The following is a 130,310-nucleotide window of genomic DNA, read 5'->3' on the forward strand; positions in this document are numbered from 1 at the left end:
CGTTTACTGCCTGAAATCTTCGCCTCATTCGCTCTAAGAGCTGAGATTAATGCTCGTTAGACAATGTTAACAGCGTTTTAACACTTTTGTACTAAAAGTCAGTGAAAATAAAGGTTGTATATTCTTTCGTTGCGTAATATTACCATTAAAGGCTTTTTATTTCAATTTCAATTCCCGTAGTCGCAACGTCTGACCGACACACAAGGTTTCAATCACATCCAGCCGCACTGTTTCAATCTGCTAGGGCGCACTGTGTGTTGAAACGAAGTAATCCTTTGAGGACATGACAAATGAGACGCCTGTGTGCTACTCCCAACGCAATATTCCATCACCTCTGCAGCCGCTGCTTTTTCACGTAGCAGGGCACAGCGCAGAAGGATACCACGTTTGGATGATGGATTGCGTTTCCAAAGATTCAAAAGACTAGCGTACACAGAGGCAAAAAAAAATTAAATGGTGAAACAGTGAATTTTTTTTTTACCGGAGTATTCTTAAGCCACGAAACGGGTACGTGCAGCAGTGATCAATTATTCAAACGAACAAATGGAATTTTTGAGTTACCGAATTATTTGTAAAAAATGAGGTCCCATGGGTATGACGTTCTTCTGTTCGTTCCTTTTGTCCTCTAGAATTTATATCACTTCTTCTTAACAATTCACCATCCACATTCGTTGAATTACGTCGACTGCCCCACGGATCTCTCTCCTATTGCTCGACAATTTCCCTTTTCTTTTATTAGTCTCTCATACCTCATTATACAGCACACCCTATTCTCCTCTCTTCACCTGACCTTCGAGCTTACCAAAATATTAATATTTCACACCTGAAAACAATGTGAGCAACGGTCTGCCGAAGAACAGCGCCCGTAATGGAGAGCACAAGTACAAGTCAGTACACCAATTTTAAAAATAAAAACAACAAAATAATTCCTATATACTTTTCTTATATGTCAGCACGCCTCTCCTGTTCGCTCAACAAAACCAAAACTTTTCCAAACATACAACGTCAAGGCCACCATTGGAACGGTATAAATCTCTCAAACACCCGCTTACAAAACAGCCATATTGCAGTAAGAACAAGACGATGAAATTGCGCTTCGAAACTTTATTAAATGTTCTACCGCACAAGGACACTTCCGATAACTTTTCTATAAAACCAGGAGTATAATATAGATGAATTGCAAGGCCGCTATCCTTAAAGTGCTTTAGAAGTCCTTCATTGTCTGAACAAGTTGCGATAATTCTTCACATCTCACACATCGAGCAATTCATTAGCCTTTCTCAGTCCTCCTTCCAGACTAATTGGCTGTTAATTGGCTAATTCACTTTTGCTTCCCACATTAATCATAGTTCTTTCACGTCGAAACTCATACTTCGCAAGACTAATACATTACTCTAAAGAATTACGTCCAGAAAAAATAAATCATGCGCAGTGAAAAGCATCGACAAAGATTACTCAAGTGCAAATTGCCGTCGGAAGTAGACGAAGTGGATTATTCGTTTTTGGTATTTTACGTTCTGTCATTCTGCACTGCACTTACTTCGGCCCCGTCTAATGGATAATCCGGGGCGAACAAGAGTTCTCCCTCCGAGACCTGCGCAACAGTACAGAGACCAGCGTTGCTTTGAGGGCAGCGCGGCGGAACAGCATTTCTTGTGCCGAAATCATTAATCTGCTGATGTTGTTTTAGAACGATGACCCCTGAGCTTTTAAAGTTCGTTACCACGCTCTAACGAACAAAGCTCTTTGGTGTAACCTTGTTACGAAGGCGTCATTTTCTTTGTGCTGAGCGAAAGAATTTTGTTTAGCTATCTCCCCTCGGCTCTCGATCACTGCTAGTTTCATTACCGCTCAGGGATTTGCTATCTCTCGTTGAGGGTCGTTAGGAATGGCTTTCGATTTGCTGCTAACGATGGCCGAACGCTATCCATACGCCCATTAAAAGGTCATACTGATCGTGGCCAAAAAGAGCGGCTTGTCATGAGTGTGACGCAAGCAGTCCCTTGGTCCTGCTGTATTAGTACTTTCATTTTTCAAAAGAAAAGTTTTTTTTTTACAGAACAAAAGTCTTAAATTATAGTAGGACTAGTCACAAAGGAAAAAAAAAAATAAAAGTGTTAGAGCTGGAGCTAAGATACAGTGATTAGCGTAAGTTTGAATATTCCGAATTGAATGAAATCATGGTTGGAAAGAGGAAGGTGCGACAGATTCAGGTGAACATATGAGGCGGAAAACTGCTAAATGGTTGAATTTCATGCTAACTAAGTGGATTAAATTGAGGAAGCAACACGCCGCAAGGTGCATAAATTTAGGTGGCGAGATGAACTGAAAATTTCCTCCTACAGCTAGGCTACGGCGACCATGGCTGGCACAAGGCAGAAATACTTGGAAATCAATTGCGCAGATGCCCTTATCCTACTGAGCACGTTGACCAGTTGTAGACAGTGTTGCGGATGAACCCCGTAAGGCGGGATATGCATCTGTTGTTAGCGCTAATTATATCACAATGTTGAAACATTTTTGCAGGCTAGTTGGTATATGTTCAGCTGTTAATGTTAAAAAAAAACGAGCTGCATACAGGGTGGGTCCACTCCACTTAGATCGTTTCGTCTGCGTCCACTTGCGTCTACCACTGGGTAAGCAGCAAGTACTTTTTCGCAACACTACTTCGTTGGCGATTAATAGTAAAAAGAAATAACAATACAAAAGACACTTGTTTTTACTTCTCTGAGCAAACCGCCTAACTACCAGTTAAGAAGGTAAGAGTTTTCTTCAGATCGAATAAATGTTCTGTGTCGCAACGCTAACATTACGAAGTTTTAATGTATGAAACATGATTCTTCTGATCCCGCACGGCCACACTTGCAAGTACAATGTGCGAAAAAGAGAAATTGTCCGTGCTCTCTAAATAGAAGAATAGATGAATTCGTGGAGACATTTTTAGATATCTTCGCAAGTAGCTCTGCAAGGTTAGCCTTTCTTTACCTTGCGGCCATGCAGCAGAAGGCACCAAATGAGGATAAGTCGACAATAATTGATCACCCGTTCCAAGCCTTTCTTATCTGAACTTAACAGGCTCGCTGTCACAGCTTAGCTCGGTCCGTGACCCATTCTCACGGCAGCAGCATTTCGCAAGGTCGCTTTCAGCCAGAGCAGTCTAACACGATCTGCCCTCCACGGCTGTCCGAGCGAGCTTTCTTTCGCCATTCGTTTCAATAACGCAGAAAACATGGATGAGCAAGATAAAGAAAGGGGAATCAACTCACCTGGGAAACATTTTTGCAAACGTGGCCCAAGACTCGGCCCATCGACCTTCGGTCCTACAAATGAAGCAATATGGCGCAATCAAGTCAACGTATCGACATGTGGCTGATCTTTTCTCGGTTAGAGGTCGTCGAACTTCTCCGCTCCATAAGTCATTTCTAGAATCACGACTGCTTCGCTGCTTCTGTTGAGGCCTGCAAAAAGTGGAGAGGAATAAGTAAGCAAAAATATACCTTACGAAAGTTCGCGGAGACCGCTCACGCCGCAATGCTGGTGCTTTTTTTTATTTCTGCATAAAGGAAGGGGTACAGAATTTATTCAGTACACCTTCTTCATTGACTTCAGACTCATCCCGAATATTGTCCTTGTATTTTTCCAAAGGTGTAATGAACCATTAGCAGTGCGCTTCATCTTTTAGCGCCCAAGGTTAATTTAACCTTTCTATTCTCGACCAACTTTGAGACCTCCTTCGCTAAGTACAATGACTTGTTGGTTAATTATTGCTGCTTTAACAAAATGTGAAGGCTTTAAATATTTCGTAAGTAGCATATTTTGTGGGTTTTTCTATTTTTGATTACTTTGCTGTCGACTTTCCACTTACAAAAGGACATTCGTCCTCTTTAGGTCTGCGATCGTAAAAGTCAACCAAAATGCCGCTCCTTAAGAACAAAGAGAAAAAACAACTGTCACTAAAGAAAGTCGCAGCCGAGTGCTGAAATTCGCCTCCCAACGAACAGAATTTCCACACCACATCTGCAACTTTTTTTACAATGACCTGGTCAAAGCGACCGTTTAATAACATGTAGAGAACGGCAGGAGTGTGGGGGAAAAAACTGCATATCAGTTACCTTCTTTGTAAAAACTTATGAACGTGAAGGTAACTTTCAAAGTTTAATGCTAGCCTGCAATGCTGCTATATATAAAACATTTCTGTCTTTTTGTATTACCGACGCGATGTCTTTTCTTATTTCTCGTGCACATCTTGATTCATCTTTTTAAAACCTCCCTTTCTTATTGAACAAGATATTTTTAAGTATTTCTTTTTAATTTTAATGCCTGATTTCCCGGGTCAAGTGTCTATATTTTATTTCTTAAGTTTGGTTTCATTATATCAATTTACTATTATTCCTTCGCTTTAACCTTGCTTACGTGTTGCAAATACGCTATTTTTTCAGCTTACTTGGCCTTGATAAAACATGGAATTCACTAAAACAAACCTTTAATCTTGAATCTATTAGACCGCGTTTGCCGATATTCAATACCACCGCAATTTTTCTTTCCGACGCAGTTTGACGGCGCCTACGCGGCTTCTTTAAAACCAAGCAGTGACACAGCTGAATGATCAAGCCCACATTTCTTTCCATTCTTTGCCAATCCTCGTTATTGCAGACCATTTAGTCATGGCCTTAATATGTCGTGTTTTAAAGTAAGTTTACAGGGAACAGAGTGCCATACCATCGTAATATTTATGCCCTACAATTTTCTAAAGGCACCCAAAATGAAAATAATGCATTACAACCATAACGAAAAAAATGCTGCAAGGTTATCCTTTGTCCGTTGTATCCTTGTCACGTTGTAGTGACGGCAGTCCAGCGGTCAGGAAGACACCAGAAATACTTGCAAACGAAGCTCTTTATTTGGGCTGACTTGCGCCCTCAAAAGAACTGAATCACTCGGCGGCGGCGTAAGCAACAGGTGTGCTCGGCGGTCGTCGAACTACGAATGTCCGCCGCTCGCGGCATCGCTCAACTTAAAGGCGGCAAGGAAACTTCCAGATAACAGGACAAGATCATCTACAGTAATCTAGAAAAACCTAGATGCAGCCCTTCATGGCTGCGATCAATCGAGATTAGTCTGGTCGCTTCTCGCGCCACGAACAAAAGTGATAACAACCCTTTCCTGCAGCCTTGAGCGTGAACGAACAAACACTCCAATGATACGTGGCATTACCCCCCTTCCAAAGAAGCATCGTCTCGATGCTTTAAAATGAAAATAAACACGGAGAATGAAACTTCGAGTCCTTCAGCGTTCATAATATGGCTTCAGGCGTACGACATGTACGACTTCCGGGCGTGGGCGGCGTCGCTGAGATGCTGTCGTGCCGTCGGGGATGACTTCATAGTCGAGGTCACCGATGCGACGGAGAACCCTGTACGGGCCAAAGTAGCGTCGCAGCAACTTTTCGCTCAATCCGCGGCGGCGAACTGGCGTCCATATCCAAACCCGATCACCTGGCTTGTAATGCGTGTCTCGTCGGCGCAGATTGTAGCGTCGGGCGTCGGTGTGCTGCTGGCCTTGAATGCGAAGCCGTGCAAGTCTTCGGGCTTCCTCGGCGCGATGAAGGTAGGCGGCGACGTCGAGGTTGTCTTCGTCGGAAACGTGCGGGAGCATTGCGTCGAGTGTTGTTGTGGGCTTCCTGCCGTATACCAGCTGGAATGGAGTAAACCTGGTTGTCTCCTGGGTGGCAGTATTATAGGCGAAGATCACGTAGGGCAGAATAGAGTCCCACGTCTTGTGTTCGGCGTCGATGAACATAGAGAGCATGTCTGCGATGGTCTTGTTCAGACGCTCTGTGAGTCCGTTGGTTTGCGGATGATAGGAAGTTGTCCTCCGATGACTTGTCTGGCTGTACTTTAAAATGGCTTGCGTCAGTTCCGCTGTAAATGCTGTTCCTCTGTCTGTGATGAGTACTTCGGGTGCGCCGTGTCGGAGGAGAATTTGTTCGACAAAAAATTTTGCAACTTCTGTTGCGGTACCACTAGGCAACGCTTTTGCTTCGGCGTAGCGGGTCATGTAGTCGGTGGCCACGATGATCCACTTGTTACCTGATGATGAAGTAGGAAAGGGGCCGAGTAGGTCCATCCCGATTTGCTGAAAGGGCTTAGTTGGCGGTGGTATGGGGTTCAGGAGTCCGGCTGGTCTAGTCGGAGGCGTTTTGCGTCGTTGACACTCACGGCACGTTTTCACGTAATGCGAAACGTCGGTAGCTAGCCGCGGCCAATAGTACTTCTCCTGGATGCGGTGCAACGTGCGAGCAATCCCGAGATGCCCTGCAGTCGGCTCATCATGACATGCCTGCATAATTTCTTGCCTGAGATTTTTGGGCACGACAAGAAGATGCACTGTCCTGTTGGGCGCGAAGTTCTTCTTCAGAAGGAAATTATTGTGAAGGACGAAGGACGACAGTTGGCGCTTGAACCCTCGGGGAGGCGATGCGGTCTTGCCTTGCAGATAATCAACCAGGCTTTGCAACTCAGGACCCGAGCGCTGCTGCTGCGCGAAACTGCTCGCGCTTACCGGTCCTAAGAAAGCGTCGTCGTCTTCCTCTTCCGGTGCTGCGTCGACGGGGGCTCGCGACAAGCAGTCTGCGTCGGAATGCTTGCGGCCAGATTTGTAGACTACAGTTATGTCGAATTCTTGAAGGCGCAGGCTCCAACGAGCAAGGCGGCCGGAGGGATCTTTCAAATTGGCTAGCCAGCACAGAGCATGGTGATCGCTCACAACCTTGAATGGTCGTCCGTACAGGTAGGGGCGAAATTTCGACGTGGCCCAAATAATGGCGAGACATTCTTTCTCGGTGGTCGAGTAGTTGGCCTCGGCTTTCGACAGTGAACGGCTAGCGTACGCGATAACCTTCTCCTGTCTGGCATTTTTCTGAACGAGGACCGCTCCTAAGCCCACACTGCTTGCATCGGTATGAACTTCGGTTTCGGCGTTTTCATCAAAGTGCCCGAGCACAGGAGGGGACTGTAAGCGCCGCTTCAGTTCGTTGAAAGCTTCCTCTTGCGGCCTTTCCCATTTAAAAGGCACGTCAGCCTTGGTAAGTTGAGTCAAAGGTTCAGCGATGCGCGAAAAGTTCTTGACGAATCGCCGGTAGTAAGCGCATAATCCAAGGAATCTGCGTATAGCCTTCTTGTCATTAGGCTGTGGAAACTCTGCGATCGCAGCCGTCTTCTTGGGGTCTGGGCGAACTCCATCCTTGCTTACGACGTGACCAAGGAACAGCAGCTCCTCGTAAGCGAAGTGGCACTTCTCTCGTTTCAGTGTCAGGCCTGAAGACTTGATCGTTTCCAGCACTATCCGAAGCCTTCTGAGGTGGTCTTCAAAGCTTGAGGAGAAGACAACAACGTCATCTAAGTAGACTAGGCAAATCTGCCATTTCAAGCCTGCGAGCACCGTATCCATTACTCGCTGGAACGTCGCTGGGGCAGAGCAGAGGCCGAATGGCATCACCTTGAACTCGAAGAGTCCGTCTGGCGTGATGAACGCAGTCTTCTCGCGATCTCTTTCGTCGACTTCAATTTGCCAGTAGCCGCTCTTCAGGTCCATCGATGAGAAGTACTTAGCGTTGCACAGCCGGTCCAGTGTATCGTCGATGCGGGGGAGGGGGTAGACATCCTTCTTCGTAATGTTGTTTAGGCGGCGGTAATCGACGCAAAAGCGAAGGGTGCCGTCTTTCTTTTTCACTAGGACGACCGGTGCTGCCCAGGGGCTCCTCGATGGCTGGATGACGTCGTCACGAAGCATTTCCTCAACTTGCTTGCGGATAGCTTGGCGTTCTAACGGCGATACGCGGTAGGGGCTCTGTCGCAGTGGTCGTGCGTGTTCGTCTGTGACAATGCGGTGCTTGGCAAGCCGGGTTCGTCGCACATTCGATGCTGATGAGAAGCAATCGGTGTACCTTTGAAGAAGACTGCGTATTTGGTCTTGTCTGCTCCGGGGTAATGCTGGGTTGATGTCGAACGTGGGTTGATGGCCTTGTTCAGATAGTTCTGCAGGTTGATCGGGTAGGGCAAATACGTCTCTGATGTCTGCCAGCTCGTCGAGGAAAGTGATCGTCGTACCTTTGTTTAGATGCCGGTATTCTTCGGTGAAGTTGGTTAGCAACACCTGGGCTCGGCCATTTCGGATTTCGGCGACTCCCCTCGCGACGCCCAATCCTCGATCCAGGAGTAACTGGGTGTTCCCCTCGATAACACCTTCGGCATTTTCGATGTCTCCAGTACCTATGCCGACGAGAACACTTGATCGGGGCGGCACGCTCAATGCTTCATCGAGGACGTTTAAGGCAACGTGATGAGTCGCGCTCGTCGCAACAGGTATGGCTTTTTCCGTGGAAAGCTTGATCGACTTAGATCGAAGGTCGATGATCGCCCGATGTTCGTTCAGGAAGTCCATTCCCAAAATCACGTCTCTCGAGCATTGCTGTAGGATCAGGAAGGTTGTCGCATAGGTTCTCCCATTTACAGTAACTCTCGCGGTGCAGCGTCCTGACGGCGTAATCAGGTTGCCACCTGCGGTGCGGATCAGCGGGCCATCCCAGGTTGTTGTCACCTTCCTGAGTTGGACAGCGAGTGGGCCACTCATGACAGAGTAGTCAGCTCCCGTGTCCACCAAGGCAGTAACCGCGTGACCGTCGACCGTAACTTCAAGGTCACTTGTTCGCGTTCTGGTATTGTACGTTGTCTTCGGTGTCCGATCTCGGCTTCGTCGAGTAGTGAGGCTGCGGTGGGCGTACTGCGACGTTACTTCACTGGGCAGCGGTAAAAGCTTCAAGTCTGGCCGCGTCGTCGTCGGTGTCGTCGTCGTCGGTGTCGTCGTCGTCGGTGTCGTCGTCGTCGGCGTTGTCGTCGTAGGTGTTGTCGTCGTCGGTGTTGTCGTCGTCGGTGTTGTCGTCGTCGGTGTTGTCGTCGTCGGTGTTGTCGTCGTAGTTGAGGCATGGTCTCGAGTACTCGTCGATGGAGGATCTTTGTCATTGCGCTTAGAAGCAACCTCACCTCCAGAGGCTGCTTTATTTAGTTTAACCTTCGTGGGCTGGGGGAGCGTCCACGCACGGCGTAACCTCGGCTAGGAGAAACAAAGCGCGGGGACGATGGCGACGGGGAACGTGATAGGCGGCTCGGCGATGAGTATTCTTCCCGACGTAAAAACTCCTCGATTTCGGCTGGTCGCTGGCCGGGTCGGGGTCGTGGAGCGTCGTAAGAGAACCCTCGGATACCCAGTCTTCTGTATGGGCAGTGCCGGAGGACGTGACCGGCTTCGCCACATTGGAAGCATAGTGGGCGGCGCTGGTCGGGAGTTCTCCACTCGTCGCATTTCCTCGGCTGCGCGCGTCGCTCGTAGGACGGGCGGGTTGGGGCGAGTGGGCGGCGGTCCAACGCAGCTGGCTGAGGGCGATAGGGGCTTGGGTCCCGTCGTCGAGGTGCAGGACGGCGCACAGCTGCGGCGTAAGTCATGGCTGGGGGCTGCAGAGGCTGCGTGGGTGTCGGCGTCACACCCAAGGCCTGTTGAACCTCGTCCCGGATGACGTCAGTGAGCGATGAAAGTTGCGGCTGCGTTCCCGTTGGCAGCAACCGTCGGAGCTCCTCTCGCACAACTTCACGTATAACCTCCCGCAGGTTATCATTGTTAGCGGTGTCCATGCAGCTTGCTGACAAAAAGCGCTGCTGGCGGTCATACTGGCGGGCTCGGGCGTCGAGAGTTTTCTCCATTGTGGATGCCTCTTCTACGAATTCAGCGACGGTTTTCGGTGGGTTGCGAACGAGGCCGGCAAATAGTTGCTCTAACTCCTCGCATAAGCAACTTCACCTTCTCTTCTTCCTTCATGTTCATGTCGGCACGCCGGAAGAGACGCTTCATCTCCTCAGTATACACTGCAACGGTCTCGTTTGGGTGTTGTATGCGAGACTGTAGCAGCTGCTGGGCTCTCTCCTTTCGCACGACGTTTGTGAAGGTCTTCAGAAGCTGTTCCTTGAAGGTTTCCCAGTTGGCAAGGCTGGCTTCCTCATTCTCGAACCAGACTCTTGCTGGTCCCTCCAGGGCGAAGAAGACGTACCTAAATTTCATGGCGTCGTCCCAGTTGTTGAAGACAGCCACACGGTCGAACTGCTCCAGCCATTCCTCGGGGTCGGCGCCAGGCGAAGCGTCGAAGGTTGGTGGCACCCGGGGCTGCTGCAGAATGATTGGAGTGGTCGTCTGGGGCAAGGTCATGATGGACGTTGGTACTTGCTTTCGCTTCCGAGTAGGGTCCGGCAGGGTCCCGAACTCAGGTGCGTCCCCTTGCAGGCGTCGGCTTGCGCGGTGGACTGGACTCAGGTCCTGCGGTAGATGACTCAAAGGGCTGGCGTCTCGACTTGTAGGGGGTGTCCGGAACATGAGAGGCTACCCCGCACCTCCACCAGATGTCACGTTGTAGTGACGGCAGTCCAGCGGTCAGGAAGACACCAGAAATACTTGCAAACGAAGCTCTTTATTTGGGCTGACTTGCGCCCTCAAAAGAACTGAATCACTCGGCGGCGGCGTAAGCAACAGGCGTGCTCGGCGGTCGTCGAACTACGAATGTCCGCCGCTCGCGGCATCGCTCAACTTAAAGGCGGCAAGGAAACTTCCAGATAACAGGACAAGATCATCTATAGTAATCTAGAAAAACCTAGATGCAGCCCTTCATGGCTGCGATCAATCGAGATTAGTCTGGTCGCTTCTCGCGCCACGAACAAAAGTGATAACAACCCTTTCCTGCAGCCTTGAGCGTGAACGAACAAACACTACAATGATATGTGGCAATATGTCGTGTTTTAAAGTAAGTTTACAGGGAACAGAGTGCCATACCATCGTAATATTTATGCCCTACAATTTTCTAAAGGCACCCAAAATGAAAATAATGCATTACAACCATAACGAAAAAAATGCTGCAAGGTTATCCTTTGTCCGTCACCGGATCTACAAGATGGCCATCTTTCATCATCTTAATGGTCACCATTAGCCTGTGTGCGCACACTGCGTGGTTAAGGCCTCTACCATATCTTTTCATTTAACCTTATCCTGTGCATTTGCGGATATCTATTCTCAAACACTTATTGCTCTTTATTCTTCAGTATATTTAGGCATCTCCTGCTCTCATCACACATGTGGTAAAAGCCGTTTTAGCTCGCAAACTGTAACTGAGATTTCATGAAGTTACACTTCGCGCTTGTTTCTAAAAATTGTTTAGGAGTGGTGTGTGAGAGAAAAATAGCCATGCAAGCGGTACACGATTATATGAGAGCCTCAGACACAAAGTGCACCATCTGAAATCGGAAAAAGTCAACCTTCTATTCAGTTGAATTGATTTCTCTTTCATTTATTTCTTTTTCATTTCTCATGTGATGGCCATGAGCTTGGTTTGGGTTCTAGTGCCTCAAGTTTTCGGTTTCCAGAAATTTCAGGTTTGAGAAATATTCAGTTCTTGTCAGAAAGGAATCCACAGACAAATTCGGAGGAATGAGCTAGTAAGTCAAGTGCGGACTTTACTTTCCGGCTTTCGATGGAGCCTGCGTATACTAATAATAATCGAATTCAACTTTTCAGAAAGCTTCTTTGAGCGCTCGAAAACCTCAGCACGAGCAAAAATAAATGACAAAAAATGTGTGCCTCTCTTCGGGATATCACGCTGCTCCCAATATCGTGTCCTTATGCTCTATTGTGTGATGCACACTATTTAAATATATTAGCCTACACCTACCTATGCTATTCATTAATATCAGTGATGATATGGCTTGCTGTAGCAGCGAGGATTGAAATATTGTGCGAATGGCACACCTACATTCAGACAAAACGCATGTCTTCCACTTTATTTCTTCGAATGCTGATGCATTGCACAACTCGCAGAATGTTACCGAGCGACATCCAAAGTTTGCACTGACATGGGGTCTCATGTTAGTAAATACATGACATAGTTTAGTGGGTTATAACATCCCAAAGCGACTCAGGCTATTAGAGACGCCGTAGTGAAGGGCTCCGGACATCTCGACCACTTGGGGTTCTTTAACGTGCACTGACATCGCACAGTGCATGGGCCTCTAGAATTTCTCCTCCATCAAAATTCGAACGCCACGGTCCTGATTTAATCCGCGTCTTTCCGGTCAGCAGCCGAGCGCCATAAACTCTGAGCCACCTCGGCAACCAAAATGCATGACAGAACAGGTAAATATTTGCCTGCTGACATAATGACTAAAGCCTTGCAGTTACAGAGGCCGCCAAGAAGGCATTTTGTTTATTATTCCCACAAGCACGGGTAAAACGGTAAAAGTCGGCACCGAATTTTACTTTTTCCAAAGGGAATGATTTGTTTTGTGGTTTGGTTTATGAGGTTTTAACATCCCAAAGCGACTAAGGCTATGAGAGACGCCGTAGTGAAGGGCTCCGGAAATTTCGACCACCCGAGGTTCTTTAACGTGCACTGACATCGCACAGTACACTGATCTTTAGAATTTCGCCTCCAAAAAAATTCAACATGTGCGGAGAAATATTGAGCATAATTTTAGCGTACAGTTAAAGCAGTTGACATCGGAAACGGTGTTTTGGCTCCAGTACTGAGTGGCTCCAGACCGGCCTCAAATTAGTTTACTTGTTTTTCTGGTTACAACGAAGGTCGACATTATGAAGCGGTTTGGCGAGAATTTTTTCTTGCACAATCTGCTTCCTGATAAGAATTCAGGTTAATGTTAAATTTCAGAAAAGACCATGCATGCAGTCAGAAATGGCTTACGGCACAATGTTCTCAACAAACTGAGAGTTATTTACTCACATTTTGAGGCTTCCTGTCCGCGCCTACTTTTACTTGGGACACAGCGCTCCCATAATGCTGCGCAAACACTTCGCCTGCCAAACCCAGACGTGGCTGGAAACAGCAGGATCCGGGCGAATGAGAACTAAGCTAACAAATGGGCCGCTGTATGGCGTTAGCGAAGTCGTCGAAAGCTTTCTGTGTAGAAATCTTCGTGTGTACCTTGTTTTCCTCTCCTGTTCCAGCTCGTCCCCTCTCCTTCCGAGCACTCAGCGAAGAAGCTTGGACAGGAGATTAGCGGAGGGGCAAACATGGTCCCTGCGTACTATCAAAACCTAGCGACTCAGAGAAGAAAAACCTATAAGAGCTGCTTGGCAAGCAGAATCGCTGAGAACAGTGGTAGCAACAGCCCGGCAGCCCTTTGTTTTCACTTCCAAGGCTGCCTAGCCTCTAATGGGATAGGGGCTTAGGTATCATGTCCCAATAAGAGCTCTTTTTTTTTCATGCTTGTTAGATTCTTATTGCCGATATGTTGCTTGTAAAGTAACCTCTGAACTCCTTGAGAACCCGGCACTTGCGTGTTTTTTCGCAGCTTTCCTATATTCGATAAATCTACTAAGTGCTGAAATACTTCTAAATCTCTCACCTAGATGAAAAAAGTTTGGATGAGATTAAATAATTGATGACTCTGTGCAGTGTAATGAAAACTGTGCATTTTTTCAGCAGTGTGTTATGAGCTTGTTGTGTCTGCGCGTATTTGTGAATAGAAGCAAGGAACGCCTTTAGATGTAGTGAGATCAAACTAAGGTGCTGGCAAAAATGAGGGAGAAGACGGTAAGCTACGGACACCGATTTGTGAGCAAATGATGTGCAAGATTTGGAATGAATGAGCTCTTTTTTGCAGTCCTTCAGCATCTCAGACTTCCACATAGTTGTACATTTAACTCCAGACGAATAATACCTGAGTGAACAGCAGGTAATCAGCGCAATAAAAATTAGGCTTTGACACTTCCTCTATGCTTGGGCAAAATGTGGTGGTAAATAAGTAACGGTTGCATTCAATCTTCTAACTGACTAAACAAATTTATGAACTTTTCAGTTACTGAAGATGGCATGAATATTCATACTGAAAACTACGAGGTAGGTGTATCTCTGCATTATTCCATCTGGGGAATTCATAAAACATGAAATATTTCCGGAATGTCCGCATGCATGCTTAGATCACAGTCTACATAACCACGCATTTCAAGATGCGCATATAAGACAAAACCTGTAACTCTTCGCGTTTCTCTCTTCGCTATCTACACGGCATAAATTTCCTATCCAAGAGCTGTGTCACATAAGGCAGGAGTCATGCACCGCTCACCACTGTGTTACATGCGAAATCTGAAGGCCGATAGTGTACAAGATGGTGGTGCTAATGGCATTCAGCAAAAGGAGCATAGCATGGTAAAGTGGTAAATTGGTTTTGTAGGAAAGGAAATGGTGCAGTATCTGTCTCAAATATCACGGCCGCCGCGGTGGCTCAGTGGTTATGGTGTTCGGCTGCTGACTCGAAAGACGCGGGTTCGATCCCGGCCGCGGCGGTTGAATTTCGTTGGAGGAGAAATTCTAGAAGCCCGTGTACTGTGCGATGTCAGTGCACGCTAAGTAACCCCAGATGGTCGAAATTTCCGGAGCCCTCTCATAGCCCTCCACTACGGCGTCTCTCATAGCCTTAGTTGCTTTGGGACGTTAAACCCTATAAAACCAAACCAAACCAAATATCTCGGCGGACACTCGAACCGCGCCGTAAGGGAAGGGAGGAAGGTGGTAGTGGAAAAAGAGAGAGAGAGAGAGGTGCCGTAGTGGAGGGATCCGGAATAATTTGACCGCCTGGGGGATCTTTAACGTGCGCTGACATCTCACAGCGCACGGGCGCCTCGCGTTTCACCTCCATCGAAACGCGGCCGCCGCGGTCGGGTTCGAACCCGGGAACTCCGGCTCCGTAGACGGTCGCCTTAGCCACTGAGCCACCGCAACAGGTCATAGGATAGTCTCTAATCTTCTATTATCATCTCCAGTGTAAAGTGTGTTTATAATTGTTTTATTTAAAAATTGCTTTTTGCGGAAAAAACATTTCGGAGTAATTGTCTCGCATCTCCGTGTATGCCCGAACCGCGCTGTGAGCGAACGGAGGAATGTAGGAGTGAAATAATAAAGAGAGAAAGGGGTGCCATAGAGGAGGACTCCGGAATAATTAATTCATTTTCTATTTTTTGGCGACCACTGATGCCTTTTTCTCAACTTTGCGGCATTACTTACGTAAAATTAAGTTCTCATGTGCGACTCACTCTTAGATTTTATTGTTGTACAAGGGGAACATAATATTTCATGTCACACATGAATAAGTGGAGCATCAAAAATGTGCATGCTCTGCTCAAGTTTCCCAAACCATCGAAACGGAGAAAAAATGCGAGACAGTTCGTACCTGTAGAAAGTGGGGAAAGTACAAGATCCCAACCTTTAGATATGATCGTTTCAATAATAGCACACCGGATTTTATGTTTGTACATGAGAGCAAAATGAAGCAAATAATAATAAACAGCTGACTTCTTACTGCACGAAACTGTGGCTTAGTCGTCTCAGCTTCCTCCTTGTACGCCGTAGGTGGGGGGTTCGATACCCAGTGCCAGCAGTTAACCCCCCCCCCCCCCCCCCCCCCCCCGTTGATACAATACAATGGGTGCAAGTTTCCACTGGCCTTGTGCTCGGCTTCTCTGGGGTGATATGTTTGGAAACTTGGTCTTGAACCACTTACTGCAGAAAAATATACCTTGTGCCTTGGCACTATTAAGTCTATTTTGCCCTTGTGTCTGTAAAGATAAGACCACCAACATCATTTTTGTTAAACTTACCTTTTGTTTTAGGTCGCCTATGGGTAACTTCCTGATGCTCCTACATCAGTGCACTTTACTGTAGTGTAACTTTATTGCAGTTGCCCAGAATTACCGCTAAGTTAAATGTGGAATTTTACAATGTTTGTCAGGAAGCTACCCTCTTTTAGCTCCGTGAAGCGGTACAATCACCAACCACCATATTAAGCGAAATACCCTTCTATCAGTCGTCCCCATCTGCGCAATACCAGACAAGCAACAAATTCGCGTTATTGCATTTTGGCTTACTTCTTGGTTTCGTGCAGAAATAAAGGTCGTTTTTATATTTTTTTTTCAATACAACTTTTCTAGTTTGTTTGGCTGCTCTCCTGACCTCTCTTCTCTTTGATGTACCGTTGCGCTGCGCTCACACAAATACAATCTAGGTGAGGATGTGGAAAAGCCTTTGTCCTCCGGCACCACTAAACAAAGTTCATTACCGTGTCGAATAGGCGGACCATTTCTTTTCACTAATTGGATTCCCTCAACATTGAATTACGGGTAACAAGAAATGGATTACGTGATCCCCACCGCCAGCGAGTTTGGTCTGGCGCGCAGTAATGGTGTGCACTCAACTAAAAGAGGAAAAAAAATGAAATAGCATCACATAGACGAGAAGACAAAACAAAAAACATAGAATGTAATGTTTCCTCGCGATCCTGCCCAGCCAACCGAAAGAGACGCATGCCCGAGCACGTCAGCTAAGCGATACTCGACCAATGGAGCGAAACTACAGGTCTAGAAGGCCAAGAGCCGACCAATACGAGATTGGCTGAACGAAGCAGGAGACCGTTCCTGCCGTTCCAGATACCCTTGTATTGTACCGCGCCCGTGAGAAGCGGCTCGTACAAGCACCGCAACATCAAGGTCACGTAGAACGGATGAGAAAGCCATTTTCACGCCCCATTAACATTTTCAATTCAAGCGGATGAGAGCGCAATCAACAGGGGTGTTTTTTTTTTCACTCTCTTCGCTTGCGCTTTATTGTCAGTCGCTTTTGTCGCCAGTGCAGCTTGAAATATCAGCAGTAGATCGTGTGAGAGATTCGATATCCAAGGAACAAGGTTTGCGAGGCATGCATAATTCTAATATAGGTGCTTACGCGGATGATGGTAGAAAGTTCTGAAGACATAAAACTACGCAGGAGACAGGACACAGAAAAGATGCAGATAGGACGAGCGTAGTCCTGTCTGCATCTTTTCTGCAGGAAGGAATAAAGTTACTGAGAATAACACTTTGGTTCATGCTGGAAGTTGGACTGTTCCAGGGATTCTCACAACGCCCAAAGGTCGAAGTCATTGTTTCCCCGGTCTGTTAATCCTCCCCTTTTGGGTAGAATTCTGTATTCTTGATGCTGATCGACAATTGACCTGTTTTTAAATTGGTTGTAAAATAAGATATATTTTCAAATTGTAGATTTTCATACATTTGAAACTAAAGTCAAACAGGTTGACCCCTAAATAGACGCCACGAAAAATTTTAAATAATATCACGGCAGTGCAGTATCCTTGTGTCACGGTTCATGTATCTAGTCATTAGTATTTGTTTTCTTTGAAAATTAGTTTTCTATTTGTGTATATATGCTATATAGCTGCATGTGGCGTATAGTAACAAGAAACGACGGTTAATCTAAAGCGAGTGGATTTTTCTTCTTTTACGAAAGGATAAACATTTTTTTTTTTGGCAGACAAATTTCTCAAAACAAAAATGAATACCTGCTGAACGTACCTTTCAAACTTTCGCACTGCTTCCATATGAATATTTATGCATATACGTGTGAAATTTTTTTAGAATGATTTTTGTTAGAAATGCATCACTTTTCTTCACTGCTCTGGTAATAGTGACTGAAAAAAGTTGGTATTTCGAATATATTCAGGAATTCAGAGCGAGCTTTCAAAACAGGCTGTAGCCCATCTTGGCTGTATTTCTTGGGCATTCTATTCTTCTTGGCTGTCGCAAGCCACCGCGGTGGCTCAGTGGCTATGCCCAAGAGAGGAATAAGCCGGGCGGTTTTTATGCAAAGATCAGTGGTTACGGCGCTCGGCTGCTGACCCGAAAGACGCGGGTTCGATTCCAGCCGTGGCGGTCGAATTTCGGCGGAGGCGATATTCTAGAGGCCTCTGTATTGTGCGTTGCCCGCGCATGTTAAAGAACCCCAGGTGGTCGGAATTTCCGGAGCCCTTCACTACGGCGTCCCTCATAGCCTGAGTCGCTTTGGAACGTTACCCCCCCCCCCCCCCAAAAAAAAAAAAAGAAAAAGAAAAAAAAACTTTCCTTGCAGTCTTGATCATGCTTATCATTAATTAGAAATGCAGCAAAAAAGAGCGGTACATGAATTTACGCATGCAGGTAAAGTACTTGCAAGTTTAGATGCGAGCTAAAAAGCCTGGTGACCAATCTTCTGAACTAGCAATAAATACTGTTTCCATATCGTGTACATCGGTAGATATCTTCTGCGCATATAAAGGTTCAATATAGTTGTTTGAGTTTTATTTGTCCTCTACAGTGCTGTCTGGTATCCACCTAGAAAGTTTCTTTGCGATACATCGTCCTTCTGTGAACACTGCTGGCTGCTGCTTATCTAAAGACTATCGCTGCTGTCGACCATAGCCTCTGGGAACAGTACGCGGTTCGTCGAGAATATGCAGGCAGCCCAACCGCACGGATAAAACGGAAGTTACCTTTTTTACCATACTGAACCTGTAATATGAGTGACAAAACGACGAAGCTCGAAAGTTTTCTCTAACATTGGTTCGTTCTTGCCTCTGCTCCCTGCCCTTCGCTGTTTTCCTTCAAAATTGTATCGCAGATTTATCTACTTGATTTCATCTTTCTTTTTCGGCAGTGGTGATGCAAACGAATAATGTCGGCCGTTATTCTGAGAGTTGTAGCTTCTTTTTATTTCCCAGCATGACCCACAGGGTGCTCACTGTCTTAAGGCACTCAAGAAGAGACTTCTGCTCCGGAAGACAGCGAAAAACCATGCCTTTCGAAGCGGGTTGGGAATGATAAAATAGTTGGCACAGCTCTTAATCGCTTTATGGAGAGTCAGAAAATAACTACTGGTGTGTTCTGTACAGAAAATGTAAAGCGGTAGACAAAATTTCTGAATACATATTTGGGGTCACTCTTCTCGCTGTGTACCAGCGCATATGTGCACTCTTAAAAAAAGCCAATTTCAAGATACAATAGCCCCTTCTTTTAAAACGTTGCAGGCACTTCCAAACGTATACCAAGCACTTCAGTGCTAAGCCTCAAAATCTCAGACTCCTCTCCAAAGCAAACAACTCAGTCCAACGCCTGTCAAATTGTCAAATCGAGTGAGTCGTCTATGGCATGCAAATACAGTAATGAAGTAGATAAAACACGACAACCTCCCAGGGGAAAGCTGCATAAGGTCTGGGACGCTTTCCGGTTCTTTGAATGCGCATTTTAAACAAGTCGCGGCACGAGGTCCAAAAACAAGACATAATCTTAGCAAGAACAGAAAAGGCAAGCCAGGAGAAGCCAGTTGGAGAAAGTAAAGAAAAACAGAGAAATATAAATACCTAACTAAAGGAACCGAAGAAAAATTTAGCAATGTGCAGTGCTCGAAGCAAGAAAGGTCCACACAGACTTCGTCCTTTCACATACACAATATGCATAACGTATGTATTATCCATCAACCTTTCAGAGACTGAAGTAATATAGTAAGACACCACGCGCATGACCGTCTCATGCGAGCATCCGACAAAACCGAACGTCTGAACTGAAGGCTTGTTATTCTTCTCTTTTTCCTTGTAAGTAGCTGCAGGGCGTCATATTGTGGAGGTTGAAAAAATATGCGCATATGGATTCAGTGCCGTCTTGTCAAAACGCACGTCGCTGCTTTGACAGCGAGCACCGGCATATATAGTGTTCACTTCCTTCTTCTTACGCCGCTTTGCTCACCTGTGCAGAGGGTGCTTTCCCTGGCAGTCTTCATACCGCAGGTATTTTTGCGATGCGAGTTCTTCCCATACCGTGGTTTCCTACGTACTACTGTGCACGCAAATTTCCCTCAAAATAAATTCTCTGGACCAAAAACCATAGAGGGAATTTACTGCAGCTCCACCCGAAGCTTACACCTGCACTAGAATTTTACTGCGAAATCATTGGTACTGTACCCCCCTCCCCCGGAACCAACTGCCACCTCCCCACCACCTAGCCATGGGCCGCCCACTCACCAAGTTCCTCCCTCGGCCAACTTCCTCTAACCTTCACCTTCCAAAAAAGTGCTCCCACGTCACTGGTTATTCATTCAGGGGAATAACTTTGAAGACTGCCCAGCAGATCTGGTAGCGGCACAAAGCTTAATGCTGCCTTTTCTATGTGGACTCCAAAAATGAAAGCGGCTTGAAGACGGGCAAAAAGACAGGGTCAAGAATAGAGGGATGAGCTAATTCACTGGCGTTCAAACAGTTAATTGTTAACAGTAACCTACACAGAAGAAGTGAGAATGAAAGAGCACGTACTATTCAAAAGTGATGTGCTCACAACTGTGATTGTAATATGAAAAGGAACGGAATAAATAAACCTGTTCGCGAATGTCAGAACTAAACAAAAAAGAGGTATAATAAACCAGGGTGTAGAAGAAAAAATGAGCGAAGCTATCCTGAAGAGCGTGCTTCATCATGTGCTATCGTAAAACTTCCTTACGTGCTCATTTTGAAATTTCTCGCCCTGACTTGTTGAAACAAATTCAATTATCTACTGATACCGATGCCTGTACAGGACAGCAGTGTTATTGCAATTGATCAAACAGATCACACAATACAATGTTTTCCCTCCTAGCCGCGCCGACTGTATATAATGAAATGATTTACAGTAAACAGTATATACAGTCATGTACAGTCATGCACCTATTGCCTTCAGCCCGTTCAGAATACCAGATATGAAAAACCAGTTTTTTGAACTTTCAGTCTAACTGGAGAGCTCGAGACAACCAGCACCATTTTTTTTATTGATTCTACTATGAATAATGTCGCACATTTGGCCTTCTGGCAAAACCACAACTGGCAAAACTTCGCATTTGTTATATTTTGTAAAGCTCATAAAAATAGCAGTACATACCAAGGCAGGTTTCGCAAGTCCTCCGAATATGGTGAAAACTGCCCAAAAAGTATATACAGAAAGGTACCTGATATATGTCTCCAGCGGTGACCTACAGAAGGAGCAGTGAAGCGAAGAAGATGAAAGCTGTCTACTTTGTATGCCAGTATAAAAAAGGAGTACTGTTCCTTTATTACACGCGTGAGTGCTCACGCCTTAACAGCCGCTCATCTGTAAAATCATGTCTGTTATTCTTTTAGAGGGTTACAGCCTTTTCTTATATTTCTTCTTTCCTTATATTTTCTTATAAAGGGACAATTCGTACGTTCCAAGATTTGTACTTTTACTTTCGTTGCGTAAGCGTTCTGTTTTAGTAAGTCAAGTATCCATTATCAAAAAATAATGATGCGCAACTAGAAGTGGTGCAGTTAAGCTGGCTTTGATGAAAGATTGTTAAACTGCGCCACGGAGACAAGAAAAATGGCGGTCATATAATGGCTGCTTCTTCGCTGGAATCCTAGGCTCACTGGTGGAGACCGAAACAATAGGAATTGCAGCTAGGAGTTTCATCTCTGAGCAGAACAAATGCAAGATTTGTATCGTGAACAAGAACATAAGAAAACCTTTATAGCGGACAGGAAAAAAGAAACACTAGAAGGCATGGCAAGCGAAATACAGGGGGAAGTAGAGAAGAAGTAAAGAAAAGGTTCCCAAATATGCAACAATCAAGAAAAAGGAAAGAATACGGAGAAAATAGGGCGCCTACGGCCGGCGTCGCATAATGGTTTTATGCACTCTGACAAACACTGCTGCCCAGTGCGACATTCATTACGAAAGGAAGTTACTGTTTGGACCGAAAATCATACTGTCTTTTCTTTTGCCACTCCAGTGTGCATTCTGCAATGTGTTTTATTGTTCCCTCTTCCTCTATTCCGCATAATTTTGTTTTGTCTGTCTCTCCCTCTCTCTTCTCCGCTTCGGGAACTATACATGGTACTACGAACTTCTCCTCACCTACAGCAGCTGGTATTCGTTCGATATATTTTTTTTTCCTCGGAAGACGACTTCGCACGCACTTCGATTCTTGGAAATGTCAGAGCTTTCTTGCGTTTAACATATATTTGCAATTGGGATCTCTGTTGACGCCAATCTCGTCAATTATCGTTTCAGTTTTGCCCAAAATGCCCTGAATATCTTATGACCAAGTTTGTCACAAAGCCTCAACTCTTTACATTTTTTTTTTTACCGCGAAGGTTCCTGGCCCGGTATTAGACAGATATGTAGTAGAACTGCACGGCAAGAATGGCCGACAGGCGGCAGGATTTTATTGATAGGCTCAAATATGGCAGTACCATGGCTGCTTCATTTACATGATCCTGCAGACGAAATTTTCTGATCAGTAGACACTTTGCGCATTTACTAGTATATACTCGCTTTTATTATAACATTAGCGTATCCTTGAATTGTGAAATAAGATTCAAACTCGATTAAACAAGATCTCTCACTCACGGCCACAAAGCTGTTCGGGGTATTTTGATCGCTTCGCAAGCCAGTTATTGTCTCCCGTACGCTCAAGAGAACAAGTCATTCTTCTGACTAAAGGCCTCAAATTCATGATCAATTCTAAACCACATCACTTCCAATCTAGAACATCAGCTATCTTTCAGAAACAGCTGATGATGGGTGTCTTCCAAGGTGATCTGAAACAGATTGGCGTACTTTATTGGCCACTTCGGAGCTATTCTCTGCTTGATAAAATATGTTTTCATCTTCCGAGTATAGTCTAATTTTACTGAATTCGAAGTGTGCGGTGCTGTCACATCTTAAATGAACAAGGCAAGCGTGATTGCTTTGAGAATATTTTTTATCACGGGATGGCTCGTGAGCAAGCGTTTACATAGCTACACTTAATGCCTCTGGCAAAATAGGCATTGTCGCCTTGACCTCTCGTGATGAAAGCTGGAGTTCAGAAACCCATCTTAGCGAGACTGTAATGTTAAGACTAACGTGCTCACGAAGCTTTCTTTGCAAAACAAACTAGTGTTTAAAGCACCTTGCAAAAAGCCGGGAATAATCGCTTTCATCAATGCTGTATGCACATGTGTTTGGAACAAGAGCGTTTTTATGAGGGCCCATTCTCAGAGTTGTGCCTTAGTTGTGTTTGACTGTAAGATCCAGAAAAATTCGGCACGCCGTAGGCGTGTAGCCATCTTCGGTATAAAAAGCAAGCCACGCAGCAAAAAGCAAAAATATATCCGGATTATACATAGCGGAAGCTATCGAACCTTTTACATATAGCAGATGCCCTTGGACTCCCCGTAATTACTTCTTTTATTCGCCACATTCAGATTAGATGCGTCTAACTGTGATTCTTTTAGTGGCATGTCATTACAAATAGTGAATTGTGAATTGTCACTGCTTTAGCAATTGAAAAGCGCCCTCCAACCTTTCGAATTCGGAGTGGTGTGTTTTCAACCGACTGTTCGAAAACTGGTACTGGGAAATAAAAACCCAAAGCTACTTTTCACTAAGATGGATGCCGTACTGAAGGTCTCCACATTTAAGCCACCATGCGTTCCTTGGCTTCCACAGGCAGTGAAAAGTACGAGCATGTTTTTAGGAGAAAAGCTATTAGTGACTGAACTTTCGAGATGATTGTCTCGATGTTACCGAAGCCTTGAGTCTGTACTCCCCGACATGAAAGAATGCCGACTCTCCTCCCCCCCCCCCCCTCCCCCCTCAAATCAATAAAAAAGACGCCCTGTTTCCCAGCTGCGAAGGAATACAGTCACAGGAGGCGGCCATTCGGAGTCTGCCTGTAATGGCGGGGCAGGTACAGCCAGTTAATACCATATTCTGAAAAGCCGACTTGCCAGCTGTGTAGTGTTCTTTATCTTATATATATGAAAACGTTCGGCGATAACAGACTATTTTTACAGACATGGGTTACGAAATGCTCGAGACCAAAAAACGCCGGGCCTATTGAGGTCCCACACTTTGTGCAAACACACAGATTCGCTGCTATTGCCGCAGCCGATCACGTCTCGTGATAAAGTGCAACGCACTTTTGCACTGTACATTGCCCGTCGCCGTCTTCATCAACTAATACAACTATCGAACTAATATCGTCGCCAGATGTAGGGATGACCCAGAAATGCAAAATCGTGAGCCAAACACGTGCTTTCGCGCGTCTACTCGGTTAAACTGTTTTATAGAACATCGCTGTTGCTGTTGCACTTGATGTGCAAAAATTAGAAAAGCACTTGCTGTTTTGTGGCTTAGAGAAGCTCTGTACTGACTACCCCCTGCTCTAAGCGGAGTATCTATGAATTATTATTGGCGCAATGAAGGCGAGGAGAGAGTGGATATCAAACAAAAATGAGATGGTTCAAATGCGAGGTCACATAATTTGTTATTTTTTCTTCTCTAATAGCCCTGCGCTTCGGCCGCATTTTATCGATGAGGAGTAAGATAGTCGCACCTAAGAGTCCCTAACATTCTGTCAGCAAAACAAAACACCCTCTATTCTCTTTTGTCGCATATTGTGTGGATAACGCCTAGCCTTACAATGTAAATTCGCGTCTTACATGTTGAATACTCAGGATTCGTTCTAAGGTTACAGCCTGTATATGTTCCCTCAGCATACTAATCTTTGGTACTGAATCCAAGTTAATGCATATTCCATCGAACCCAGTTCCCATGGAGGGTATTGGAAGAGGCTTGAAGATATCTCTATATTTGTTACGGGAGCCCTGCCGAACATGGTGCCTACGAGAAGAAAATCAGACCAGCGACTACGCGATGCAACCGAAAAAGAAACTTCAAAGCTGCCAGCTCATGCATGCCTTCGGTGTGTGTACCCTCTTGCTTCTATTCGCTGTCTTTTGCGAATGCGAGCAGCACCCTCAATGGCCCTTCGTTAACATGGCACTGTGTTTGTATAGCTTGTCGTCCGATCGATACATCTCGCTCCGGAACGCGCATTTACGCGAATGCCCATGCAGCATAGAGCTGCATGAAAGAAACGTGAGAGAAATGGCACCAAAAGGCCTTTGTGTTGCGGCACCCCACGCAGCATCACGTCTTTCTCGGTGTGTCATACACTCTCCCTGGGGAACTATAAGCGTCGCTCCTAATGCGGGTCGCGACAGAAGAGAAAGGGGGCAATGGACAGGCAGAGAAAAATGGCATTGCCCGGTCCTTGCCCTTATTCCCCATAGCTCTTTCGGCGTCTTTGCGCTGCAAGGGAGCAGCCAATGCGTGCGCAAATAGATTATGTAAGAGAATGTAGCCAGGCGGAAATCAATGCGCACACCGCCACAGGGAAAGGCCGGAAGTGATGGTCGGCTTTGTTCCGTTCTTTGTTGCCACGCTGCTGGTGGCAGCTCTCCCTTTGCTGACCAGACAGTGATCTCACAAAATGGGGTTCCCTCTTCCGCGTTTCGTGCTCAATGTACGATGATTTCCTTGTGTCAAGGAAGAAATGAAATCAATATCCTCCCTCATAATAGAGTGACCGGTGACAAGCGTTGCGCAAGTAGCCTGGAATGTGTACATATTGGTCCGATGTATAGCGGAATTCTCCAAGGTTGATAGGATTAGCAATAAGGAAATAATTACTCATTACCATCCACCCAAGCGTAGCCACAAAGAAAAGCTCTAGAGCTTTGTCGAAAACTTTGCTGTTGAAGAGAAATACATCCTGTTCCGGGGTACCCTAAACTGACGAAGAGGTGAGAAGTAGGCGTAATGCGGTCTACGCCTACACTACCGTGCCGTAGGAATGCGTGCCTGCTGTTCAATCCTTTGATGTCATTTATACACAAAGAACAACACAGAGAAGACTGTCATTAAAGAAACCGTAATTCCCTCTTTTCATTACGTCACTTCTCGACCCGCACGTCGCAGCAGCGATAAATTAGCATGCACATGTCTGCTTACAATCCTGTCCTCCTCTCGGCATCTCGGCGCAAGCATTTCTCTCACAGCGAAAGCTGTTATCCTGCGTTTTACTGGAGCAATCGGACGGATCATCCGGGAAAAAGCTTCGCCTAGCCCGTGCAGCACTGTGCCACAGTGGCAGATAGGCGATGATGCGCCGCGCATGCGCACACACACATGAGGGGCTGTGGCCAGCGTGGAGCGGCTCGCCGCGCTGCTGGCGTCAACTCGTAGCGCTGTGCGCCCGCTGTACATGGTCGATAGTAGCGCCGCATGCACCCTGCCCGGTCGCGAGTCCATTGGAGCATCTCACAGGCACATTTGAGCGTTTCACAGGCCACTACCGATCTGGCCACTTCACAGGCACGTTTTGGCGTCGCACAGGCGACTGTCAATTCGAACGTCTGCCCGGTATGGCGCTTCAAAGGCCCGTTCCGCCGTCTTACAGGCGACCTCTTTTTTAGCTACCTGTGGTCGGAGCCCCAATGGTGAAGTGCGTGTCGCCACATTCTCTAAACACTAAGCTGTGCTTAGCCGGTCTTTTAGTTTTTATTTATTTTCGAATTGGGTCACGAGTTCCAGGTGAGGTCGATGAGGCTAATGCAGGCAACAAGGGCGCTTATGTTGGCGCAAGCATTTTATAGATATTTTATCATCCAACGAGCCAGTCAGACGGGACTAATGCTATCGCACTTGAAGCGGGAGTTTTCAGCCGCGCTGTTATTATTCTTGTCGAACCAGTTAAGGTAAAAAACGTATATTACACCAGTATCAGAGTACGTCACCAACGTGTGGAACCCTTTTACAGAAACAAACATAGCAAAACTAGAGAACATGCAGCGCGAATCCGTGAACTTCATTTCAAAACTGCAATAGCCGGTGTACGTCCCCCGCCTCCCTTTTTAATTCTACTAGCTTCGAAAAATTTAAAACACATCGATAAGGTTAGGGAATGAAATTTCAGTTCGCTGTAGAATGATAATACAAGGATAGACAGAAACCTGTATATTCAATCCATATATGCGCGAAAGTCCTCATCACTAAAGAAAAAAAATGGTTAGAGGAGTCACTTGCAAAACCGATGTGTTCATATATTTCTTTCACAAGCCTCCACTATGGCTGAGTAGCTGTGGTGCTCTGCTGCTGACCCGAAAAAAGTTGGTTCGATCACGGCCGCGGCGGTCGCATTTCGATGAAGGCGAAATGCTTCAGACCCGTTTACTGTGGGATCTCAGTGGACGATATAGAATGTCAGGTGGTCTAAATTATCTGGAGCCCATTACTACGACCCCCCTCATAGCCTGAGCCGCTTTCACCACCATCATCATCATCATCAGCCTGACTGTGTTCACTGCGGAGCAAAGGCCTCGCCCATGTCTCTTCAATCAACCCTACCCTTAGCCAGCTGAGCCCAAACAAAGTTACGTTAGAAGAGTTTGCGGGAAGCCGCTTTGTGAAACATAAAAAAGAAACTATCTTTGTTCCCCCGGACGATTCATAACTGGAATGCATTTGATGCCTTAACTGTGAAATGCTCGAATCTCGATGCAGTGAAGCATGCACTTTTTAACTAACTTTAAATTCCTTTGTAATTTGCTCTATGCTTGATTTCGTGCTTTATAAACGCCTTTTCTGCACGTTTTAAAGTCATATACCCACTTTTTCTCCTGAGTTTGGGTAAGCTTGCATGTTTTCTATACATATTGCTTTGGAATATACTTCGATTTGAGGTGTTGGTATGTATAACCAAAGCTGTTCGCAGCTTTTCAATGCACTCTTCGCTGCCTTTTCAGGCGCTCATCAAAGATCTAGGCGAAGAAAACGAGGTCTTCTAAGTGTACGACACAAGTCTACCAGTACTCTATCCAATGTTAATAAGTCGTTGGCGCGGAACAGTGTCCAAATGGCAACACCCTGAACTCGAAGAGGCCAACCGGTGCAATCAATGTGGTTTTCTGTAAGAGTCTCTCATCGGCTTCGATTTACCAGTAGCCGCTCGTGGTGGTGGTGGTGGCGTGACACTTTTATTAACAGCCTCTATGTTAGGCGTTCAATAGCTCCTGGGTCATGGCGACGAGGGCGCGCTGCAGTTTCAGATCCAGGGAGGCAAGACAGATGGGCCATGGTTGGGGTGGAGGGAAAGGATAGGCGAGGGACTGGAAGGCTACGGGGCACTGTGTAAGGCAGTGGTCTATGTCTGCATATGTGTGTGGACAGTTTAGGCACTGAGGTGTGGAATTGTACTGTTACAGATAAAGTTTGCCTGGTGTACATAGGAGATTAAACTTTATTCGGCGAAGAATGCGAGCTTCACGGATCGATAAGGCTGGGTGTGGTGGTGGTAAATCCGCTAAGTGCAATTTTTGCTGCGTGTAGTATTCGTCGACAGTGTGTCTGTAAGCCCTGACCGCCTGCTTCGTCGGTGGGCTCGTCCATGGGATCCCCGGCGCCCGGTGTATAGTTTCGCAGGCAAGCTGGTGAGCCAGCTCATTGCCGGAGATGCCCATGTGACCAGGGATCCACCGCATGGTCAGCGGACGTGGACTTAGTGTTATGAGGGCGGTAGGGTGGCTAAGTGTGTGGTGGCATCGGCGATCCCGTGTATTTCTAGGGCGAGCGTTGAGGGTGGGGAGGTCTATGGGCCGGTTGTGTGAGCTCTGGTTGTAGAGAGGCAAGGAAACGCTCGGGACCTTGGCCTCGGCCGGACGATGCCTTCACTGATCTGCCGCCATATCTTCTCCGGTAGCCCTCTAATAAACGTGACCGCGGTCGCTTTCCTAGGCGACGTCAACATCGACCTCTACAACGTGGTGACCCGGCGAACCCCTCCTTCGTCACCAGCGGCGTTCCAGGAAGGAGTACTGGCAGGACCCAGGCTCCGACCCAACACTTCCAGCGTTTCGGTCGCAGGCTGTTGGTGGGCGGTTCGCTCAGTTCGAGCCTGCGCTGTACTTGAACGGCGTCACTATCCAGTTTAACAGTACCTTTTGCTGGGGCTAGTTGGTGTGACATTGTGTTCAGGAAAGTAAAAACAGCGCTAAATTCTACACAAAACACACAGAAAGAGGGACAGGACGGGCGCTGACGCCGAATATATCCAAAGAATTTTTTGTGGAAAAAGGGTCAGAAACTTACAAATCTCTCAGGTTCTTAAGCAAAAAGCGGCTGATGTGTTGCTGCCAAGTACTTCTCTTACTAACTATGGCCCTAAACGGTGCATCTGGTTTACTGGTCTTAACAGCAAAGAAGATTCACAAATTATTCACAGAAGAGTTCACAACACCTCTTGCCAGGCTCTGCAGCCCAATGGATTTGCACAGGTCAACAGCCTTGCCTTTGATCCTGGTAGCGGACGGCTTGATTTCCACAAAGTTCTTCGAAATTACTTGAGAGGCTGTCTCGTTGTAAAGGCCTGAAGGCATGAGAACAAAGTTCCACTCTTTGTCCGCCTGCAGCAGGGACAGACCGTTCTCCTTGCAATATGCGGTCACCTTGTCAGTCAAGGCTTTCCCTCTCGGAGCGGGTTTCTTCAGAAGTGTGGTCCATGCCAAACTGTCAGCACCGTCGAGAACGCACCTTTCTTCATTTCCTTTTTCTGCTTTCCTTGCGATGCGGCGATTAAAATCCAACAGCTCGTGTGCCGGTACGGAAGGTTCAAAGCTGTATTTTGGTCCTTTTGCCAAGATGTCCGCGATGTCTTTTGCACATTCACGTTGCCTAGAACCACAGCGCCGCTGGAAGTGCACACTTCTGTGGTTGTCGATGCCGTGAGTGACAATTTCGACCAGCGTAGCATGCGGCAGGGAGCAGTAGAGATCCTTGACGTCAATGGAAAAGAGGTTCATGCAAGCGGTACACTCTTCCTGAAGAAATTGGGACACAGCCATGGAATTCCTAATGAGATAGCGATCTTCAATCATGATTCTGCATAGAGAATCATTGAAGTAAACGCCGAGCGGTTTTTTTTTTCAGGTGCTGCGCTCACTCTTCTCAGATCCTGTCGCTCCTGTCAATACTTTCGCTGCGCTCACTCCCGACTGAGTTGCACATAATCGCCGGGTAGTACTCGCCTAGGATGTTAAAGGGCATTTTACAATGTAACACACGAGATCATATTCACTAACCTAAGACCGACCGACCGTGGCATCAACACAATCCGATACATAAGCCGATTTTCAATGGATCGTCAATCCTACATCTGAATCTACCATAGAGAGCACGGTCCTTACCTACTCGGCACGCGGGGAGTCCCCCGGGCCGCGAACTTTCCTCGCTGCTCTTCAATGTGGCTATGATGCACCTGCCGGCCAATCTGGGTGGTGTCGCTGGCGTGCAGCACGCCCTGTACGCCGATGACATCACCCTATGGGCCACGCAGGGCAGCAGAGGGGACACTGAAACCAGCCTGCAAACAGCGGTGACGATAGTAGATCGCTACGCCTGCCGCTGCGGTCTTCAATGTTCCCCTCAAAAATCGGAATTTGTGCACGTCCGCCCCTCACAAAAGTGCACAACTACAATCACTCTTTCACTTGAGAATGGTTCCATACGCGAAACTGACGGGATACAGGTATCAGGACTCCACATCCACAAACACAGACGGCCAGACACTACATTGGCCAAACTCCGTAAGGGGGGAACAAGGTGGGCCGCATGGTCCGCCGGGTTTCCAACAAACACGGAGGGTTACGAAGTAAGGATGCCTTGCGGCTGGCAAACGCCTTTGTAACCAGTCGAATTCTCTATCCGACTTCTTATCTCCACCTACGGAAACAAGAGGCGGATGCGCTTGAGGTCATCCTTAGCAAAATTATTAAGCGTGCCCTTGAGCTCCCTGTCACTACTTCAAACAGCCGGCTTATGGCCCTTGGAGTGGTGAATACTTTCCAGGAGCTCCGCGAGGCGCACTTTACAAACCAGTACACGCGCTTGTCGCTAACGAAGTCGGGTCGCCGCCTTCTTGATCGACTCCATATCCAACACTCCACTCCCATGGAAAACAGCTTTCACATCCCAGAACTGTGGAGACGTGCCCTCCATGTGCGACCTCTGCCAGCCATGTCACACGAATACCATAATGGTCGACACCTGGCAAGAGCAGAAGCCGTAGCCCGATATTGTGGCAACAAAACTGGCGTATATATATACTACGTGGACGCCTCCGCTCCTCACCACGGGGGATGGTAAACGGTCGCGGTAGTTCACAACAGCAACACAGTTAACAGCCTCACCTTCAGAGCCCGCAGTGCAACACAAGCAGAAGAGGTCGCGATTGCTCTCGCGGCCTCACATGCCGATTTAAAATACATAATCACCGTCTCGCGAGGGGCCTGTCGGAACGTCGAACAAGGCTGCACTCCCTTCCTAGCCTATTGAATCTACCAAAATTGCATACGGGATACGGACCTCGCACACCGTTATCTGATATGGTCCCCTGCTCATCAGTGGTAGGCAGGAAACGAGGCAGCAGACGCAGCCGCCCGCGCGCTCTCTCACCGGGCTATTTTCTTCTCCCCACCCGATCAGGAACCCGATCCTAATCTAATCTATACCTTCAAAGATGTTACAACTAACTATCAAGACAGTCATCGCCCTTACCCTCGCCCATGTAAAGGCCTGAAGAAGGCGGATGAGCGGCTCCTTCTCCGCCTTTTCACCAATACATTGCTGTGCCCGGCAGCACTAAAACATTTTCACCCCTCCTTTAACGGAAGCTGCCCGCACTGTAGTGCGGTGTCTTCTGACACCTATCACATGGTGTGGGCCTGCCCCTCGAACCCGGCTATTCCCCCATCCCCAACCCAACCCGGGAGAACTGGGAGGTGACCCTGCTCGGCTTCCACGACTTCCCGGCCCAACAAGCCTTAGTCGGGCGCGCCGTCCCCTAGGTTTCATACTAGAGACCTCCACCTAGTGCTTGTAAGGATCGGCCCCTTACGGGCTGATCCAAACATACTTCCTGTCCCTTCTTAATCAATGTTTTCACCACCACCACCGTTCACTCCCACTCTACTCAGATCCTGTCGAATGCTCTAGTTATAATTCTTTATAGCTTCTTTCTATCTGCCTGCACGTGAAAGAAGGTTCCCAGGCAAGCATCAAGTTACAGATTGAAATTTATTCGTTCACATCATTCGAATCAAACGTCCGGCCCCTTACCCTTACATACGATGTGGTCAAATACTCCTTACACACAGTGCCCGCCAATAGGGTCCCTGGTTCAGCCCCGGAGTTGCGAAGCCCGCCTTCCGGTAATGTTCCTTATTTCTAACGGAGATGGTCTCAAATCAACATCGTATACACATCCTCGCCACCTAGGTGACACCATCGCACAGCTGGTCCTCATCTGCGCTTTCTGGAATTCTGGGAAAAGGTTCTCTGGGAGTCGCTGCAGTCATCACCGCCGCCAGCATTGCAGCCGTCTCTACCAACGTCGGGCGCAAACCTTCGCGTATTGCACATACGCAGTGAGATCAGGGCTGGAGTTTTACCTATTTTCACCACATGGCGCAATCCGGGAATAGTACAACGTCACAGCCAGCGGCCTTCACGCATGACACTCGATCCGCGCCCCGCCCGGCACACGTGGGGTTATCGAACTGCGTGGCACAAGCGCTAACCTCCTAAAGTCCGGCGAAGTCTCGCCACTGTGCACTTGCCGGCACAAGGTGCAGATGGCCTGTCACTTGTTTCGCTGTTGCAAGGGAGGTGGCTCTCCTCGAGCAGTCCCTTCTCCAAGCGTTGTGTATCCAGGCTGGCTCGAGTTAACTGCTCGTTTCTGGTGCTCAGGCGACCTTGAGGTATTCGTCGAGCATAACACACTTCGGCCACGTTGATTAAAAATGTTTTCAAAGCATTTTTATTCTTATTCGCGTTATTCTGAATGCTAAAACTCAGTAGGGCATGATCTCAAGATTGTGCTGTTCAAAACAATCCTTGGTGCTCGGCAGAATTCGTCAAATATGAAGTCACACTTCCAGAATCGGTTATCTATGCTGCGTTTTCCAACCCAGTAGGTGCACTTTGTTCTACCTGTAAGGGAAGTTACCAAAAATATAAAGACCTATTTTTGGACCATTTTTCAATATGGCATAAAAACTGGTTGGCTTAATTTTCTTTATGGAATTTAACTTCCTAAAGTGACTCAGGCTATGAAATACGCCATAGTCTAAGGCTCAGGAAATTTCGACCACCCGGGGTTCTTTAACGTGCACTGACATTGGACAGAATACCAGCGTCTAGAATTTCGCCTCCATCGAAATTCGTCCACCGTGGCCAAAAAAAAATAAACGACTACACCCGTGACCATACAGATTCTCACCGCTATCCGTTGCTTTTATGCTTTTGAGGGTGATTTGGCGGTCATGATTGGCATTTGCAAAGCTCGCGTCGTTCAGGCATGATCTTGCAGTCACCGAAGTAGGGCTCTGCTGACGGACCGCTGCAGTATAGGTCTTTCCGGGAAAGCTCTGCCTTCGAAGCCAGCATCTTTGGCAGGCTATGAACATACTTTTTTTATCCAGTCCTTACCGCGAATAAGGTCTTAGCCAAATATCATTCATAATAATCAGGTTTTACTTTTTCGTTCAGTTGCTATCAAGCATCAGGCTACGAAGGCATGCGACAGCGAGCAAACTGTTCCACAGTAGCCGAACGCGCAATCCACTATTTCTTCCGTAAAGCCTAAAATTATTCTTATCGACTTGAGCCTTGGTTAGAATTTAGGGAGTGTAGTACCCGTACTAAGTATCCTCTAAGAAGCTATCGAAATGAAGGCGGCTCGAAGCAAAATGTAAGTAATTCAAGGGTGAAAGGGTGCTGAGGGAATGCATAGGACTTGCCTGCTTTGTCGTATTCTACAACGAACGAGTTCCTCCCGTCCTAATTTGGTCCTTTGCAAGCCTACCTTACCACGTTTGCCCGATGAATATACAGGGTCTGGTAACCCCGCGTGCGTGCGGATGCGCATATCGGCATTCCACCGTGTGGCTAGGCTATTTATTTCTTTTCTGTGCAATCATTTGATGTGCTATAGCAGTGCTGAGTTTATTCTTTACAAAGTGATTTCATCGCAGTAGCAGATATTATACTGCATGTTTATTGCTCTCGCAAAGAGCTCATGATGGTTCGAAATAATTCCAAGCATTGTCTCCGCCCGAGTGCATACTATTTATGTTTCACATTATTTCAGCTACGCAATCGAGATCGTAGGTAATGAAATTCCCGCTATGGAACTCGACGCACGTTACAGGGGGCGATAAAACGTCATTTCATTCGCTTCTGTGGGTCCGTATTTTCAAGGATTCGGTTAATTGTAAAATAATCTGGTATTTGCTTCCGATTATAGAGGTCTTAAAACAGGATAGCACATTGGTTGAGTGGTTCCAGCAGAAAAAAAATTCAGGGGCACTTTGGCTCTCTAAAGTGCTGCAGTTGAAAGCGTTTCGGGCGCATTCTTTGGCATTGATTTCTTTATTTTTATTTTTCTCTTTCTTAATTTTTTTTATTTAAATTTCTTATGATTTGTTTTTCTTAACTTTTTATTTCTATTTTTCTCATTTTTTTTACCGCCGGTGATCTCATTACTCAGAATCCATGCACTCTGGCGTCATAACCATTTCAACCAACCCAAAAGCCTGACACCTCTGCTGACAAGCTTCCGCTGACAACCTTCAGTCGACAACGATGAGGCATTAAAGGCGTTCGCCTTAAAACAAAAATGATGACGCTTGCAAAATGCCTGAACGCTTGCATAACCGCAATTGATACCGACATTTCACAGAGCACGAGTTGCTTCTTACACGCCTCAGAACCTTTACTGGCGCCAATTACGTAACAGCTCAAAGAAATTGTTGTGGTTGTGCGACCAACTGAAAGGGTGAGGTCCGTGTGCCTCAGCCGTTGAATTGGTTTTAGGACCATGACTTTATATCTGTACATCCAACGTGCAACTGCACCGTCGAAAAGCACTCGATAATCCTAGCCCTACATAATAAAAGTATCTGCACGCGATACTTACTGCCCAACACTCCAGCATCCCCTAGAATGATGCAATGCTCATCAGCGTGAAGTACATGGTAGTCCTCAATGCCGTAAGGCACCTGGCTTTTTGCATATTCAGGAATTATATTTAACATTTTTCGTTTTTCTGAAAAAAAAAGGAACACGAACATAATGCGTCTGCTCCCGCACAACTAGGACTAGCTCTCTCAGAAAAATTTGCAATTATGTCTCCGTTGAAGCAGTAGACAGCATTTTATCCTCTCTAAAGGTGTCTTACCAAATGCTGTATAGCGTGATCTTACACTACATTTACATTTACGAAAAAAAGACTCCTGCTTAATAACCTCTTTTTTATTTGGTGATTCTTCTACCACCTTAGACTGCTCCACTTTTTTTGGTCTAGTGTGCATACAAGTAGGCTTTAGGTGTGTACACAAGCGTGCATAATTATTCGTGGTACAGCTTCGTCTTTCGTATTTAAGTTTTTGAGCTCTCTGCATTCTGGTATGTCCAGTATGTTTATTACATGAAAAACCACCAAGTCGCGCACTTTTCGATGCATTCGTCCTAAATCAGCGTTTATTGTGACATCTTAGGGCACCCTTTCTAAAGGTAGTTCCAATTCTCATGTCTTCACCTGCCTCTCTGCGGCACCACTCCTCTTTGTTTATTGTGTTTTTCTTTATTTTGATATAAGAGCAGGAAAACTCCACCCCAAAGACTCCATCCCCCACTGCAGGCTAGCCAACCGGAACCCTTTCTGGCTAACATCCCTGCCTTTACCTCCTCTCTGTATCTATCTATAAGTCATGTTGAAGCTTCAGCCACCTTAAGCCGCTAACTTCGTAGCCTCATCCGGCAAACCCACTTTCTTCGCCCTAAGCTTCGTTTACAATCTCTTTAAATCTACTTTCTTTTATTAAAGGATTATCTTTTGTGCACTCTTCGCATTACATGCCCTATTCATCTGCATTTCATAGTCTTGATTTTAGCAGTGGTAGGAACTAGGCTTTGTGTCCTTATCCACACTGCTCTCTTGCTGTCCTTTATGCTACACCTATCATTTTACCTTCCGTCGCAGGCTGCACGGTCCTCCTTTTTGTTTCAGCCTTTTTGTTGCGACCCGAATTTCCGCCGCAAGGGTGCGTAATGACAGAATACAACTATTATATTCTTTCCGCTGGGGAGTTATAAGTTGCTGCTGAGTAAATAAGGCGTGCGGGTCAAATGCACTTCACATCGTTATTATTCTCCTAGCTATTTAGCTGCAACGGTACAGAACTGTGATGGCTAGACAAATGGGCAGGTGTATTCCTTTGGCACTTTCCGGTGTTTCGCTGCCTATTGTTAACTCTTCTCTGCTTCCCGGATTGTTCAACGTTGCATTATTTATTAAACATTAATTTCTAGATTCATGATTGTGTTTTACCTGTTTAGGCATTCAATGGCACCCTGCGATTTACTCTTATTACGGGGCAAACGTCCTTAGTTAGTAGAAATTAGCTTTACTGTGTGGAGATTACTCACCTCTTTTTTTCTAATAACTTTGAAACTCAACGTACTCCAGTACAACACTCAGAGGACACATTGTAACCATTCGGTGAATAATAGTGAAGGGATATTGTATGCCTGCCTCATAGCCTTCCTGATAGGGATTTCATCGCTTTTTCTGTGAAGTGCTCGGATCGTTTTTCATTATGTATATATTTTACGCATTTATGTAATCTCTTACAGTAAGGTTGCATTGTATTAGGCAGAGACTGAAGCCAAGAGCTAAAATTTGAATGGAGCCGACATTGCCGTAAAATTGCACAGACGCTATAACCATGCAGTGAGTGAAGCCTCCAGAGCAGAAGCGTGACGGGATACGCGGATAGACCATACAGTAGTACTAGTACAAGACCTTTATTCGGCCATAATTTACAGGCCGAGCATCTCGACCACCTCGGCGACCAGAAGTCCCCTTCAGCGCCAAGCAGTCGAGCCAGGTGGTGATGGATAAAGAAGTTGGGGGGTAGGAACCCGACTGCTGAGCAGACGGGCAATAGAAGAGGCAATGGGCCAGGTCAGCATAGATACAGGGGCAGTTGGGACAGGAAGGGTCCGATCGATAGCGATAGAGAAAGAGGCGAGATGATGTGATAACTGCATTCATTTGGATGTGCCGAAGAAGGCGAGCCTCCGGCACCGGGACTGATGGATGAGGGGGAGGGTAAAGCCGTTTCTCTATGCGGAGCTCGAGGTAGACCTCTTTTATGGTGCGGCGAAGGGTGTCTCCCACCATCCTCCGAGGGCTTGGGCCAGGAGATCAACGGTGCCCGGAAAAGTGTGTCGCGGGCGAGATGATGGGCCAGCTCATTGCCGTCAATCTCCGAATGCCCAGGGACCCAGCGGAGGAAAACGATGGAAGGCTGCAATGCGGAGACCGCTCGTTCGACCTCCTGTTGGAGAGAAGGGGTTAGAGTGTGTTTCTGTATGTGGTGTATAGCGGCTTGTGAGTCTGAATAGACCGTACTCTTGAACGGAAGGAAGGAGAGCAAATGACTGGAGGGCATTCGCAATGGCGAGGACCTCGACGAACAATGCATCCGGAGGGTGTAGATACGGCACGCTGGTGTGGGTTTCAGCAGCGGGGAGGTAGGGATGGTACAGGGCGTAGCCGCAGGCACATTGAGGAGCCACGAAGGAGGCATCCGTGTAAGCTACACCCTGGGTATCAAAGAGAGGGGAATGGTGCTGCGCGGCCGCATGACTACGGCTGGCGTGCAGGACGCGGGACATGTTGGTCGGGGGGGGGGGGGGGGGGAGGATACGAAGATTGGGAGCCGGGGTTGGAATAGGAGAGGTTAAAGGGGCGATGGGAATGGGCGAGATACCCGCTTGAGTGAGTAACCACTGACCCTGACGGGTAAGGGAAAGCCGGGCAAGCTGCGAGTCATGATGGAGAGAGAGAAGAGAACAGACAGGATGAAAGAGGCCTGTGGCAAAGATCTTAGCGGTAGAGGTAATGATAGGGAGGTTGAGAGCTGCCTTGTAGAGGCCCACAAGGACAGTCTCGAGAGTGTTGAGTCTGATTGAAGGAAATGTAGGGTGCAAAGTACAAGACCTAGTTGAGCGCCAGCGCGTGGGCAACTCGGCACGCATGAGCCTCGTGGAGACCTGAGCGCCGAATGACCACGCACCGCAGGAGGCGAGCTACCGAGTGGCAGGCGGTGACAGCGTGCTGGAGGGCTTGCACGTTCTTGGCCGCATGCAAAGGAAAGCCAAGAACTTTGCACTGCATGACGACAGGAATGGGAGACCCAGAAAGATGGAGAGAGACGAAGTGGTTGTGTGTGAGCGCTGTTGTGTGAGCGCTGGTGTGAGGAATGGTTGACAAGGAGAAGCTCGGATTTTTCATGAGCAGGAGAGAGGCCAGCGGTGGTGAGAAAGGAGTCAATGAGATCTAGGCAACGTTGCAGGGTGTCCTGTACCTGACCGGGAGAGCCAGATGAACACCAGAGAGTGATGTCATCGGCGCAAAATATATTATTCATGTCGGGAATTTCAGCTAGCTGGGTGGCGAGAGGGGCCATAGTAAGATTGAAAAGGGTAGGAGAGAGAACAGCACCTTGAGGAATGCCACGGGTGAGGTGGTGGGGGTCGGACAGATGGGTGTCTACTCGAAAGCGAGCCACACGTTTAGAGAGGAATGAACGGATATAAGAGTACATGGGGGGGCCACAGTCTAGGGAGTCGAGTTGGGAAAGGATGTGGTCGTGGCAAACACTGCCGAGGGCCTTGCGAACATCGACAGTCACAAGTGCGTGAATTTGAGTGGGGGTAAGTGACGGAAAGGTGTGCTGGAGAATCAGAAACATGTCCTGTACACAGACGCGGCGTCGGAAGCTGATGAGAGAATGGGGGAAGAACTCTCTCGCCTCGAGAAAATTAGAGAAGCGAGACAGGGCCATTCGCTCAAGGGTCTTACCAACACACGATGTCAGGGCCATTGGGCGGATGTTAGAGAGAGAGGGAGGTACCATACAGTATATGTGGCGACAACTGAAGCCTAAATGGGGCGGAGGAAAGTCTAGAGGCTACAAAAGCCGAAGGTGCAACGATATCCTTCACTAAGAAATTCAGGGAAGGCCGACAGTTGCTCGATGTACTTTCCCTGAAATTCTCGTTACAGGTGTCAACCGTTGTATGGGCATTTTGAGTTTCCCGCCGTAGACAGTTTGAGTTTCACTACAAGCTTTGCCTCCGTCAACGTCTGTGTCCATGCTGTCGTGCGAGTCACGTGACAGCATAACTATTCTCTTCTTCTCTGACTATTAGTACTTACTATATATATATATATATATTCTGAGACAGAAGAGTGCACCCTCTAGTACGTCTTACTTTTGACTCCCGGAATTCCTTTCTTCCCACCAAACGCGGACGAACCATCTTAGGTAGAACCTCATCCATGTCAGTAATTCTTCTGCGATATTACAAGTTCACCTTTCTTTACAGCAGCAACAATGTGCAACAGGAAATCCATAATCTGCTAGTCCGCTGCAATGCTAGCGCATAGAAATGCCACAGCATCGCGGCGGACAAGCATAAAGAATTTTCTGATAATTGGTACTACCAGTTTTCAGATACGAATGAAACATAAAAAAAGCCTTCTACATGCTATGTTTTCTAAAAAACGCGTGCTTAATGCATTCTTGAAAACTAGATTCATCAGTCCTGAGTCTTACCGTCCTCCACTATAATTTTAGCTCCATGATCCAGTACTCTTATGAAGATACGGGCCAACCTGGAAAAGGATTTCTGGAGTTAGCGTTAAAATTTCTTTTTTTGTAGCATAGTAGGCTCTTAGAAATCCAGTATTCTCTCTGGCTCTCATAATCCTTTCTCGTGCTTTATTTTTGTCCCTCCAAGGATGTTTTGTGAGGGTATTTGCAGTTGGTCGTCTTCAGTTTTCTATACGGGCATTGAGAACAACTGTTCATCTTGAGTATTGTATGGGGAACGCGAGGTTCACGATATAGACGAATGGATATATAGGGAGATGTAAGCAAACGAAATGAAGATCAAGCTGGTGCAGAAAAGAAAAAATAGAAAAAATGTTGATAGTACGAAAGTTTCTTGGATATTATGTCAAGCGCAACCGACATCGAGAACTGCATTTTGTGGATGACTCTTTTTATCGCGCGGCAAGATGCCTTGACTCATCGCTGCCAATAATGTGTATGGTGACAACGTCGTGGGCCTAAACAAGTGGAACTTTACGCATGTTTCACATAGCAACCATCGCCAAGGGGGGAAGCTCCAATGAGCGAAGTCACAAAAAAATATAACAGGGGCACCTAATTACATTACATGTTGGCAATACAACAGCATTAGCAGCTGTTCATGCCTTCATCAGAAATGACATCATTTCCGTTCTGGTGGGGACACTTCCTTCGGACCACTAGGAATGTTGCACTCTGGTGCCGTCACTTCCCTCCAGCCAGTGGGTGAATATTACGACCAACGACGCTTTTCGACCTTTTCTCGGTTCTATTGCTAGCTAATGAAAATGTACCATGAATGTGAGTACTTAAGTGGCAGACCGGCCAAGACTTTAATGACGCTGAAGTGCTTAGTAGCTCCGTGATACCTTTTGCTGCACACTTCTGATTATTCTGAGAATTAGGAGAGCGCAGCTTCTGAAAGTACAGGCTTTTATGACGCTGAAGTGCCTTGCTCCCTGATCCCAGTTGCCGCACCCTTCTGAATATTCTGTGAATTATGACAGAGAAGCTTCTGAAAGTACAGTATCCGCAAATTGAATAGCCAGCAGCAGTTCTCCCCCCCAACCACGGAGGTCTCATGTGGTTTTAAAAGTACCCCTGTGAGCAGATTCGCTAGCACCCTGAAGCTCGCCGCATATCAGTAGTAAGAACAACTTGCGTGTGAATGCCAAAAACACAAACGACTTTCGAACCATACGCCCCAGAAAGCACTCTTGAGAGAACCTCCGGAGCTCGTAAAGAATAGGCAGGGCTTGAAGGAGACTGAAGCCCTTTCAGCCGTGAATGACAACTGCATATGCCTTGTAGAAACCAAATCTAGACGGCAGGAGCAAGTTCTATGATTTATCTTCTTGAAGAAGAAATATTCGAGCCGGTAAGGCCATTGTCGCCGACGTTGTACCAGCTCATGGAGCTTGAGACTTTTTCTATGGGTATAAATGCTACGGGTACTAGCAATGCCTATACAATCCAACAGATGCAACAAAGTAACGCTGAACAGCTTGACGACCTCGGTCCAGCAGGCCATACGGCTTATTAGGCGTGTGGCCACTCGGCGACAGGCATGAGAGAGCGTGACACATGTCGGTTCGTTCAGGCTTTCGTCGTCGGTCGACTCCCGTACGCTACCCCTTACCTGGATCTCAAGAGAGCATAGAGTGAAAAGCTGAGCTGCCTGATAAGGCAGGCGTACAAGGCGGCTCTCAGCATCCCCAGAAACACGTACACCGCGAGACTTCTGTTCCTTGTGGTCCATAACACCCTCGAAGAGCTGACTGAGGCAAAACTTACATCGCAAGAGCAGCGGCTCAGGCGGGCCGATACGCAGCTCTACATTTTGAGAAGCTTAGGCATAGAGGGCGAGGACCCTTCACACCAGGCAATTTTTCCGACAGAGATGCGCCAACGCATTCGGGTCAAACCTACCCTAAGAACACGCAAACAGTTCGTCACGAAAACGGGAGCAGGGCCAGGGCGAAAACATAAAGCAAAATGTATCTAGGGGACGATTGTGCTGCTTAAGTTGATGCGACACATTATTACATTACAGGCAAAGACGCTTTCCCTGCCGGTGAGCATCTCACGCAGGGTAGCGGCTACGGTGGTCATGGACCGAGTGCAAGGTGCTGAAGAGGGTGCACTAGCACGAGGGAACGCTCAGAAAGGCACCAGAAGAATTCTCAGTAATTCCAAAACGGCCCTTTGCAACTTCGCGAGGAGCGTATCTCCGCCACTAAACAAAGTTCTTCGTACGATGCCAAACTACAGGAAGGAAGTGGATCTGGTGTGGGTCCCAGCCCACGCGGGTGTTCCAGGGAACGAGGCCGCTCACCAGTATGCTCGAGGTTTTGTCCGACGAGGCAGTGAGGGGGGTCTGGGACCCTAATGTCCCATAACAAATTATTACAGGGAGGATAGGGCGAGCCTGTCTCCTCCGCACCTTTCGCTCAGCCGCGAACAGGCTACCACGTGAAGGCGACTGCAAAGCAGTGGCAGCTGAACCGGTGGACGCCTTCCAATATCTTTCCCGATTTGGTAAATCCGTAATGTGAGCTGTGCGGCAAGCCTGCCGCCTGAGACCACATGATCTGAGGCTGCACGGAGGATCCGACTCCGGCAGATCTAGTCACATCTCTCACGCTTGAAAAATGGGAAGCTGCTCTCGCCAGCCCAGTGCCACGGCGAGAGGCTAGGATGTCGTCTATATACTTAAACTCCCGGCCACCTGGAGTGGCTGAAGCACCCAAGATCACCAACCTCTTCCTGACAATAAATTTTTTTTCTCTCTGTCTCTTGTCTCTGGGTGCGGTTAGAAAGAATAAGAACATCAAGAACTGGTTATCCGGGTAGCGTTTTCCTTACAGGTCAGTTACGCTAAAGGCAGGCTAATTCAAAACTTAAAGTTCTATATCTTCTTGTACCCAACATTCAAATCTGCAAGCAGTTTTTGCTAGAAGTAGTTGGTTCCCATAACCACCGTAAAAGCACATCTGAAATATAATTACGCTGTCAGACGGCCTCTTTCAAATGGGCCGAGCTTACTGTCCAACCGGTGCTTCAATTGCTATCGTTCCAATTCTATCGCGATCGACCCTGACGCTGCTCTGCCCAAAGTCAGTCCCTGAAGCACGATCGAGAGCTCCTACACATCGTGGTGAACAAACAATCAAATGCAGACAGACTTCATCAAAGCTGCAACATATTAAACTGATTTTAAGGCGTAAGCCTTTCTTGGCTCATGAGTGGCGCGGACGGAAGTTATAGAATGAAGCAATTGTCCCCACGAACTGCACATCGTAACTTCTATGGTAATTAAAATAAAATATAAAAGCCTATTAAGCAACGGTTGATGAGCAACATGTATGAACTGAAATAATGAAATAAAAAATAAAAACAGAAAACAAACAGAAATAAATAAAAAGTTACCTACAACATGAAACGAAAAATGAAAACGTATTTTAAAATAAAGATGAAAGAAAATGAAAAATTGGAAAATTAAAAAAAAAATCAAACTTAAAGAGACAAAAAGTTGGAAGGAGCACGAGAGCAAATTGAAAGCTAGGCTTTAGCATTTCCGCGCATAAGGAGACTTAAGTGCAATCTAATTTTTATACTCTCAGTCGTCCGGCTGCATTCACAAGTACGAGCCTGTACCATCTTTTTTGGCTCGCATTCAAAAATGAACCCTGATGTAGCTGCTTCGAGGGCACTGGATTTTTTCAGCAGATTCGTTTTTATTTACTTTGCTTTCCGCAAAAACACATTTTCTGGCCAACATTTCTGCAACCACGTGTGAATGTAGCTCCATCTGTTATTTAGCAGGCCATCTCGCCTCTTATAATCGGCTGCCAACATATAGCGTCGCTTCTTTTAATAGTGCTCCGACCTCGACTCAGTGTTCTCAAGTGGCCGTTTCACAGCACTATTATATTCAGTTTATCCCAGCCTTTGCGTCATCTGGGAAGGTGCTCTCCTTGCCAGCCGACTTTTAACTTGGAATTCTCGACAAAGGTGTCATACAAAAAAATGACCGAAAGCGAAGAGACCTCTGCTGGACAACTAACGCAAGAAAACAAAAGTGGTTTTTACAAATGCCAGCGATGCACGCAACATATATAGACTTGTAGGTATAATCTTCGTGTGTCCCAAGAATCGATATAAAGTCAGCTCACATTGGTTTTTTAGTTGGTCTTCATAGAAGGAAACAAGCTGGGGCTCCTCAAAATCAGGTATTACGAGGCCCTCATGCACATAATGTGAAGAGAACGCAGCTTTATACATCCTTCAACATTTTGTGGGGCGAAAATATAAGCCCAGGTTAGCGTGTTTAGCGATAACGCTAAAGTCAAGTTGGATCGCGAGGATAATGGAATTTGATAGTCAAGGGGCTTCCTGGACCTTTGTAACGCTTAACCTGGAGACTGCAGTCACCTGACTAGTAGTTCTATAGTCATAGGCAAAACGTGTTACTGAACAAGTTGATCTTTGTGTACTGCGTTTCCCTTACGTCACCGAGCAACGGGATTTCCTTCAGTGCAGTAATATGCAGGGCTTACGTCACCCTTATAGTACAAAAGATCTCGTAAGGCGAGGACGAGAGATCTTACCTTTCACGCATTTAGAGCTGACATGCTAGCATAACTTTCCCGCTACAAGGCTAAGAAGCAAACATCGTTGCTAACTTACTTTTGACAAAGGTGGTACGTCTGCCATTTTTGAAAATATAGAACACTGAGGCACATATTTTCACCACCAGGCATTTTCTATGGCGACAGTATGAAGGAACGGAATAAAGCCTTTTATGAGTAAACATTTGTAGGAGCCTGAAGTGAAGCCCTCATTATTATACAGCACAGAGAGAAAAAACTACAGAAAAAATGGTGATTCCACAATACCTACCTTAATCTCCATTTACCGTTCTGAAAAGGAACAGAAAACCTTTGTTATGGCTTAATACACACGGTGTATCGGCGATGAAAATACGAAATATATTTGTATATCAAAAAGTTTCCTCAATAACGGCTTCCACAATGACGCAAAAAGGAAATGGCTCACAAGGGTGCAAAGGATTTGTAGGAAGAATTAACGACAATTTTTAATGTAAATGACGGCTAAGTCTCGCGTAGTACCCCTGTCTTCTGGGACCAGAAAATTAAGTTTGGATGGGGAGATCAGTATTTTAATGCGGTAAACTATGCCAACCCCACCTTTGTCTGTCCGAAGCTGCTGCTTGCACGCGGATCCCCTTGAAGACTCCTTCCCCCACCCCGACACCCTCTCCCAGAGAAACGCATGACGAAGAACACGGCGTCCGAAGGGGAGGAGAAACCGGTGGCTATCACTCCCGGACAAAGAAGCGATGCGGGCCTACGAAACGCAACAGGAGACAGGACCAGGAAGGCACCCAGTGAGTGTGTACACGGCAGAAGATGAGGAGTGCAATCGCAAGGCAAGTGTTCGCCACGAAATACTTTCAGTCTGCCTTTTAGGAGGCTGTCAAAAGCCCCTGGTATGACGGAACGGGACCGGGGATAGTGAAGTTGTTCCCACCTCATCGCTCTGCTTCTCTGCGGCTTACTTGGTGCGTATTAACCCACCTTCATCAATACCTTTCAATTAAGTGCTCTAGCACTGAAACATTCAAACCTAACATTGTATATGTCCACAGGCATGGATTGATAACGCATCTCATTCGAATTTAGCCAAACCAAGCTAAATTGCTTTTTGTTATTGATATCAGAGACAGGATTGAAAACAATGCTTAAGCATGCTGTATCTGTTCGGCATTCATGGCAAAGGAGTTAGTCCCGGGTACAAGTGTACTCCGACAAGATCTCGATGAGCGAGTCAATGTCCGCCAGCTCTGTTAAAAGCTGGCAGATGGAGCTAGAACACACCTTTGGAGGTGAAAGAACAGAATTCTTACTTTCTCCTCAACAAGTGTGGTCTGCGTCCACCGGGTGTTATAAGAGCTATTCGGGTATTTAAGTAAAATGTCCTCAAGTGATTTTTGTGCTCGACTGTATGCCTATTCCGCCAGCGCCCTCGCCCCATAATAGGGGAAAGGGGCTGTTGCATGTTGTCAAACTAAAATCTTAACATCCAACGCGCAGCCAGTTCCTTGCAGTAACGAGCGGTGCATTTGCTAAAATACGCAATACTCTGCTCACCTTCGTCCTTTTGGCGTAGTTCACCTTTCGCGTGTATCCATGTCGACGGCTATCCGTAACGTACCTCGCGTTGAAGCACTTATAGTTATGTTCATCGATCGCATCGTGGGACAACCCAACCAACACAAGGTCGTCTGTCGATTTGAGCAACTGCATGGAAACAAAATTGCATGGAAACAAAGTGATATTTATAGTTTTAAGCACACTGGAATGACTTGTTTTCGCCAAAATTGAACCTTATGAAAACATTTACTGTTATTTCCGACCTACGTAATTACGTCTTCCAGACACAAACTCATTTCCCGCGGCTTCGTCATGTGACTTTCAGAGTGGATGCTCAATGCTTTATCAATATTTCTCACAGTTCATTACTTTTGTTTTTTTTTCTGATAAATGTAAACGAAAAGGTTATAAGCTCTTGTATAGGTCGCTTTGTTTTACAGGGTTTTTTCTGTATTCTGTATCTTTTATTTTACAATACCCGCAGCGCCACAAAACAAATCTTCAGGTTTCCGGGAAACTACATCTTCTGGTAAAACGTTCCAATAGTTTATGGTACGCGGGAAAATTATTGTTTAATCAAACAAGTGCGGCATTGGTATGAACGAATCTTCAATTTGTGGTCATTTAGAGACAAAGCACAATGCGGTTGTTGTAAATAATTTGAAGCAGTGATTCCTGTTTGAATATGAAAAATGCTGAAGAAATATTTAGTTCTCAGATTTTCGCGGAGTTCATCTAAAGTTTATCGGCACAGTTTACGTTTCATATTGGTAACGTTGGGAAATCGATCAAACTTCCACGTAACCAATCGAGCAGCAACAGATTGCATAGGCTCAAATGCGTCAACATGCTTCAGGAGGAAAACGGCGCAAAAAAACGTGGACTAAAGAGACAAACACGACAGGACCAGCGCCAACTTGGAACTGAATTTATTTCGCGCCAAACCCGCCTTCATGGAAGCCAACACGCCGTAACATCCGTGTAATCACACACAGGCAGTAGAATAGCTCACTGTAAGATGTCTAACACATGAAGCGCGCTAGCAACCACGTAACATACTATCATGACTATCCGAAAAAAAACAACAAATGTAAAGCAAACAACACTAAAACGGTCATGACCAAGCAACTCTTAAACACCGAAAATGATACAAACTCATGAGTGATGCGAGATGACCAACAATAAACGTGGAAAAAAAGTGAAGAATGAAGCGTTAAGACCAAAGTATTGTCAAATGTAAAAAAAGGTTGAAATAGATTAGGGTGCAAGCCTTAAAAATTGGAAACGAACAACCAGCAGCCACATGAAGGATAACCGATGACCAACCAGAAACATGAAAAAGGATGAACGCGGAGCTCAGATCAAGGTCAGCGTCAAACGTGTAAAAACTAGAACATAAATGCGCGCAAACAACCGCACATCGTCAAATGTTCTCGTTTTTACAGCTTTGACGCTGACCTTGGTCTGAGCTCCGCGTTCATTCTTTTTCATGTTTCTGGTTGGTCACCGGGTATCATTCATGTGGCTGCTGGTTTGTATCACTCTTGTTTGTATCACGTGGCTGCTGGTTTGTTGGTATCATTCATGTGGGTGCTGGCTGCTGTGGCTGCAATTTTTAAGGCTTGCACTCTTAATCCATTTCAACCTTTTTTTACCTTTGACAATACTTTGTTCTTAACGACTCATTCTTCACTTTTTTTCTACGTTTTTTGTTGGTCATCTCGCATCACTCACGAGTTTGTATCATTTTCGATGTTTAAGAGTTCCTTAGTCATGACCGTTTTAGTGTTGTTTGCTTTACATTTGTTGGGTTTTTTCGGATAGCCGTGACAGTATGTTACGTGGTTGCTATCGCGCTTCATGTGTTATATCTCTTACAGTGATCTATCCTACTGCCGGCGCTTGATTACACGGATGTTACGGCGTGTTCTTTTACATAAAGGCGGGTTTGGCGCGAAATAAAATTTATTTGCAAGTTGGCGCTGGTCCTGCCGTGTTTGTCTCTTTAGTCCACGTTTTTTGCGCCGTTTTTCTCCTGAATCATGAACCAACTAGCCCAAACTAAAGTTCTTCTTGCGTCAACATGCACACGATGGAACGGGTCCCCCACAGGGCAGGCATACTCTAATATCGGCCGCACATATGCCTGATAGACAGCATGCTTTACTTCCAAAGAGATGTTCTTTAAATTTAACATTCCAAACAGACTCAGGCTATGAGGAACGCCGTAGGGGAGGACGACAGGTAATTTCGACCACTTGGGGTTCTTTAGTGCGCAGTGACATCGCACAGTACATGGCCCCTCGCATTTCGCCTCGATCGAAATACGATTGCCGCCGTAGGGATCGAACCCGTGACTTTCGAGTCGGCGGTCGTGCACCATAACCACTCAGCCACCGCGGCGATTGTATTGTATGATGTGGTTTACTATGGTACGTCATTCATTACCAGGGCTAAAGTTCAAAGGATTTATGTAGGCTTCGAAACATGTCATACCCTAGGGTTATCCTTCGGTCACCCGAGATTCTTTAACGTGCATCGATAACCATACAGCACACGGAAGTTTTTGCTGTTCGCCTGCAACGAAACGCGGCTTCCGCGGGCGGGAATTCATCTCGTGTACTTCGTTTCAGGCGCAGAGCGCCAAAAGCCCTTAACCAGCGTAGCACGGTTGTTAATGCGTTCAGTGGTACAGCGCGTCGGTTCTGAGCGCAACAAAAAAAAAATGCCGACGATTAATTTACTTCCTAATGCGAAATTTCAGCACAGATCATCCGCTTTTTCAGCTTTCCAATAGAGTGAGGCAAAGAATTTAAGCTCGACCTGTATGTACAGAAGGGTTGAAATGCGGGCCAGTTGGTACATTGTAAACGGAGAAAAAACCAGTCACACAAGACGACGGACAAGAAGAGTGTACACACCACAACGACTGGACAACTGAAGTTTATTGGAAAATACATGGTCCGAGCAAGGCCAGCAGAGCATGCGCAACAGCATCATCACTAATCACTGCGCAAAAGAGACAAAGACAAGAAATCTAAACTATCGTGGACGACCTAAAAAAGCAAATTCTTTTTCAAGTAAGCGCACCGAAGTTGTGCTTATACAATCAGAGCCTAACAAACCGATATGATATGCCTCTAGTATTTCCCGCTCCTGTTTTCCCTTGCCTCTGCCACACCAGTCGTTGTGGTGTGTACACTCTTCTTGTCCGTCGTCTTGTGTGACTGGTTTTTTCTCTGCATGTACAATTATAGACAAGTTGTTATTTTTCCGCACATATTCCTTCTTCAATAAACACTCCACTAAATGTTCTTGATCACCATGAAGTAAGTCTGTCATCGGAGAAATAGATGGTGCACCATCTTGGTGCACATATTCCTGGTTATACACTATGCAGCGAAGTCATAGCACCACTGACTGATGCCGCTGAAGCTGGTCACGGGGGATAAGACTGAGGACGCTAAACGTAGAAACGGGGGCGAAAGAGTAGCGCTCTAAAACATATGGGATTACCACAGGATCCTTTTCATCAATTTTTATCTGCGAATGTTCGCTTATAAAGAACGCGAAATTGCTAAAATATTTATGCCGATAACAAGAGCGCTGTTTGAAAAAGTAGCACACCTATCCCTTTCGCGTCTTTCTCAATACTTCGTTTCCACCGATTACAAGCCGCGTCCTAAAAGACTCGTTTCATAAGCCTTACGCGCGGCTTGATATGTTAACGGGACTTTATAAAAGACATATCTCCTTCCCTCCGTAATCCTTCTCAGGGGGTGCCTACATAGACAATAATGTATGGACGAAATCTTACCGTTACCACATCATGGGTACGATGTGCTTTGTATCCATCAGAATCCAAAATTTTGTGTTCCGAGAAAAAGAAGTGTAATATCTTTGTCAGAAAACACATTCTCAAGAATAACGGTTGACAGTGATTACTCTGTTCATGTAAAGACACTGCAATTGAGCTATAGTCATATATCAATGCACGTCATCAAGCATGCTTAAAAAAAATGGAAACCACTGATCATCCCTAATCGATGAATCAATTTCCCGTCAGACAATCATTGAATGTGTCTGTCTGTTTGTCCGTCCGTTCATCCGTCCATCCGTCCCTCCCTCCCTTCCTCCTTCCCTCCCTCCGTCTTTCCGTCTCTCTATCTATCCATCTATCTATTCATCTATCCATGTATCTATCTATCGATCTATCTATTCCACTACTTATGTATCTATCTATCCATAAATCTATCCATCTATCAATCTCTCTATCTCTCCATCCAAAACAAAAAAATATAGCATACACAAGGTTACTAAAACTACCAATGCATACAAAATTTTCGAGGTTTAAAAATAAAACATATTCCTCTCTATCATCACCTTCGAGGCCAATTTTTAAGCCATTAAGTAATTGTTTTCTCCTTCCTTTGCGGCTTCTACTGAAACGAGAGGTGTGTATGATTTATGAGTTCCATGGAGCTTTTGCTCGCTCTTTTAAAGAAACAACTCACCTTGTGAAATTTTGTATATATTTCTGCAACCCGTTATGTTTACATCCTATAGGGTGATGTCAGGAGGTGGTCCAATTTCTCATCTACTTGACAAAAAGCGGGGATCTCTACTTTAAACAGAAACTAAATATCAATAAAATATTTCCGGGGCCCAGGAGGAAGTATCCTTATGTACAAAACATAGACTTCAAACGTTGCGTACTCATATACACAAGAACAGTTATTAGGAAGCATTAGCAAGTTCACGACGATTTAATCAAATCTAAACTTATTCCCTCTTCGATAGCAGCCTCGTAGCTTATAAAGTGAGCGTCAAGGCTATGGCTCCTGTCGATTACTTTAAGAGCCTGGAGCTCGGAGTAAAGCATACCAATCGAGTGATAAAACCTTCCTTCTAAAACACCACTAAGAGGCCTGCGGCCAATAGTTACTCCCAACACTAGCATACTAACTGTGACCGTACCCTAGCGCCACATGGCTGCACACTTATTCAGTTTTTGCAAGCTGATGAATGCCATAGCTTGCTTAGCGTTCTCTGTTTTCGGTTCAAAACGGGTGAAATAAAACAAAGGCAAATGCAAAATATCTGCTCACACTGAGCATAGCTGAACCTCCCGCTCACACCCTCTATCACTTTACATGCTGCTTAAGATTCGAGCGGTTTATTTGAGCCTGCAAACACAACTAAAATTTCGCTGAAGTGTTAGTGTCGAAACCCCGCAACTTACTGCACTGTTGGGGGTGCACGCAGTAGCCGTATGAATCTTGGGCTGTTCCTTTTACGCATGCGCATCTCTTCCTCGTTCCACTGCAAGGCCAACGCTCCACTCCTGGGCACATACGTCCTGGCACTCCCTCAAGACTGTTGCAAGGGACCTTGTGTTCATTACGCCTGCATGCTTTAAAATTGATGTGAAAATAAAGACCTCAGGTTTATGAGAAAAATCTTTACTGGCATCTAACATAGTTACTTCAAAATGTCCCTTGTAATATGAGTTGCGTAAATATAGGCGACATTCTATATAGACCACTGTCTCGCATGAGGCGGTGCCGTGGTACTTATCGGTCATTTAGCTCTGAAGCACAATCGACACTCAATAGTACAACGTGGATATCTCGTAAAAAAATTCTGTAAAAATAAATGCTTATTACTACAACGACCAGCGCGGACATCTGCCTTTAAAGGGAGACTGAGGCGGTTTTCGAATCAGCTAATTTTTTAGGGTTTTGAAGGAGTGTCATTGCTGATCACGTCTGTGAAATTATTTTTTCGATTTTGGCCAAAACAGTGGCGCAATCACCAATTAAAAACGCGATGTTTAAATCTCCCGCGCCACGCGCGACCGCAGAGGAGAACAGCGGAGAGGGAAACCTCGTCCATGTCGGCCAATGTGACGTCACGTTGAGGAGCCGGGGATACTTCGGCGTACCCGAAAGAGCTTTCAGCGCGCGTTGTTTCTCGTGCTGCATGCGTTGTTCCTCGTACTGCGTGCGTTGTGACGTACAAAGCGTGTCAGCCTACCTTGAGAATCAGATTCAACACGAGGTACTACTCTGCTTTCGTGTCCACGAACAACTACGCCCGCGACTGTGTCGTCTTCCACTGTTTTCCGCAAGATCATACGCTCGCAGCGCAAGCGCTCGCTGCTTTGACGAAGAATTCAAGCCGACCAAAGCAAGCGTACTGTGCTCGAAGCACTTTCGTGAGACCGGCTACATGCAGAGCTTGTCCGTAATGTGATCTCTGGAGATTTCGGTCGCGGCTGAACCATGACGCAGTTCCTTTCATTTCCTGGCGCATGAGAGGCGTGTCACCATTTCGAAGAAGCGCCTCTTCTAAAAGCAGAAACATGCTCACTAGAAACATGCCCCTGCAGAAACCTAATAGAGGCTCAAGCATGTGTTGTTCTTCTCAGCTTATAGGTGCGGCCAGACCGCCTGAGGCGTGCTCAGCAAAGCTCGGTTAGTGATTTTATACTCGGTTCGACGTGTCCAAGCAAGCAAGCAAAGCAAAACACAATAAAGCAAAGCAAGCAAGCATTGAAGCTCTTCATATGCGGCATCTCGTTTAATCGTATCTAAGCGATTAAAATGAAAGCGTTCGACGTTCTGATTTCGGATGCAAATTTAACAGAGAAATGAATGCCAACCAAGTTTTTGCAAAAAAACATCATGTCTCGCAACCTTAGTCGGTTTCTTCTTGAAGTTGTGGCAGCGAACGAGTTGCAGCTAGCTTGGCTTTTAAACACACATATAGTTGGCCACTACTTCACTGAACCTAAACTGCAAATATAGGAAAGGCGAACGTTTCAGAGGCAGCGATTAATATTTTCTGGCATCTGCTGAACGCGCCACGAGTGAAGCGGCAGCCTTGTGCGCGTATTTAGCTTGGTTTCCAGCGCACAATGATTCCTTCAATATCCGGTGGTCACATGCCTCGCAGTGCTTGGCCACTGCGCTTCGCTAATTTTGACATCAGCTTTGTGCTGCGTCATCGTTTCCTTGAAATACTTTCTTGCCCCAACCTAAGCCGGGTAGTGAGAATAAGATTTTTTGTACACAGCGCTTTGGGCCTTTTCTTTAGGATGACGCTCTTTCGGGCGAGCCAGGAGGCGTCCGGTGGTGGTAATTGACTTAAGTATTGTTCGCACCCCTTCCTTTCCGAGAATACCAGCCGAGGTTGTGCTGGCACCTTTTACGCATGATCTGCGTACGTGTCTTTCACGCTAGCGTATGCTTGTGCTAGGCGTAGAATTTTTTGCTCGTGTCTTTTTTGATTTCAGGTGATACGTGGAATGAACAAACTGTAGTATACTTTTCTTTGGAGGTCAGTAAAAAAATAGTCGCCATATTCGCTTTTACAACGCCACGGAAAGCTGCGATCTGTACTCAGCGCAGCGCCGGATCCGCATCGGCAGCTTCTCCAGTCCTCAAAGTGACGTCACGACCTCTCTTGACCAATCACGGGCGGCGGCGCGCCGCGCGGCGTGCCCCGCTGCACAGGCCGCATATTTCTGCTAAAAAAGGCAGTTCGCGCTTGTTTTTGCCTTATTTGGATGCGATATTCGAGCATACAGCATGAAAAACTATAGGACGCCGCTGCCAGCCGGATTTTCAAAAAAAGTGCTTCAGTCTCCCTTTAAAGAGCTTTTCTTCACCTCTGGCAGATTTGTACTGGTTTTGCTTCTCCAAATATTTGCCAGCATTCCGAAAAAATGTCAAACAATTTGTCTCTGTTCAACCCGCATTGATACATAATGCGGATACTTACGACTATGGACGCTGGGTGGGAACGCGTTAAAAGAGTTTGACCGTATTCGACAAGAAGAAACAAAACACAGCATTTGTATTGCCCTTTCCTCAACTAGACTCCTCCTGCTGTGAGCCCTGTTTAGACTAAAGAAGGCACATTTCTTGGACTTTTATGAACAGGGAGGCCCACCAAGATATACGAATTGAAAAAATCGTACAGTGCCTGCTTTTTCAATTGCAACATCGTAAGACCCCGAATAATTTGAAGAATGAGCCTCAAATTCACTTAACTCGGAAAGTTGCTGGTAGCGGACGAAGACTCATGCGATCATTTAGAAAGTTGTTTGGCACGAGAACAAAATTATCAGCGTTCGCAAGGGTGAAGTCTACGCGCTACAGTAAAAAGGTGATTTTATACGAGAACTTTCTCTGATGTACCGTATCGTTACTAGAATGTGCAAAAAATGTTTAAGGAAGACTAGTGTAAACATCTCTTTGCTGTCATCAGCCTTTCCGTCCTTCGTGTTTTGTATTCTGATTAGCACACTCATTCTTTACTAACACAGGTGTAAGTAAAATTCGCATATACCCGGAATATTTCTCCTGTTTACCTAGAAATGCGAATACCGAACCAGGTTAGCTTGGCTAATGACAGGGACGTAATTGTTCCATATTCCTGCAGAGCTCGTTAAAGATGATATTATTAAACCGTGGCCAAGGAACTTGTGCTGTTTACAGTCACAACTGAATGTAGGCCTACATGACTTCAGATTGCGGCGAAGCCGTAAGACTATTTGCGTTGGTCTCTAAGACAGCTGAAATTGGTCCATACCATTTCATACAGATTATTCTTCTGTTGGTGGCGCAGTTTGGAGAAGAAATATTGTTATCGGTAAGAAATCGAGTCACTTACGTGGTTCGAGTGAAAGTCAGGAAAGCAGTCGAAAATATCCGCCCTATAAAACTTCACAGAGACACTAAGAACGGAGCCTGGAACCTAAGAACGTACTAACTACTGAGAACGTATGACGAATTAAAATGATCATTAGTGTTGACTTGTGACCTAATCCTAGATTTTTTTTCTCAAAAGATTAAATATACATATCATAGGAACACAGGTACAATTTTTAGGAGTGTATGCAGTGAAGCTGTCGTAATTCGCGTTTAGATATATTAAACAGGTCAGTCCCGGATTTTTTATAGTTATTTAATAGTGTAGGAAGAGTGAAGGATAATTTTTCCATTGCATAGTTGGTTCTACGAGTTGGTACAATCCACTCCTCTTTATGACGGGTAGGGTAACAAACAGCTCTTTTTTCCAGTAAAGACAACTCATGCAAAGATTTAAGATGATTTTTTAATTCGCGCTGGAATGCAAGTGTTAGCTTATAATTGTATAGATTGAATACTGGTATTATGTTTGCTTTTGGGAAAAGACCTTGCGAGTGACTGTTGTATGATTGATTGAAAATTATTCTGATAAATTAAACCAAACCTTTCTACTCAACTTCGGTGCAAGGAAACCTACATGGAATGAAGGATGACGGCTCTGCGGTCGCTACAAGTTCCACACAGACTTACCTTCAACGATTTCTTGTTCCAAGTATAAAAAGAGAAAGAGAAATGTGAGCCCCCAAAGAGCACACATAGTGCTGGTCATCAGTTGTTAGGATTCCTATTTTAAAAATCAGAAAAGAAACACAACCAAACTTCGAGAATTAATTTTATTACAGAATTAATTAGTGTTCTATGAAGCGAATAGAGTTTACATTGATAAAATATACATCATTATTTTTGAAATAAAGCCAAAATGGTGGCTCAGTGGTTATGGTGATATCCTGCTGATCTGAAAGCCGAGGGTTCGACCCGGGTCGCAGTGGTTGCTTTTGGATGGACGCGAGATTCTAGAGGGTCATGCACTGTGCGATGTCAGTGCACGTTAAGAAAGACCAGGTGGTAGAGGTTATACGGAGCCTTCCACTACGGCGTCTCTCAAAGCCTGAGTCGCTTTTCGACGTTAAGCCCCATGCACTACACACCTAAACCAATTTAAAAATAGAAGATTGCGTTGCCCCCGCTGCCAGAATCCTACTTTAAGAAAATCCAGCTTTAACAGCCAACTTTGAGCGATGGAATATTTAGGTCTGAGTGTTAATGGCGAAAAAAAATTCTATTCTCGGCACTGTCGCTGTTGGTGATAATGTAATATTCTTAACGGGCTCATAACGAAGCATCCTGTCTACCATCGCTAGCTACTTCGGTTTCTTCATCCTCGGGACAGCTGTTTGTTTTAGGGGGTTTCAACGTCCCAAAGGGACTCTGGCACTCAGGCTATGAGGGACGCCGGAGTGAAGGGCTCCAGAAATGTCGGCCACCTGGGGCTCTTTAACGTGCACTGACATGGCACAGTACACGAGCCTACAGGATTTCGCCTCCTTCGAAATTTTACAGCCGCGGCCGACATCGAACCAACGCCTTTCAGGTCTGCAGCCGAGCGCCATAACCACTTAGCCACCGTGACGGCACTCTGTACAGTTGTATTATTCCCGTAATAACTACGAAGCTGAATACGAGGACTCTTCCGAATTTAATTTAGAAGTTACAGAAGCAGCAATGATTTTACGTGCTGCTTTATTTAGGCACCTTTATCATCGTGCCGGCTAAAAAAAAATGACAGTAATCGCGTAATCGTAAGATGCACTCACTAGCATTCAACTGCCTGCTTAAAACGGGTTTCATTGCGTCGTGTAAAGCAGTTATCCGATGGAACAGAATAAAAAGAGTTAAGGCCAGTGGCATCCGTGATACGTGAGCATCCGTACGCTATTGAATGTGACTGCCTTAGAATTGAAAAACTATATTTCATTTACTTTATGTCAATGAAAATTACGAAATGCGTTCGTGTTTTTCACAAGCATGGCGTTGTTGTGGCGCAGTAAGTTAGAAATAACCTCAGGATCTACGAAGAAACCCTTACCTGGTTACAGGCCATGTATCGAAGGTTAGACTGCTTATAAACATTCGAATATTGCTGTTATGTCAGCACCGACTTTCAGCAGCAATATTTCAGTGTTGTCTCACAGTGTTACTTCTACTATATGGGGGGATATGGGTCTAGATTGTCTGCTGAAGTTGGTGGCTCTTGAGATAAAAAGTGCTAAAAGCGATCTGGAACCCTTCTTGATTTCACTTATGTGCATTTCATTCCTCTTTATATTTCTATCTGCGATTTCTGGAACTGTTACGGGATGACCGTCCTCTGTAATTAAAAACACAGAAGAGCGCTCTCATGCGTGCATAGGCACCGTCAAGGAGAATGATAATTCGCTCATACGCGATTGAATAAACATCACTACCGATTTGCGTGCATCAGTGTATGAAGGCAACATTTCCAACACATCAGTGCCCAAATATCTTTTTCTTTGTAATCGACTGACCTCACACAAACACACGATACTTCCCGCAGTGAACTTGGCCGCTGCTGCCATACATGGCTAGAGCATGTGCTCGAGTTGCGAAGCCTAATAGTCTTCATTTTGTTTGTCTGTCGGGAGGCAAGTTTTTAGTAAAGAGAAGAGGCACTATATCTAAACCCTTGCTAGCTACTACATGCACGAATATATTTAAGTACAGCAGCAAACGGAAATATTCAACCGAATGTCACACACCAAACTGTTCCAGCAACGAACACTAACAAATCTGGCAGCACTGCAGCATGTTAGGACCTTAAGGCATGAGGAAACGTCAGGATCAGGAATCAAAATGAAATTACACAACTACCACACCGGCAACATTTCAGCTGATAGAGTACACTTTAAACCAAACACCACCAATTCAGGAAAGAGCGCTTTATTCGTTTTGTACTTAACGACAGCACAGCACAAAACATAGCCTGAGCATAACTACCGCAAATAGGGAATGTTCAATGCTCGCCAACTAAATTTTAATGTCCGTTTCACAAGAGTATCAGTCGAGATCGTCATAAAAAAAGAAAAAAAAGCAGAAAATTGCTCTGTCTTAATGTACAAATTCAAGAAATTTATTAAAAAAGAGGGTGGAGGATCAAATTTTGTTCACTTATGGGAGCTTCCCTGAGGACGTAGGAGCAAGCTTCTATAACTGAGGGTGGAGCGCTTGAAGATATGGGACACACTAATAGCCTATCTTGCTCGAGTTACTTATTGTTATCACATAGAGGACGTAAAGAAACACTGAGCAACGTTACTATTTCAGCAAAAATAGCCAGATTAGAAAATACCTAGCGCTCAGTGTCTACGATAATCGAGAACTGTCACTGAAATCCAGAAGAAACTAAAAACAACGAAATCATTCAAAAATTGATATCACATATGCAGAGCAAGGAACTACGGATGAGGAACAAGGGGCACAAGATCGTAAAACAAAAGATTCAGATGAGAGATCTGATAGTACTATGTACCAGCAAAGAGAATCGCATACATGATGTGCACAAATGCACAACAGCACATAACAGCGTAACAGATTATGGCACACTAAATACGGAGCGCTCTTTAAAAAAAATTTTCACCCTGGCCAATTGCAAATATAAAGGTTAAATACTACTTGCTTTTTTTCTGCTGCCACTGGTAATTCCACACAGACTCCTGAAAGCGTGTTTAGATAATACAGTTTTCCGGCTTGTAGTGTGTCTTTATACTACAAGAGTGTAGTGAAGTCGCCAATGCTCTTCACTACAAGAGTAAGATGCCGCAACAAAAAAATTTAACCCAGCAGTCACTCGCTTAAAAAAAGGTTCCTGCAGATCAGGCACGTGTCGAGTAAAGAAAATGTGGCGTCCAGGTCAATGAATCATACAGAAACGGCAATATACCCGCCTCCTACTGCATATGTCCACAGCTGGTTCGTCGCCTTGCAAACACCAATTGCTGGCGCAATGGATGCCTTGACGACCTTTTATTGTCTACCCAGACGCAACCTTTCAGGCCGCCATTGAAAGCTCCTTGGTGGTACGACTGTCCTAAGAAGGACATGAAGTGCTTCATCGTTGATGACATATGCTGTGTTGACCGGCAAGTCCAGTGTTGAAATGCTAACTTTGCAAACCTCATGAAGAAGTTCACGTTACAAAACATAGGGTCAGCTTGCAATGAAAGTTTCTGCGGATCTTACAGACCGACTTGATTATGCGAACTGTCACAATACGCAGAAGCTCCTTCGATGTGCGATGCCAGCAACAGTAAATTTACTTATGCGGACAGTGTTCCATAAATATCTGCAATGGTACCGTCAAGAGTGGAAAGAAAATGTCGTCCATCACGTTGGAGCTCTCGAGTCAAAAAACTGTGTGCGGCATTTGGTTTTACCCGGTTAGTTTATTTCTAGCTGACATCTAGGCACAATAAGTCCAGTTTCATTTAGAAACAGACGCCGGGATTTGTCAGGCCCAGCTTAGAGCCAGAGTATAGTCAACATACGAAAGGAAAAATGAACTCTTTTCTTTGGTATAGGTTTATTAGGGTTTAACGTATTGAAGCGACTCAGGCTATGAGGGACGCCAGAGTGAAAGGCTCTGCAAATTTCGACCACATGGGGTTCTTTAACGTGCACTCACATCGCACAGTACACGGGCCTCTAGAATTTAGCCTCCTGAGCCACCGCGGCGGTGGGGAACTCTTTGGTATGGAGAGATTAGAATAAAGGCATTGAAACATGGGCAACTCATGACGTGCCCATACCAGCCCGAAGACAGCCTATGAAACGTCAAAATTGAATATTAGTCCTTCTTTTCAACGAGCAGCAAATGTCATCAATGACAGGAAGCATCTTTGAAATTGACATCTGTACTGCTCCCATAAGGCTTCGCACCAACATGAGCGATGTAAAAGAACAGCTAAACAGCAGCTGGGTGCAAAAAATAGCGGGTAGCAGCAGCGAACCATATTAGAAACAATGTTCCTCTCACCGACTGTTTAATAGTAGTTGCACAGGCGAGACCAAGAAATCCCCTAAACACGTATGCTCCAATCTCAGTCTGGGGCAGAGGATTATTCACGCGTTTTATCAACCGGATGGAACTCGTTGAATGTGTTTACACGTAATACGACCCCGGCGCATTAAGCATTTCCTTCATATCGTATTTTGTATGATCTAATTAGCCTCATCAGGCGCCCTGGTAAAGGATAAAAGTGTATAAACACGTTTTGCAAATACTGCCATCTTCCGCACTTCACAGCATGCAGTTGATGGGTCCTTCGTTCACAGCTAACTGAAAACTGAAATCCTGAGGCCAACTGACGATGTTTGAGGGTCGGTTTTCAGCTATATTATTAACGAGACCAAACGCGACGCCAGTGCTGACATTGCATGTCTTTCATTCTTCGATAAATGTTTGCAATATCTCGAAGGCAGATAACTACACCAGTAAGTATACCAGTAAGTGTATTTAACCTTTAAATTTAACTCGTCTTTCTTTGCGTTCAAAATGCACCCTTCTTTGAAATTTGAATAATTCAACTCGTTAATTTAACTCGCCAATAACACACGAAGCTTTTTCGTCATCCTCTCCACGAGGCTTGTTGTCAAGATGCAGAAATCGAGGCCACCATCACGACTTCAACGCGACCAGTTTGAAATCTGAGAGCAGCGCACAATTTCTGTTGGCGTGGCAGTGCCTGCCGAGATTTGTTGCCCATAAAGTCGTTAACACCCTTCATTTCCCTTGTTCGTTTGCCGGGAGCGGTAACACTGTGAAATTCACGTTCACACTGCACATTCCCGACTGCTGTACTCTAGGAGATATAACGATTTTATGCTCTCTGTTCAAGAGCCGTAAGTTTTTTTCACTTTACGACATGAAAAGATCGAGGTCTTCTTCGAATCCACTGCACAATACATTTTCTTCAAAAGGGCACTCCCTGCTTTTGACATTTTTTGAAGGACAGCTCGCTTGCGTTTGAAGATAAAAACAGACGAGGAAAGCTGGCGCTTTCCAGACAAGAATATACCAAATGTCCCTAGTTTGGAGCATATTCACATATCATCATTATCAGCCTGACTACGCCCACTGCAGCGCAAAGGTCTCTTATCCTTGTCCTTTTCAGCTGGGACCGGCGTATTTCTTCAAACTTCTTAATCTCATCCGCCCACCTACCTTTCTGCCGCCCCCTGCTACGCTTAACTTCGCTTGGAATCCACTTCGTTACCCTTAAGGACCAGCGGTTATCCTTCCTTTGCATTACACGCTCTGCCCAAGCCCACTTCTTGCTCTTTATTTCGATTACGATGTCATTAACTCGCGTTTGTTCCCTCACCCACACTACCCGCTTCCAGTGTCTAAACATTTCCCCTACTATTTTTATTTCCATAGCTCGCTGCGTTGTGCTTTACTTAAATTAGTTGCAGTCGAGCTGTACTTAATATTCAGCCGTCGTATTTCTCTTGACGTCGTCGTTGTAAGTATTACGAACTTACTAACGCAACAACCAAAAATTGCTTATTGGGCAGACCTGCACCAAAAAAGAACTGAGTGGCTCGGTGGCGGCGCTTCCTTGTCGGTAAGTGACGTTCGCGTACTCTACTGCTGCTTACGATGTGACCTAGAAACAGCAGCTCTTCATATTCGAAAGGGCACTTCACTGCTTTCAAGGTTAGCCCGGACGACTTGTTTGCTTTCAGCACTGTTTGCAGCTTTTTCCGGTTCTCATCAGAAGTCTAGGCGGAGAAAACGACGTATTATAAGTGTACAACACAGGCCTGCCAGCACTGTATGCAATGTTGAAATGTCGGCGCGGAACAGTGTCCAAATGGCATCACCTTGAACTCGAAGAGGCCATCCGGTGCAATGAATGCGGTCTTCTCTCAACCTCTGTCATCGACTTTGATATGCCAGTAGCCTTTCATGAGGTTCATCTTCTAGCGACACACGCGGCTTGCAGTGAGGAGTCCTGAAAAGAAAGAAGTGGCTGGTACGCGCTAGAGAGAACGCTGGCTCGCGAAACAGGGAACACTCGGGACCTGGTGGCGGTGAAAACTTTTTAATAAGCAAAAGGAGAGTTTGCAGACCAAAAATGGCCCTTTACATAGGTGGAGTCCTTAGTCCGGGACCCCGCTGGACAAAGCCGCTACTCGCGCCCGTTGGACTAGAGCCCTTTGAGACTCCAGCCCCGAGCAGATGACCAGGGCTGCCTCCCATGCCTCTCGGGAAGGGGAAGGATTGGGGTGAAGGGAAGGATTCTTTTGACAGGCCCAAACCATATGGAAGGTATCGGATACTTCCCCACAGTGAGGGCAGCGCCCAGCGTCGAAATGTCTCACTATTGCAGGACACAACAGAGTGTTGGTCTGCAAGCGCCTCAGAGTTCGCTCATCAGCTTTACTTAGGCCCTTAGCCGGTATCGGGAAAAACCGATGGCGTTCGCAATAGTAGTCCAGAATTTCTCTGAACCGCAGAAGCGGTTGCACAATCTCCGAGCCAGAAGAGCTTGGATGAGGTGCCCGGTAGGTAAGCGCTCGGGCAGCCGCGTCCGCAGCCTCATTACCTCTTACGCCCTCATGGCCCGGAGTCCAAACTATGCGTTTGGGCGAAGGGTCCGATTCCCTCACTGCGCGCTTTAATATACTGTAGGCTAAAGGTGAAATCTCGCCACCAAGGTACTGTTGACAGGCTCGACGCGAATCTGTCACAATTACCTTCGAATTCAAGTCCGAGGCGGCAAGCGCAATGGCTACTTCCTCGGCCTGTGCTGAATTTCGAGCTCGAAAGGAGAGCCCGTGAACGCATTGATCCTGGTGAACTACTGCGGCCGTGTAGAATCCATTGGGCGACGGCCCTGCCACGTCAACGTAGTATACACCCTGTTTGGATCCGTGTTGGTGTTCGAGGGCCCGAGCGCGCGCCTCTCGTCTGCCCTCGTGTGTATGTGTGTCCATGTCGCGCGGGAGTGGAGGGACCGAGAGCTTGTGACGCCATAGCTCCGGAATCCGACACGTCTCCTCTGGTGTGCACTCGTGTTGGATGTGCAAGCGGTCTAGCAGGCGGCGCCCGGATGCCGTCTGCGAGAGTCGCGTATATTGGTTCACGAGGTGGGCCTCCCGTAACTCCTGGTAGGAGTTGATCACCCCCAACGCCGACAACTTAGCATTGGAGGTGGCCACTGGGAGGCCCAGTGCTCGCTTTGTAGCCTTCCCAACGATGGTGTCGATTCTTATTCAGCCTCGGCCGGACGCTGCCGCCGATGCTCTGCCACCTTATCTTCTCCGGCAGCCCTGTGATAAACCTGGCCGCGGTCGCTTTCCTGGGCGACCTCCACATCGACTTCTACAATCTAAGACATTTTCTTGGCGTTGCAGACCCGACGGAATGGGACGGGATTATCCGCTGTTTTTTTCGACGATAAGCTTCCACCGTCCAAAACGTGATGGACTTGGATTGAATTTCGATGATCGCTCGATGCTTGGCCAAAAAGGTCACGTCTAATATCACGTCTGTGGAACATAGCTGCTGAAACTATAAAGTTCTCAGGGTAGGCACGTTCACTTGCCTTCGCTTCTGTGGTGCACTGTCCTGACGGTATAACTAGGCAGCCTCCAGTGGTGCGGATTTGTGGGCCGTCCCAAGTGGTCGCCACTTCCTTAAGCTGAGCTGCAAACGGTTGTCTGATGACAGTTTAGCCCACGCCTGTGTCGACTAACGCAGTTACTGTGCGACCATCGACAGCCACTTCAAGGTTGGTGGCTCCTCTCCTAGCATTGGAAGCTGATCTTGCAGTCCAGTTTCGGCTTCTCCAGGCGCTGCTGTCGTAGCTGGGGTAGTTCTTTGTGATTTCGCTCGACAGAAGTCGTGTCGCGTCCTGGTGAAAGTTGTATGTGGCGTCGGCATATTGGGAGCGGCATCTTGATACTGCGCGATCAGTGGAAGATCTTCGAAGTTTCCCTCGTAAGCAAGCTCACCTCCAAATGTTGCTGTCTTTATCTCTTCTCCAAACGGCCTTTGCGTGGCTGCGGCTTGGAAATGTGAAGCGTGGGGTTCAAGGCGACAGTGATCGGTAGTGATGGCTCGGCGCGTATTCCTCTCCACGAAGATAATTGTCGATCTCCCTGGGTCGTGGCCGTGGAGAGTGGTTGTGGAGCGAGAGCGCGGTCGTGGAGCGTCAAAGTAAAATCAAAGTAAACCCCATTCCCCAGCAGGGGCAGTAACGGAGGATGTGGCTGGGCTGATCATACTGGGTGCAGTGTAGGCAACGCTGGTCGAGGGTCCTCCAGCATTCTGCTTTATTTGCCTGAGCTTGTTGAAACGTGGGCGGGCGACTGTGGTCGTTTGAACGAAAGGCCAGTCGTCTTGCACGGGCTCGCCTGACGTCTTTGGCAACATACCGTGGCGTACGTCATGGCGTGGGGATCTGCGGTTGAGGCTGTAACCAGACGGACACCCAAAGCCATGTAAACTTTCTCACCAACGATGTACCGTTAGAGATACGACGTGAGGTGACAGTGGTAGTTGCCGGCGAAGCTCCTCCCAGACAGCCTCGCGTGTGACTTCCCGCAAGTTTCCGCCGGTCGTTGACACGGTATCGGGGTGGATGCCGGAGAAGACATGTTGCTCTTGGTCGTATTGGGGAGCTCAGCCTTCTAGAGTCCTTTCTATGGGGGTCCTTTCTGTGGTGTATTCTATGACGGTCTTCGGTGAGCGGCGAAACAGACCAGCGAAAAGAGGCTCGTTAGCACCTCGCGTGTAAAATCTCTCCTTTTCTTCGCGGATGACGGTATCTGCTGTCCGCTCTGAAACCTTGGTAGCTTTATTGACATCCCAAATGTCAGGATAATCCTCTGCAAAGGAGGCCTTGTTGCCTGGGAGCATTTGTCCAGCCCTGTACCTAATATGCCAACTGCTTGCCCCTCAATTGAAAGCACTCTCTAATGATATTAAGGCGAAAGCCTTTAATGTCTCATCGTTGTAAGCAGCAGTTGTCGACAGAAATGTCACGCTTTTCAGTTGGTCGAAACGGTCGTGACGTCACAGTGCGCGAATTTCAAACAGGGCCAATTGTACTTCGGCTAGTAACCAGGCAACCGATTGAAGGGATCGTATGGTGATGCTCCAAGTAAGTGGGACTGAGCTTAGTTAATTGCTTAATTGCTAAATTAGCCTAGTTAACTTTTCAAGTCACGCCATATAAATAAATAAAACCGAGTAAGAAATTGGTCGAGCTCGGGAATCGAACCCCGGTCTTCGGAGTGTGAGACGAGCATGCTATCCACTCCGCCATGCCAGCTTGATGGTTTGGGAAGAACAAAGGTGCGTCTAGTGAATACGGTGTCTTCGCTCACTCCCATCCTCCTCCCTTCTCTTCCGGCCAGGTTTAGGTGTCCATCGAGATATGAGAGACACATACATTTCCTTTCCTCAAAAACCAATTTGCTGACGAGCGAGGCATAGAACCGAATGGGCGATGGCGTTCTATGGACTCCTGGAAGCGTTGCAAGACGCTGTCGCGTTCCACTCTTAGAGGCGAAGCTTAACATCTTAACCACACATCAGTGACCACACTTTAGGTCAAAAAAGTGCCCCCCTGAATTTTGACGGGTGTCCACCGAGATATGTGAGACAGTTACTGCGTAATTTCCTTTCCTCAAATACAATTTTCATTTTCTTCATTACGGGCCATCTTTGTCTTTCTTCTTCCACTCCCACTTCCTCCCTTCCTCTACGGTGCGGTTCAGGTGTCCACCGAGATGACAGAGAATTACTGCGCCCTTTCCTTTCCTCAAAAAGCGTTCAAAGGGCAAGGCATCGCGCCGAACCGGTGGTGGCGTTGCGTGGACTCCCTGGCAGCGCTACAACACGCTGTCGCGTTCCACTCCTAAAGGCGAAGCTTAAGCGTCATTAATTAGCAGTTAATTAGTATTCAGGCACAAATCAGTAATTAACCATTAATTAGTTATTTGTCGTCACTTAGTAATTAGCACTCAATTACATGTGACGCCACCAGTGCCACAGAAGCAGTCAAAGTGGTGCGGAAAACGCTTTCGCCTCTACACACTTTAGACAGTCAAAGTGCCCCCTGAATTTTTTACCATTCTGCCATCGACTGCAACTTCCGCAGAAGGCCAACTAGGTCAATCGAATTCGAACCATAGGCGGTTTCTGCTACCTAGAGGGAGAATAAATAAAGCAATTCGGATGCAGTTCTCTACAACGACACCAGGAAAAAAATGTTTTTCGAAAGAAACTTTCAATCCAACACGTTATCACCACCGCCGCCCTTCATCGTGAGGTGAAATTTAAGCACATCATGACCGGTGGAGATTTCGGGCATTTTGATTGAGGGAGAGCGGGATATTTGTACCAACGGGGGAGAGGGGGGGGTGCTATCAATAGGGTATCACTTGTGATCATGCGGACCTGGTGGCCTTCATTGTGGGCGCACATTTTGCGATAGAACGAAAGCGATGAAGCCGTTGTATTAACTTCTACGTCCCTTCGTGACTCTCGGATAAATTTCGCAACGCATCCAAACCACTACCTTTTTAAGGCCTACCTTGATGACTTCAGTGGCTGGTGTATCTCTACAGAACACTCTCTGAAAGTCGGGCATGATACCGTCATTGCGTGTTCTCTTCATCTCTACCGATGTCCTGATTAACTGATGTCCGTGGGCTAAGAGAGGCACAGTCCACGGCTCATTATGAGAAGCGCAGCCTGCAGGGTTGCTTAGTGACTTGTACCCATGGGCTATGAGGAGCACACGTCACATGTAGTCACGATTACAGGTGAGCCGTAGGTGTTTCCATATTCACATTCGCTTGTCACCACTCTGTCGGCGGCAGATAGGAGAGAAAAATGAGCGTAGTCAATTCGCCCGAGGAGGCTCCGAAAAGCTCCCAGTGATTCAGGACGCCCATCGCCAATACAGGCTGAACCCGGGGAGAGTACGAAGGAAGGAGCGGCATTGCTGTAAAGAAAAGAAAGATGACAGTTAAGCAGGAAAATGTAAATGCGAGGAATAATAGCACTCCATGACTACGGGTAACAGAAATACGCTTATTAATTCCTTAACAGGAATTTCGCAGAGACAAAAAGCAGGACACATGTGAAGTAGCAGGAAAACGAACGCGCGTAAGGCCCGCGGGAGGCCCTATCACTCATGCATATAAAAACGCAATTTAAACGTATCTGCGTGCGTGCATCTGTTCCTAGTAAAACGGAGTCGACGTAAAACAGCAAGAACCGGAGGAATTAAATTGTCGGTGCCGGAATGCAGCCCGGCGCCACCGCGTTTAGTCATCAGATAGAAGACGACGACATGTGGATATGGAAGGCGAAATCTGCAGTAATAGATGAAGATAGGTATGTAGCCCAGAATTTTACACTTTGGAAGAATATGAAAAAAAAATTTGCAGACGATCTGCTTTGCACGCTTTAGATAACTTCGAACCTAATGCGACTGCCTGCACTAGTAAACTATGCGTTTGAGCCCATTTCACAGTTCTTGCAGCTTAGATAGAACAGGAAGAGGGACTAGAAGCCGGCACGGGCACGGGCACGGGCACGGGCTGGCCGGACGTCTTTGGCTGCGTACCACGGCGGCATACGCCATGGCGTGGGGTTCTATGCTTGAGGCTGTAGACTGAGGGACACCCAAAGCCTCGTAGACTTTCTCACGAACGACGTCCGCTGGAGATGCGACGTGAGGTGACGGTGGTAGAAGCTGGCGAAGCTCCCCCCGAACAACCTCGCGTGTGACATCCCACAGGTTTCCGCTGGTCGTTGACACGGTACCGGGGTGTATGCCGGAGAAGGCTTCTTGCTGCCGGTCGTATTGGTGAGCTCAGGCTTCTAGGCAACTTTCTATGGTGGTCACTTCCGTAGTGTATTCTATGACGCTCTTCTGTGAGCTGCGAACCAGACCAGCAAAGAGAGGCTCCTTAGCACCTCGCATTAGAAATACCTCTTTACGTTCGCTGATGACGGTATCTGCGCGTCCCTTCAGAAACCTAGGTAGCTTTATTGACATCCTAAGTGCCAGGATATACCTCTGAAACGGAGGCCGTGTAGCCTGAGAGCATTTGGCCAGCACTTTACCTAATATGCTGCATAGCTTCTCTAATTCCTCAATTCAAAGTAGTCTCTAATTATGTTGTGAAGTTGACGTTTACTATCAGCACAATAAAGCTGTTGTCTTCAGATAAGGCCGATTGTCTGCTCTCTGACAATGTTCTAAACACCTGCATGGCCATTCGTAGTACTCCCTGTTGTTTTTAAAATGCAGGCAGATCAGTGAAGTGTAACCTGCATGTTATAGTGGCTACCTCTCACTTTCATTACTCTTCCCAATTTTGAATGATTCGTGGAGAGGCGCAGAATTTGGCACTTATTAGATTATTGGTCGCCAATTTCGGGCTGTTTAATATCCAGTTCGGCTCCTAGAACTTTTAGACTAGAGTAATCATGCACCTTATTGTATTTCATTTAAAAAATATTACGAACTGTTATGCCATAGTGTTCTTGGCACAAATTCATAGTTTATAACATCCTGCTCCTCTGCCTGCTCCTCTACCTGCTCCTCTGCCTGCTCCTCTGCCTGCTCCTCTGCCTGCTCCTTCGCAACCTTCAGGATACCATCGCCTCTCAGTACATTGGACAGTGTCTATCAACGCTGGCTGTATTAGCTCAGTTTCCCTCTTTCACATGGTGAGAGACGTTGCCCATGGGCCTACCATATTGTAAAAGAAAAGCATAAACAGCTATAAAAATGTCAGCAATGTTCCGAGTGTATGCACGGCTTTTTTATGGACATTTTGCCCTCAACTGCAACTTCCGCAGAAGACCGACTTGGCCAATCGAGTTCGAACCATGGGCGGGTTCTGCTACATAAAGCGAGAATGAATTAAGCGATTCGGATGCAGTGCTCTGCAACTACACCTGGAAAAAAAAACGTTTTTCGAAAGAAAGTTTCAATCGAACACGCTACTACAATCCCTGCCCTTCATCGTGAGGCAAACTTTAAGCACGTCATGGCCAGCGGATATTTCGGGCATTTCTACAGGGGGGAGAGCGGGATATTTGTACCAACATGGGGTTGCTATCGATGACGTACCACATGTACCACATTTTGCGGATATAACAAGAGTGACGAAGCCCATTTGTTAACTTCTGCATTCTTTTATGATTCAATGATAAATCTGTCAACACTTTGAAAACACCAGCTTTTTAAGGCCTACCTTGATGACTTCAGGTCCTGATGCAGCTTTATGTAATCTACCCCACAAGTTGGACATGATGACTTGATTGCATGTTCTTTAAATGTCACTCTTAGAAGCGAAGCCTACTGGGGTCCTCAGTAACTGATACAGAGCTGAAATAACTGTAACTGTACAGACCTGTAACTGAAACAGCAAGAGCAGGAGGAATTAAAAGGTTGGGTCGGGAATGCTGCCCAGCGTCGCGGACTTTAGTCACCAGATAGAAGACGGCGACGTGTGGATATGAAAGGCGAGATTTATAGTAAAATGTGAAGCGAAAGTAATCAACAGTTCTCTAGCCTAGAATTTCGCACTTGGGGAGAATATGAAAAAAAAAATTGCGGATGATCAATGCACTTAATGCGGCCGAGTAAGCGTTAGCGTTAGTGCTCCCCTCAAGGAGAAGAGCCATGGCCGCAGACGGTTTTAAAAACTGTGCGAGTGGGTAAAGGGATTCAATCTCTCCCAACCCCCACGCTCTACTTTCCGAATAAGCTCCAGCAATCTCTGCCCCAACCTCCACCCGTCACCGACCACCATCTCTGCTTTTCCTCTCCCTGCTCTCCACGCAAAGTGAACAGGGGGATTTGCCTCTTCTATTCGCTCTTCTTCTTCTCTCCTCTCTCTCCTCCGCTCTTCGGCAAGTGGAGAGAAGATTTCCCTCGGCCCACTTTGCGACCTGATGTCCAAGGCTTGAGATTGTCGTACGCATGGGAGGACATACAGAAGGACAAATTTTTGAAACAAGTGGGCTTCAATGCTAACGAAATAAGATGGTGATCTGTGGCGAGGTAACCAGGATATAGGGGCTGATATAGGTACACAAAAACAGCAGGAACACGTCTAACGATCAACCCACATAATGAACGTGCATAATCGTCTCCAATGGCGTCGGCAACTTAAAGCAAACAGCATTCTTCAGGCCACATTGTTCTATTTTATGCACCTGATCTTTTGCTTAGTAGCATTGCAATATCCTCAACATAAAGCACGTGACGTGCTTTGAACGTTTGAGATAATTTGGCAGCTGAGGCGAATGAACTAACAAACTGCGCGTTTGAGCCCTTTTCACAGCCATTGCATCTTATATGATAAAAGTAGCGGGACTAAAAAACACATAGCCCAAGAGTGACGCGTGCAACATTCTCGGTCAAAAATTTTAGAAAGTGGAGAATTGTACGGCAGTATTATTGAAATATTGAAGGAAATCGTCCATTCTTCTGATATGTAGTAAATCTTTCTGCGAAAGTGTTTCCATCAATCGCATTGAACAGTTAAGGCTGCCATAGGCAACCAATGGGGAACGCTTTCGAGGATTTCAAAATGTTAAAAAAAATATATAAGTGTGCCGTCGGGTCATGCGCAGATATATAGATTGTTATGGCGAAATCTTTCATTGCGTTCATGAACGTTCATAAAATGCTTTTGGCCAGATTTGTTGGGCATGTATTCTGGAGAAGTGAAGAAAAATTTTAAATTTGTTCTAGATGGCTTCAGAATAATGTATGCGCAAATTACTATTCACGAGCCGGGCAATTTCTGGCAAGATCATTCACGATTTATGCCCATGAAGTTTTTGAGAGCATGTTTCAACGTTAGGCTCTTTGAAAAAAGATGAGTTTCCATGATCAAAGATTATTTAAAATTTATTTTTTAAAATGGCAATTCAGCTGCAAAGTTCCTCCCGGCCTCAACATGATAAAAGAAAAAAGTGCGTCACAGTTTTCTGACCATGCATAAATGCCATCGTAAGGCAGTCTTCCACTCTATTATCATTCAAACTTCATGAATTACTTGCTTAGCTGCTCCGTAGCTGAGTATTACGAGGCACCGGAGCCACAGTCACAGTAGCGCACCGACAGGTAACTCTCTCTAACAACACAGCTTTGACAGTGGCTGTCAAACTTTCCACTTTGTGATGTCTTTCCATTGCGTGTAACCAATCTCGAGAGGGCTCACTAGCGTCATCACTCTCAAGATTTAGTTACGTGGAACACAAATGCGCTTGGGTAAAGCAGGACTGACAGCTTCGCCAAAACTGAGTTCATAGGACTCCGTGGGTGAAGTACGGATGCCGGTGCCTCAGATACGCCTGTGGCGTGGGCTCTTTGTAGTGCAGTAGCACTTGTAGTGGCCATTCCCCGCATTTGGGCATTGTGCATCTGTCTGTCTGTCTGTCTGTCTGTCTGTCTGTCTGTCTGTCTGTCTGTCTGTCTGTCTGTCTGTCTGTCTGTCTGTCTGTCTGTCTGTCTGTCTGTCTGTCTGTCTGTCTGTCTGTCTGTCTGTCTGTCTGTCTGTCTGTCTGTCTGTCTGTCTGTCTGTCTGTCTGTCTGTCTGTCTGTCTGTCTGTCTGTCTGTCTGTCTGTCTGTCTGTCTGTCTGTCTGTCTGTCTGTCTGTCTGTCTGTCTGTCTGTCTGTCTGTCTGTCTGTCTGTCTGTCTGTCTGTCTGTCTGTCTGTCTGTCTGTCTGTCTGTCTGTCTGTCTGTCTGTCTGTCTGTCTGTCTGTCTGTCTGTCTGTCTGTCTGTCTGTCTGTCTGTCTGTCTGTCTGTCTGTCTGTCTGTCTGTCTGTCTGTCTGTCTGTCTGTCTGTCTGTCTGTCTGTCTGTCTGTCTGTCTGTCTGTCTGTCTGTCTGTCTGTCTGTCTGTCTGTCTGTCTGTCTGTCTGTCTGTCTGTCTGTCTGTCTGTCTGTCTGTCTGTCTGTCTGTCTGTCTGTCTGTCTGTCTGTCTGTCTGTCTGTCTGTCTGTCTGTCTGTCTGTCTGTCTGTCTGTCTGTCTGTCTGTCTGTCTGTCTGTCTGTCTGTCTGTCTGTCTGTCTGTCTGTCTGTCTGTCTGTCTGTCTGTCTGTCTGTCTGTCTGTCTGTCTGTCTGTCTGTCTGTCTGTCTGTCTGTCTGTCTGTCTGTCTGTCTGTCTGTCTGTCTGTCTGTCTGTCTGTCTGTCTGTCTGTCTGTCTGTCTGTCTGTCTGTCTGTCTGTCTGTCTGTCTGTCTGTCTGTCTGTCTGTCTGTCTGTCTGTCTGTCTGTCTGTCTGTCTGTCTGTCTGTCTGTCTGTCTGTCTGTCTGTCTGTCTGTCTGTCTGTCTGTCTGTCTGTCTGTCTGTCTGTCTGTCTGTCTGTCTGTCTGTCTGTCTGTCTGTCTGTCTGTCTGTCTGTCTGTCTGTCTGTCTGTCTGTCTGTCTGTCTGTCTGTCTGTCTGTCTGTCTGTCTGTCTGTCTGTCTGTCTGTCTGTCTGTCTGTCTGTCTGTCTGTCTGTCTGTCTGTCTGTCTGTCTGTCTGTCTGTCTGTCTGTCTGTCTGTCTGTCTGTCTGTCTGTCTGTCTGTCTGTCTGTCTGTCTGTCTGTCTGTCTGTCTGTCTGTCTGTCTGTCTGTCTGTCTGTCTGTCTGTCTGTCTGTCTGTCTGTCTGTCTGTCTGTCTGTCTGTCTGTCTGTCTGTCTGTCTGTCTGTCTGTCTGTCTGTCTGTCTGTCTGTCTGTCTGTCTGTCTGTCTGTCTGTCTGTCTGTCTGTCTGTCTGTCTGTCTGTCTGTCTGTCTGTCTGTCTGTCTGTCTGTCTGTCTGTCTGTCTGTCTGTCTGTCTGTCTGTCTGTCTGTCTGTCTGTCTGTCTGTCTGTCTGTCTGTCTGTCTGTCTGTCTGTCTGTCTGTCTGTCTGTCTGTCTGTCTGTCTGTCTGTCTGTCTGTCTGTCTGTCTGTCTGTCTGTCTGTCTGTCTGTCTGTCTGTCTGTCTGTCTGTCTGTCTGTCTGTCTGTCTGTCTGTCTGTCTGTCTGTCTGTCTGTCTGTCTGTCTGTCTGTCTGTCTGTCTGTCTGTCTGTCTGTCTGTCTGTCTGTCTGTCTGTCTGTCTGTCTGTCTGTCTGTCTGTCTGTCTGTCTGTCTGTCTGTCTGTCTGTCTGTCTGTCTGTCTGTCTGTCTGTCTGTCTGTCTGTCTGTCTGTCTGTCTGTCTGTCTGTCTGTCTGTCTGTCTGTCTGTCTGTCTGTCTGTCTGTCTGTCTGTCTGTCTGTCTGTCTGTCTGTCTGTCTGTCTGTCTGTCTGTCTGTCTGTCTGTCTGTCTGTCTGTCTGTCTGTCTGTCTGTCTGTCTGTCTGTCTGTCTGTCTGTCTGTCTGTCTGTCTGTCTGTCTGTCTGTCTGTCTGTCTGTCTGTCTGTCTGTCTGTCTGTCTGTCTGTCTGTCTGTCTGTCTGTCTGTCTGTCTGTCTGTCTGTCTGTCTGTCTGTCTGTCTGTCTGTCTGTCTGTCTGTCTGTCTGTCTGTCTGTCTGTCTGTCTGTCTGTCTGTCTGTCTGTCTGTCTGTCTGTCTGTCTGTCTGTCTGTCTGTCTGTCTGTCTGTCTGTCTGTCTGTCTGTCTGTCTGTCTGTCTGTCTGTCTGTCTGTCTGTCTGTCTGTCTGTCTGTCTGTCTGTCTGTCTGTCTGTCTGTCTGTCTGTCTGTCTGTCTGTCTGTCTGTCTGTCTGTCTGTCTGTCTGTCTGTCTGTCTGTCTGTCTGTCTGTCTGTCTGTCTGTCTGTCTGTCTGTCTGTCTGTCTGTCTGTCTGTCTGTCTGTCTGTCTGTCTGTCTGTCTGTCTGTCTGTCTGTCTGTCTGTCTGTCTGTCTGTCTGTCTGTCTGTCTGTCTGTCTGTCTGTCTGTCTGTCTGTCTGTCTGTCTGTCTGTCTGTCTGTCTGTCTGTCTGTCTGTCTGTCTGTCTGTCTGTCTGTCTGTCTGTCTGTCTGTCTGTCTGTCTGTCTGTCTGTCTGTCTGTCTGTCTGTCTGTCTGTCTGTCTGTCTGTCTGTCTGTCTGTCTGTCTGTCTGTCTGTCTGTCTGTGTCTGTCTGTCTGTGTCTGTCTGTCTGTGTCTGTCTGTCTGTGTCTGTCTGTCTGTGTCTGTCTGTCTGTGTCTGTCTGTCTGTGTCTGTCTCTGTCTCTGTCTCTGTCTCTGTCTCTGTCTCTGTCTCTGTCTCTGTCTCTGTCTCTGTCTCTGTCTCTCTCTCTCTCTCTCTCTCTCTCTCTGTCTCTGTCTCTGTCTCTGTCTCTGTCTGTCTCTGTCTGTCTGTCTCTGTCTGTCTCTGTCTGTCTGAATCCGGTTTTGTGCCGGGTTGCTAACCTGCTCACCGGGCGGTGGGCTGCCTGCCCACCGCGTCAGGCGGCAGCCCATTTAATCGTGAGAGGCTGCTGGAGAAGAGCAACCTGGGTCGCAACCCAACTCAAGCAACACAAGTCCCACCGATGGCAGCACCTGCCATAGCACCAGCCTTGTGCCACTGCGCCACTCCTCACTTGCCCACCCGCAACACCTTGGCAAGAAAGCCATCCGGTGTGCAGGTGAGCAAAGGCGCAGCGCCCCATAAGCCATTTAAACCAACAATGTTGCCGCTAAACGAAAACGTACTTATTTGTTGCATTCGTTTTTATGTTTCTTTGCAAGGCAAATGTGTTAAACTTTATATTTGGGAAAGTTTGAGTCATTCAACAAAACATTTTTCAGTCATGTTTAGCGCATGATAAGCATGGCTCATTACCTGCTATTCCAAGTTCAGTCGTTCTCCGTTTCTGCCAGAGCAGCCATCATGCGACCCATTCTTCCCACCAGCGATGTCACGGAGTGATGCTTGTAACTTTTGTCCTGCAGCCCTTCGTAGGCCTTTCAAATCTACTGGCCCATTTAGGGATCTGAATGAACGTCACGCAATTTGTGGGCCGTTTTTTATCGATCGCATACAACGGACGTCGGCGCGGGGTCCTGCTCTCCGGATGGCTGAAAATGAATTGTGAGCGTTTTGACCGGCACTGCAGCGGCGTCAGTAATTAGCGCCATAAAGTTCGCTCCAGCTGTCATTATTCAACGGAGCTTTTCACAGCCAGTTCCCGCTAGCGAATATTCGCAAAGTAATCTATGCATTTGTTGTAGGTACGAATTGCGCACAAAAGACACACACAGGAAAAACACGAGGGAGACTGAAAGACCGGTTGTGAGCCACTACTAAATAATATCAGAATTATGGGCAGGAGTAATGACAAAGTTTCCCGTGAACTTCTAGAGGCATACCACATCAAGGCAAGAGGTGATAAATGTGTGAGTGACACCTCCGTTTCATTGTACAACGCGGAAATGAATTTTTTGGAGCGTTTTTGATGGATTGTCGCGCAGGGTTGATTTGCCTCCTTATCCTCTCCTTCCCCTCTTTGTAGGCACGTGTGCACACTGCCTATAAAGCGGCACTGAATCGAATAAACACCAGTTGATAGTTTGCGCTCTTTCAGTCTCCCTCGTGTTTTTCCTGTGTGTGTCTTTTGTGCGCAATTCGTACCTACAACAGTATGCACCAACTCGCCCAACAAGAAGTTCTTCTTAACTAGTCTATGCATATAAAAAACACCACTGGTGCAGCAACCAATCGAAAGCAGACAAAGGAGTGACGCAGTTCCGAAGTCTCTTGTCATTCGCAGACACACGGGCGCTCGCTATTTTCTTGTACAAGCTCATAGTCGTAGCAAAGTGCTTGTCGCAACAAATTGTCGTAACAACAGTCTTAACAAAGTGCGTCAACAGAGGGTTACGGATTCAGAAAAGAATGCCGAGACAGTCCTTCAATTAGCTCCCTTGAACCCATGTGGTCAGTTAGTTATTTACGGTCTTAGTCGAGTGACCGTCTGCGGGTGCTTACTTTTTCGGTAGTAACATCTACACTAGACACATAACAAATGAATTTAGTCAGTTTTAAGGAAATTTCTAAATGTGCCACGAGCATAATGTCTAAAACCGTAAGGAATTCGACCAGTTCGTACAGCGTTGCCTTCACTTCCTAGGAAAAGCGGACCACTTTTCAAATCACTGAAATGTGCTGACTGTAAAGCTGCGATACTCCTTCCTCCCAGTCTAGCCAAACTATTTCGTCTGCGCTGCAGTTTCGGTTTGGTTTGCTTTATTAGGTTTAACGGCCCAAAGTGACTCAAGCTATGAGCGACGCGGCAGTTAATGGCTCCGGAAATTTCGACCACCTGGGGTTCCTTAACGTGCACTGACATCGCACAGTAGACAGGCCTCAAGAATTTCGCCTCCATCGAAACTCTATCGCCGTGAGCGGGATCGAACCCACGTCTTACGGGTCAGCAGCCGAGCGCCATAACAACTGTGCATCCATGGCAACCACTGCAATTTCCAATACCCTGGCTGCATGAAGAGGAGGCAGTAGGTGAGAATCCTTGGGTGTCATCAGCGTCTTGGAACTTTTGCTCAAATCTAGCATTATAAAAAGATAGTGGAAGACTTTTATTCCGATTGTAACATAATTCAGGCACAAAGAACATTGGCCTTCTGCTACCGAGAGGCTCCTCCCGAACACCGTAAAAAAAGTATCGATTATTTTCCGCACAAAAGTTTCTGCACCCTTTCCGTGCACGCAACTTCAGTATGGGCTTTCATGCAAGTCAAGACCAGCGAAACATCAGTGATCGTCTTTAGCTCATTTGAGACCTGTCTAGAAAGTAATTATTTTAATATCCCATGCTTCACTTCGACACTCAAACTGCCGACGGATTAAGAGACGTCTCTGATAACAACTGGATGAAGCAGCTTCCATGGCCGTCTAGTCGGTGGGCCCTGCCGAATCAGAAGTTTCACGCCATGATCGAAAGAAACATCTTCTGCAGCGTCAAGACAACCGTCGTCGTGCCAGCAATTACCACATATACTTCGTCGTGCCTTGAGCCAATCTTGAAGAACGCAATCTCATTTTTCTTCGTTGACTGGATACTGCTAAGCGGTGGTGCACACTATAGCAACGGCAAGAATAATTCGATAAGGCCATCTTACAGCAACAGACACCTTTGCAAATTGCCATCTACGAGCAACTATGTCGGCCAAAACATAAGTAAGAGTTTCCAAGCTTCCAGAAGCCCATTTCGATTATCCTTTTACACCCAGGATTGTAGGACCTCCTACCCGAAAAAAGAAAGAAGAAATACCACGATAGCATTCAAGAATAACGTTGTTCGTATAGCCTGCTATCACCCAGCCGTTTCCGGAGCTCCTTATCCCTGCAAACATTTCGAGTCCCAAGTCGTTAAGAGTGCTTTGCTATTTTATAACACTAACGTTTCAATGACTCTGTACCAAAATACAAATGACATCAGAACCGATATCTCTAAAGGGAATGTCGATATCCTGTTGGAAATCAGCGGTGTGGCCGATTACACGCTGCGCAGATACAGCATTCCACCTCCGCTCTTGTACACGTATGAAACGTTTTACTCTAAGCGCGCTGAATGGCGACCTGTGTCATTGTTCAACATTGTCATAGATTCCAAGCATGCTTTCAAATTCGTGCTCATAGCCTTAGTACTATCGCTGCTCGCGCTTGGAATCGCAGATTTCGAAGAATTTCGGCTTTCTTTCTTCTCCACGACCCTGTATTCTGCGATGTTTCTCGTTGCGTCCTTTTTCGCCACTTCTTCTCCCATTCCCTCCACTAGGCGTTGGGCTCTGAGCAGAAATCTAGTAAATGTAGCTTGGTTGCTCGCGATTTTTCCCCTCTCGAACTACATTCGGAGTGAACTGACGTCACGGCTGAGCATCCGGTCACCTGCGGATAGTCTCGACTCTCTTGACGAACTAGAGGATGCGCTCGACAGGGGAAGTATCTTCTTGTGTGTGGCATCGAAATCGGCCATTGAATACGAATTTGAATATAATCAGTCCGGCAACGCGCTTTACGCAAAGCTTAACTCACTGTTCTGGAAACAAAAGAGTGGGAAGGCCTCGACAAGCAAAAGCGTCGTAGAGTGCCTTCAGTGCGCCCAAAAGGAAGGCCACATTTGCTTGGTGGATCACTTCAGCGAATGGCTGGTCCGCACGGTGGCGCCGGGAGTCGTGCATTCGGTGGAACCATTGAAGTCTATCACCGGCACAACGCTCGTCAGAAAGAACTACCCCTATGCGAATGCCTACTCGGACTTGCTGCGAAGGATATTCGAGTCGTCACTGCGCATACTTAACAAAGCAGACAGCATCAACCAGCTGCGGTATAGCACACCCCATACCAGTTTGGCAGAAAGTTGGCGCTTGGAGCAGCTCGAGGCGTTTCGCATCTTCTTTTCGTGCTTCATAGCCATCCTGGGAGCTTCGGGAGCCGTCCTTATAATTGAAATCCTTGTTGGTCGGTGTGTGAAAGCCAAAAGGTGAGCAACGTTTTTCTCTTCATCTGGCACACCATTTAGCGCCCGTCACGTTCCTAACTAAAGTGCTTGTATTCAAAAACATTCCTTTCTGAAAAGCATGGCACCAGGCGATAGCTCTAACTTCTAAATTAAATGATGCACAATGCTGCTACATACCTGTGCCCTTCACATTCCTACGCTCACACGAATAAGTATCAGAATTGCCTGGCACAATGCTGCGAGAGCAAATACTGGCATAGTTTAGGTAAACAATTTGTGCTACGTAAAAAGTGTTTAGCGGGATGCTAGATTACGGGGTTTTCGCACTGACAGTTTGATCAGTATAATGAATTATGGTTTAAGGTTTCTGAGTGCAAAGCGACTCAGGCTAAAGGAGACGCCTTAGTGAAGGGCTCCGGAAATTTCGACCACCTGCGGTTCTTTAACGTGTACTGACATCGCACAGAACACGGGCCTCTAGAATTTCTCCTCCAAAGAAATTCTACCACCGCGGCCGGGATCGAACCCGCGTCTTTCGGGCCATGCAGCCAAGCACCATAACCACTGAGCCACCACGGCGGAGTATCATGAATGAACCAGAGAATCTTTTTGTACTGAGCATATTTGGAAAAAGATAACCTCATTGTCCCTTAATATGCTCCTACATCTCAAGGCGCATGGTTGCCTTTTGCATTTCGCCCCCTCTCATAATGGGGCTGCCGAAACCAGAGTTTGATTCCCAGACATAGGGCTCCGCAGGCGACCACCACTACCACTAATATACTCCGGCAGGAGAACCTATAATATCTTTCTGAGGTAGAATGCCTAATACGGTAGGAACTGGCCAGCTAAAGATATCTCTGGTGCGCTTGGGAAATGAAGCGGCGTCAAAAGGCAGCAGGTGATATTCTAATGCAATCTGTTTACCGCGCGGCATCCAAGACCAAAAGGCCAAGACAACATACGAATATCATCACACATTTCTCAGGCCGTTGTTAACGGCAGTGGAATAGTGACCTATCCGTCGGATTTTTTATCACTCGTTTTTTTTTTCAACTTCTTTTCCTGCAGCCTTTCAGGGTTTTGGGAAGACAAGCGGCGTGGACTGCGCACCAGGCTACACATTCGCAAGGGTCCCGAGCAGACAGGTGTCACATGGCTGAGATAAGAGCACTGCAACAAAGAGAAGACTGGGTTATAATTAAAACTGTATTTCTCTCTTTCTTCTCTCTTCTAAGATCTTAGGAGGGTATAGCTTGTTGGAACGACAAAAACCGCAAAATACATTGGACAGATGCAAAAAAGCACACCGTCCTGTGTTGCTTCCTGTGCCTTCTGCCGTTTTCTGACGTTTCAGTGCGAAGAACTGATCATCCATATCAAAGTGAGTCTCTTTGGTACTGCGGTATGTCATTGTCGATGACTACCTAATGCAGACAGAAAGCTGTCTTAGGACTCTTTTATAGGAGCTGTCAGATCAGAGTTTCTCATGCTGGCTTGGTAATTTGTACAAAAGGGTGCGTTCCACTATGAATTCATTCCCTTCCTAGCACGAGCAATGGCACTAAATAATCATAGGTTGTGTCGCCTACACAGGGTGAAACACTCCACTCAAATTATTCGGGGTCATGGAACGTAGTGGGGATACTGCATTTGGCCGTGCTTTTATGCCTGAAATATGGGGCACTGGTCTTGTGTGGCGCGTCATTTTGATGATTTCAAGTGTGCATATGCTTTGTCTCTCCACAGCTTCAGAAGTTGGAGTAAAGTATAGGTTATCTCTTGCAAACGCGAAGCGAACATTGTCGGTAACGTTTACGCTACTTGCATCTTACTGAGCACTGGCAACTGTGATTGAAACAATTTTTGTGCACAGTGAGTTTTGCAGATATTATTTTTCATGATACTACCGTTTTTTGGTGTCTTATCATAGATTCGAGAATAGTACACCTTATGTCACATTTCACGGCTTTCTCCCTCAGCAGAATCTCAATCCTCAAGTGCTCTGTCTCCTTTATGCGCAAAGCAGCCTTTATTGACTCCAATTTTTTGATCGCAATCTTCCTGGGTTAAGTCTTGAAGTAAGCACATGCTTAGCAGTCTGCTAATATGTTTGCCGTCGAAATGTTGAAAAGGGCAGGCCTACTTACTCTGAGTGAGTGAATGAAAAACATTTCTTGTCCAACAGAATGAGACTACCTCATCCAGACCTCCCCTGTCCTATACCCTCAGTTGAGGGAGGACGATCAGGAGAGATCCGGCCGCATGGGGTAGTCGCGTCAGATGCTGGCCAGGATCTCTTGTATCCCGGCGGCCTCTTCAGCCAGTCGGACGGCGGTGTACTTACTCTGAGAAAGTACAGCGGCATTTACATCGCTCTTGCCCCATTTATGCTCAGCAAGCAACAATCTTACGAAGCTCTACAAGCGTAGATTTTGAAGCTGCCCTTACAAAACGTTTTAGGCAGTCTATAGGCCTTTGCGTCGGGCGAGGGAGTTGTCGAAACGCCTCCTCTCTGGATTGCCGGAAACCGGTACCGCCGTCGCTTTCACCGTGCAGCGCACGGTGATTACGACAGTCCACTGATCAGTATGGCAGCGACCAGAGAGCCCTTATGCAAAGGTCTATAGAGCGTCCATCTAGAAAACGTCTAGAGAATCTAGAGAACAGTCCATAGGCAATACAAATGCTATAGACAGTCTATAGACAATATATAGATTTCTTGTCATACACTTTTAGTAGACTTTTCTCTATAGACCATGAATACATAGAAATAATTGTCTATAGGAGTTGATTTGAGTTGTATGCTACAGGTGGGATTTATATCTATAGGGAGGCAATACAGTCTATAAGAAGTCTATAGACCATTTTTGTAGGAGTGGTCTCCTGCCTCCTGGCTAGTTAACTAATGTCTTGCTGCGGCCCTATTCTTAGTTTTAGTTGTGTGTTATTGTTGTCAAATAATAAATTATGACTTTCAATAAAAATTTTGCTCTTGTGCTTATTTTATGTGCGCAAACTCGAACAACACAGGTCTGTCATAGCCCGTTGCTCCAAGGCTCCTCAGGGCTCAGGGTGCTGAAAAACAACCCCAAAGCAGAGAGTCAGACTTCTAAACCTCTAACTTTCGGGCATTAAGACATGAAATAGGGGCTGTTGGTACGATAATACATGGAAGTTCAAAGCGGTGCACGAGGCACGGAAAAAAGGGCAAGACACAACAGGGCTGGTTATCAGGGTATTGTTTTACCAACGTGTTTAGCTGTTTGTCTTAAAGCCTAAAAGGAGCTCTTTAAGGCAGACTACCGCCTTGGCGAAAAGCAAGCTAATGGATTGCTTCGCCCTTCTGCGATTCTTTAGAAGGGTACCTGTGGGAAGTCCAGCCCACTTTCGTTATCAGTGAAGTGCAGTCCCATGGCTTTTCGTGGCTTCACTGAGGTACGCTCGGCATCAACACACTTTTGTTGCTAAAAATTTGAAGTGGAAACATGGAATATCTTTCACGCCCCAACATGCAAACATGTGACCGTGATAATGGCGTCAAGGTTATTAGGGACTCCGAGATTACTGACTGAAGGTCTACAATGGCCGGGTTTCTCCTGAGATATTCGCAAACGAAAAATTCAGCGAGGTCAGAGACGACTGGCTCTGAGAAAAGCCAGTAACAGCAATACCAATATTTAACTCTTTTTCCTCACTCAAAAGCTATGCCTTTCTTGAAAATAGCATCTTTTATACTACAGAACAAAGGACTCTCTGATTAAGCCTGTCCAGTGCCATTTTATGCCCGCAAGCTTCTTTATCTCATCTGCCCACCTAACTTTATATCGCCCCCTGCTACGCTTGCCTTCTCTTGGTATCCAGTCCGTTAGCCTTAGCCACCTTCCGTTGTATTGCCTTCACATTACGTGTCCTGCTCGAGCATATTTTTTTTCTTGATTTGGGCTAGGATGTCATTAACCCGCATTTGTTCGCCGGCACACTCTGCCCACTTCCTCCCCTTAACGTTACACCTATCATTTTCCTTTCCATAACACGCTGCATTGTCCTCAATTTCAGTTGAACCCTTTCCGTTATTCCCCTCGTTTCTGCCCCATACGTGAGGACTAATATGATACAGCTGTTATAGCCTTTTCTTCTGAAGCATAATGGTAAACTGCAATTCATGACCTGAAAGAAGCGGCCTGTTGTGCTCCACCCTAGTCTTATTCTTCTAGTTACTTCCCTATCGTGACCCGCCGCGTGGCTCAGTGGTTACGGCGCTCGGCTGCTGACCCAAGAGACGCGGATTCGATACCGGTTCGGCGGCTGAATTTCGATGAAGGCGAAATTCTAGAGGCCAGTGCGCTGTGCGATGTCAGTGCACGTTAAAGAACCCCATGTGGCCGAAATTTCCGGAGCCCTTCACTACGGCGTCCCTCATAGCTTGAGTTGCTTTGGGGCGTTAAAACCCCAATAAACCAATAAACCAAACTTCCCTATCGTGACTCGCTGATAAAAGGCGCAAGAGTGGAACAGGACGAACGAAGGACCAACACGGACAAGGCGCTTCGAGATTCGATTCCCTCTCATGATCCGGATATACGGTCACTACCTGCCCAAAGTAGGGACTTTCGCTTTTCATTTACAGTGCCTCGCTACAAATTGGATAGTGCTGTTCCCTGACGAGGCTCCTGAGCATTATCCTAGTTTTTCTGCGTAGTAATTCTGACTGGAACATACGATATACGCCATTCTTAATTAAATTGCTCTTCCGTGTTCCTTTACTCTTGTAAGCAAACGTCGTGCTGAGCGATTTCTTTTTCTTCGGAGACAACAAGTTCCCGTTTACGGCACCCGACTTGGAGACGCTCATGAGATATCATGAGCATCTCAGAAGCTACATTGCCTAGAGAACACATCCCTTGTCTGGGCAAACTGAACATCATCACATCGGCTGGAGTGGGTTCGGACATTTCCATTGTGGGATTGCACTGCCAGCATAAACTTCCTTTCGTTAGGAACGACGCGCAAATGTCCTCCAGGGCAATCGATTTTGTTCCGCTTCAGAAAATTGGAGAGGGAATATTCTCAGCAAGTTACTTAAGCCGCTCACCGATTGTACAGGCAGGTTCTGTGGCACAGACCGGATAGAAAGATCACCGCCAATATCACCCGATGTTTTCCTCTTTGTGGCAGTATCAGCAGCCGGCTAGTGATCATTGCTGAATATTTGATCATCCTAAATCACAGGCTTCCTCGCGTTTACAGTTAATGCATGGTCGATGTGAACAACTCATCGGTGCATTGCATGAGCACCGATTTCGTTGTCAGGGTAACGGCAAAAGCGCTTCAGGTAAAGGATTTCAATTTCGGTCGCTCTGCTTTTTTTTCAGTAACAGGCACCATGAGACCCATGCAGTATGGGACCTACGTCTTATTCAGCCGCGCTACATAGGCCATTCAACATTGCTTGCGCATTTTTGGAACTGTCTGAAAAGTCGGCAATTTGTGCAACTTTTTTATCGATCACAGGACTATACAGCGCTGCGTGTGGTGGTGCTCTTCACGTGTCAAAAGACTTACCATGAATATTGTGGCTGGCACATCAGCAAAACAACCAGGAGAAAAACAAAACGGAAAATCTTTCTTATCCACTACATATAGCGATTATCTACAGCCTTATACACGACCACTTAGCCCTAACCGGTACGTGCCGGGTGGGTGGGACATTTGAAACCCTTTTCGTGCAGTTCATCAATCAGTGACAAATTATTACAGTAGGGGGTAAGTTAAGAAGTCTGCCTTGCCTTGCGCAGGCCTAGCGGCGCTAGTTATCTGCGGGTGCTGCTGTGTCTAAATCCAGCCTAAATCCAGAACCGCTTGAACAGCACAGACATACACCAACTAGTTGAGCGACTATCTAAAGTATCCAGCCAAGCGGGCCATTTTTGAATGCACTAAGACTGCATTTTGACCCTCGACCATCTTCCGGGCATCATCTTTTCCTACCAGCTTTGGGAGCTCAGTTTTAAATCCACTGAAAGCTTCAGGACCCTGGCTTCGTGAGGAGGAGAAATGAACCATGGTATGTGCAGCTGGTAGCACCGGTCTCGCTTTCAACTAGAGATCTTTACATAACATCAGTATTTCTTGTATTATGGTTGTATTATAGCATAAACATATAATAATAAGAATACAAATTAGGTGGAGAGCATATGGCAGGTTCCTTCATATCATGAATGGCAGTTTACCATCATTGCTCAAGAGAAAGTATACAACAGCTGTATCATACCGGTACTCACCTATAGGCCAGAAACGTGGAGGCTAAGAGAGTTCACCTTAAGTTAAGGACAACGTAGCGAGCTATGGAAAGAAAAATGGTAGGTGTAACGTTAAGATATCGAAAGTGGGCGCAGAGGGTGAGGGAACAAACGCGGGTTAATGACATTCTAGTCGAAATCAAAAGGAAGAAATGGGCTTGGGCAGGACAAGTAATGCGAAGGCAAGATAACCAACCACTGGTCATTAACGCTAACGGAGTAGATTCCATGAGCAGGCAAGTGTAGCAGGGAGCGGCAGAAAGTTAGGTTGGCGGATGATATTAAGACGTTTTCCGGGCATCCGGTGGCAGCCACTTGTAATGGACAGGGTTAATGGGAGAGGCCTTTGCCTGCAGTGGGCGCAGTCAAGCTGATGTCTAGGGACGGTGGACACATTTTGGGGGCTGCGCGAAGCGCACCTCACTGATCAATACAACCGTCTTGCCCTGGCTGTATCCGGTTGTCGCCTTCTGGAGTGGATGTATATACAACACGACCATCACATTGAGGAAAGGGCACGACTGCCCGAACTATGGACAGGTGTTCGACCCCTTTTCACCAGAATGGACAGAGGAGACCACAATGGACGGCGTCAGGAGTGGGCGAATGGCCTGCACCACCATTATGGCTCCAAACACAGTGTTTTCTACGTAGACGTTGCGGACCCACACCACACCAGGCGAAGATGGTCCACGGCCACGGTCATTCACGAGGAAAGACAGATAGACTGCCTCACTTTTAAGGCCCCTAGCGCAACCCACGCGGAGGAGGTAGCTATCGCCCTGGCTGCCTCCCTGACTTAATCTAAATTCATCGTATCTGACTCGCGAGGGGCCTGTCGAAATTATGAACGGGGCTGGATAACGCCTACGGCGCAAAGAATACTTCGAACACTAGCTCGGAATCAGGACCCCAAGATCAGATTTCTCATTTGGATGCCAGGTCACCAGGGCTTACCAGGGAACAAAGCGGCCAACTCGGCCGCCCGCGCACTCACTAACCGGGCCCCCGACGCAGACCGTCCCGATCTGAATCAGAATATTTATCTTCTTTTAACATTCAAAGATATATCCCCTAATTACCGGGACTCGCACCGTCAGTACCAGGATCCTCTCAAGGGGCTAGGAAAAGCGAGCGAAAGGGTACTTCTTATACTCTCTACTAACACTACTGTGCCCGGCAGCACCCAAACGTTTTGATCCTTCCTTCTCTGGCCTCTGCTCTTTCTGTGGGAAGGTGGCTGACACTTTCCACATGGCCCTGGCATGCCAGCAAAATCCTTCTCTTCCTAACCCATTCCCGTACTCTAGAGGAGTGGGAGGCGGCCCTGCGCGGCTGCGTGGACATAACGGCCCAACAAGCCCTGGTTCAGCGAGCTCGTGTGGCGGTCCAGACCAATCGGGCCCCTAAATAAGGGACTCCACCTAGTATTGTAAGGGGAGCGGCCCACTAGAGGCTACTTCCCTGTCAACCTCTCTGTAAATACTAATAATTGTCTTTCATCATCACCTACAGTTCTACTGTCACACAACAATTGGTGCGCTAGCCATCGCGTTTGGACTAGGGTGTAGGGCACTGCGTTAGCACTACGGTGGGATTGAGAATGGCTCCGGCAGGCGCGAGCATTTTTAGGGCACTGCGGGCGAGTCCGATGTTGATGCATGCGAAGGGAAGTCTGCGAGATTAACTACCTGTTAAGGCAGTGTTAGTTGGTCGAAATGCACTGTAAGAGTGTGCAGTGCAGTCGCTGTGAGATTAGTGTTATTGAGCAGTTGGTTGATGGTGGAGGTCATTTTTTGGAAGAGGTTCTCAAGGGTAGTGTAGCGGGCCTCTATAGCTGCTACTCTGGCATCCACGTCAGTGGTGGGTGGTAGAGGGGCTTTGCGTTTGGTACGCGGGGGCTGGCCAGAGTTTGAGGTACTGGGGGCAGGGGGAGAGACAGGAGCACAAGCCGTCTGTATTAGTCGTGAACGAGAATTTTCTTGCGCTGATTCCAGGTTGTGAATTTCTGCATTTGGAGTTGTTGCTGTTTGTTTGCCAGCTCCCTTACCTCATGGTTAGGCGGCGGGGGAGTCGTGTTCGGGGAGGTCTTCCATCCTACTTGTTTGGTGGGCTTACCCCGGTTTTGGCTTGGTTGGTGTGTGTGTGAGGTCTTCCATCGGTAGGCGGAGAACTGACCACTTCCGATTGAATGGAGGAGGGTGGCCTTTTTGTCGCAGACTAGGCGGCAGTGAACTGGCCGGATCAGGCGTGGACGTGGCCATGGGTTGAGGTTGGTCTGGCGGTCTCGGCCGACGATAGCATCGCTGCATTTTGAGAGCGGTCCATGAGCCGTCGTTGAGTTCGGCATTTGTGATTGGTTCTCCTTTGACGGCAGCGGGCTGTTGAGGCGCAAGTGGTCGGCAGTGCGAGGGTGGTGGTGGTGTAAAACATTCATTTGTGTTGTTTACAAGACAGGTATTACTTGGACCGGGCCTGAAGGGCCCGGCCCTCACAATCATAGGAGAGATCCCTAGTCCGGGAACCCTGTGGCCTCCGCGGCGGCCCGGGCTCTTGTCACCAGGGCTTGTTGGTACTGGAGAGTTGAGCAGCCGAGCAGGGCAGCCTCCCAGTCCTCTCGGGTGGGGTGGGAGTGGGGTGGGAGTGGGGTGGGAGTGGGGTGGGAAAGCAGCATTGGCAGGGCATGCCTACACCACGTGTCCGCAAACACTTCCCCACAGTGTGGACACTCGCCCGAAAAGGCCGAATTGAAATATTTAAGCTCTGCGTCGCAGCTGCGACGGAACGCTGAAGTCGGGCGACTAGGGTTAGGGTTAGCAGCGTGCGCAGCGTGCGCAGCGAAAAGTGCCCAAAATTGAGACGAGTTGTGCTTGCCTGGGGCTGAGGATCAACCCGACTGGTCTTGCATGATTAGGAGTCACCTTACTTTCCACCACACCCTGCTACGCTTGCCCTCTCTCGGAATCCACTCCGTTACCCTTAAGGCCCAGCGGTTATCTTGCCTTCGCATTACATGCCCTGCCCAAGCCCACTTCTTCATTTTTTATGACCAGTGACCAATTCCGGATATAACGGAATTAATCCATAAACACTATCACACCAAACAATTAAGGCGAAGCTTGTGCGTCTGCTCTAATTTTTTTCTTTTTTTTCTTTAACTACCACCTTACTCCCTTCCCGCACGGCGCTGTAGAGGTGCCCACCGAGACCTGAGGTGGTTACTGCATCTTTCCTTTCCTCAAAATCAATTTATTGCTCGGCTTTTTGTTGCGGCGGCAGCACGTGACAGGCGCGGTAGATTAAAACAGCCGGTACACTTCGAATTCAGTGACATACTCGGCAGATTTTTCTGTACGCCTTTTCATTACGCTCCTTTGTTGCCGGGCTCTCATCAACCTCGGATGACAGCACTGCTTTTTCAGAGTCTAGATTTTACTACCCTGGCAAATCATGCAGCTTGACAGCCACTGAAAAACATTTGTTTTCAGCTTATGTTTCATGTTAGCCTATGGCAGCACACAGATGTTACTTTTTTTGTTTATTCTTATGCCTTCCCAAAACACTTCGATTTGAGCTTGCGTGCTGCACAGATGTCTGCATTTAGAATAGAACACTTTTTTTTTCTGCGTTGCTTTATTCTCCTTAGCCTTTGAAGACCGCGTAGAAACAGCTATAACAAAGACATTTCTGGAAAATTTCAAGCAATAACAGGAAAATAAGTGTTTGACAATGATTTGAGTGTATCGTTTCACCGTTCGAAACGTGCAAATATTAGTACTTGTCAATACGCAAACAGAGCCAATGAAGAGAACTTGAAACACCTGACACACAACCAGCATCTGCAGGATATGTTTATTAGGCTGTGAGTTTTTTTGTTTTTTTTAGAAAGGCCAAGACACCTTCATTTGTGATTTTAGTGCTGTTTCCTGAGTGCTTCGTTCCTGTTTTATTCTGAAAGAAGAGTACCATAGGAGCTCTCAGAAATTAACCGAGGCTGCAATAGGTTCCGATTAGGGCCCTGAACAGGTGTTCTCCACAAATAATACTTGGGCTGTGAGGAATGATGTCTGCACCGTATAACCACGCCGACAGCCTTTCTTAAGGCGTCATTCTACGCCAACTCTTCTTTCAAAGACTACCGTAGTCCATTCCACCTAGCCATGCATATCAGTCTTGCAACAGCTTTTGTGGTGACCCTGGCTGCTTCGACATTTCTCATGACACAAGGACGCCTTCGTAAACACAGGCTCAGTGGCAACGGTATTCCTACTGTTAATGCTCAGCAGAAGTTGCCTAAAGGTGACCCAATCAGTAAGTGGCCAAAGTATATTTTAGAGCACATCTTTGTGCATCGTCGTAACAATGCGTTGTGTTACTTGTTTAATTGCTGACGGCATGCCATTCCGAGCTTTGTTGTACGCATTTAGGTAATAATTTTGTTCATACTGTTTTCAAAAGTCCGCTGCATATCGACACCGCTTTAAGCAGAATATCTTCGCTACAACAGTGTTTACCACCATTTTTAGACCGTGGCGCAAATATCTGCGCAGTTTCGGTCGGAATAAGTGTTGGATGATTTTGTTGTAAAATATTTATTAGGTTTCTCCAGAAGTTTACTGCGTCCGGGAAGAGGCTCTTAGTACAAGGCTTCTGCAGCGACGGCCGCCACCATATCCTTGTCTGCAAGCTTGCAGTGGTCATACATGTCCAAGCTGGACAGAATTGCGAGGGTGCAGTTGGGGCAGAGAGAACTGCTGGGTTCACTTGGCAAGCCCAGGTGTCAAGGTATAGGAAAGGGTATTCATTACATTGCGGAGTGGGTGAGGGAACAAACGCGGGTTAATGACATCCGAGTCGAAATCAAGAGGAAGAAATGCGTAGGGGCAGGGCAGGTAATGCGAAGGCAAGATAACCGCTGGTTCTTAAGGGTAACGGAGTGGATTCCAAGAAAAGGCAAGCGTAGAAGGGAGCGGCAGAAACTTAGGTGGGCAGATAAGAATAAGAAGTTTGCGGGGATACGGTGGTCGCAACTGGCAAAGGAGAGGGTCAATTGGAGAGACATGGGAGAGGCCTTTGTTCTGCAGAGGGCGCAGTCAGGCTCGTGATGATGATGATGATCATGAAGATTATTCCTTGCATTGCGGGCGTGTGTTAAGGTAGATTGTGAGGTGTAGCTGGTCTAAGAACCTCAGACATATGGCTTGCCTTGTAGCTGTCGCCAGATGGCAGCCTCGTCTCACGTGAGCGGTTTGTGGCAGCCCACCTACGCAACGCCTGTCGTTCAGTCTGGAGGAAAATTGCGTACTGGGGTCTTATTGCAATTCCACTCTACAGCTGAGATCGCTCTAAAAGCCCCGCTCCAATCTGTCGCAGCCGTCCGGCGACCAATGCGACGGGGATGTCTTCAACAGCGATCGATAGAAGTTTTGGTACTGGTTTCGGTCAGGGACTGCGGTCGGTGTCGCTTCCTGGTGCCCGCCTGGCATTTCCGCGGGTGACAGGGTGTGCACGCTCGTCGCCAGGAAGTGACTAGTGGCAAAGGGTCCATACCAGCACTACCTTGGATGAGGTGGTGCAGTAGGATCTGAGTATTCTGGCCGTCTACGGAGATACGAGGCCCTTGCGGCAGTTTCAACATCCTACTTGCCCGTCTGTGATGACGTAGATGGGGTGCGTCATGGAGCTAAACAGAATGTTAAACGCTATGAGTGATTTGTCCACTTCCAAGGTGAAGCAGGTTGGAATAAATGCTACGCCAACTGTATCTTGCGCCTGGTTCAGAACACTGGTGGTGGGGCTCTCCGGTCGGGGTAGTGAGCTTCGTGCCTGTAGCGGACTCGTGGTAATGTGCTATATATGCGGCCAGTGGTGGACCGATGCTACTTTGCAATGAACTGCTTATCACATCTGAACATATTGAAAGTATTGAATAATAAATTTTTCCGGGCCTAACTACTATGCGCAGATGTATTTCTTTGATCTGAACAAAAAAACGTAGCGTTGAAACAGGACACAAAAAGATGAGGACAGGACGGGAATACACTTACAAATGATTGAAATCGATCAACGAAAGACACATCCCTTCTCAAGCAAAGACACGCATGCGCAAACTTGAAAGAATGGCAAAACTATGATAATCTAGAAAAATCCGGTAAAAGAAAAAAGAAAAAAGAGACGAAATGTGGAGGAATAGCAACCGCTGATGAAGGCTGTTGTACAAACATTAAGTGCGTCTTAGAAACTTTATTTCTTTTTTCATTAGGTAAATAGATGGTGTGCTAATGCACGTGTGACTACTGCGTTGTGATATTTCATGAGCTTCCAAGATTTCCCTCGCCAATTGATCTTTACCCCTTCCTAAGATCTTCGTGCGGTTCAAAGACGGAAAGCAATGTAGCCCCGTCCTGTCCTCATCTTTCTGTGTCCTGTTTCAACGCTACGTTTTTTCTTTCAGATTATGTATGACCAACTGGCCCCACAGTGTACTCTGTTAAACTTTATTTCTTTGAAGCTGATACAACGCTATTCTCGTATGCTTCTTTAAAGGGACATGAAGTTCTACTCCCTATAACTTTTCATTGTTATCATCATCGCCACAACAACCCTAAATAATCCTCTCCTGAGCCTGCTGCGACAACCTTGTCCCCGCATACTTCCGAGTCTCATCTGCCCACCACCATTTCTGCCGCCCGCTTGCCATCTTTCTGGATCCAGTTCGCTATCTTGTCTTTGCATTGCATGCCCTGCGTACGCCCGTTTCTTCTTGATTTCAACGCCAATGTCATTAACTTGCGTTCATGACCCAATCTGCCCTCTTCCTGTCTCTTAACAAACAGCTATCATTTTCCCTTCTTTACCTTGCTGCGTTGTACTCAATTTAACTTCAACCGTTTTTGTTTTGTTGTTATCCTTCTTATTTTTCCCTGGAAGCTTAGCGTCTGCACGATGCAGCTGTTCGATGTATTTCTCGTGTTCGACCTGCAATAATTTTCTGCCTCTTCCTCTGTATGTTGATGTTTCTCCTACATCAAACGTCGCATTTAAGACCATTAGAATTGCATTGAAAAACTTTTGCACCACCCTGTTCAAAAAACCCTGACCACTACACCTAAAACGACTCCTTGATCACCGTTTTGAAGTGAATGACCGTTTAGCATGGCTCATGAGACCCGCGCCCCGACATCTGTGTCGACGTAGGCGGTTTACTTGTGTTTTTCGCCTTTTATTTCGTATTAAACCTCGGCAACCACTTAAAGTGCCATCATTTTTCGTAATGTCCCATAACCAGTCGATACACCTAACCTTCAATCTGTCCTCTGTGCCCCATTACGCTGCGTAGCGAGCAAAATTTAGCTTAAACGACTCTGCGACTCATAGCCACTACGACTAGAAAGAGTTCCCTCAGATTTCGTTTTCATTATTCAATGATTATCTCGCTTAGACCGAGGTCGCTGCATCAGAGGGAGAACAGAATGGAAAAAAACATATCTGCATTTTCACAGCGCACTTGATGACCTGAAAGCCGATTCCATTCGTTGATGGAACGAACAAAAATGGTATTGGCATACCTATTAGTTTTGACACGGTATCCCAAAATCTTAAAACAATAGTGAGTGCGAGCAGAGACGTAATATGGATTGTTTAAGAATATTTCATTTCAAATGCCGGTTTTTTCGTGATATATTTGAAACAAGAGTTTAAGCCGTAATTTCCTTCAGCGAGAGGAAAGAGCTTTCCATCCTAATTCAATTTTCATGTCGGTGCAGCTATCAGTCCCCGAGTACCGGCAAAGGAAAACCTTGCTGCTCTGTTTTGAATTTTTTTATTTTATTGCTCAGTGTTAATTGCCAGGGGTCCCATAGTTAATTTTTCAGCATACTTCACCTTTTCTGGTTGGTTGGTTTATGGGGTTTAACGTCCCAAAGCGACTGAGGCTATGAGAGACGCCGTAGTGGAGGGCTCCGGAAATTTGGACCACCTGGGGTTCTTTAACGTGCACTGACATCGCACAGTACACGGGCCTCGAATTTCTCCTCCAAAGAAATTCAGCCGCCGCGGCCGGGATCAAACCCGCGTCTTTCGGGCCAGCAGCCGAGCACCATAGCCACTGAGCCACCGCGGCGGCTTACTTCGCCTTTTCTGTCTTCCAGAATGTTCGCCGAGAGAAGTGTTCAAGTTGTGCCACAACTGCGGCGGAATGCACTGCAAAAGTATCGTTCACCCTTCCCCAGGCTGGAGTATGTGCCCAGCGGTGTGCCTGCCTGGTTGTGATTGTCGGCAAGGCTTCTTCAGGAATAAGCAAGGGAAGTGCGTTCCTCCGAAAGAATGTTTAAAAAGTTATCCAGGGCACACGTTGAAAATGGTTACGACTTCATGAAGAGCAAAGCCTACGTTATTTTTGTCGTGCGCTGGAATGCAGCCTCTGTCCAGTTGCCCACTTTAACAAACCTGGAGTCGTGGAATGTGGAACCTTTTCTCCTAGCTCACTAATAAACTCCTGGCAATGCTCAATTACGTGTATTATATTGCTTTTCTGTATTTACTGAGTTGCTTTTCGGTATTTACTGAGCGGAAGCAAACTGACGCGGTGACTCCTTCGATAAGTGTGTGAAATAGACAAGTTTTTCTCCAGGCCCATCCTGGCGAATCGATGCGGGCTCACTACTTGGTTATTTCACAAACTGACAGACCCTGCTACTCGGACGTTTTCTTCTTCGGTAAACTGAAACCCCGCCTATGCCGTGAGAATTTGCGGCTGATTTTTTTTTTCATTTGAAACTTCTGCACCTGCCGTTGGTGGTGCCTCACTTGCACAAAACTGCTCACAACTTGAAGAAAGTGGCCAACAGGCATGGGGTGAGTGTCGTTTTTTCCGCCCCCAACAAGCTGAAAAAGCTGTGCCCCCGTATTTCCAGCTCAAGAAAGCGGGGTTGCCAGATAAGGCACGACTCGCCATTCATCATGTGTTCCGCAGGAGTGGTCTATGCTATCCCCTTAACGTGTGGGAAGACCTATGTTGGCCAGACTGGGCGCTGCATCAACGAGCGCTTGGGGGAACATGCCCGAAATTTATCAGATTTAAAGGATAAATATGCACATTTGGTAGCGCATATTATGGGTTGCGACGGATGTGAGGCACGATTTAGTCAGACTAAGATTCTTGGCAAAAGCGCAGATAATAAGGCACGTGAATGTCTGGAGGCTTTTCACATAAGGAAACTTGGCAATAGGTGTGTCAGCACCCCATCTGTTTCACTTTTTTCGTCCGAGTTCGAATTCTTAGATGCCGCCCTTAAATAATCTTTGTTAACTTTTTTGTTTTTGTTTTGGTTACCGCTTGCTCATGTGTGCTCGCTGTGATGGTCGCTTTGATATCTTTACCTTTCCTGCCCTCCTCCTTCTTTTTCAGTGAAACTTCGCCATATAATGGCGCTGCCTGGTTTCAATAAAATTAGTTGTGAGTTAGCGCTTTGTGTCTCGTCCTTGTCTTTTCGTGGTTTGCATGCTCTGGCGCTATTTTCTTCAAATCAATTATAGGTGCGTTGCGGCGAGAATAATTCTCTAGTACTATAGGTTCATAAAGTTATTCGTTTCCAAGAAGAGCATAAAAAGTTTATTTTCTCAGAAACATATTATAAATACATTTTATAATTTACATCATAAAGTAACATCTTGTTCAATGTGAAGATTTCACGTAGGGAGGGGTATTTTCCGAACTTGCGTTGTTTAAAGCTGGGTCGTGATAAATTGTTTTCACAACTTCGCATTATGCAAGCATTTTGGGATGCTTGGAACTTCTTGGATTTAGACTAGCGCACTTTGTTAACGTTGTGCCATTCAAAATAATTCTTTGTGCCTCGCAGAACTCGTCAAATAAGAAATCACATCCCCAGAACCGGTTATCAATGTTCTTCCTCGGAACCCAGTATGTGCAATCCGATGATTTGCCTGTAGAAAAATACAAGGAACAAATCCAAAGCAGAAAGCTTCAGCAACAAATCCTTGGGTACATTAAAGAAAAACTTCCACCTTCACTCAATGAATGCATTGAAATCACGAAAACCTACGCTGCAAGAGTGAAATAAAACAACAGCCTTGCGAGCGATGAATTTCTAAACACAACAGTCAAGCCTTGGTTTACAGGGGCATCATTGCTAATTTTCCTGCAAGCGGCGAAGGCTGACGTAATTGTCGCAGGAATACGTGTGCGTAGAATTAAAATAAGCAGTTATCAAAAGCGAACTTTAGAGTGCTGCTCGTGCACCTGATCTGCCCATAATAATCCGCCGTGGTGGCTCAGTGGTTATGGTGCTCGGCTGCTGACCCGAAAGACGCGGGTTCAATCCCGGCCGCAGCGGTTGAATTTCTTTGGAGGAGGAATTCTAGAGGCCCGTGTACTGTGCGATGTCAGTGCACGTTAAAGAACCCCAGGGGGTCGAAATTTCCGGAGCCTCCGGCCACTACGGCGTCTCTCATAGCCTTAGACGCTTTGGGACGTTAAACCCCATAAACCAAACCAAACCTTTTTAAAACAGTACAACTGGGTTCAATGTGAGTTTACGAGCGGCTCACAAGCACCTTTAAATTGGCCATATTTATATCTGCTACAACGCAGGAACTACTTCCCACGATAAAGGACAGGACCAGAAAGCAATCACGCAGCTACGAAAAGCTTAGTAACTGTCGTTCTGAGTGGTCTCCTGAGCCGCCTTTTGAAATAAATGAAGATGTGAGAGAAAATCCGTGAAGCAAAAAAAGGTAGAGCCCCGTGATATTTTTTACACATTTTGCAATTCATTACACGTGCCCAGACCAAAGCCACCATTAGGTGCGCAAAGCTAGCGTGTCCGCCACACATCTCGCCCATTCCTATCGTCATACAGGCAACGCTGACGTCCTGATTCAGATCTGTATCCATGGGTCAAGCGATTTTTCATCATGTACAATTTCGGCTTTCTCTTTAACAAGACTAAATACGAAATCCACGTGCGAGCCACCTTTTAAACACGCAAAATGACTTATTTACGAGCCTGGATTGTGGCCAACCATGCTGTTTTACACGCTTGCAATTTCTAGCTCTACTGTAATGAAGAAAAAATGACTGCTACATTAATTTTCTCGACGCGCAGAAGAATTACTAGTGCTTGTCATACAACAGCGAAAAGCTTTCTAGCATTTTGTTTTTAGCCAAAGTTTGCTCAAGACGCTGTCCGACATGCCCGAAGCACATTGTTTACTTTTTCGCGCGCCTTCACTCCGATTTAACGAGAAAAAACGATTTGCTTTTGCCCCAAGGGCACAATTTTGACAGTAAGCGTAATTACAAAAGTCGAAAAATTTTTCGGGAAGCATTTGTTTTACACTATTCAGTCTAATTTGACCATCATGGTGTCGCAATCTGGCAACGCCGCTCGACGTGTTGCACAGTGTCTGTATGGTGGCTAGCGGCTACCAGGAGTTCGTCCTTCAAAAGTCTCGGTGACAGCAGAACATACAGACGAGCTAAAGGTGACTTACTGGTTTGGTTTGGTTTGGTTTATGGGGTTTAACGTCCCAAAGCGACTAAGGCTATGAGAGACGCCGTAGTGAAGGGCTCCGGAATTTTCGACCACCTGGGGTTCTTTAACGTGCACTGACATCGCACAGTACACGGGCCTCTAGAATTTCTCCGCCAAAGAAATTCTAGCCGCCGCGGCCGGGATCGAACCCGCGTCTTTTGGGTCAGCAGCCGAGCACCATAGCCGCTGAGCCACCGCGGCGGCAAAGGTGACTTACTGACCGCGGCTGTACACTGGCTGGAGAAGAGAATGACATGCTTTCATGACACGAAAGAAGACGCAAATGAGTCTTCAACAATTTAGTTTCAAAGAGTGCTGCAAAAGATCATACTGGTATTCAGGCGTTTAAAATACCTGAGAAAACTTTCTGCACTGAGAAAACTTTCTGCTGCTCGTTTGCCAGCTGTTGGGACAGCGGTGTACAACACATGCCGGGGGTTTCGAAATTCGGGGGAAGGAGGTATTAAAATTCTACCACTGCGGCATCGAACCCAAGTCTTTCGGGTCAGCAGCCGAGCGCCATAACCACGGCGCCACCGCGGCGGCGAATCTAAGATGTACCGTTAAGAGACTGAAAAAAAGCAGTTTTGGGTCTGGGATCAAACATAAGTTGACTTTGCAGTCGAAATCAAGAAAATAAATTGGCATGGCCAGGCATATAACGCGAAAGCAGATGACCGATGGTCGTCCAAAGAGGCGGACTTCATTCCAAGCAAGGGTAGGCAAGCATAGCAAGGGGTGGGAGAAAGACATGTGGGCGGAGGAGTTTCGGAAGTTTGCGGGGAGAAGGTGGCCGCAGTTAGTAGAGGATACGGTTAATTAGAAAAATATGGGAGAGGTTTTCTCCTTGAATAAACAGCGCGAACGAAGACGAGCACAAAAGACAAGAAAATGGACGACACAGCGCTGCATTCTCCTGCATTCGGCTTAGAGCCATTTAAGATCTAAGAAGCGTCTTGTAGGTAGAGTGTACAAAGCGGATTTGAGAGTGGGTCGGTAAAGGCATCGAAATATGTCGGACACTACCGCTTCAAACTGCCGCTCACAAAGATGAGAAAGTAGCCAAGACGGTCGAACGCGTCGCTAAGGCTGCGGAAAAGCGGAAGGACGCTGTGGTGCTTCAAATAGCGGCGAACGCTGAGCCTGTGTTCCAGCACTAAAAAGAGGAGCGGTAGTGCGTGGTGGTAGGTAAAGCAGAGAACGCAGTCAATGACACCGAGCATGCTGTCCAGCTAAAAGAAGCAAGCGGCTAGAGACAGTGGCCCGTCAAACAAAGAAAGTTCCCATAATGACAGAGCGCGCTAACCGCATGGCCAAAAAGAAGCAGGGAATGATGGCGGCAGATCCAGCCACCAACCTAGCCGACAGCCCGGCACGGCTAGGTCAACTTATGACCCATCGTAAGGTCTATTGCGCTGCTCCTGCGATGCATTTCACGCTTACACCTACTCTCGATGGGGAGACATACTGTAAATTGTTTGAAAGGTCACTTCTCACAGCCTTCCCGATATGAAACATCACTCTCTGTGAGTCAGTTGTTTTTTCAGCATTAGTAATATTATTTTAATCATACTTACTGTCCGGAGGTGGAAAAGACGCCATTATAATGCAATTTTGATCGGCATGGAGCACAGGGTAGCCATTTCTCTCGTATTTAAGGTGACCCAAAGCGGGAAGCGTTATTCCAGGCGGCAACTTATTATTTTCTGAAAAAATCAATGTTAAGCTGACCTTATCTTAAACTGACATCAGTGCTCAACTAGAAAGATTAATATAGATAAGATCCGTTTAACTCGACACTGTTCATGAGTAAACCAATGTACTGTTCATTAATACTGCGATATTTCGCACAATTCAAGAAGGTTAGTATTGACATTGAAAACACAGTACATAAAGGGCGCCATTTTAGTTGACCAGCACTTATATCAGACACCGGAGATGGCCTACCATTCAGATAACCTTCTACCAGCAAACTGGGAATGCTTGGTGTACCGGCGAAACACTTTTACAAGCGAGGCCGAAAATAATGAAAACCATTCGGGCCAATCATCCTGTTTATTAAGTGCTGAAAATGCTGGCTTGAACGTCCCGAAGCTGCACGTAGGCTACGTGACGCATAGTAGTGCAGACCTCATGGTTAATTTTGATCTCGAGGTTTAGCCATGCACTCCCACCGCACAGAAATGGGCGTATTTATATTTTGCCCCATCTTTTGGCGGTCGCCGCTGCTGGCATTCTGTTAGACGTAAATATCTCTCGAATCAAGACAAAGATTGTCTTCAAATAGACAATCCTGAACCAAATTCAAGTTCCCATAAAAGGAGAGGTGTATGGCGCAGGTGTATGCGTTTTCTCGCAGTTCATCTGACTTATACGTATCTTCCTATATTGCGCTTTTGCAAACTTAATGTGAAATAAAAGTTACGCAGAACGGATATCCCGGACGTGATCGATGAAAATGTATATGTACGTTCTAACGTTAAAGTCTGAAGTAGATACCGGAGTGAAGTAAACAAAGTAGTAAGAGTGTCTTATTTTTTTGCATTGCCCTTTATTTGAAACCATGTTATTGATTCTGAATGCAATGCGCATTCAGTCATCGAACCCCTCAATAGTGATAGTTATTATCAATTCTTAACTATTAATTTACCTCTATTCTCTCTTTCTGCCAAAATGTTACGCAGTGTCTCGTCCGCGTTTGTTTCAAGAGGGCGTGCGGTATAACCTCCGGAAGTGTCTGCTCAAGCAAGCGGAGTAGAATCATGCAGAGGTGAACAAAATTGTTCAATATTTTTCACTGAAAGCGTCTAAACTTCTTCTACAGCAAGTGCTTCCTGCCACATTGTTTCGCATGACAGTCTGTGTAGATGGCAAGAAAAGATCAAGCAATATTGCTTGTGCTATGTTGCCGTTTCCTGTAGCGTTCTTTTCTTGTATGAAAAAGGTTCACGGAGGTAATTACGCCCTGTATAGGTCATTTTCAGCAATATCTCTTGCTGCTTTTCGTATAGTCCCCTTTTTCTTGTTGAGATCGCAATACTAAAACCACCTTCCAGGCCTCTTTTATTTTAGAATTATGAATAACAGGATTTAATTCTGACATGCCACAGTGTTTTATATTTCTTGCTCCGTTATGTAACGCACGTTTTTGTATTCCTGCCTGCATTCAAATACAATTTCTACTGAAATTAATTGATCGGTTTTAACGCTTCAAACCAACACCAACAGCTATGAAGCAAGGCGTAATGGCGGGTTGTGAATTATGGCCATTTAGATTTCCTTAGGCCTCACTTAAAGCACACAATGCAAGCATTTTCGCCTCTCCATTATTTACATTCACACGATACGCCGTACTCCTTACAACCATTTAACCTGCTGTTCTCTTCTAGTGTTTATGGGAAGATTTTATGAACCAACACCTCGAGCAAATGTGCTTGAAAAATGGCTTGAATATTACGCCTAGCTGTACATTGCCTTTGTCTACCCGCGACTATTGGTATCTCTTATTCAGCTCGCTATGAAAGCTTTGTCCTGTGTTTTTTCGTCACTAACCACCTTCGTGCGTAAAGCTGACAATTTTTTCCAAGTGCCGAATTCATTTTAAACCAGACCTTCAATAACACTTTACGGTAAAATGAACAGCGTAGCGTGTAAGGACATCATCAGTTCTCTGCTGCACTCCACGTACGGTGCGCAAAGAAAAATTTGTAATTACAGAATACAAGGTTTGTAGATGTATGCCTGCCATACAAGAAAAATTATTCAGTCATATTTTTCAATTCTTACCGTCGCTTACGAAAAGCCTCTGTCCGCTGTCCCGCACTGATATCCGTGCGCGAACCCTCCTGCAAAAAGTGCTGCGATGTCCGTTATCACAAAGCACCTAAATCTTTTGAACTGAGCTGGAATGTAAGTTAACTCACATGCGATACATAAAGTGAAAGCCCTGAAATGAGAAAAGGCCTTATGCCTGGGTGCAAATACCACGAACGCGGCAATACCTGCGCAACCTCCAGAGCTCCTTAGCAGCTGTATCAGCCTCAATTAGCTTCGAATTGCTCACAAATTCTGCGCGTCGCTTAAATTCTCATGTGCCCCAACAAGTCTAAGATAACATAACATACGAGCGGCGCAGATGTCAATGATGCATGCTGTTTTTCAGTTGTGGCCAGATAAAGCTTTCATCCTAGAACTCCAATTGACCGGTGACACTTGGCGTTTACAACCCGTATTTCCATGTGTTCGTACATCGCTCCACTCCATCAAAAAACACCTGTCGTGACCCAACTGCCGGTCTACTTACATAGGTATTACGGCAGCACTGATTTAAGCAGGCTGGCATGCAGGTTCTTACTCTTGTACACCGATCATTCCTTGTCTTTTATTTCATTTCTCCGGGCTGCAAGCAACTGAGATAGCTGTGGGCAATATGACCACAAGATACTCACTTCCATTTCCATGCATTGTCCTGAAAAGAAGGAAGAGACGTTGTTACTACCAGGCACGCGTGCTCAGTATAGCACATCAAGAAATTTTTTACATATTTGGAACGTCAAGATATGGAGGTAATTGCGTAACAGGTGCCGTAAAACCATATCAGGGCGTTATAAATCAGTAATCGAATTTCCCAATCGGCAACATTTAACGGACTGACGGGAAGGTTAATGATTCTATCACAATTAGAGAATTTCGTTATCCCCACACCACATTTGTTCCAAAAGCGGACTACCAAACACTTGCCGACATCGATAAACAACTGACGAATTAATTTTGCTTCGTTTACAGCAGCGTTACTTGACGAACTCCGTACAGTTAAGCCTCTCTTGCAGTCATTACGTCATTTAACTGTGCTAGCACTCAGGGGATGTACAGTTAGACTTAATGCTTCCCACGGACCATTCCTATCAGCTGCTTTCGTGGTGTGAAATTAGCTTTCTCACCATATCGTGGCCTAATAGATTGGGCAAAATTCAAACAGGTATTAAGTAAATAGTTTCTGCTCGTAACTCATGTAGTACCTCAATTACTTATTTACTCTTTTTCATTTGCTGGAAAGCGTTTCCTATGACGCATTGTTACAATGCATACAACTGTGTTTGACTTGTGTCTGCCCTATATGTTTATATTTGCGTGCTTTAGTTGTTCGCGCCCGTGATAACCTTCTGTTCTCCACCCCTTATAAATACCCCATCAGGCAATCTTAAGTGCAGATTGATGATGACGATTATGGGGATCCATAACTATCCATTGTCTAGGCTAAAAATGCAGACTTCTATGTCGCCGTAATGTTACCGGAAAGTATCATCAAAAAATGAATGTTTCATCGCAGAAACGGTATAACGGCGAGAGAGTTGCGGATAAATTGTAAGCTGATAGCGTAAAAGACCGACACAGAGTAGAAAAACAAAGAACAAGGGCTGACTCACAACGAAATCCAGGCACATAAAATGGGCCTCAAATAGCCTCACCATTCATTGATACGAATTCATTGTCGTGACAGCATCCACATGTCGCTAAAAAGCACATTCGCAAGTTGGGCAAGCTGTAGAGAACGCCTTAGAGTGAGAGGTCAATTCCGCGTCATTGAAAGGCGGATTGAGGGGATCGCATTCGCAACTCTCACTTTTTTGCATGTGTTCTATCCAAAAAATAAAGCGGCATTCTAACGGGAAGTGCTCGTACATTAGCTACCAGATTCGGCTAACTTTTAGTACATCACCAGATAAAACAACTTTCATCACGCTACTTTTTTTTTCTCAAAAAAGAGGCTTGATACGAATTCATTCTCGTGACAGCATCCACATGTCGCTAAAAAGCACATTCTGAGATGACTGTAACACCCTGTGAAGTAATAATTCTCAATCAAAAAGATGTATTGGAGTTAATTTTAAAATTGGTAATTCATTTTAAACTATGACCCATGGTATTTATCTCTTGCAATAACCACAACTATAAAGAATCGGTGTGAAATGTTTAGTGCTACTATCTTAACCAGTTACTTCAGTCACGCAATGTCGCTAGGAAAGATATTTGGATAATATAGGGCCTAGAATAGTGCTTTTCTAGGCTACGACTGATCAATTATAGTAAGTGATAGCTAACTACTATCTACTTTGTTAAAAAGACGCGGCTGGCACATAAATATACAAACAACGATCCATCATCAATAAAGGAATGTCCAGGGAAATATATTCCCTGTGTTCAGCTATAGCGAGTGGTCGGTATTTATCAGAACAAAGCCTAATGAGAGATACGATTTGAAGGTACTGAACGCCTGCCCAACAGCATTCATTGAAGCTGACGAGATGCCGAAACATACAAGAACAGTGTCAAACTACAATCGTGCAACTTTATAGAAAACCTTACAAAGAAGAAAGAGGTTGTCTGTTCATTTGTATTCGCTGCGTATCTAAAAGCGCTATTTGGAGGGCACGCGGGTGAGTAACTACATGGGGTGTGACCTCTCGATGTGCCACGTATGCAATGAGGGTTGTCATAGTGGAGGGCTCAGAAGTAATTTACACCTCCTTCAGCTCCTTAAACTGCAATCATATCGCAAGCCCGCAGTCACCTCTTGCATTTCGCCTCCGCGGTTAGCATTCAGTCCAGCTACATGAGCCCAACGCTCCAGTCTGTTAACAACAGCGCTGGGTTTGTCTAGAGAGATTGGTTGTAAAAGATAAGGTATCACATAAAAGGGGGCAACTCAGTGCGTTCTTATTTACAAGGCACTCGGTTCCGACAAAACACGTGATTTACACCGCCAATTTAAGTGTGCAATCAGAAAGGATAAGTGTACAATAAACCATAATAACTTTCTGCCTAAATTTTCGCTAAGAAATGATTGCTTCACCGTATCATCCTATGGCAGACTTTCTAGTCAGCATCAAGAATATGATCCCTAAACGCATTACGTACACTACCTACTCCTGGGACCTCACGAACACCTTCGCGTCACCTACAGCTAGTGTTGCTAGTTGTGACCTGCCGTCCACAAGTTCTTTTCAGCGCATGCTTGCCGATTAAAATGCCCGCCATTTGACCGCTGCTGATAACGTCGTCGTGAAGACAGCTGTGCAAGCCACGCAGTAGCGCACCTGCAACTTATTCCTATGCGTAAGAGGCAGACGCCATCGTCCCCACAGAGTTGCCCGCCTCGCCACAGGAAGCCGCGCTTCAACCTGACGCCAAAAATATGGGGATCACTATGGCAAACCATTCCCATTTTAGCGCGAGCAGAATGCTTTAAGCAACAACACCAAAGAAGCGGAAAGAGCATTCTTTACCGAAGGAACAAGGCAGAGGGCAGCCACGGTGAAGAAACGTAGCGAAAGGTGGCAGCCACTAAAAAAGGAAGCAAGCTGAAAGCACTTTTTGGAAGTGTTGAAGCTAAACAGAAAGCAACTGGAGTGCACGATGCACAACACATTTGTAGTCTATGTACCCATGGTACGTGCAGGCATGAGGCGCTTTGCAAGAAACGCGTACACCTAGGACGGCTCATACACGGCGATAGCTGCAGACCTGCATAGGCAAGGATCTCTTGCTACTCCTCGCTTCATTTCTTCGCGCAAGGCAGCGTCCATGCCTTTCCTGGCTGTTTTGGCGCCTTGAGCAGCATCGGTCATAAGCCGATTTTTCTAGCTGGACAGCGCGCTCGTCTCTTTTTTCCCCGCTTTTGGCACATCACTCATCACCGCTATGAGACGCATTTGCGCTTCCGTATTGTCTTTGCCGGTACGCTAAGCGTCGCTTGCTGCTTTAGCGTTTTGATGAGCCCTACAGGTCACTTGCCCTTTATCGCTTTATCAGCCACAGCGACGCGTTAGATCGCCTTGACTGCTTTGCCACCTTCTTGGTGGCACATGCAGTTGCCGGAATAGGGCTACCTGTCTGTCTCTAGACTGCATCGGCTCAACTTCACGACCACGAAGGCCCTGCAGCTAGTGTAGAAAATTTGGAACTATATAAAGAATGAACGACAAGGAACACAACCGTGAGAACACGTAGAGTGAGCGGCTGCCAATAACAACAGTGATCTCGAGAGTACGCAGCGGTAGCCCATTCATGTTTAGGTATCCCAAAACGAGGCACCTCTGTGCCGCCGCTGTTTCGAATTCCACTCGGGATTATTTCGAAGAAGTCTGACTTCATCTTTGGCTCGACCTCAATTTCGTTGCGGTTTACGAACGATATGCGCCTGAATTGGCAGAGAATGCGAGCTAAAAGCATTTCATTTCCAAAGATATAGCTGACGGTTCAGCATGGCTAAGAGCGGAGTATCGTGCAGTAGCACAATTTGTGGTGTCACTTCAGGTCCTTACGTGCTAAACACGTTTCACCTGAAGATCTTTCGCATAAAAGCCTTTGCCCGGAAGGCATTTACCATGAAGTCCTTGACCTTAAACGCCTCTACCCTGAAGACATTTGCGTTGAAGGCGTTCAACCAGGTGTACCATTCGCCCAGGCCTTAACCCAGGTGGAGGCCTGCCGGGTATACACATCTGGCAAGCTCCACCAAAACCCAGTGGGCAGGTGTGGTGCCTGCCACAATGCAAATTTCAGGCACGTACGCATGCCCGAAATCGAAAAATGCGCCTAGTGCTGCTACCGCACAAAAAGCACCGGGATGCCTGAGCGAAGGCCGCTGACGGATTCGTGGCAGTGGGTACATTGATAAGTAACCCACAAGCAAGGAATCGTGACTGGAGTAGTGTGTATGTGCATGTGAAGCGCGAGCCATATACATGTAAAGATGCATCATGTTTTGATATTAGTGAAATCAACTTTGTGCAACACAAAAACAGTGAAGCAAATTTTTTCTGTACTCCGTACATTAAATTGCTGTTATATACTGATAACAACCCTCTGACATAAATGACTTATCCTTTACGTTCGTAAAAATATTTGAACGGTTACTAATTAATGACGCTTATTTTGCCGCATACTGCCCCAATGTCTGGGAGCGCGTAAGAAGCCTGTTGAGGGGACAAAACTACTTTTCTTGCTTACAATAGGCTGGCTGATATGGGTGTATATAGGCTTTATTTTCAAACTGCAGTTCGCATATCCTGTTTTTGTGGTATATATATAAATGGTGGAAGTATTTTGTGCCAGCGCAGAGACGAACGAGAACCACGCTTTAAGCTTCCACGCGATATCACCTTACAGTGCTGGAGTAAATCTTCGGGCACGAACTTAGTTGTAGTCACCTAAATATGCCTGCGGTAGGGTGTAAAAAAGGCTGATACATTACATCTCAATACATTAATCCCTGCGTTCCAAGGCCAACAGCGACATTATGTATTCAACTGAAGACAAAAAGTTTAAATCAATTGCGTCTTTAGAGCTCAAGTAGACTGGTTTCTAATTTCTCGTTATCATTCCAAGTTGTCTGCTCTAAGGGCATTTATTCAAGAAAGTTGTTGCTCGTGACGTACGCCTAAATGTACATCCTAACGAGATGTCATGCACAACAAAAACTCCCTTTTCTAATGCGGTTTCATTATTGAATAAAATGCACATAACCCTACTCACCTCCGTTGTTTCGTCGTAGTGTACCATTCGTGATTGTCCTGCCCCACGAGTAGTAACATACGTTGACCTGAAGCACTTGCGGTGCTGTAAGTCTATCACACCATTGGATATACCAACCAAGACAAGCTCCTCCTTCGACTGGACCAGCTGTCAGGCCAAAAACCGGCGTTACTTTTCTCTTTTTTAGATACTCATAAGAACATTGCTCTTAAATAGAGTATCAAGAAATGGTTAAAAGGTGATACAGCAAAATCTTTCATCCGAAACCGGCACGTACCATGGCACACGCGGGAGAGACATAACAAAATCTTAATATGTCAGGCACTCTATAACTATCTAGGCGCATATTAGAATTGTTTTCTCGTTACATTTCTGCCATCTTGTGAAGACACGGTGGCTCAGCTTTGTTGTCTAGTTGTTGTTGTTTTTTGTTTTTGTTTTTTTTTTTGGGGGGGGGGGCTGGCCCTAACAATACTCTCCTACAAGGCAGTACTGAAAGTGACAACATTATTTAGCGCAGAACGGCAAGCGAAAACCTCCAGCGCAAATGTGCGACTGGTGCATACTATTCTGTCATTAGCGCAGACCCAACTCATGAGTCTTCCACACGTAATAAGTAAGCTGCTTTGTATGACATCTTCCAAAGAACTATTGCTTTATGCGTGTTCGTGATCCTACTTTACAGTAAGCTTCTTCGGCTGAATGTGTCGTCAGATGGAGCATGGCGTGAACCTCGAAGTATTTTCAGGTCCATGCATAAGCAATTCTCGCATGCGGCGAAGAGTGCCGGGGAGGTACTTCACACATTGCCTACAGCTGGACAAATCGCAGCCATCGTTATGTACCTCGAAGCAACAAGAAACGCGCAGCTGAAATTCTGTCATATGCCACACAAATATGGCATGAATGGCAATGTTAGTAGCGTCGTAACTTTTATTAAATAAACGTCATTCGTAAACTTTTCATTGCAGGAACAGAACGACAAAATTGTGTTGTCGTCTGTTCATTGCCATAGTGCGCGTTACTTTTTAGGAACATGAAACCTAACTTTCTAGTCATTTCAGCCATCATTGCCAAAGGTACTTGCTCCATCCTATGTTTTGTGTCATCCAAAGCGTTGCACTAGATCTTGTTTGATGTTCAAAGCGCTTTACTCCTTAGCATTGTGCTTACGATAACAAAAATATTTGCATTTGCTCAAGACACCATATGGCAGTAGCCGATTCACCTTTGATTGTTTATCGAAATAACACCACAATTCTACCAGCAGTGACATGCGCTAATCACTACATGAGTTTTAAGCTATTGATGACGTCATTTTCCTGATGGTTATCGTCCTGATCGTATTCTGAAACTTTCGTGGTAAACAAAGATAAACGTCGAGCTCTTACCAGGTTAGGATTGTGACTCCGACTGACTATTGTAGAGCAGAACCCAAATTTCAGGCAGTCGGGAAAGAAATGGAGTTTCCTCGTTAGTGAAAGACCATCTGAGCACATCGATTTCTAGTCATAATGTCAAGAGCTCGAATAATGCCTTTATTCGGGCCCACACGACAAGAAATGAGAAAAAACGAACAGGCCCGGGCAACAAATTCGTGGCCCTTGCGTTGAAGCTTTTGCAGAATAACTTTCCGTCTATTTCCTGCTCTGAAGGGGTTGTTATTATTGAACCACATGTCGCTTAAGACCATTCGCTGCTGCATTAGGAGCAGTTCTCGTGCATACGAACGGAACAATATTTGTTTAATCTTTTTACCCTAAGTCATGCATTTTTTGTTTGCTCCTTAACGGCTGTCAGCAGTAGCTATGCGCGTAAAAATAAAACAACGAAATCAATTTTCACGTAGAAAATATGCCACCTTACGCTTCGGCGAGTTTCGTGCATTAAGCAAGGCTCTTACATTTTATAACACAGATTGTGTCAAACCGCACTAAACAAACTTGCGTGCTCCTAACCCTTTCTTTTTCTTCGTACGGGCTTCTACCTACTGAAGCGACGCACGGGATATGAGGAAAGCAGCAGGAGTGATACCGACCGCCTGGAGTTCTTCGACGAACGCCGATATTGGTCAGCATACGAACGCTTTTACATTTCGCCTCCACCGAAATTCAGCGCCGCTGTGGTTACACCACAGCCATTACTTTTAGATGCCTGCGCAGCCCAGCAGCATCTAGCAGCTTGTTTTTTTAACACCAAGGGCTATCTATTATCCGTTTCGGTAGTAGCTTCTAAATTTTTTTCCAGCGAGATCACTCTACATTGCATTTCCTACTAGCGAGCCGCCGTTCTCCTCGCAATAATCTCAATTTCTCACTTCCTTAAAAAATAGCAATAACAGTTTTGCTGCAAGTGACAACCAAACTAAAAGGCATAACGGGGCAAATTTGCATATTCCCTCTGGAAGTTCTCTCAAAAACATTAGAGCCACACCACACAACATCAAATATTAGTACTTCGAACGACATTCCTTTTAGAATAAATACTAAACTTTTGGTTCTGTCACCCCTGCCAGGCGTTTCCTGTATATGTTTGGGCTTTTATTTTCCAATCGTGTTCTTAAAAATAAAGTTCGGCAGCCTTTTCAAGTTTTTGTTGTATATTTCTGTTTTTGCATGCCTGGTGCTATTTGCTGTTTTCATAGCAATTTTTTTCGAAGTAGCCCTTAAATCTTCAGTTGCCGCTTTTGAGGAATTTCCTCTCAATCGTCTCGAGCTGCACGCGATTTCCTTGTCTTCCTTTTGAATGGATATCTTGATTTAGCGAAACCGCGTTCGTTTGAAAGACGTGGGCTTGGGAGCTGAAAGCCCGCTGTAAAACTTTATCTGCAGTTAAAAAAAAAAAGCTTCAGAACCAAGATTTATAAAGGTATACGTGCGGTGGATCCCATCATCAAGACTAGCGCCTGAAGTCGAATATAGTGGCAGCGTAGTTCTACGGAAAGAGTCTGTAAACCTTCCTGGAATAAGTGTAATGCTACTCTAAAGGCTAAGAAGTAAATCTATCTCGCGTGAGCACACTTTGGCTGTTCATGAGCAATTCTAATGCCAATTATTCCCTTATACCAAATCACTGGTGCCATAAACCAGCGTCACAGCCCACTTTAAGCACGTGCAGCCGCTCCTAACTACATCTTTCATTTGTGCCTAAAGGCGTATCACATAATATATATCCAGTCTGACTAAACCTGCGATGCGAAAGAAGTGTGCCCTTTGACCACTTGTAAAAGCTTCCACCAAAAAAGTAATTTGGTCCTCTCATCAGTTAATAGAAATCATTTATTTTTTCCCCTGTAATGGGCAGTTTTGTGTAGTCCCAAAACGCGCATCCATCACCTACCACAATCCCTGTACGGCACGCAGTACTCGTCCCACGTCCAAGCGGTTCCTTCTATACAAGCGCATCTTTTCTGTGTTCCGCTGCAAGGGAAAGGCTCCACTCCTGGACACCGGCGGCCTGGAACACCTTCATGGGCGTTGCACTCCACCTTATCTTTATTTGTTCCGCAAACTACAAAACAGTGAAAAAACAATGCGCAAATTAATGTCGCACCATGTCTGCGCCCGTCGTAACTGAGAGGCACGGAGCCTCACGAACAAAGCAAACGCGAAAATTGCATTGAACAAGCAAAATTCTTTCTAGTTTGAGCGAAACAAAACGGGACTGCACTGTGCTGCCCTTTGATCGTGAAAGTTCAATGACCACACTTGTCCCCAACTCGAACTTTAATTCAAAGGCCTGCTATAATAAAAATTTCACCGATAACTTCTACTAATCTGCATGAGCTCGGTGTTCAGATTTTCTACCAGAGTGCTACCACCAAATTTGATTTAAAAGTCCACCACGACAAAAAATTGCCGACGATTACGTTAGTTTGAGCGCTAATTTGAGCGCTAATTTGAGCGCAGCTCGTCAGCTGTTTCACCTTCTCGATAGATTGAAGCAAAGAATTCGACAGCGGCGGCGGTAACCTTCTGCTTCGGCGGCACGCACCTCTGGATTCTGGCGGCGACGCTCCTGGGCCTCTGCTCTAGCAGCCCGTTTAGCAGCAGCGGCAGGCGAAGGACTCCCACCGGTTGCCTCGCTCATGGCTCAGAAAGAACTGGCAGATAATAAACTATTTATATAGGCAGGCGTTTCACAGTGGCGAACGGCGGCGGCTATGCGTCGAGGCTAGGGTGGTGCACATATCGAGATCCGCTCTGATTGCCGCCGCACATGGGGTGGCATTGGAGGAGGAGCGAAGAGAGCGGTTAAGTTATCGAGAGGTCGCGGGAGATGGCGCCAGGAGCGCGCGCAACTAGAGCAGCGCGCAGCCTCGGCTGCGGAGCTGGTTACAACGGACAACGGCGACGGCGATGCCGCGAAACGCAGGAACGGGTGCCAAAGAGCTGTTCTTTAAAACAGTTTTCTCTCAAGGCCAATTGGCTCCAAAGAGGGCCTCGCTCGTGCTGTGTTCGGGTAATGGGTACAAGAACGTTTTTCCGGACTGTAGGTGCGTTTCGATATTCTTCCGTGCTGAACGATGCGCACGATCGGACCATGCTCGCTGACAGCATACTACGACGATGGCACTCCTTATTTCGGCACTGGCTACCTAGAAATAAAACCTTTAATGCGAGTACCAATCAAGGGCAGACCGGGAATGCAGAAGGCATTGTAGGAGGTGGTAAAACTGTCGACTTTGCCAGCAGCACGCACATCCTGTCACTCACTGATCTTGTACTGGCCCTGTCCACCCGCCTTTTGTTTTATGCGGCAGCATACGGAGGTTGTCGACTTGTTGGGCGAAGTCTGGTGTCAAACCTGGGTTGAGGCCTAGTGCGAGGTCACGAGATCGCTCATGGCTGGTCTGTATGACTAAGACACAGCATGCGTGGTCATGAGAAGCACGTGATACGACGTCCACTAAAATGTGGTGTCACCAAACCGGAAGGGACGGCCAGAGTGACATCGCAAACCGGAAGTGACAAAAAACACCTCGACGCGCTCCCCCAGGCTGGGCATTTTCTAAGGGTCCGTTGATTTTTCTTTCTGATATCAAGCTTGGCTACCATCTCAACTGCAAAACAAAAAAAAATGCTTTCGAGACTGGAAATGACCCCATACAAGAAGAGCCTGTATTTTGCTTCTTCTTTTGATGTATGTCATCAAAAGGTAAACAAGGTGCTAGTCGCACGTGACACGCACCCGGTCAGATTTTTTTTTTTTTTGCAAATTTCGTAACTTCTCACTGTGGAAGCAAGCCTGCCAGGGGCCCGCCCAAGAACGACACTTCATGCTGTGAATAGCAGTGATGTACACAGAGAAACAAGAGATAGGCGGCATGACGCGTTCTTCCGGTGAACAAAACCAGGCACCTCACATTCTCACGTTACGTGCACATATACTATACATTTTGGGCACTCTTCTTCGTTTTTTTTTTATTTTTAGCTTTCTTGTTTACCTAAGCATATATCTTCTCACGACCTGCAAGTACTTTCAGGTATTTTTCGTGCGCCGTGTAAGCGTTCTTACGAAAATCTAGTCAGAAACTGAAGCCTTGAGATTACCGCCAATTTTGACGCCCCCGCGAAGCGCCATGTTACCTGGAAGACGCCTCATCTGAGGGTAGCCAAAGTTTTTAAAAAACACGGGTCACCTTACGCCACCGAAAACAATCGAGAGAAGTTAGCAGCTGCTTAATGTGCTCTGCATTACTATTCTCATCTTTTCTTTCAGTTTCCTTGTCCTTGTATTCCAAATGGGATGAAATATATCAATTGAGACATGTTCGGCAAAATAAATCAACCCAAAATTCCAAGGACCACACAAACAAATAACTAAGGTCTGCAGATATTGGCTATAGGGAACCTGCGATTCCCAGGGGGCACGCCTAAATCTGACACCCAGTGCCATATGGCTTTGGTTTGGTTTATGGGGTTTAACGTCCCAAGGCGACTCAGGTTATGAGGGACGCCGTAGTGAAGGACTCCGGAAATTTCGACCACCTGGGATTCATTGACGTGCACTGACATCGCACAGTACACGGGCCTCCGGAATTTTGCCTCCATAGAAATTCCACCGCCACGGCCGGGATCGAACCCGCGTCTTTCGGGTCAGCAGCCGAGCGCCATAACCACCGAGCCACCGCGGCGGCTTTCACCTGGATTTAAAATCAGTAATCACATACTAGAACAGTGGCGGGGATGAAAACATTTATTTAGAAAAGACAGGAGGTATGTTTGGATCAGCCCGTAAGTGTCCGATCTTTACAAGCACTAGGTGGAGCTCCCTAGTTAAGGACCCTAATGGCGGTGGCCGCAGCCCGGGTGCGACCAACTAAGGCTTTTTGGGCCTTTGATTCGGGTCAGCCGAGCAGGATCGCCTCCCAGTTCTCTCTAGTTTGCTTGTGGATGGGGAAAACAGCCGGGTTCGAGGGGCACGCCCACACCATGTGATAGGTCTCTGAAGACACCGCACTACACTGCGGGCAGCTATCGCTAACGGAGGGGTCAAAATAATTTAGTGCTGCCTGGTACAGCAATGTATTGGGGAGAAGGCCGAAAAGGAGCCGCTCATCCGCCATCTTGAGGACTTTACATGGGCGCGCGTAAAGGCGTTGGCTATGTTGATAATATGTTGTAATATCTTTGAAGGTGTAGACCGGATTAAAATCTGGTTCCTGATCGGGTGGGGAGGAGAAAACAGCCCGGTGAGAGAGCGCGTGGGTGGCTGCGTCTGCGGCTGCGGCCTCGCTTCCTGCCAACCCCTGGTGAGCAGAGACCCGTATAAGGTAACGGTGTGCGGGTCCGTATCCCGTATGCAATGTTCGTAGATTCGATAGGCTAGGAAGGGGGTGCAGCCTTGCCCGACGTTCCGACAGGCCCCTCGCGAGTCGGTGATTATTTATTTTGAACCGCAATGGGAGGCCGCGAGAGCAGTCGCGACCTCTTCTGCTTTTCTTGCACTGCGGGCTCTGAAGGTGAGACCGTTAACTGTGTTGCTACTGTTAACTACCGCGGCCAAGTCCCATCCTCCATGGTGAGGTCCGGAGGCGTCCACGTAGTATACACCTCTTCTGTTGCCATAATTTCGGGCTAGGGCTTCCGCTCGTGGCCGGCGCCAACCATTATGATCTTTGCGTGACATGCTGGCTGGAATAGGTCGCCCATGGAGGGCGCGTCTCCAGAGTTCTGGGATGTGAAACTTGTCTTCCATGGGAGTGGTGTGTTGGATATAGAGTCTTGCAAGGAGGCGTCGACCCGACTCCGTTTGCGGCTTAGCGCGTGTACTAGTCTGTAAAGTGAGCCTCCCGGAGATCCCGGAAAGTATTCACCCCCCCAAGGACCATAAGACGGCTGTTTGAAGTAGTGATGGTGAAGACATCCTCCTTCTGTTTCCGTAGGTGAAGATAAGATGCCGAATAGAGAATTCAACTGGTTACGAAGGAGTTTGCCAGCCGCAAGGCATCCTTACTTCGTAAACGCCCGCGTTTGTTGAAAACCCGGCCGACCATGCGGCCCACCTGGTCCCCCACCTTATGGAGTTTGGCCAGTGTAGTGTCCAGTACCTGCATTCGTCAGTTTCGCGTATCGGACCACCGTCGAGAGAAAGAGAGATCTTAGTTATGCACTTTGGCGAGAGGTGGAGGTGAACCAATTCAGATTTTTGAAAAGAACATTGAAGACCGCAGCGGCGGGCGTAGCGGTCTACTATCGTCGCCGCTGTTTGCAGGCTGGTTTCAATGTCCCCTGTGCTGTCCTGCGTGGCCCACACGGTGATGTCATCTACGTACAGAGCGTACACCACCCAGCGTGCGACTGGTGTAGTGTTAAGGATGCAGTGGTTTTTCCGGTGTTGAGCCAGTCTTCGTGTTGTATGTTGCGAGTGAAGGTCAAGTCCGGACACGTATCCCTTTGCACGGACGTTCGGGGCAGACGAGCCGCTGGAGCGTGGCTGACGTGGTCATTGGCTCCTCGGCTTTCTTTTGTGTTCGTAGACTTTCTGTCTCAGCTTTACTGTTCCGACGAGCAAGAGCTTTTCGAAACTAGTTTAGCGACACGACTTGAATGCCGCAGCTTCTTTCCAACGTCCATACCGGCTGCGCTGTCACTGCATTGCGCGAAGCATGCCACTTTTGATGCTGTGCTAGGGGTTTCGATTTCAAACTCCTGTTTAGTGTTTTTAAAGTGAAAGCTTTACTAGGGCATGTTCCGCGAATTTCACCCGCTCCGTCGCTTTGACTTTCAGTGACCTTCAGCCGCTGCGGAGCTGCGCTGGCTCGACCATGTCACTAGCCACGTCACTCGCCGCGGTGGTTCCGCCGCCGGCGCACGCGCTCTCTCCACCACTGCAGCTGGAGCCTTCACGCATGCGCTCTCCTGCAATCCGACCGCGTGACTCGTCGCGTGCTTGGTCGCGGTTTAAAGAGCATACCACTCGCCTAGGCAGTGAGTGCTTCTTCATGGATCCGAGCGTAGCTGGGCCATTTCGAAACGTTACTCAGAGGACCTTGCAACGTCATCCGCAAGCGACATCTGAAGATCCCGCGGATAACACCGGCTTTCGCTTTTTATAACTAGGTTTAGAAGTGTTAATTCTTCAGCAATTTTTTTTCGCTCCGGTTTTCCTGTGAGTAGCGAAAGCATTTGCACAGCAAATTATGTGCACGCCGCTACAGAAACACTCTCAAGCAAACAAGCTTCATGCCAATGCACGTGGTTAGCATCCAGGGTCAGTTACATAAACATGCAAGGGGGTAGAAAGAGAGCGAAATGGCTAGCAATTGAAGAGCAGTTAAAGGACGAAGAAGTAGGTGTGTACGCTCTATGCGAGACACATCTGAGGGATCTAGACCTTTAATCGATGGCTGTGTCTGGGAAGGGTGGAACAGAACAACAACGAAGAAGAAGGGAGGAGGAGTAGGTATGCTGATACATCAAGGAACAAATTGGCAAAGAATAAAATCAACTTGCAAAGAATATGTCTGGGTATCACGTACAATTGCTGGTAAAAGGACATGTCTAGGGGTAGTTTATTTCGGGACCGGAGACAAACGCACGCAAGAAAACAAGGATCTAGTTAAGTGCCTCAATGACGATATAAAGCAGTTTGCAGACGGTGCCGATATTATTCTGCTTGGTGACATGAATGGCCACATCAAGGATCTGGATGGACACGGATTTTAAAGGAAAGTTAATGCTAGACTTTTGTGAGCGGCACAACCTAGTTATTGTCAGTAGATGGTTTGGTTTGGTTTGGTTTGGTTTATGGGGTTTAACGTCCCAAAGCGACTAAGGCTATGAGAGATGCCGTAGTGGAGGGCTCCGGAAATTTCGACCACCTGGGGTTCTTTAACGTGCACTGACATCGCACAGTACACGGGCCTCTAGAATTTCTCCTCCAAAGAAATTCAACCGCCGCGCCCGGGTTCGAACCCGCGTCTTTTGGGTCAGCAGCCGAGCACCATAGCCACTGAGCCACCGCGGCGGCTTATTGTCGATAGAGAAACTAAATGTGAGGGAAAAATCACGTGGGAGTTCCGTAACAGGCAGACAACCATCGACTACTGTCTAATGTCGCAGGGCGTCTATAGCATGCCCGCAATAACGGAAATACACGAAGAGCGGAAGTACCGTCCAGGAAGTGATCATAAGCCTATTTTTCTACAGTTGGGAGCCCTGATCAAAAGAGAAAGGCAGCGAAGTCAAAAACACAGCGCAAAATTAAACGACGAACAAATAGCGCTAATAGCAGCCGACATAGAGGAAGCAATCGAGAAACACCCCATGGAAAAGTGCGATTAAAACCAGTTACAATTACTCGTCAGTACAAAACTTGAACAAGTAAAAGGAGTAAACCGCTGGAGAGGAAAGAGGAAGACACGAATCTGGTGGAATATGGAAATTAAGGAGGCCATCGAGCCACGACGGGTGGCTTCAAGGGAACACAAAGAAGCAAAGAGGGCGCAGTTATCTGAAGAGGAAATATACCAAAAATCGGAATCTTATCGATAAAGGAAGCAGGTCAGGTCCTCGTCCAGGCTAAAATAAAGCAGTCCTCTGATCAACGGCTCGCTGAAGTTCGCGATGCAAATAAAAGGGGGCCAAGAAAGTCCTGGAACCATATAAGCAGGCATTCTGGGTAAAACAAATCAAAGAAAGCAGGGACAGATTAAAGTTGCTGAGGGAAAATGTTTAGATGGAGACGATGCTGTGAACTACATTACGTCATTTAGCAACTACAATAGGGTAATCTCCCAAGTAAGGGAGCAACACAGGACAGCACAATAGAAAACAGCTTAGAACTGACTAGTCTTAACTGGAAAAAGGTAGAAGCAAATATTCCTAAACCCGCATCCGCAGGGATAGACAAAATTCCAATTAAGCTGATTAATGAACTTGGCCCAATAAGCATGGAAACGCTGCTAAAAGCATTGGAGGCAGTCATAACAAATAAGCGAATTCCGCACAGCTGGAGACAGAGTAAAATGAATTTGATTTATAAAGGGAAAGGAGATAAGATGAACAGAAAATCCTTCCGACCGATTACGATAACATCTCTTATGTACAGGCTGGCAATGCAGGCGGTGAAATTAAAAATGCAGTCATGGGTAGAAGGTAATAGGATGCTCGGAGAACTTCAGAATAGGTTCAGAAGGTGTAGGAGCTTAGATGATAGCCTGTTCGTGCTTACCCAATGCATAGAAATAGCTAAGGCGGAAAACAGACCTCTGTACTTAGCCTTACATGGCATAAGCGGTGCATACGACAACGTGAACAGGGAACTCCTGTAGAACATATTAAAAGACTTAGACCGCAACGTTGAACCTGTTGTTTCGCCCAGAATCGTAGCCTTCTTCAGTGTGGCGCTTCCAGACGCTGCAGTATGCCAATGGTTTTGGCGTTTTTGTCGTCGCCCTTCCGCACTCCTAGCCGCGGTAGCTGCCTCGTTCTACCAAGAAGTGCGGCGATGGCGGCTTGGTGGCGCTAGAGGCAGGCGGGGAAACTCCAGCGCAGGTTTCCCTATTGCAGAGTTTTATTGCGAAAACAATACTACGCCAGGTCTAAGCGCTCGTCGCGTGGTCCGTGGACCCCCTTGCTGCTCTAGGAGCCGCCGCCGCTCCTAACAGATGGCGTGACGTCAGCCTCTCCGTTGCTATGGCTACGCGTGACGTCAGCTTGCTCTCTCCACCGCAGACAGGAGGAGCCGACTGTGCCGCGCTCCTCGAGAAGTCTCGCCAGGGTAGTCATCAACGAAGAGTCCATATCTGAATCTAGTTGCTCTACTGCTTCTGAACAGTTTAACTCTAAGGCGACAGCCAAGCATGCTAGGAAGAATGCGAGAAAGAGGTTACAACGTGCCTAAGAAACGGATGAACAACGAGAAGAATGACTGCGGAAACGACGAGAAGCCGAAGCAGCTAAACGAGCTGTATCGAGTTCAGAAGCTGGGATTAGGCAAGTTAAACGGAATGAAGCCAAGCGGGACAACGTGTCCAGGAAAAAGAGGAACAACGAGAAGAACGTATGCGAAAACGACGAGAATCAGAAGCAGCTAAGCAAGCCACTTCAAGTTCAGAATGTGAGTCCAGCCGTACTATACGGAATGAAGCTAGGAGACGAAGACGTGCCGATGAAATAGAAGAACAACGGGCCGAACGTCTTGAAAAGCAGATGAAAACCAATGATGTCCACGCTAAACATGCAAACAATCAGCCCGACTTTGACAAAGCATAACATTTCTTTGCTTTCGGAACCAACCAGGTTTAACCAGAGCTAAACCACACCATTTTTTTTTTTTTACAGTGAGAGAAAGAATCTTCGTGCTGTGTTCTTCATTGCGGTTCACAACTTTCTGCCTTCAAAACGACGCGCTATCGCTGTTTATATCATAATCCGGTACTTTCTTATGAATACCTCGTCGCCACTGTCAAAACCAAAGTCTGTCTTGAACAGTGCTTCTGATATAAAACGCCTTAGTTCTGACTTAGTTCGATGGAAGTTGGTGTGGTAGCCACTGGGGCTGCGGGTGTGGTAGATGTGGTGTACTTCTTTTTTGATGCCGGTAAAAACAACTAGATAAAACGCATCTAGCTACACTTCTAATCCGGCTGGTCTTTAAGGTGATCAACAACCTTCCTATAGCAGCGGTGTTCCTGGACCCAACGGTTCGAGAGTTGTCCGATTTGTAATTAACATGGAAGACTTTCAGACAAAAGCATAGCGCCATCCCGACTCCCTACAAAGAGTTATCCTTGTAGCATTGTCGCAGGGCCCTCAGTCTTTTCTAAAACTTGGTTGCTTTCAGTTGGGACAGTGTATTCTTCATTACAGTGTCTCCATCGATATTTCGTCATTTTTACAAGTCAGCTTTAGGGCAAAACAAGATGAGAGGACCAACCGACTTTATGCCGCCAAATTTTGAAACATAAAGCTTGCAGAGAAGACAACTTCAAACGGTAGACTTCAAGTTTAAAAATGCACTCACAATTGAATGTTCCCTCTCCGCAAGTCAAGAAGACGGCGAGAAGAAGGGTCGTTCTGAGAGCACCCATATCGCCTGACCAACCTAGGATAGACTGGCAAATGGAAACTTGAGAATCTACTGATTAAGTTGTTTGCACCGCCTGTGCAAACTTCCATGAACTCTTAACTACAGATGGCAGACATAAGGGTCTGCCTTTCTTCTTTCTTTTCAAAGGTCAGAAGACCAAATGCCTTTCGAAAACTCCAAAACGTGCCTGGACAGTTGACTTCACATCTGGAAGATCTTCAAGGGATTTCTGCCAAGATTTATGACGACACCGCTTAGAGTGAATTTTTATAAGGCACAAACCGTTTCTGAAGAAATGCGATCTTTTGAATGTCTCGCTAGACTCTTATAGCAGAGCTTGTGTTTAAATATGTGCTACTTGTTAAGAGACACCGCAGTCCGCTGCTCTTCAATCTGGCCGTGATGCACCTGCCGGCCCAGCTGTGTGGTGTCGCCGGCGTGCAGCACGCCCTGTACGCCGATGACATCACTCTGTGGGCCACGCACGGCAGCACAGGGGTCATTGAAACCAGCCTGCAAACAGCGGCGACGATAGTGGACCGCTACGCCCGCCGCTGCGGTCTTCAATGTTCCCCTCAAAAATCTGAATTCGTACACCTCTGCCACTCACAAAAGTGCACAACTAAAATATCTCTTTCTCTTGAGAGCGGTCCCATAAGCGAAAGTGATGAGATACGAGTACTCGGACTCTACATCCACAAACACAGACGGCTAGACACTACACTGGCCAAACTCCGTAAGGTGGGGGACCAGGTGGGCCGCATGGTCCGCCGGGTTTTCAACAAACGCGGGGGGTGACGAAGTAAGGATGCCTTGCGGCTGGCAAACGCCTTTGTAACCAGTCGAATTCTCTAGTCGACTCCTTATCTCCACCTACGGAAACAAGAGGAAGATGCGCTTGAGGTCATCCGTCGCAAAATTATTAAGCGTGCCCTTGACCTCCCCGTCACTACTTCAAAAAGCCGGCTTATAGCCCTTGGGGTGGTGAATACTTTCCGGGAACTCCGTTAGGCGCACCTTACAAACCAGTACAGGCGCTTGCTGATAACGGAGTCGGGTCGCCGCCTTCTTGCTCGACTCCATATCCAACACACCCCTGCAATGGAAGACAGGTTTCACATCCCAGAACTGTGGAGACGTGCCCTCCACGTGCGGCCTCTTCCAGCAAACATGTCACATGAAGACCATAATGGTCGGCGCCTGGCACGAGTGGAAGCGCTAGCCCGACATTATGGCAACAAAACAGGTGTATACTACATGGACGCATCCGGCCCTCACCACGAGGAATGGTACACGGCCGCGGTAGTTCACAACAGCAACACAGTTAACGGCCTCACCTTCAGAGCCCGTAGTGCAACACAAGCAGAAGAGGTCGCAATTGCTCTCGCGGCCTCACATTCCGATTCAAATACATAATCATCGCGAGATGCCTGTCGAAACGTCGAACAAGGCTGCACTCCCTTTCTAGCCTTTCGAAGCTACCAAAATTGCATACGGGATACGGACCCCGCACACCGTTACCTTATATGGGCCCCTGCTCATCAGGGGCTGGCAGGAAACGAGGCAGCAGACGCTGCCGCCCGCGCGCTCTCTCACCGGGCTGTTTTCTCCTCCCCACCCGATCAGGAACCCGATCCTAATCCGATCTATACCTTCAAAGATATTACAACCTATTATCAAGACAGTCATCGCCTTTACCCTCGCCTATGTAAAGGCCTGAAGAAGGCGGATGAGCGGCTCCTTCTCAGCCTTCTCACCAATACATTTCTGTGCCCGGCAGCACTAAAACATTTTGACCCTTCCTTTAATGGCAGTTGCCCGCACTGTAGTGTGGTGTCTTCTGACACCCATCACATGGTGTGGGTCTGCCCCTCCAATCGGGCTATTCCCCCCATCCCCAACCCAACCCGGGAAGACTGGGAGGCGACCCTGCTCGGCTGCCACGACTTACAGGCCCAACAAGCCTTATGCGGGCGCGCCCGGGAGGCGGCCACCGCCACTGGGGTCCCATACTAGGGACCTCCACCTAGTGTTTGTGAGGATCAGTCACTTAAGGGCTGATCCAAACATCCTCCTGTCCCTTTTAATAAATGTTTTCACCACCACCACCACTCCGCGGCGCTGTGCTCAGACTGTCTCGCTTTGTCTCTCGAATTGTGACGCGACGGCCTCTTGTAATCTCTCTCTCGACACTACAATTTATTACGTACTCCAAATTATTCATTGCACACGACTTTTTATCCAGAGAATCACAAAGTTTTATCTATTTGAGTCCGGGATTCGATTTTCGAATGAATGAGTCAATCAATCAATCAATCAATCAATCACTTTATTTCAGCTTTTTTTTACAAAAACTGAGGGCGGCAAGAAAAAAGCAGTCATTACGACCGCTTGACAAGCCTCGCCACCCCTACAAAGAGGCAGTTTGGTAGCGACTATGATGGTTACTTCATACACTGGTAACAACGCAAGGTACACGGAAAGACAAGGCATGTAAATATATGCATAAAAGGAAACATTTTTTTTAATACGTGCATAAAAAGAAACTTTTTGTTTTTTTTTAAATACATGCATGAAAGGAAACTTTGTTTTCATTTTGCATGGACAAGTAGTAATTCCGCACAACAGAATAAAGATTTTACACAACATTTACGGTTCAATGCAATAGAATTCTATACATGGGTACGCATACTGTGGGACCTAGCTTGCAAACACATTTCGAATAGCCGAGACAGACATGCTGAGCAACATGTCATTAAAGGGCGTGTTCAAGTATTTGGGAAGAATGTATTTTAGTGTGGAAAAACCATAGTTTGTTCTGCATCGTGGTAATGAATAGATGATACGCTGTCGTGTCATATACGGTGTCTGATGTGGTGTAAGTGTCACAATGCTAGAAAGAAATGTGTCGTCTTCGGCTATTATTTTTTTATAGAAGGATGCAAACCTGTAATCGAACATTCTTGTTACGGGTATCATTCTGTATTGCTGGTAGATAGGACGTGTCGGAGCATCATACGGTACATTAGCAATTACGCGAAGTATTCTTTTTTGCAGTACTAGAAGCTTCTGGATGTTAGATGCTGTGGTTTATCCCCATACAAGGAAGCAATACGATACATAAGAATAAAAGAACGCATAGTACAGATTCAGCTTAGTTTTGGCGGGTAAAATATGTTTATTCCGCGAAATTATCCCAATATATCTAGAAAGGGATAGGCACACTTTGCTTACATGAGCGTCCCACGACATAGTAGCAGTAAATACCACTCCGAGTAATGTGAAGGTTTCCACGTACTCAATGGGGGCGTTGTCGAAATAGAGTGGTGGCACACTGCCTATATGCTGCCCCTTCGGATGGAACAATAAAGCTTTAGTTTTTAGTTTGTTTATTTTTAATGAGTTCAAAGATGACCACTCAGATAATGATGACAAAACTGTATTTGCGGTGCTAGTTAGTTCTTTGATGTCAGGTGAGGACAAAAATAGACTGGTGTCGTCAGCATATATGATGTATTTAACTAAGTTACTGATGTTGCATACGTCATTAATATATATGTTGAATAGGAGCGGCCCCAGAAGGCTGCCCTGGGGCACGCCGTTTGTGATTGCTAACAAGTCCGAAGAGCAGTGATTTAAAGCAACATACTGGCGACGAGCACTGAAATACGATTGAATGAGACAGAGGGCGTGGCCACGTATACCGTAGTGGTCGAGTTTTTTAAACAGAGTTTCGTGATTCAGTGTATCGAATGCTTTGCTAAAGTCTACAAAGACGCCTAAGGTGAGGTGTTGAGCTTCGAAGTTATTTAATATGTATTCTTTTTGATCAAGCAGAGCATGCTCAGTTGATCTATGCTTTGTGAATCCATACTGACACTTGGCTATTACACAGTGCTTCTGTAGGAAATTGTAGTAACGTCGATGCATTATTCGCTCTAGCCCCTTGGAGAAAAAAGGTAGTACAGATATTGGCCTGTAATTTCCTAGAACGTTTTTATCCCCTTTTTTATAAATAACCACAACTTTGGCCACCTGCATGGCAGCGGGAAAACGTCCTGTGCGAAGCGCGGTATTGTAAATATGTGTAAGGCATGGCACGATCAAAGGTAGTACGTATTTTACAGGTAAACTTTGAATATTACTTGGGTCAAGACTTGTCGTGTTCTTTAAACTTTTGCACACCGAGTAAACCTCAGCTTCGTCGGTTGGTTCAAGAAACATCGATTCGTTTAGCCTGTTGCCCAAAAATCTAGACATACCTGTATTGTACTGACTGCATCCAACTTCAGTGAAATATTGGTTGAAGGCATTTGCAAGGGACGGCCCAGCGATTTCCTTGCCATGCATAACTAGGCTCGCGAGGTCCTGATGTTGGTTATTTCGATTTAGCAGAATATTTAGGCGTCTCCACTTTTCTTTCGGGCGGTCTGAGAGATGCGCATTAAACAAGTTATTATAGTAGGCAGTCCTAGATGATTTAATTTCGCTGTTTAAGCGGTTTCTTCGCGACTTAAAAGTGGCTAACACTGCGGGGGCTCTACTTTTTATGAAAGTCGCGAAGAGCTTGTGTTTCTTTTTTACCAGTCGTACCAAGCGAGCAGTCATCCATGGCTTTCGTGCTTTTTTTTAAGGTTTTATCTCAACGATAGGGAAACACTCATTATAAATTGGGAGAAAGAGCTGAAGGAGCTCACTGTATGATTCATCGGGTGTTGTGTGCTGGAAAACAGGATTCCAGTTCACAAGTGAAATACTGTTCCTGAAATGGTCAAGGCGGCTTTGGGAAAGTAGCTGTCGACGGACTTTCAAGGCTGTCTTTGCGGAAGGTTCTTTTTGAAGACGGACGGAGATAGGAAGATGGTCGCTAATGTCTATCGCAATACGACCGGCAAATGACGCATCCTCGCGATTGGTGATTAGTAAATCCAAAGAAGAAGAAGAATGTGAGGTAACACGTGTAGGTCCGCGGATTTCATTTTGGAAGCCAGCTGTTTGTATGGTGACTAACATGCGCTCTTGCACTGAACTGCTTGTGCTCATATCTATGTTGAAATCGCCCCCGATGCACGCCAAGAAGTTTGCAGAAAGAAAAGATAACTCGTGTTCGAAGCTGCCAAAAAAATTGGCTGTATTGCCATGTGGGGGACGATAAACAACGCAAAAAGCTTGACCGCCACACCTAACTGTCAGCATTTCTATGTCATCGTTACTTAAGCAGTGATGAGATAAAATGTCACAGGAATAGTTTTCTTTGATCAACATTGCTACGCCTCCGCCCCGCTTCGTAGTACGATTAAGAAAAAATGATAATATATGATAACATGATAACGATTAAATAAAAATGATAAATGAAAAATGATAATGAAGAAAAATGATAACCTTTTCCGGCCCGTAGCGCTGGCGGCCTTGCTCTAGTCAGCCTGCATATCCAACAGATTGTTTCAAGTTTCATGTTTTTCTGGGACAGTACACTTCCAATAGTGCGTGCATTTTTGCAAGTAAATTTAATTCTTGCCTTAGAGGGCATCATTTTTTCTACTCTTTTTTCTGATCATCCGTGTTTTGAGGAATTATTGCATGACGTGTATTCGGCTGTTCTTTTCCTGCTTGTTCGTTTTTCATCTGAGTTCCTGTTTTCAGTGTCGAATAACCGAGTGTTCAAGGGTTTAATTTGTATGCTGTTCTGTCCGCCTGTGTAACACTCTGTATATTTTGGTTTACCGGGGTATGACATACACAAGATTCTATCTAAACTGTCCTCTCGCCGTGTACAAAGACATTTTTCAATAAGGTACACACCGGGAAATTTCAAACGCTAAAGCATTGTTCAACAAAACTTGTATTTTGAAGCGAAAAGCTTCACTAGGCTCGTCAACACTGCGCTTGGCGTGAGCCGGAGGCCATATTTGCCACTTCTGAGCATGCGCGAAATCGAGTGACGTCACGCGCAGCGCAGGTGGGCGCTGACTCCGTAATAAAAAAAAAATAAAAATAAGCACAGAAGCGAGATTAAAAAATAAATGAAAAACAAAATATCAGAAATAAAAAAAATAAATAAAAGACAAACAGTGGATTGTGTTGTTTTTGTGACTGAGAGAAGGATGAAAAGAAAATTGCACGGGCCTGCCTACTGGCTCGAGCCAAGCCACCACCGCTGCCACGCACCGTTTATAAAGCTTTCTATAAACGATGCGGCCACGTGCAGATAAAGGAGAGTTAAAAGGTCAGAGGTTAGAGAAAAAGGAAAGAAAAGACGCGCGTAGCAGAAACAACCGCGTCCGCCGGAGCGGACGCTGCTGAAAAAACAGACAAGCGGCCGAAGCGAGGACAGATACCCGCAAACAGTGCGCCAGGAAGAGCTCTATATAGATGGACACCCGAAGAGCGCCGTAAGTGAAGGAAAATGAAATGAAATGAAAATTGGTTTTAAGGAAAGGAAATGCCTGTCTCTCATATCTTGCTGTGCACCCAAAAGGAATGGACACCGCAGTACATGTCTCTAAACAACCTTCGAAGACAGCATCATATTCACTACACGCGCATCGCCTCCTCCGCCTCCGTACAGGCAGTGTGTGGACGGCCGAACGCCTCCACTATAAACCTTCTAGGAACTATACCTCCACCGTTATCGTGGTGCTCCCAGTGCATTTTGCGCGAACTGCGACAGCCATGACGTCAATCCAAGCGTAACTGAACCTTTTCGCTCGTATATCCAGGCTTAACCACAGCTAAGCCACTGCCAATTTTTTGGGTCTACGTTATACTTCCGCCTTTAAGATGCTCCTTAAAAGAACATTGTTTTATCAATTGCAATGATGCTATAGTTTTCTGGGATATTAAGCTACGGACAATGAAAAAAAAACAATTCTCCACCGCATTCAGTACGATATTTCACCGCACTGCCCTTTGTTGATAATCCTTAGATACGTATTTTTTTTTTTCGAAATAGATTACACAGCCTGTAGAAAACATGCATGATGGACCGAAACTGTGAATTGGTCGTTTCTGCAGAAGGCCACTTCAGTAGAATGATCCTACACCAAACAGAAGAGTATAACCAGACTTAGTTTAAACCAGAGTTGCACTCATCCTTACTGATGTTCTCTTGATTGCCTTTTTTCTAGTACTATGTTGCTTGGAGACCGTAAGCCGGCAGAGTGGGTGAGAGAACAAAAGCAGGTTAATGATATCCTAGTCGAAATCAAGAGGAAGGAATGGGCTTCGGCAGGGCTTGTAATGCGAAGGCAAGATAACCACTGATCCTCAAGGGTAACGGAGTGGATTCCAGGAGAAGGCAAGCGTAGCAGGAGGTGGCAGAAAAATTAGTTGGGCGGATGAGATGAAGAACTTTTGCGCAGATATGACGGCCGCAGCTGGCAAAGGACAGGGTTAATTGGAGAGACATGGGAGAGGCCATTACCCTGCAACGGGCGTAGTCAGGCTGATGAGATGACGTGTGATTAGAAGAGACGAGGCTTGGGCATGTTGGTATGACATACTTAAGGGAAATAAATAGCGCACAAGAGAAGACGGGACAAGCGAGGAGACACAGACAAGCGCTAACTTTCAACAGACGGTTTATTGCAAAATCGGGAGCATATATACACATGTCCAGATAGGCAACAAAGAACAGGATCGAAGATAACATCAACAAGACACACACCCCCTCGACAGCCATCTGCTTATCGTGCCAGATATGCAAGCTCTTTTTTCGACAAATTAACGGAAGGTTCGCTGACACAATCCGGTCCAAAGCGCACGATGTTCGACGCTTCAACAATCTCCCTGGTGAGTTGGTCGCGGTGATGATACAAGATCACAGTATCTTCAAAAATTGGACGGCAAGGAGGGTCGCAGTCACATGTCTTACAATGCAAAGCCAAATGCCCGTCGACACCACCTCTGACTTTCTTCGCGTGCTCTTTTAGGCGTACGTTGAGGCATCTGCCCGTTTGCCCGATGTAGAATCTACCGCAGGACAAGGGGATCTTGTAGACTACCCCCAGCCGACAATGGACGTAGGCATCGCACCGATTTTGAGTGACTTGTTTTTAGCTCGTTGTGACAAGGCTCTTTTTGAGCGTCTAACTGATCTAAAGATTTTAAAGATCTTTCGTTATGTGGATGACTTTTTAATTCTTTTTGACCTGTCTGTTTTTACTGACCCTCTTGTCGGACGTTCTAATCTTCTCGTTAGTAGTCACCCTATTGTCACGCGCATTTTAAATTCTTTTGTTGATTGTTTTTACCCGTTGACATTCACGTCTGAAATGCCTGATCATGACAGCATTAGGTTCTTAGACCTGCGGCTGCGGTTTCGAAAGGACCATGCCTGTTGGATATACGAGCCCAGAGCTAACAAGCCCCCTTTGCCGTACAGTTCAGCGCATTCTAAACTTGTCAAAAGAAATATCGTTCTTTCGTTCCTGTCCAATGCTCTTGACAAGTCATGCCGGCATACGTTCGAGGAGGGTTTAAACATGCAAGTTGCACGTTTGCAGGGCGCGGGCTATCCGACTCACGTGATAGCTTCGGTAGCTGAATGCTTGCATCGCAAAAGGAAGGAAGCTTCTCGCCTGAGTCATGAACAAAGAGCAGAGGACAGGAAAAAGAAAAAGGATAGAAGAGAGAAAGAAAAGTTGGCGGTGATACCTTACATGCATAAGGTATCACACAACCTCAAGAAGGTGGGTCAACGGTCTCATGTGAAGGTCGTGTTCACGGCTCCTGAGAGGCTGGGGAGATTGTGCAGAATGAGTTGCCCGATCAAAATGCGTAGACCCGACTGTAATATCAGACATAGGCAGTCCTACGTCCATTGTCGGCTGGGGGTAGTCTACAAGATCCCCTTGTCCTGCGGTAGATTCTACATCGGGCAAACGGGCAGATGCCTCAACGTACGCCTAAAAGAGCACGCGAAGAAAGTCAGAGGTGGTGTCGACGGGCATTTGGCTTTGCATTGTAAGACATGTGACTGCGACCCTCCTTGCCGTCCAATTTTTGAAGATACTGTGATCTTGTATCATCACCGCGACCAACTCACCAGGGAGATTGTTGAAGCGTCGAACATCGTGCGCTTTGGACCGGATTGTGTCAGCGAACCTTCCGTTAATTTGTCGAAAAAAGAGCTTGCATATCTGGCACGATAAGCAGATGGCTGTCGAGGGGGTGTGTGTCTTGTTGATGTTATCTTCGATCCTGTTCTTTGTTGCCTATCTGGACATGTGTATATATGCTCCCGATTTTGCAATAAACCGTCTGTTGAAAGTTAGCGCTTGTCTGTGTCTCCTCGCTTGTCCCGTCTTCTCTTGTGCGCTATTTATTTCCCTTAAGGACGTGTGATTAGCCTCCGAAATAGCGACATTTGTTTTATTCGAGTATGGAAAGCGCCGGCTTAGCATAAAACTTCGTCTGTTGTTAGCTTGAAAAGCAAGCGACTTGCCCTTCAAAAATATCAACAGCGGGCAGAGCCCTTTAAAAGAAAATGTATTCTGCAATGTATTCGAAGATGACCTCTCATCTTTTCATGTCGTAAAGTGACAACAGCTTACGGCGCCTCAACAGAGAGCATACAAATCTATATACCTCCTAGAGGACAGCAGTCGGAAATGTGCAATGTGAACGTGAATTTCACAGGGTTATCGCCACGTGGAAAAATAACAAGGGAAATGAAGGATGTTAACTATTTCATGAACACTGTCACACCATTCTGATGTATTAGTTATGCGCTCTGAATTTCCTCTTTTCACGTGCTTGGTTGCTTAGGTGGGTCTTGCCATGCACCCTGTTGATTTGCCGCTGTTTTCCTGATTTTTGTATATAGTTCATCGACATAAGACGTTTCATCACTGCAATAAATTCTATGCTGACAAAAAGGGATGGCGCGGTGCCCTAAGAAGTAGCCAGTGAAGCTGATCTGTGGTCGCCTGCCTGGGTTAGAAACCCACTTCAGTAGAAAATTTTCTTTTTTCTTTATTCCCTGCTGATTTAGGCATTACCGATGACGTCATGAGGTCACGTGGGGGTTTCACTCCGTTTCTCGTGGACTTATGGTCCACGCCGGGTTCCGAACTGGTGGGCTGTACATGAAGCTTTTGCATTAATAAAAGTTGTTTCGGAGCTGTCTTTCTCTCTCCCCTCAAACACGCGCCTCTGGTGAGTTACTGAGATTTGCCGACCACCTAGGATTGCATTTCTCGTAGTTGCAGAAGCAAATTTGTCACCTGTTGAAATGACAGCTTTCAGCACAGTGTTCGCCGTTAAATAGCCATGATCGCTTCTGCATGTGTTCCTAGTTCATCATGATGTCTTCGAAGTGACTATAGTTATAATGTGAGCCATGTAGACCTTAAATCAGGCTGATTTTTCTGTGCAACATACAACAGGCTCCTAGAAATCAGATGCAACCATAAGAAGTACACTAGTGTGCAGTTTAAAATGTGTGTGTGTGCGTGCGCGTGTGCGTGCGTGTGTGTTTGTGTGTGTGTGCGTGTTTGCGTGTGTGTGTGCGTGCGTGTGTGTGCGTGTGCGTGTGTGTGTGTGTGTGTGTGTGTGTGTGTGTGCGTGTGTGCGTGTGTGCGTGTGTGCGTGCGTGCGTGTGCGTGTGCGTGTGTGTGTGTGTGTGTGTGTGTGTGTGTGTGTGTGTGTGTGTGTGTGTGTGTGTGTGTGTGTGTGTGTGTGTGTGTGTGTGTGTGTGTGTGTGTGTGTGTGTGTGTGTGTGTGTGTGTGTGTGTGTGTGTGTGTGTGTGTGTGTGTGTGTGTGTGTGTGTGTGTGTGTGTGTGTGTGTGTGTGTGTGTGTGTGTGTGTGTGTGTGTGTGTGTGTGGCAGAATAGCAATCGTAATATTTAGTTATCCTAAGTATCCCCCTCTGGGGATACTTCTGCTAGTGCAAAACGCACTAGCTGCACATGCCATTTCCACGGGCCATGCCATCGACTGGGATCACGCGAGGATAATTGGAAAAGAAAAGAACAAGACGACAAGGCTTTACCTGGAATCCTGGAATCCATTCATATCCAAACCACGTCATAGACGCTGAGCTGTAACGAAGGAAATCTACCCCCGATCTACACGTGCTGCTTTTAAAATGAAGCATTTAAAATGAACCCTCACTTTATTTTCTCTTTCATTGTGAACAAGGCTCCCGTGGAGCCGAAACGTCTCTTTTTGTTTGTGTCTAACGGTTGGTCGGTGCTTGTTATTTCCCGCCATGAATTTTCCCGACCAGAACGGTTTTCGTCCCACCCTGGATTTCATTGCATTGCGGCTTGCATTAAATGCGCCAGCAAGGCTCCAATCTCAGATCTGGAAAAGGTTATCTTAATGGCAGCACCATCATCATGTGCCAGCCGAGCCTCGGTACCAGCCGAGCTATGCTCCATTGGCTCGGTATCCACTGAAGCTTTAAGATATGGCCGCGATGAAAAGCATCGGCTAACAAAAGCACAATCTGTTGAACCAGCTGTTCGCATGACCTTGGTTTAACATAAGTTTGTATGACCTGCAATGCCGATCCCCTTAACCCGTGTACCCGAAATGAGGCTAGGCTTGTCTTGGCTATCAAACTTCGTCGGAAGGGTTCAATCTATCAATAAAATAAACCTCTATCAGAGTTCCATAAAGAACGCTCACTGTATTCTTTCTCATCCGCCAAGGATTGAGCGTGTTGGAGATATTATATGCCATGTTAAGATAACGTCTCGTACTGAGATCAAGCTGGCTTTTCTTTGCAAATGCCGAGAGTGATGTCTTGACATTTAAAGTAATAGGGCGTGCGTATGTGTCAGTTTTAATCAGATGAAATCCTGGATTGTTCTTTTAGTATGCATGCAATGTGCACAGATGGCGTATATTGCTGTATCCTGTCCGTTTTCAGCTTACACAAATTTCAACATTCAGCTGTTACAAGAAATAATTCTTTCTTGAAGATAAAAACTTTCCTTCCCGTCCACGTGCCATTTTTAAGGAGGCATGCATTCTGTGTTGCAGACACTTCTTGGATACCGCAAGCTCAAATGTTGAGGGGGCAATGAACTTTACACTCAGCTCTTATGTTGCATGGGTACAAGAACAGTTCTGGCACCGCCTGTGAAGCAAGTAATGAACTTGCGCTTTGGATTCTTCGGTCCTGGATCAATCGCCAGTGAACAGGTTTATTGTTGCCACTTGACAGCTGAGCTCGGAAACAGGAAGACAAGAAGCAAACTCGACTGTCACTTTGTTATTCATCGTTGTTAGAGGCATTCATCTTGTTATGATGTCTCGATGTACGGCGGACGATACCAATTCGTTAGAATCAACTTCAATTTTTGAAGCATTCATCTTTTCCCCGCTGTCTGCTGCTGTCAAGTACCGGCTTGAGGTCATTATCATCAAGTTTAAAACAAACTGCACTAATGCGTCATTATTGCAAGCCGGCAGTGTTTTTTTTTTTTTTGGGGGGGGGGGATGCAAATCTTTCCGGTGACAGTGGTGACGCTGTTCGTTTGTTATTTTTCAACGAAACATTTATGTAAAAACTTCCATCGATTTCTTTCTGAAATTAATCATGCATGATCTGCAAACCCAATCTCTCTTCTCTGAAAACGCGCT

General features: G+C 46.4%; 2 protein-coding genes across 2 annotated transcripts; both read right to left on the bottom strand.

The window, feature by feature from the left end:
* Positions 1-32,620: 32,620 nt before the first annotated feature.
* LOC149331292 (uncharacterized) lies at positions 32,621-66,025 on the bottom strand. The gene is made up of 6 exons (XM_089557329.1): positions 65,958-66,025; positions 50,938-51,082; positions 45,674-45,823; positions 44,711-44,870; positions 34,754-34,882; positions 32,621-32,766 (listed from the first exon to the last, which is right to left on the bottom strand). Exons 1-6 carry the CDS (start codon positions 66,023-66,025, stop codon positions 32,621-32,623), a joined length of 798 nt encoding a protein of 265 aa, XP_089413455.1.
* Positions 66,026-80,819: 14,794 nt separating this feature from the next.
* LOC149331293 (uncharacterized) lies at positions 80,820-109,267 on the bottom strand. Its single transcript, XM_089557330.1, has 4 exons — positions 109,150-109,267; positions 108,518-108,688; positions 93,902-94,031; positions 80,820-80,859 (listed from the first exon to the last, which is right to left on the bottom strand). The coding sequence occupies exons 1-4, from the start codon at positions 109,265-109,267 to the stop codon at positions 80,820-80,822; spliced, it is 459 nt and encodes a 152-aa protein (XP_089413456.1).
* Between the last annotated feature and the right edge of the window lie 21,043 nt (positions 109,268-130,310).

This window comes from Amblyomma mixtum, chromosome 8 (genome assembly GCF_055824585.1).
Source record: "Amblyomma mixtum isolate Tamu chromosome 8, ASM5582458v1, whole genome shotgun sequence".
Classification (NCBI taxonomy): domain Eukaryota; kingdom Metazoa; phylum Arthropoda; class Arachnida; order Ixodida; family Ixodidae; genus Amblyomma; species Amblyomma mixtum.

Excerpts from the sequence above, each read along its gene's own strand:
- LOC149331292 (XM_089557329.1), bottom strand. The coding sequence starts at position 66,025 with ATGACGGTATCATGCCCGACTTTCAGAGAGTGTTCTGTAGAGATACAC. Across the intron at positions 45,824-50,937 it reads AAGATTCATACGGCTACTGC|TTGCTCAAATCGACAGACGA; the intron begins GTGCACCCCCAA and ends GTTTCCATGCAG. Across the intron at positions 34,883-44,710 it reads GCAGCTTCGGACAGACAAAG|AAAAACGAAAAATGTTAAAT; the intron begins GTGGGGTTGGCA and ends TTTTTTTTTCAG.
- LOC149331293 (XM_089557330.1), bottom strand. The coding sequence starts at position 109,267 with ATGAGCGAGGCAACCGGTGGGAGTCCTTCGCCTGCCGCTGCTGCTAAA. Across the intron at positions 108,689-109,149 it reads GCGTGCCGCCGAAGCAGAAG|TTTGCGGAACAAATAAAGAT; the intron begins GTTACCGCCGCC and ends ACTGTTTTGTAG. Across the intron at positions 80,860-93,901 it reads AATGGCACAACGTTAACAAA|CACCCTGAGCCCTGAGGAGC; the intron begins GTGCGCTAGTCT and ends GTTGTTTTTCAG.